The sequence below is a fragment of the Tinamus guttatus genome, unplaced genomic scaffold, assembly GCF_059628265.1.
Source record: "Tinamus guttatus ecotype Peru unplaced genomic scaffold, ASM5962826v1 Tinamus_guttatus_pri_ptg000004l, whole genome shotgun sequence".
Classification (NCBI taxonomy): Eukaryota; Metazoa; Chordata; class Aves; order Tinamiformes; family Tinamidae; genus Tinamus; species Tinamus guttatus.
In genome coordinates this window covers 7,675,239-7,814,180 of record NW_028288538.1, presented here as the reverse complement: position 1 = coordinate 7,814,180, position 138,942 = coordinate 7,675,239, and the positions used below count along the sequence as shown (strand labels likewise).

At 49.6% G+C, this 138,942-nt stretch overlaps 7 protein-coding genes across 7 annotated transcripts; 4 read left to right on the top strand and 3 right to left on the bottom strand.

Annotated features, from left to right (window-relative positions):
* Nucleotides 1-27,597: 27,597 nt before the first annotated feature.
* Nucleotides 27,598-39,164, bottom strand: WDR93 (WD repeat domain 93). The gene is made up of 15 exons (XM_088539704.1): nt 38,901-39,164; nt 37,977-38,172; nt 37,297-37,361; nt 36,394-36,476; nt 35,926-36,049; nt 34,254-34,341; nt 33,391-33,568; nt 33,116-33,186; nt 32,587-32,673; nt 31,859-31,990; nt 30,958-31,186; nt 30,313-30,373; nt 29,773-29,929; nt 29,178-29,355; nt 27,598-28,158 (listed from the first exon to the last, which is right to left on the bottom strand). Exons 1-15 carry the CDS (start codon nt 39,162-39,164, stop codon nt 28,005-28,007), a joined length of 2,067 nt encoding a protein of 688 aa, XP_088395830.1. The 3' UTR covers nt 27,598-28,004.
* A 1,240-nt stretch (nt 39,165-40,404) lies between these two features.
* PEX11A (peroxisomal biogenesis factor 11 alpha) lies at nt 40,405-43,201 on the top strand. Its single transcript, XM_010212504.2, has 2 exons — nt 40,405-40,532; nt 41,995-43,201. The coding sequence occupies exons 1-2, from the start codon at nt 40,436-40,438 to the stop codon at nt 42,558-42,560; spliced, it is 663 nt and encodes a 220-aa protein (XP_010210806.2). The 5' UTR covers nt 40,405-40,435; the 3' UTR covers nt 42,561-43,201.
* A 6,143-nt stretch (nt 43,202-49,344) lies between these two features.
* PLIN1 (perilipin 1) lies at nt 49,345-56,438 on the top strand. The gene is made up of 8 exons (XM_010212505.2): nt 49,345-49,389; nt 50,524-50,722; nt 51,475-51,557; nt 51,940-52,192; nt 52,521-52,738; nt 54,170-54,325; nt 55,115-55,348; nt 56,070-56,438. The coding sequence occupies exons 1-8, from the start codon at nt 49,345-49,347 to the stop codon at nt 56,436-56,438; spliced, it is 1,557 nt and encodes a 518-aa protein (XP_010210807.2).
* Nucleotides 56,439-59,237: 2,799 nt separating this feature from the next.
* On the bottom strand, nt 59,238-61,690 carry LOC104565785 (ras-related and estrogen-regulated growth inhibitor-like protein A). The gene is made up of 4 exons (XM_010212506.2): nt 61,552-61,690; nt 61,034-61,087; nt 60,436-60,512; nt 59,238-59,686 (listed from the first exon to the last, which is right to left on the bottom strand). The coding sequence occupies exons 1-4, from the start codon at nt 61,688-61,690 to the stop codon at nt 59,261-59,263; spliced, it is 696 nt and encodes a 231-aa protein (XP_010210808.2). The 3' UTR covers nt 59,238-59,260.
* Nucleotides 61,691-62,680: 990 nt separating this feature from the next.
* KIF7 (kinesin family member 7) lies at nt 62,681-72,403 on the top strand. The gene is made up of 18 exons (XM_088539738.1): nt 62,681-62,984; nt 63,504-63,704; nt 64,110-64,527; nt 64,792-65,323; nt 65,878-66,015; nt 66,169-66,393; nt 66,828-67,015; nt 67,342-67,451; nt 67,757-67,912; nt 68,455-68,657; nt 68,765-68,962; nt 69,225-69,350; nt 69,852-70,028; nt 70,327-70,542; nt 70,796-71,002; nt 71,365-71,563; nt 71,686-71,835; nt 72,012-72,403. Exons 1-18 carry the CDS (start codon nt 62,681-62,683, stop codon nt 72,395-72,397), a joined length of 4,134 nt encoding a protein of 1,377 aa, XP_088395864.1. The 3' UTR covers nt 72,398-72,403.
* Nucleotides 72,404-73,719: 1,316 nt separating this feature from the next.
* TICRR (TOPBP1 interacting checkpoint and replication regulator) lies at nt 73,720-90,620 on the bottom strand. The gene is made up of 22 exons (XM_088539693.1): nt 89,964-90,620; nt 89,125-89,398; nt 88,275-88,516; nt 87,822-88,065; nt 87,192-87,321; nt 86,340-86,479; nt 85,760-85,972; nt 84,650-84,798; nt 83,724-83,818; nt 83,267-83,360; nt 83,018-83,097; nt 82,477-82,719; nt 81,788-81,884; nt 81,446-81,518; nt 80,912-81,055; nt 80,393-80,483; nt 80,060-80,121; nt 79,437-79,592; nt 78,547-78,704; nt 75,994-78,286; nt 74,495-74,605; nt 73,720-74,160 (listed from the first exon to the last, which is right to left on the bottom strand). The coding sequence occupies exons 1-22, from the start codon at nt 90,618-90,620 to the stop codon at nt 74,042-74,044; spliced, it is 5,865 nt and encodes a 1,954-aa protein (XP_088395819.1). The 3' UTR covers nt 73,720-74,041.
* An 8,855-nt stretch (nt 90,621-99,475) lies between these two features.
* RHCG (Rh family C glycoprotein) lies at nt 99,476-110,292 on the top strand. Its single transcript, XM_088525482.1, has 10 exons — nt 99,476-99,677; nt 103,204-103,390; nt 103,599-103,749; nt 105,436-105,583; nt 105,980-106,146; nt 106,857-106,994; nt 107,610-107,746; nt 108,287-108,411; nt 109,074-109,147; nt 110,187-110,292. Exons 1-10 carry the CDS (start codon nt 99,491-99,493, stop codon nt 110,253-110,255), a joined length of 1,383 nt encoding a protein of 460 aa, XP_088381608.1. The 5' UTR covers nt 99,476-99,490; the 3' UTR covers nt 110,256-110,292.
* The last annotated feature ends 28,650 nt before the right edge of the window (nt 110,293-138,942 follow it).

Sequence of the window (138,942 nt, the reverse complement as noted above, 5' to 3'; positions counted from 1 at the left end):
AGTGACTTGAATTAAAGTTTTCATCAGTGCAGTACTTGCAATATAGGCAGAATGCCCTACTGCTCCCAGCCCAGATAGCCCTCGAAAATGCACTATTTATTGTAAATAAAGGATTAAAATACAGAAACTGACCCAAACTCTTCCCTTTCCTGTCCTGGCTCATGCTCGTTTCCATAGATCTTTTAAAGGAAGGGAGGCTTTGCCACAGTGCATGTCAGAACAGCGAGGATCTCCCCACAGTTTGGGGGTTCACCCACACTCCTCATCTTTGATTTTAAATCATTAGATCAAGAAAAATCAACATTACCTTAACTCTTTCACAACAGATCATTTTCAAGACACCAGAAGGGGACAGAATTGCAGGAGAGTTGATGTCCAAGTTTCCCATTTTGCTCTGAAGGATACACACCACTCCCCAAAGAACTGTTTTCTTTCACTTTTTTTTAAACCAACAGCAATATTAATACTAACAAAAGAGAGATTTTTTCTAAACACTAAGACTTCTGAAATTTAGCATTTTTCTCTTTATCTAACTTCCATTTTCCCCAAGTCTCAAACAACAAAGCTAAACTACAGCTAGTTAAAAATGTTCCCTTCAGGTAGTGCAACTGCTGAGGTCCATCATTTCCAGACACAAATTGCCCATTTAGATTTTAATTAATTCTCATAATACAAAGTTTCTGGTTACAAGTTTGTACCCAGTGCTCCTTGAAGACAGTAGAAAGGCTGGGCCCTGCAGGGGTTGTGGGACTGCTCTTACCTTATGAATGGACCTAATTTCTAGAGACAGAAATGCCAGGCTTTTTAGGTTGAAGAGCTCTTTTTTTTTTTTGCTTTATAAACTAATCATATTCAAAACATCCTATGCATATATTCAGTAACTATTTCAGCAAAAAAAAGAAAGGCCTATTCAATGCTGCAGATGACTTTAGAAAATATTGAAAGAATTGATGCACATGTACCATGGACCCATGCAGCTCTTAAATCCAATAACAACCATAAGAGGATCATACCCCCACACAAAGCACCTGAGTCCTTTCGAAGTATCCACATTTGCTGTGCAATATTCCCTTCTATGTAGGTACCAGCTGAGTCAATAGCAGCAGAAAACAGATTCTTAGCAAGACATCCACAAAAGAAATTCCTAAGAAATTCATGTGCCCACAAACATAGTAAGGTAATTACTTCATTAAGGAACAAGACAGTTCACTGAAATCAATGAAAAGGCTCTTTTATTTATAAATAAAACCCCACATAAATAGCAATACCTTGTTCCACAGTCTGAGTAGCTCCATCTCACATGGACTGGCTGGATGAAAGCTCTCTACCCTTGCTAGTCTGTTGCTAAAGTGAAATACGGACATGGTGAAACAACATCCCTTCATTATAGGGGAAGTCAGAACAAGTCCATTTCTGCTAGACAAAAACAATTAGCTTAGGCCATGGGTATTCCCACTGCCTTCTTTTTTATGCACATTTTCTCACTTCCCTTATGCAGTTATAGCAGCCTACAGCCTCCGAAGCTAACCAGCAGACTCAAACATCCATGGGTCTTCACACTGCTGAGGAGAACCAGCTCACTTGACCTCCCACCACACACTTTGCTTTGGGTGGCAAGATGCTCGCAATCAAATGTTACAGTCAACACAGAACACAAGAACAGTACATTTCTCTTAAGACCCTGAATAAAATTAAAGCAGGTACTTTGCAGATTCAGAACATGTCCATCTTGACTGAATCAATTAGTGTTTCCTGCCAATGATACCAAAAACTCTTTGCTCAAGTCCTGAATGCTTTCAAGTGGCTTTATCACCCTCACACAAGCACTAGCAACTCCTTTAATAAGTAATGCTTAAGCCGCCTACCACACAGCCATTCACGTCTCCAGCTCATCTACTGCTTTGCTGAGGCCCTTTGTTAATGCACAGTGTGATTGACTGGAAGGTCTCTAGGGTAAGCCCATTTTCACAGAATATAGCTTTAACAAATTCTATGTAGCCAACTGGAAAATTAAGAACTGTCTCTTTTACTCTGAGATTTATTAAGGTTGAAGTGGTCTTTATAAGTATCTTCTCAACATGCTGTTGCTATCTAATCAATTGAAGATAAATTAGAGGGTTTGATCAGATGTTCTTTATGAGAGTCAACCTGATGATTAAAGTCAATGCCTGTGCATTACTGCACCCAGTGCAGAAAAAATGTCTTGCTATTAATGGTCAACTTTGGTGATTTGAGACAACATAAACTGACCCATTAAGAATCACTAGCTACCACAGTTGACTAACAGGGACTCTAGAGGGCATTTGCTTTTCCTTTGATTTTGCCAAGAACTGTAAAACTGATATTTAAATAGCTTTGAGTTGTGGAAGCTTAAAGTGCAAGGAGGCAAACTGGATTACAGAGACCAGGTAGCTCCTCAAGGCCTGTTAAGGTCCTGAAAATATTTCCCCCAAGACCTACCTGGCAAAGGAAGAAACATGTTCTGACCTGCATTCCCCTCAGCATAGTGGTTTAATGGCACAGTCTCCAATGGCAGCTAACAGTGGTAATACATCCTGACTCAACCTCATGCATCAAATAGCCTCATAGAATTACTAGACACTGCTGGGAGCTTTGGTCTGATATTCTTCACCCCCTTAGTTGCAAGAGATGTTTTTTTAAAGGCAAGTACTGATGGCTGTGGGTTCCCTAGGCATCTGCAGAAATCCCAGAACAACTGCATATTTATCTGAGGGAAAGTGAAAAACAAACAGGAAAAGTTACAACTGTCAGAAAAAAATAATTTCTATTTTATGAGTGTGTAATGAATAGCCTCCAGGAAGATGACAGCCTGTGTGCATTTGTTGATAGAAGAATGAGCCAATGATATAGCTGGGCCACGAGAGAAGGTAATGAGTTTCTGCAGTTATTACAGCACATCTCTTCAGGAGAAGGGATCTGAAAAAGCAGACAAGCTCAGTCATCCACATTTAAGACAGAAATTCAGACTGAAACAGGTACAAAGCACCTTAAATGTTTAGCTGATCTTGCAAAATGAGATTAATAGCTCATTTTAGCTTGCAAATGAAAGACCAGGGAGGGTACAATTACAGTCTATAAACAGATCAGGGAGATTAACATCCGGCTGCTTATTTTTACATTGAGAATTTCTGCCTCTGAGTATTACCACAGATACTTCAGGTCCTGAGAGCTGAAGGGATCCCCATCTCCACTGGCAAGGTAGAGACATACAAAAGCCAGCTTTGGCACAAGAAGTATTTGCATATGGTTTCCAGCATAAACTTGCTAGAGATTTAAGTGCCTTTAGGCTTTAGATGAGTGCAAGCCTAGGAAAGCTTTCCCATAAGAGGGGAGAGCAAAATAGGCATCATTCATTAAAGGGAATCCTATTTTGTGAAGGGAGCTACACAGTGGCATGGCCGGTAGTGGCTTGGTCTCGTTGAAATTGCCATTGTTCTGAGGACAATACCCATTTCAATAGCATTTAACAATTGACAATTTATGACAATTTTTGGCCCAGATTCAAGACATTCTTTATTTGAGAAAGTGTTTGAATATATCTTGACAGCAAAGCATGCTTCGAAGTTCCCTTAACAGGGCTCATTCATTCTTGGAGACATTTATTTACACTTTTAGCCATTTTGTTTATTCTACAGTCCCAGACAGATGTTCACTTGGATATCAAGAGCCTCAGCAATATCTGCCAGGCTGTTTATATTTCAGTTTCCTTCCCACTGCATATTTCCTGGAAATGGTTTGAGCTTTTCTGAAGGGAGGAAAGGCAAAGGAAAGGAAGGAGGTTAAGTTTTCAGCATATTGAAAAATTAAAAATTTAAAAGAAGGATAAAACTAATTGAACCTTATGTTAAGTTATATAACTGCAAGAATGCCAGGGCAATTTTTATTATTCATACTTAGTCCAGTAAAACCCTCAGGCCCTTAATTTATCTCCACTCTGCTAGAATCCTGCATCATTAGAGGCTTTTGCCACAGAGCAGAGGTCAGAGTGGCCACAGAGCCCCACAAGCTGTAAATATGGTCAGCTGGTTTCAGCTGCTTCCTCTCCAGGACTGACACCAGAATGCTCTTTTCTAATGATATAAATCAGGGAGAAACACAACACCTGACTACCCATTTGCTTTCATATCCTGTATAGCCACTTAGCTCCTCAAAGAGAGCACAAGAACACTCAAAACTAAAAAGGAAAGGTCTCAGCTGTTTCTGGTGCTTCTGGTACAGGGTAAAATTAGGGGCTCCTGCAGTTGACATACTTCAAAGGATCTAAATATCTTCCTTCCAATTTTCAGTGCACAGCCTCACTCCCTCTCCCTGTTACAAAACTTCAACAATTAATCCCAGCTGTGACAAACCCTTCTCTCCATCCTTCAAATCTCACATTACCATCTTAATTTCCTTTTCCCATATGTCTGAGACTCTCAGGCACGTGGTCCATACCTGTTTGTTCAGGGCAGCACTGCACCTTCTCCACTGTATGAGGAGCTCTTTGCCATCACTGAACATCCCTGCCACTCACCCTCAGTTGAATACCAGTGTTAACAGCTTTGAAGATTTAAAAGTCTCTGCTTTGAGATATTCTGAGTACAGTAAAACACAGTGAATCACCCCCTGTCCCAGACTTACCATACAGTTTTTTGGGAAAGCAGGAGGTAGAACTACAAAAATGAGGAGTGGGGGCAGCACAAGGCAGAAGAGACAGGGAGAGAAAAAAGGTTGTGCAGAAGAAGCTTCTTCTGCCATTATCCCCGACAGCTAAAGTGTTAAAAGGCTCTGGGGACATAGATAACTAGTTTCACATACATTGGCTCAGTTTCACATGCACTTTAGCAGATGGCTATGGGTCATGCAGAAAAGAATAGGAGGTTTTATATTTTGCTTTATGAACCTGGCTGGAGAGCAGCAACATTGCTGTAATTTAAATCTTATTGTGCTGCAACAGTCCCAGGTGCATATTTTCTGGAGCAGCAGAAAGTACAGCATAGAGATAAGTCAAGGTTCAAGTTAGTCAGAACCAATTACTACACTAAAGTTTCCTTTTGACAAGTTGCACTTGCAGGACCTCCTATGGACCATGGGCAGGTGAGCTTTACTCAAGCCCTGCAGGACATTTAACTCAGGTAAACTGGGATCTTTGGCTTTTATCCAGCATCCACAGGCCAGTCCTACATGTCCTGTAGAAGGGCAGGACTATTTACCAAACAGTTGCCAGGCTTCCCAATCCCTCACTGTGCTAACGCATTTGTGGGCCACAGTCTAATTAGCATTAGCCAGATTACAAAGAACAAGGGGAATGTTCTCAAGAGCATTCTCACATGTCAAACTTGAGCATGCATTATATGCTCGAGCTCAAGTGCTTCTACTTAGCAATCAGATCAGATATCTTGTTACTGCAGCACATTCCATCCTCTCAAATTCACCACAGAGCTCCGGTTGACAAAACCAGAATTGGTCTCCTCTGTGAGGAACTGCAAGCACCCCAACACTATGGGGACAAACATCTCCATTCCTTCCCATTCACATGGGAAACTTAACTCCTGAAACATTCTCCATACTTCTTGGCAGCAGTTCTTATCCAAGGAGACAGGGAAGCTAGGGCTATTCCATGCATAACCTATGAGATACTCTGCTTTAGCCCCTAAAGCACTGCGGCTGTGAGAAATAGCTGTTCTCTGCAGCTTTTACTCTAGATTCATTGCAGTTACTCAAATTCAGTGATCCAGCTGACCACTGTTAACTGCATTCCCATGTTCATTTGGGGTTGTTGAGCAAAGACCACTTGACATAGGAACTCAGGGCATTGTGGAACATCCATATGGCTCCACCTGACTGAAACCTACATGGATTTAGATTTAACACATCTAATTTTTCAATGAAACCTTTCTGTATCCTATCTGTTTTTCAGAAAGATTCACAGTACTTGGAGTCCCTGACAATCAGCCACCCCATTCGTAAAATTCAAGCTTAGCCAATGTACCATTCGTGGCCCCCTAACTGGGCACACCACCATTGTTTGTACAATGTGTTTTAAGTATAAAATGCTAACAAGAAAATGAGTAGTTGACTAAAATATGGCAAAACTGACATGTTCTGAGGTTTTGAGAAATTATTTAATTTTCTTTATTGATGCAAGCTATGCATTTATAAGCAGCTCAGTGCCTTGCTAGCCTCCTGCCAGACGGAATCATTTTAGCTGCAAAATGAGAAACAGCAAAAGTTCAAGGTTGCCACAACAGCAATCCAGCTTCAGGCCTGGCGATACTACAGGCAAGTGAGAAAACTATCTCGCAGCCTCAGGACATTCAGGATTCAATTTCATTTAATAAAGCCAGTCACGCATGATACCACACAACACACATCATTGCCGGCAGAGCCAAGGCACACACCGATGTCCTCCTACAGGCAGCTGCTCCAACAAATGCAACACCGCAGGAATGTGGGGCTGACAGGACACCTGACAAGGAAGGCACTGAGCAGGTAACAGTGTTTTGGTAAAGGCAGACCAGGCACCTCTTTTTCAGGTTGTTTTTCCCCAGCTTGCAGTAGGCAGAAACAGCTGTGCTCTGGTTAGGAAGTTTTAAGCTATGGAGAATTGCAGACATTAGAGACAGATTGTTTTCCTTGATAGTAATATCATATGAACCTGGCCTGTAATAGCTTTTGGATGTTTCTAATATGATGTATAGTTTGGTATGACCTTGAGATATAAGCAGCAGTGAGGCACCTTGCTCTTAAGAAATAGGTCTTTGTAGTAATAGACATTGGTAGTAGATTTTTTTCTAAAGGAAACATTAGTAGCTAAATATGCCCATGCCATAAGATGAATGATTATATAGCTAAAGCAGTGATGCTCTCAGGATTAATCATTCCCAAATATTTTATTTCTTCATTGAGATATGAACATTTTACATGATACTGGTAGAGCTTATAGATAACTCCTGAAAACAAAATTTGAGTAAAAACCTTAGATAACCATGGAGATGAGAAAACTTCAGTCTAAGGTAGCTTCTGCTACTTACTGAAGAACCCACAGCAAGATAACAGCTAGTCCAAATAAAGACAGTATCAAAAATAAGCATGACCTAAGAAGGCTATCATGAAAGTCTTGTGCTATTTGTGCATAAATCCAGCAGTGCCAAACAAAAGCATTATGTGGGAACACAGCCATGAGGCACAGCAAGCGGCTGTGGAAGATCAGCCACTCCGCAAGGATTCGGCCCCGCACACACCATGTGCCATTGAGAGCTGTCGATATTCATTTGCCTCAGAAAACCAGAAAGCAGAAGAAACCCTGTGGCAGGCAAGATGCGAGACTGATGAGCTGCAATCAGAATAAATTAATGTCTGTGAAACATAAATCCGATACCAAAAAAATATCTATTATGATTACCTGAAAAATCCAGGTGCAAAGCAAGCTTGAGGAAGTTGCAAGAATATGATTTGCAGCTCATGCCAGTCAGAACTTACAAAAGTGCTGCTAATTTCTGTTTAGATATAATGAAGAAAGCAGGATGTACAATACCATACTAGGCAAACCCAGACTCACTGTGAACCAAGGGCAGCTTTCATCTACACTTACAGGTTTTCTTCTTGACATGATTGTTCATCAGCAAGGAGTGGGTTTATCCAAACCCTGAGCAGCAACAACACTAAGCCTAACACCAAGGGTTTCAGCTCTGCTCCTCTGGCACTGCACAGACAGGAGAGCTGAGGGAGAAATGGGGCAGGCAGCTCAGAGTACATCTCTTCAGGAATTCAAGTAACTAGTCCCCACCAGCTCAAGAGAACAGGGTTAGGACACACAGACACCACTTCTCTGAAGAGATGGAGAGCAGGAAGGCTTGCAGCTCTTCTGCATGTGTTGGAACAGCAGGAGAGCAACAGCTTGCTCAGTGGGCTCTCACTTGCTCAGCACAGTATTTCCTCAGTCCTGCGATGTGGTGACAGCCCAGCAGGACCCCCTGGGATGGTGGCTGTTTTGCTGAAGCCATGCAGGGATTGAGAACTGACAGGGGTAACAAACCCTACTGCTGCATCCTTCTTGTGCAGCCCATCTCCTTCGTCTCCCACACAACTGTACTTGTTGGGTGCACTATGTAGAGCACAGAAGCTCATGAAAAGCTCCAGTTAACATGGCGTGTTGGGAATAACCCAAGAGACCTCTCCAGCTTGCCCTGACAGATCCCTTCTCCAGTATGGGACAGCTCTCACCTGGCTTTTCCCCAGGCCCCTGGTTTGGGCTTCTTGCAATCCCTGCCCTTGGTGCCCTACAAAGCAGGAAAAAAATAGGGGCTTTTTCAGAAGAGTGGTTCTCTGGGAGGTTTCAGCTTTGGTGCAGGTTCTGTTTTCCTTTTGTGGGCTGCTGTGAGTCCACACAGTGGCTGTCAGGATAGAGCCCAAATGGGCTATGGAAAGCACTCCCTCTCCTGATGCCCGACAGCTCTCAGACCACACAGATGGGCAGAGATGTGTCAAGGACAAACCCAGCCCAGCATCCCTGGGCTTCCTAGCAGATAACATAAGCCAATCTAATGCAATGCTAATTATGAATTTCACTTAAAACTCTATGGGCATACCACATCTGCACAGCCTGGACAGCAAATCATCTGGTGGTTTTCTTAACTAGGAGATAAGCACTATTAATTACCAACAGGCTTGAAGATATCTTCCCTACTACCCTAGTTTCTTGAAGGCACTTATATAAACACTTCTTGTCAGGGAAGGGATCATATCTGCAAAATGCTAATAGTCTAAAGCTATTTTCAAAATAGCTTGTGCTGGCTGATAAGTTTATCCTACATCTTGGCACTTTAAAAACAGCAACTCCAAACACATTTTTCCCTTGACCAATTTATCAAGATTTATATCAAATTTGGGCTCTCTATTCTAGCTTGACTTGCACAATTTCTCAAAATTCTATAATCAAGTCCCTAGAGGCCCATGATTTCTCCTCAGCACTGTGCTTTCTGCTCTCAAGATGTTCGTGTATTATAAAATAAAGAGGTAACTGTGTCAGGCTGCAAGCAGGAAGAAAATACCTCATAAATATAGAAGAAATAATTAAGACTCAGAGCAATTTATTTTGGAACACATATATGCTTTTGCTGGTAGGAGCATATCATTCCCTGCTCTTTAATCTCAGCATCCACTGATGCATTGTGACACTTAATGCTCTTCAGTGTGGTGCATTTACATCCATTTTGTCCCCTGAAGTGGGACAGGCTTTCCAATGAATTGTCACCATTTAGTAATTACAAATATAAATGTCACCGCTGTCAAATAATATAACACACCTCACGCATCAGGACACAAGCTGTTTAAAATCAAACTATTATAGTAAAGCTGCTGCCATGAGAATACACATTGATTAAATTCATAGACATTAATCATTTTTAATAAAAACTGAATTTTGTCAGGGCAGCAATGAACTTTCCAGAAGATATTGGAATGAAATGAAGTCTCCAGAAGACACTACTCCTGTGGGCATTGCTTGAACACCAAAACCACAGAACAATTTCAGTACATAATGTATAGTTGCAGGAAGCATTTTTATAAAAATAGACATCCTTGGAGCGGTTCAGTTAATACTATCAATGCAAATACAAAAGGCCGGATAGCTGCAACGCTACTGCAATACTGCATGTGCAATATACTGAATGCATGGCAACAGTTCACCTGAACACAAGCAGCATCTCTGCAGGCAGAGCTCTTTGCATAAGTGTATCAGTTGCAAGCCTAGGCCCAGAGTCCATAATAATTGCTTTTACCATGCTGTCAATCCCACCCTCGGGAAGAGATTTCCTTGCTAGCCTGCTCAACAATGCCAAGGCATTTTCTATTTTCCACGCTGTCAGTCTCAAATCCTATCAGATTTCAGGCTATAGAAGACAAATTATTGAAGCTGCATTATGATGGACACACTGCCTAGGATGTCCAGTTACTCAGAGAGAAGAGGGTATATTTGTTTCCCCTTATGCTTTTCTATCAGTGTCAGATCCATCTGCTGCCCACCACTGTGTTCATCTTTGTCACGTTTGGGAAATGAGATGACTGAAGGGTTTGTGACAGACATTAATTAGACAGTAGCCTCATTTTGATTGCAGGATTTAGGTTCTTTATCTTTCTACAGAAGGGATAACCTGGGAAAAAACAAACTATGGTTATTTCCCTTCTATATTAAAGAGGTTATTCCACATCAGGATCAAATTGCAGTCACAGCATGGAACAGCCACTTGGCATGATGATAGATTGCTTTATCAGTCATATCTGAAAACCTTATTTACAGAAGCAGCACAAAAATATTTGAGCTGGCAGCTGTTCCATTTTGAGAGAAAACTAGCAAAAATGTTTTCTATCCCAAGAATTTACAACTCTTTAAAGGATGTGCAAGAGAGGTGCCTCTTCACAGGTCTTCAGCGCCTGCCTGCATTGTGTAATAAGGGACCAAGTCTTCCAAGCAGGGAGGATTTGCTAGAAGAGTGTGAAGTTGATGGCACCATACAGCCTACGTGTGGGAATCAACTCTGGGACTAAGAGTAGGTGAAAGAAGGAGAAAACAGTGCCCAGGGCCAGCTGCTCAGCTGTACACCAGATAGGTCAGGAGCTGTTTTCTGGGTTTACCTCTCTGTGGCAGAGCCCAATCACATCCCGTGGAGTCAGGTTGCAGCTTCACCCCACAGAGACAGGGAGAACGAAGAAGGGCACCACAGTTCCCAACACTGCCGTGGTCCTTCCTCCAGCAGCCCCCAGACCAAACCAAAGGCTGAACAGACCTTGCTCCTTTTAAGCACATGGCCCTTCCCATTCCAGCTCGCCCCAGGCAGCCATGCACTTTAACCAGCTCCAAACCTTGGCTTTGTCTCCTCCAGGATGAACATTCCAGGAAAGCTGTGCCAGGGCACGCACCACTCTGCTGCCTACCCACAACACAGAACCAACCTGCACCATCAGCCTTTGCACCTTCTCTGCCAGCTGTCCATGGGCAGCACAGACCGACACAGGACCTTCCTGCCAGCGCCCGGAGCAGCTCCACTAGCGGCTGTTTGAACCACAAGGGTCTGCAGCAGCCAAGGCTTCCCCCATCCACATTTTCTCCCTGAAGGAAAAGGGCGCTTCTCTGCATTTAAGCAGCATTTTTTTCCCCACTCAGCCTGCCTGAGCACACATCCCCCTCTTGCACCTCAGCATCCCCCTATTACAGAATTAGCCTCAAAGCAAGGCAGCTGTTGCAAATGCAAACAAAAGCTGAGCACTTACCCCAGTGACCCATATCCAAGCTCCTGAGCAGCTTTTCTCCAGCAGCCACTGCCAACACAGATGTCTGCAAAAGCTGTTGTCCACCTTCTCCAGAAGGTCCCATCATCCTGCAAGCCTCAGGCCAAAACTCCTCACCCAGCACCAGGCCCTGGGTAGGGGGCGGGGGGCAGAGCCTTTTATAAACTGATAATTTCTTAATGTTTTTCAGGTGGTCAATTATCAGGGAAAAAAAAAAAAAAAAAAAAAAAAAAAAAAAACATACACACACACCTTCTCCACCTGAAAGCTCTTACCCCAGCTCCCTGACATGGTTTTATGGGGGAGAAGAGAATGAGTTTGGCCATAAGTTGGAAAAGAGCATTAAAAACATGTAAATAAAAGAGCATTTCAAGAGCATTGTTAGAGGAGAGTTCATTATAAACAAGCTTTTATAATCTGTTCCTGACTGCTGTGCTTCAAGGGACTAACCTGCCTGGCAGGCCAGGTGTTTTCCCAAATCACAGCTCTTACCCCAGCTCCTCTAAGCTGCACAGAAAAGAAAACCCAATGTTCAGGGGAGAGTCATGGTGTGGTGATAACTGGCAGATGAAGCAGCAGACTGAAATTCCAGACAACATGATTCTCTTTAATCCAGTCTCCCAGAGCTGGCAAACCACAAGGTTTTTGAAGGAAGGTACTAGCTCTTGTACTAGCCAGAGGCCTGCACAGGTAAGTGTGCCTGGTCCATAGGAGGAGCTCTGCACGCTTCTCCATAGAAACATTGTTCTCAAATGAAAACCTACATTTTACGTAAAGCAAGGTGGATGGTTTTGCAAAACTTCATTTTTAATGTATTTTTTTTTCTTTTATGGAAAAAAAAATCTCTTTTTGATGGAAACTGTTGTTGAGCTCCAGGGGAGTCTGAAGTCTGTTTTTGTCCATGTTAATTTATCCCCTCTAAAACAGATTCTCCACCTGGATTTCACTACCCCGGTACATTTCCCTGGGTGGAAATCTGTGGCTTTTATGACAACTCACTTATGTTGCTTCATGGGAGGGAGAAGGGAGGCCAAACTAGAGGAAACAACTGTCACAATTTCCAAATGGAAATATCTTGGGTGCTTTTTTAAAAAAAAAATCCCTTCCCCCCCCCCTCCTTTTTTTTTTGGACAAAGAAACAAACTTTTTAATGCTGTAAAAAAAAGGACACTGGGGCAGTGTCAGCAGCAAGCACATATCTTCCCTTAAAAAACTAATACGTGTGTACAGATGTAATAAAAGCAGCTGCATCTCGCTCTACACTCAGTGCATCACTGAGTAATATCTGCTCATACCAATGATGGGAAAGCAGCACTGAGCTAGGTCTGCTGAGCCAGTTCAGCTCTGGAAGGACAATCTGGAGCCTCTTCTACCTCATCAATCATTTCCAAAGCTGTCCCGTGTAGAGAGCCCTCATTACGGCCAGTGGGTGAGGCCGAAGGCAGGCAGTGAGGATGTGCAAGGCCAGGTAACGGGTGAGTGTGACTGTATAGCAGCAATGATCTGTCAGAGCATGTCCAAGCACAGGCGATGGCATTTGCTTTTCCAAGCCTGTTTTTAATGTGCACAGTTAAATTTGTTTGCATACATTTCAGACGAGAAAACCTGTCTTTAGTTGTCTCCTAAACTATAAACATGTCACTACTTAATATTGGTTATAGTATTGAGAGAATCCCTTGTTTTTATCTGTATATTTATATGAAAGACAAAGGAACCATTGTTCTTTGCAATGAAAGGGAACCATCCCAGAGACCACTGCAGACAAAGATGCTCTAAAAAGTGTGTTTGCATGGAGCGTGAATGCAGGGGAAAACCATGCAGGTGCTCTCAGTTGCGGCAGACTGCTAATATGTTTAATAGCTCCTGTTTTGCAGTTTGCTCTGAGGGGGAACAGCTTTTCACATGTGTGCGAGGGCCACAGCTCTGCCCTGCACACCAGAGGGGACCACCAGGGTGGCTGAAGCTGTGGTTTAATGCTCTGGACTGTCCATCTTGGTCACCACGCCAGCTGCTGCCATTCAAATTACAGACCTGTGCTAGGTCCCAGTCCAGCTGGGAGTTGCTCCCTTGCTGCACGTTACTAATAGAGCATCCCACAGGTGATGATGAGAGCCCCGAGGTGGCTCTAATGGACATCACGGGCCCAGGTGTGCACCTGAATTCTTCCTCCCATGGACACTGTGGAAAGCAAAGCATCCTCGTCTCCATAAGATCAGCCCAAGAGCAGAAGCAAGGCCTGGAGCCTCTTCTTGTGTAGTTAGGAGAATCATTCATCCTGCAATGCTCTGCTGAGAAGACTCCAGGAGATAAAAAAGCAGTTTTGCCAAAGTGATGGACACATATGGTGCTTTGGTGATAGGGCAAGCAGAGAGCTGAATTCACATCTCTGGGAACACTGTAGTTCTGTCCTGAATCTAAAAATCTTTAAAAACCTTTTCATACAGCTCAATTATTTTAACCACTTAGCCGTCGCGTTCCAGTATTGATTTGAACACATACCAATTATTTAAGTCAATTGCCTATTAAAATTCATTTTCAGTGAAAGGTCAAAGCGGCAAATTGAAACCAGATGCAGTACATTATGCCTATCGGTATTGTGATCTGCACACAAGTTCATTATTGTGTTTCTGCAGAAGTAATTTCTCTTGTCAAATTTTGCTCTGTATGCCAGTGTAGGTATTACAAGCTCTGTTAATTAAGAGGGCTTTTTATTATTATTAACCGAAGGTTTAGTATACTGCAATCTCACCTAAACATACATATAAAGGCATTGGGGCTTGCCTACCTACATGACACAGCTCTTGCCATTTGGAGAGACGGGGAAAGGAATTAAGTTTACAGCTGGATGTGCCTTTTACTTCATTACGGGCAATCGGAAGAGTTCTAAGGCTCCCTGCTGGGAACAGCAGTGATAAGTGGTAGCCTCCGTGCACCGCAGCGTTGCTGCGCGGGCAGGACTTCGCAGGCAAGGCGACTTGCACTGAGCTGCTAATCCACTCGGAACGACTCCAGCGGGAAGGGCCACGGGAATGGCCTCTCTGGGTCACCTTGAAACTTCTGTGGACTCCCGATGAAAGGGAACAGATATACAGCAAACCTCGAAGAAATCGCAGGGCGTTTAGCCAGCCTCCTCCTTCTACATGCAGAGCTGGGGAATCTCACCCGGACTTCCCAGGAAGCCCCAGGTGGCTCCTCACTGTGGCCCCTGCCACATTGCCCCAGCTTCAGGGTCTTTGGCATGTCCCGGGCAACAAATTTTCTCTTTATGATCATAGCAGAATAAAGGCCATGAGGACAGTTATTCCAGTTATTCCCCTGGTATCCCTGTTGACCTTGGGCTCTCTCCTTGGAGCAAGTGCTGTTCGGCAGGTCAGGGCATCTGGCCCTCAGAAAGGAGCTGCCTGGGGACATTACTGTTTAAAGGAGCAACATCAGGCGCTGTTTCCAAAGCCTCACTTCTAAAGCTTAATGTTTTTTCACTTTATGCTGCTGATGCCCAAAATGTACAGGAAATGCAACAACAACAGTGAAAAAAAACCCTTGAAAACATGTCCCTGTCTTGGGACATCTGTGAATGTTTGAATACAAGTGCAAGATGACTAGAAAAGATTGGACAAGGACAGGGAACTACTCATGGGCTGCCACTGCTGCCATGTTCCTCTACGGAAATGCACCCACTGCCTTTTGCATCTTTATTTTGTATAAAAGGATGCAAGAGGCTTATCCCAGGGTGGAGTAGTAAATGGGGGTGTTGGAACACAGCATCTTATTCCCGAGGATCAAAAGTCTTTTGTTTTCTTTGAGGTTGACCCTGTAACTTTCCCAAGAGAAAAATTAATTTTCTCCCTGACTCAAATTGTTTCAAAGAAAGCCATCAGTTCCAGTGGGAAAATATTGATATTGCACAGTGGGAGACCTGGAAACAAACCAAAATGGAAATTTTAATTTTAAAATGCCAACTTGGAATAGATATTTGCATTTCTGTCCTCCAAGAGCAGGCACATTTTTCCTATTAAGATGTTCAAACAGGGTCGTGTTTTGTTTGAAGGAGGGAGTGTTTAATACTCCTGATATGAAAATATGATCTCTTACAATTTCTAGAGATGTCTGAGAGTGTTCAAGCTGCTTGCAATACAGTCTACATTCTTGTTTGGGGATCTGGAAGTTGCCCAGATCCATGAACAAATTTTGAGCATTTAGTTCAGTTCATTACACGTCTTCCAGTCAAGGGAGTTACTTCACTTGCACATTGCAGCACCACAGACCAAGGCTGTATTTTCTTTATAGCTCCTTCCATGGTCCTTCTAAGATTTCCTAATAGCTTAAGACAATAGCTGGAGAAAAGAGGAGCAGAAAACACAAAGGAGAAGCTGTAAGAGTAGCAGTCACGCACTGCAGGCCATTCAGCAGGCACCCACAGATGAGCAATCACTGTCCTTGTGCGTAGTCCTTTTCTTCCAAAAAGTTCTCATTACTTTGTTGTAAAAATCTCCCCTCCCTGTGGACTCTTAATAATGTTTTAATTTTTTCAGATTATGCTTGCTCAGGAAAGGAGCTTGCCAGTCCACTCGTGTCCCAGACATAACCCACAGCAAATCCTACCAGGGATGAGTGTGAGCCTTAGGGCTCCAGTCCCCAGTGAGTTTGTCACTCTCTTTCCTCACCTGTCACAGTCAGTTGAGTTTTCCTCTGCTGTTGACTGTGATTTGACTCTTTTTGGAGACACTTGGGACAGGAGTGGAATGGCTAAATTGACAGGCTCAGTGTGGTCTTACAAGACAGAACATGCAAAATCTTTCCTCCTGAAGACAGAGGCATTCTCAGCATATAGGTGAGTTATTGAACAGAATCAAGTGAACAGAATCATAGAGTCATTATGGCTAGAAAAGACCTTCAAGATCATCAAGTCCAACTATAAACCCATCACCACCATGCCTGCTAAACCATGTCCCTAAGTGCCTCATCTACTTGCATGGGTTCTCACTGGGGTTCATCCTCTGTGACAAGACTCACCAGGGCCAGATCCTGGGGAGGGTAACAGGTACCTGTAGAGATCCCTCCCAATGCCCATAACCTACAGGCTCTTGGCTCACTCTCAGTAAAGGTAAAATGTGGGAAGGTGGTTGACTTGTGCTACCTGGTCTGTGTGACCACTGGGTCATCCTGCTCTGATCCCTCTGACCAGTTCCTCTCCAGGGCTATCACATTTACATGTATTGGGGAAGGATCCTTAACTGAACCAAACAGTGCAGAAGACAAAAAAAAAAAAAAAAAAAAAAAAAAAAAGAGTAGGGAACTGCAAGAACAGAACCATTTTAACAGCTGACTGAAGCACAATGCATGATGGAAGAAACTTGAAATTCACCTAATTATAACACCAGGAGAGAACGTCCCCTGAGAACAAGAGTGGACCCGGTGCCTCCCTTCTCTCTCTGCAGAAAGGATTTGCTCTGATTGCAGGACACATCCGGGGACGAGAATGACCCAAGGGGAAAGCTCTGCCTGGTGTTCCCATCCACAGAGCTTGCTGTGGATGGGAACACCATCCATCTTGCCTTTCCAGGCAAATATCCTGGAAAGAAAACTCACAACAGAATGATTGCTTGTTCCCTTGCACCTCTCCCTCAGGTTAAGCCTGAGATGAATATCACTGAAACTAGCAGAAAACTCTTGTTCATTTTCAGATTATATTGGTCAGAGCACAAAGAGTAACCAGCTTCCAATTAAGTGGTCTTTCCAGTTAGTTACATCCAGGAAGATCTGTGGTAGTGACACTAGAATAAACTTGTATAAGCCAGGGAAACGCTATTTGCTACACCTTAGCCCCAATACCTTCCTTGAAATTAAGCACAGGGGAGTATTTTATTTTGCAGAAGACTCCATTTCCTGTGTCTTGTTAGAGTGGGCTAACTTTAGGAGAGTGGGAGTCTCCTAAAAAAAAAAAACCAAAAACACTGTTATTTTAAAACAATTCTGCAGATACAGCTTCTGGAAAGGATCAGTGGCGGGTGCCAAGTCCCTGTCTTGGTGCCCGTTGTATTTCTATCTCAGTGCAGAAACGGCAGGTCTGAAGGCAGCTCCGTGGCCTCCCGTCCGGTGGGTTTGGGGAGCAGAACGCACGAGCCAGCCCAGCCAGGCGAGCAGATGGCGAGGATCCTCCACCACAGCCAGGGCCATGGAGCCGCCTCCGGAGGAGGCCGAGCGCGACACCTGCTCCCGGGGTTTCACACGGCTCCGTGCAAGCACAGGGATAATCCGGGAGCGAGAAGCAGTTCCCTGGCTGCGCTTCCCCAGCCGGGATGGCTGGCAGCCGCAGGAGGAGGTTTGCAGGACGGGAGCTTTCAAACTGTTCCGCTTGGCCACAAGAAGGCAAGAAACGCTAGGCTGGGAGTTACATAGCCCAGAAGGAGTTAAATCCCAAATTCCAAAATCCTCTCTCCACTTCTCCTTCCTTTTTAAAACAAGGATGAGATAAGAAAGCAGCCGTGGGAAGGATTTTAAGGTACACGGCAGGCCAGTGCTGCCTCTTTGAATGGACCTCAGAGCAACTTAAAAATGACTAGCATCTAGGAGCCACAAAAATTTGGCTGAGATCATCCCCGTGCCAGTGTGAGACAGTCCCCTGGTAGGGTACACAGCTGATGCAAAACTGATGCTACACTTGATCTTAGCTGAGAGGCCATTAAAAAGAAATCAGAAGAGACCAGCTAAAAGCAATTTATGGGGTTACAAAATGATGTATTACATGCACCATGGCTCCAAGTTTGCAGTAATTTAGGCTGGTATTGATTGAGGAGAGACTGGGGCATATTCCACCACCTTTTTAATTTCAGTCTGATTTGGCCACCGCTTGCAGGTCAGCAGGCAATTTGATGAGACAAAAACAAACCAAGCATTATAGCAGGCTAAATCATCCACTTTTAGAAGTACCTTGTAAATAACTTTTAAGGCCAAACAAGGAGAATGAAAGAACTGGCTATTAAGGAAATCAAGACTGAAGTTCCAGGCTGAGAAAATATGGTTCCATAGCACAGTTAAGAAAGAATATAATTCATTGGTACCATCATTGTCTGCTTTTATTTTCCCAAACAAGCACGAGGTCTTTTTCCTCATGTTATGGTGATAATTCTGACTCAGTACGAACTGATTAGATACCAAAGTAAAGCCAAAATATACATGCACACTTACAAAGGCCTCTAATCATATCACTACAGCCATGGGTGGATGACTTTGTAGTGCTCCAGATTATCTGAATCATTTAGTAGTGCAGGATTGTCTCTGCGCCCTGAGGAAAGGCCCAGACCATAAATTTGAGTGTAAATCTCCATATAGTAATACCTGGGATGATTTTCTCCTGGAGGTAATGATTACAAAACATACTGGTGCATGACAGGTGCTAGCAAATAGTGGAAACCCATCATTACTTGAGGTGGGGGAAAGCAATTTGCCCAACAGCTCATGTCAGTGAAGAAGGAGTGCTGGAGATTCAGGAAGCAAAGCACACACAGAGGAAGCAGAAGGGAAGAGGCAGCTTAATTTTGTTCTCAGTCCCCTTGATTCTGGGATTAAAACAGTCCCCACACCACAAAGATGGATTAAAGTGCATGAAGTCATAGTCCTCTGTCAGGAAACTGCCCTATATAGAGAAATACTCAAAAAAAAAAAAAAAAAAAAAAAAAAACAGAGCTATGGAGTTGAGAAGGGACACAGTAAAAATGGGGAATCATCTCAGGCCAAGCAATGTATGTGACTGCCAACTGCCCTCAGTGTCAGCTACAGCTCTGAGCTCCCCTCTGCTACGTTTTCATATCGATCATGTGCAGGTCACAGGCAAAGGTCCGGGCAAAGAAGATCAATTACCTAGGTTATACCAACCGTCAGGTGTTGGATAAAAATGGATTTTCCAAACTTACTGTGACTATAAACAGCTTGAACTCTGATGTGCACAGGGAAGAGAGACATGTAAAACTCTGATGGGGCTAATTAGCACATTCCTGTACAAAGGCTCTCAGATCTCTAATTGCATGCTCCTCTCAGTCTTCTAACATTGCACTTATAGACTGTTTTCTGCATTCTGCAGGTAAAGGGAGATATGACCTTGTACTCTGACACATGCTGGCAGAGCTGGAGATGTGACGTTCAAGTTTGCAGAAGCTCAGGAGGCAACAGACAGGGGAGCATTTGGATCTCCCCCCTCATTTCTCACATGCCTGCTCCATATGTGTGTTCAGGGATGGATTCAGTGCGAACACATCCTGTGCTGCTCAGCGAAGGAAAACTTCCTGCATTTCCTCCAAAATGAGCAACTGTTAATGAGCTAGTTCTTCATTTCTAGCTAACGGGCCATTTGATTAAATGGCACGCCAGGCAAGATGAGTTCCCGCAGAAGTTTTGGCTCATAATAAAATCAAGTTGATGACACAAGAGTGGAGTGGGGGATGATAGTATCTCCTTCCAGGATGATAGTATCTCCTTCCATGGACCTGTGGAAAATGATACCTTGCTCCCAAATACACACGTGTGTTTGGAAGCCCAGCAGGGCCAGTGCTGCCAGACTCTCACATCTAGCAGGCAAACTGCAGGACTCAGCTGCTGGGGAACCTGATTCCACCCTTCTAATAAGGAGTTGTACAATCAAATGAAACCACCCGAGCATCTTGTTGCTTTGTTTCAACTCCAAAAGTCAAAGACCTCAAAAGTTATTGGCCATTTTAATTGAAACTAGCTTTGAGATACAGAGCGACCTACAATGGTTATGGCTCATTCCAGATAATGTTGTAATAACCCTCTCTCATATTAAATATAGCAGCAATATTGTTCACCAGAGATGAGGACATTAGCACAGATAATCTGCCTTGCTGTGATGGGGAGGGTGCTACAGACGAGAGAGGATCCTGCATAATTGCACAAAAGGTACTTGTTTCATGAGAAGAGTCTATCCTGCAGCTCTGTGACTCCTGCAGCAGGTTACCAGGAAGATTCCCAAGCATCCACAGCTTTAGTTCCAAAACCTCCCTTATTCTCCCATCAAAGCAGTGCCAGTAGGAGGGAGTTTCCAAATTTCTGGTCCATCTGGGTGCTGGTTGCATCATCTTCCGATAATCCCATAAACATGAACCATGTGTCACCAAATTCTGCTGAGCCGGGCAGCAGTGGTGCATGTCACCAGCACTGGGAAGGCTGTGAACTTCCCCATCAGGGAAGGCTGCAGGTGGAGCAGAGCAGATGTGTCCGCTAGTTCTTCTTTGGTTTTCTGATTCCAGACCCTTGGCCCTGCTCAAACCACTGCAGCAAATGCAGGGCTCAGTTTGAGATTCACCCACCTTATAGTTTGTGGAGGCCAATCATCATAATCACTGATCCACAGCACTTTGACGATGCCACTAGAACAGAAAGGCTTTCATTGGAAGCCCATGAGGTTCTGCCTTGGCCCGAAGAGCTCTGGGCCAGTGTGTTGCCAAGAGACAGTGGAGTGGAGCAGACTCATGGTCTGAAGCCATAAAGCTCAATGGCTAGGGAAGTGCTCTGCAAATGTCCCTCTGGCAAACCTCAACTTCTGCTTGCTTGTGTGGCTGTGGGCAACTAAAGTTCCCTTCTATTAAGTGAGAAGTGTTTGTTCTGAAATTTAAATCCACTGCACTCAAGGAGGCCACATTAGGAAAGAGCTGGACCTAGGAAAATGCATTTCATGCTCTTCAGTGCACTCAAACTGTCCAAATCAGACGGCCCTTGCATTATTATCCCAGCACAGTTTTATTGCATGCTGAGGCAATGGAAATTTAGTTGTCAGCAAGCCACCAGTGAATGAGACACACAGCTTCAACATATTTTCTAGGCCAATACCTTAAGCCAATATGAAAAGTCTTAGAAGTCTCTAATTTGAGCAAGGCCTGTTGGGGCCAGTGAAAATAATGTTTGAAGGAATTCCAGTTGAGTTCCCCAATGTAAAGAAATCCAAGATCAATCACTCCTTCCAAAAATCCCTCTACTCTATCCTGAAACACTGAGCATGCATATGGAGCTAGCCAAGACAAGCTTTGTTTGAAAGACTGTCACCATGGAAGAAAAATTATCAAGATACATTTCGATGTATCTTGATATGTTTCATACTTTGGAAGAAAAACAAAAACATAAAATAAATACTGCTTCCTTGGAATTCTTATTCTTTCACTTGATCCCTTTGATTAGGATACGAAAGAAAATGAAACGTATTGGGCTTGCATTCAAAATTTGAAGATATCTTTACACGTTTTTTTCAGACTTCTTGTGGAGATGCTCACTTTTCCATCAGGTTTACTTACTTATCTAACCATCAGCTCTTGCTAACTTGAAACTCCTCTCATATGAAATGCATTTACTTCAGTGGGCATTCTGCTCAGAAACAGTTCATCCTTTGGAAAATGTTATTGCTGGAAGGCTACATGAGCCCACAACTGAAGTTAGAAGATGCATTTAAATTTTCTAAAAATGCTTTAAGAATTCATAACAGTGTTTGATCTAATATATAGGTTTTTGAGCTGCAAGAACTAAAAACAATAATCGGCCAATCTTTTGCCAACGATTCATTGTATTTCAGTACACATCTTTTGTGTCTATTCTTCTACCCCAGTGCCTTGCTAATATGTCATAGCTGCAGGATGCCATCTCTAAAAGAGGAAGAAAGTTTTTAACAGTTGCTCTGTGCCTAAAGAATGAAAGCAAATTTGAAGTTATATGGGAAAACAGTTGTCACCATAATGATAATCAAACTGCAAACTATATTAGCATTTTTCCTCAGGAAGCTACAGAATGAGGGAATAAGATGCATGTGTCTTTCAACAAAATAATTATGTTGTAATGAGTCTGCCCTAATGTATTCAGTAGAAGAAACTGTTGTTAAGATTGACTTAAATGAAAGTGCACAAGCAGAATGGGTAGCCTAAATGAGTTAGGCTTCGCATTTCCCTCCCAAATCGATCAGGTCGGAACCAGCACCGTCATAGGCACATCTATGGGTGAAAATCCAGATGAAGATGCAATGTGAGTTTTCAAGAGGTGGAATATATACACAGGAAAGCTTTTGATTTAGACTCATTTTGTAGAGAAAATGTGCAATTCTCTCTCTGTTCACTTGGGTTCCTACAAATAAATAACCTCAGTCCCTCTGATCCCTAAGGAACAGTGATTTTCAATGTGATTTACAACAGTGGTAATGCGCACTGAAGAAAAATACAATCCCTGATTGAAGTGATCACAGCACAGCAAAATAACCCTGAGCTTCTTTCTTTTATCGCTCACACCAGCTCTACCCTTTGCTACTCCACTCAACAGCACCAGGCTTGATTTGACCATCCATAAGGGAACTTGTCTGCAATGCTGATCAACACAGTTTAGCCCTTACAGATATCCATGCCAAGGTACCTTCTAGTACCACTTTTAGTAGAAAATACTTCTAAGAAAATGATTTGTTGAAATATGAGCTTCCACAGAGACAGCACCAGAAGAGGAAAAAAATATACCATAATAAGTACCGAAGTACCCTCTGACCTACTCACTGTGCAGAAATTCTATGAAGGGCGAGAGCTACTGAAGTGGCAGATCTGTGTAATCCTGCCGAATCCACCATCTCTGCTGCACTCTTTGCCAGCAGCTTGTCAAATAATTAAATTAAAAATCCATATGTGGCAAAAGCTACTGGTAGCAGAATTCCTACCTGGGCCACCGCGAATCTCTTGGTCTCTCTGTCCTGTCCCCGGTCCTGGTGCCTCTCTGTACCATGCCAGGAGTCTCCTTTTTCCTGCACCACACCAACAATATGCTACAGCCTTCATGGAGGCTCACAAGATGCAAATGTAGAGGGTATAGGGAAGGCTTCAGGAACACAGACTTCTAGAAATTTGGAAACAGTAAGTGTAGGCTAGAAAAATCTCAAGAGTTCTCCCCACATTAAGTGAATCTCCCTGGCTAAGGCAGCATCTATTCTATGTCTTTCCTAGATGCTTGATCCTGATGTATCCTGATGTTAATCAAGGCTACTTCCATGGATGGAGACTTCATGGCTCTCAAGAGAACTATACAAATGCTTCCTCATAACCACCACAAGTTTTCCCCTCTTTCCTAACCTATACCTCCTATGCTACAGTTTAGATCCACTACTTCGCCTTCTCCATCATGATGACTACAAGCTTCTTGGTACCCCATGTTTTCCTTGCACACATATATAACTTAAAAACCCCTACACTGAACCAGGCCTTTATTTGGTAGGCTCTTGTACCTCCCAGACAAAGATCTAGCAAGCTCCAATGACTGGAAGCTGGAACTTGGCTTATTCAGGTTAGAAACAGAGCGCAGATTTGAATACCACAAGTATTTCAGCATCTGGAACAATTTACCACAGGCTGTGATGGAATGCGACAGGCAGTTTAAATCAGGATACTGAATATTTCTAGAAGACCACTGTTTTGAAAAGGATTAATACAGAAACATCCTCTACTGTGTGTGTGTTCTGCAATATTGTGCTGTACTACACTCTAATAGGTAGTAAGGTCAGGATTGTAACCTGGCAAGTTCTTCTTCCTTGCCTAATTATTGTTTCTTCCTCATAGCTCAGCGTGGGGTTTTCTCCTACACAGCACTTCATTTCCTGTGTAAAGCCCCTCCACACACACTCATCCCCTCTCTCCCAACCCAAGGGCAATGCTAGTTAGACCCTTCACACCCAGGAGAATTGTCGCTTGCTCGGCTGGGCTGACACAGACTTCCTAACATCTGTTCATCCGAGCTGTTTGGCCTGACCAGCTCAACTCCAGACAAGCGTTTCACACTTGGCAGCCCAAGCCCAATTTGCCATTCAGATACTGTAGGTTACCTCCTGCACAGTCAGCCCTGCAGTGACATGAGTCATCCCCCTTCCCCTCCTCTCGAAGCGCGGCTCCCCCGGGGCTGAGGCGATGCCTGTCGCTGCACGGAGGTGTGCGGGTGTGAAGGTCTGGCTCTCGCAATGACGAGTCCTCCCCTGCTGCACTGCCAGTCTGCAGGGCTACAGCACAGCCCTGCAGCTTGGCCTCTGAAGCCTGTAGTTTTCACAGGCAAAGTCCTGCTGCCTTCAGCTATGCAGAGGGCCCGAAAACCCACATGGCAATAGCCAAAACACAAACAGCATTACACTAGTAATGATGCAAATCTCTCAGGTCTGATGATCTAAGGCTTCATCATTAAGTCTGAAGTAATTTCTCTCTATATTTTGGCCTCAAAGACATGGCCAATGTCAGGTTCCAGACAGAGCAACACCAAGAACACGGACAAACTCATATGGGTTTGCAGAAATTCAACTTAAACTCGACTGAAACGTCTGGCACAAGCATTAGCTTGTAGAGTGTATCTTAGTGAACAGTGCAACTTCTCAGCAATAGCTGACCCAAGGGAGAAGAAACTGCAGTCTGGTACAAGGAACTGGCTTCACAGGTAATGAGATGACACTACATTGGACAGTGAGAGTTTGAGTGGAGCCATTAGAAATGCATGTAGTCCCTGGTTCCCATAAATATAGATACAAGCCTGTTCTCAGGGACAACCTTTAGAATACAACATGGGGGGAAACATGGCCACGGGTTGCCCCTGTGTGCCAAACAGAACAAGCATGACCATCCTGCCCTGGTCACCACTGTGTCTCCCTTAGTGCCTTCCAGTGACATTACATGGACCAAACAGGACAGGTCTTTGTGAAGTCCTCCTCAGGATGGCTGCAAAATGTATGTAGCAAGACACTGTGGATATGGCTGTCCCAAGGCAGGCAATGCAGAGGCAAGGAGTGCAGCCCACGTTTCTCCTGTTCAAAGGATCATATTCCTTCCAGCAGTAAGATTATGGCTTACTCAAACAGCCTTAACCTTTGCTGGCCCTCAGTAGGAGAATATTATCAGATCAGCTTCTGACTTCCCCTACTTCCAAAGCACAAGCAAGCACACAAAGAGGTAGGATGACATTTGGCTTCTTGTAAAGAACAGCAGATAATTTAGTGAGATTAAAAACCAGCCTCCTCTCCCACAGAAACCATCTCTGCATGGCTGGGCAGTAACCTGCCTCCACAGAAATGACGCTGCTCGAGCGCCTCTCTGTGGACTTTTGATCTCCTGTTCCCGCATTCACACAATCCTTTTGATTTCACCACTTTTTTCCTTTTGTTCCTCTCAATCACAAAGCCAAATTGCTCTTATCATATCCAGGTAGCACCTCTGAGTTCACTGAACTTGTCACTGAGCCAGAACTTGGCCCAGCTGAAACCAACAGTTTCATCCTTTGATAGTGATATTATGATACCTCTCAATACCTCTCTATAATTTCCAGGAGAATTAGCTCAAATTGGCTCAGGCTTATGGCTGCCTAGGGCTCACTGAGTGACTGGGAAGGAAAAAATATCTGGAAAGGGTATCCTCTTTGGAATAAGCAATCAGGTGCCTCTGATCTTCCCCAGAAAGGGCTGTGAAGATCAGTGCACAGCTCCATCACCAATGCACATGTCAACATGCAGATCATACCAATTTTTTTCTGCAGCCCTTCAAAGAAGCAAGAGACAAATAAATGGTCCTCTGCTAAAGTCACGAGTAAAAACTAAGGCTCTTCATCAGTCTCCTGCAGCTGCCTGTTGTTTTCCTTTCCCCCTGGAGCCTGCCAGCTTCTGGTTATCTTGGCCAAGCACGTGATTAGCGTTTTACAGCAAATTCAAACTGCAAACAAACAAGAGCATCTTGAGACAAAGACACAAACTGGTGGATCACACAGTACATCCAGCCGCTCCAGCAGTTAGATCATCTCCATCTTTGGAGATATTCAAAAGCTGTCTAGACACGGTCCTGAGCAACCCGCTCTTAGTAGCCTTGCTTGAGCGGGGGGAGCTGGACTAGGTGATCTCCAAAGGTCCCCTCCAGCCCATGCTGTGATTCTGTGAGCAGATCCTGTCCTGCCTCTTCTTCAGTTGCTAGCCAAGCACTACTCCTTTCCTGGATGGAAAGCAGATAGGCCAAGACCAAAGTACATAAATCTCCCAGACCTTTACGTTTAGACAAACAACAAGGATTATAGCAATTGCTGTTCGAGGGGATGTATATTTGTTATGCTGTCTCTCTACAGCATGGGAAGCAATGCAGGAAGAGGAAATCCTCCCCAGAGTAATCCCTTGTGTCCACTTATGGCAGAAGAACCATTTTTCCCCAAATCACCACAGCTAGTGTTAAACTGGGTGGCCCAGTTTAAACAGGCATTAAAGGTGGCTTGAGCTACCAGCCTGATTTGATGCTGAAGCAGATGGTAAGTGCTCATACAACTTGCTATTAATGTACAGAACAATTAGATGAGCTATGGAGTTGTAATCTTTGGCAGATGGAAAGTGATAGCACAGAGGGCTTTGCCATGGTCCACAGAGCCTTCGCAAAGTGGAAGGGTTTGCATTCAAATAGCCTGTGCGTCTCCAGAGCAAATCCCAGCATCCTGAAACTATGAAACAAGTGTAATGCTTTTCTCATTTCCTGTCTCTAGAACAGACTAGGCTGCCTTCACTTTCCAGAAAATGAGCTGAGACATCTCATTAAACCTCAATCCAGAACAAGGCAATTTCCTATGGAAAAAAAAAATGGAATGGGACATTGGCATAGGAGAGTCTACACAGCTCAAATGGCGCTGAGTGCCTGCACTCCATAGTGATGGCTGGCTGCACTCTTGGCAGGGCTCATCGGCAACAGAACCGAGACAGGCACAGCCCACCCTCGCACACAGATGGGAGCAGTCAACCCCAGTTCAGGGGCATTGTATTCAGTTCTTGTTTGACATGGGTGCTTGGTCTCATATTGCCCCTGCCTGTTACTTTGTCTGTGGTGTCTGTAGATTTTTGGCCTTTTACCATTGTGCTTGTGGACTGCCTTCCATTCAACACAGCTCATTTACTTCTCTGGGCACCAAAGCTTCTGCCCAGCTCCTTGGTGATGTAAATATTTGGCTCTGACACTGGTTCTAACCTCATCTTAATCAGTAAAACCAACCACTGTGCTATAATCCCTACGTAGTCTTGCCCCAAAGTTGTGAAGCTGAAGAACAAGCTGGATGGATCATGACACTTTGCAGCATCACTGCTGCTTGACCTTGCTATGCTCTGGATGATGCCAGCCACACTGCTGACTTGCTGCCTGGTTTAAAAGGACTAGGTCCCTTGCTAATGTTGCTGCCTGTCCATTTGGGTCAAAGCAGAAGATGATGCACCCTAGTGAAATGCAAAGGCAAAGTCAGAGCATCCACCTCTGGTGAAATGTCAGTCCTGTGACGTGCAGGAAACACATGCACTAGACAAAAAACTTTATTGAGAAGGGACATTTTAATACATCATGTTGTTCTGATGCTCCAGATCTTTGGGAAGACTCAAAAATCCATTGTAAATCCTTAAACCACAGAAGTTTTGGGACTGCCACCTTGGTAAGAGGCCTCTCCTACCTCAAAACTGTCCTGTATATTGTGGTGTCTCTGATGAGGAAGAGCTGATCCCTGCTGGAACAAGCTGAGGGTTAGCTAAGAAACATAGGGCACAGATCCTATTGCAGAACAGCAGGTATGAGTAGCAGGCAGGGAGCTGGCTGCCAGATGACAAGTTGCTCTAGGCTGGAAAGCAGCAGGACTTACACAGAGCTGGTGTTCAGATGTCAATCCTGGGCTACTGGTCTTCAGGACTGTAAAAACAAAGAGCCTACCCTTCAGATGCAAGGCTGACTGACTGTGGTTTCTACTGTCCCCTCACTTTTTCTTTCTTTCTCCCTCTCTCTCTTTTTGTCCATGGCAGCTGCATGTGCTTGAAGTCGGCTCCAGCACTCAGGCATCTGCTCCCCGAGTCCCTGCAGGCTCTGCTGCCTAACAAGAGGAAGAAGAAGGGGTTAAAACAGTCTCTCCCACTGCCTCTGCTATCCCCCTTAAACTCAAGCACACTAGCTTGGCTCCCCAAGGGCCCCTGGGCCTCAGTGTAAATTAAGCAGTTCTGATTTCTTGTGTCTGAAAGGCCCAGCAATTAATTCCATGCTACTCAGCACTAATGTGCTCTTGCCAGTGGTAACCTCCATACTTTTCCTTGCCTGCTAGTCCCTTTAGGCCCAGGCCTCACTGCTGATGTGTGGTCAGAAGCAGGGTACATGCTATAGATTGCTAGCAACTCCTTTCTCTGGCTTTAGCTCTCAGTACCCAGGAAGCAAATTAATTCTGGAGGTGAAGTCTCCGGTTGCTGTTATGGGGTTGACAACAGTCTCCTCTTCAGTTTTATGAGAAGGAAGGACAGAATGCAAATAACAAAACTTTTCTGCCCTTAAGTAGCCAGCACCACAGGGTTGGCCCTAGAAGCAAGGAGTTGGAGAAGACTGGAAGGTAATACAACACTTTGGTCATGCCTGCACCTACCTGCCCCACTTCAAATCAGAGAACTAAAGCCTGAGGATAAGACTGAACAGAATGTCACTGGCATGATTCTGGCTTCAGGTTCACAAAAGAAAATTCAAGGGAAAAGTCACTCAATAACAGATGCCACATTGCCATCTAGTGACAGCATGAACTCAGAGCATCAGCTAGGAACAGATCGCATTGCAAGCTCAGCAGGAGAGTGCCAGGAGCCTTCTAAAGTGGAGAAATCATCAGCACAAGTGTACTTGCAAACCAAGCAAATCCATTAATGCAGAGGAGGAACAAGGTGCAAAGAGATCCCAGCTCCCTCTGTCTATAGGCCCAAAAGAAAGGCAGGCACTTAAGGCGAGATCCAGCCTTACCCAAACATACATATCTGTGTCAGTGCATAGAAGAGCCTAGGGCTCTACGGCGAGACCTTGTATGGACCTGAGCAACATCTCAGCTGCAACTATCCTGATGCACCAGCAGGAGAGTCTTACCAATCATGAAAGAAAATATTACATCTCTCCATCCATGGCAGGTCTTGTAAGGGTTTATCAGGCAAATCTGGTTCCTTTGGAAAAGAGTCCTTCAGCAGGTAGGAGTTGAAGTCAAAAAAGAAGATGGAGCTGTGACTTGCTGTGCTCTGTGCCAATACATCTGCCTGCTGCTTATCTCCTGAACAGAAGAGACAAGAATAGTGGGCTATTTCATCAGGACTCATCCAATGAGAAGAGCAATCAAGGATCAGTGTTGAACCCAATGACCATATACCCAAAATTGTTTCAAGTTCACCAGTAGTAAAAAGAGTAATCCCCAAGATGAGTTCCCAGCCCTGCTCTGTGTGAATCCTGTCTTGACTGAGGGTGATTGGCGGTTCCCTGGAGATTACACCAGGGCTGTGAGCAGAAACATAGCAATGCATCGAGACTAATCAGGCCTGAACAGTTCCTGTAAGCTCCCAATTAACTCACCAGTCCCGCTGCACGAGCTGATGCTTCCCCTTGCTAGAACTTTGCCAGAAATACAGCCCAGTCCCCTCTGCGCTCTCACTGCCTCTTGTCTGCAAGTCCCACTTTGCATCTGACTACCCACCTCGAAGGATGAGGCACTGATCTGCAGGATCCATGGTGAACACTGGTTGCCAGGGGCATGCTACAGCATGAGAAGGTGGGGTATTGAAGTAGCAAACAATATGTGATGTGGCAGTGTCCATCAGGGACACTGTGCCATCCCAGGAGAAGACCAGGGTCTGAAACAGCAAGATGACACTGAGAGAGAGGGGTATAAGAAGGGTGAACAGCATTTCCGCAAAAGGGCAGGGAATGGCATCTAGGATTTGATGTCCCTGATTGTCATGTTGTTTCCTTTGCCTGCTCTGTAGTTGTAGGGCCATAGAAGATCAAGAACAGGCTGGGCAGGGAACTTGAATTGCTGCAGTTTGGGATTAGGATTGGGATGGGCAAGATACAGTTGAACTAATCTCAGGCTTCTGCACTGGCTGCCTCTTGCAAGGAGGTTTTAAGTCCTTTTCGTCCCATGCCAGAAAACCTTTTTTTTTTTTTTTTTTTTTTTTTTTTTTTTTACAGTTCAGCTGTACTTCTGCTCTTAAGGGAGGCTGGCAGCAATACCCACTGTGCTGGGGAAGGCCAGGATAGGTGCCACTGTGCTGATGGCAAGCTTGGGATCTTCAGGCCTGTGAAAGAGATCCAAGTTAATGGTACTGTGCAAGTGAATGGATCTGTTTTTGAGGGCTCCCCCTCAAAGCAGAGATCCCCAAAGCTTGTCCTTGTGCATAACTGTCTAGGAAGTAGATAGGAGGTGCAAATCCCCTGCCTACCACAGAAGAATAAAGCCATAGTTCCCAGAGCAGCAGATTCCTCAGCACTGCCCCTCCTCACAGCAAGGGGATGAATGAAAAGAAATTTGAAGGAAAGATGGCAGATGAAGGAAAGACTTGCAGGTGCCAGCTATTCTGTCAGGAAGAGAAGAGAGAAAAGAGATGTCCTGGGTAGCTGGCAGGGGTCCAGGCCAGTGGTATGAGTCTGTGTCCTAATGCAAAGGAGTACTCAGGAACACCCTTAATTTTGGCCCCACCATTAGATTTCAGCACTAGGACTAACCAACCAATAGTAAAGTCACATATGTTGCTGCATGGCAGAGATATCTGGGCTATGACAGCAGGAGAGCTCTCCATCCCACGGAGATGTGGGGCTCCTTGCTGATCCTGACCACTGCATCACACAGTGTCTTTGGCTGGAGTGAGAGATCCAGCCTCACCTGGCTGCCAGGCACGTGATGCTGGACTTCCCAGCCCGGGGAGCTTTCACCAAGTAGAGAGACCCATCTGTACACAGCACGAGAAGCTGCACAACAGGATAGGCAGGATCCGTGCCAGGGTAAGGTGCCTGGGGTCTGGAAAGGTCACTGGCAGCTCCAGCACTCCGCAGGAAGTGCATACTGCGGATGACATGTTCATCTAGAAGGGCAGTCACAGTCAATGGGTATCCTGAAGAGGCAGAAGAAAGAATAATAAAGCAATAAATAAAACAAGGCAAAAGTTTGAGAAGAAAAGAATGGGAAACTTATTCAAGAAAAGCTTCACCAGAGGAGGTGGCACTCTTATAGGCTTGACCAGGACCCAGGAAGGTCCATCATTTTGCCTGCACCTCTGGCTACAGTGCAGTAAGAAGCCTCCTCAGGTTCCTTTCAGGAGCCTTAGGGGATTTGATTTGGTCTACAGTGTGCTGACGGAAAGGGAAGATTCTTCCGACAGGAGAATCCCTGCAAGAGTCAGGTGAAACTAGCATTGATGGAAGCCTAGATTGTATCCTGGTCAGCCTGGACTGATTTTATGTCAAAGAGGACCTGAGGCTGCAGTTGGAAAGAAGCAACTGTCCCACAATCTCAGGGCAAAGATGGGAGTCAGTCCTCACTACTGCAGTTCACAGGTCCTGCACTGCTATGGATGGGAATAGTTCTGCTGGAGCTAGTACAATTGTGTTGCCATGATGGCAACAGCTGTCCAAGCCTCCTGTTAACAAATAAGTCTGAAGACTTGGAAGATTTGTTTGTAAACTCATTTGCAATCTCCCTTTCGCACGCACTCATAGCCTCAAACTCCCAGGGAGTAGAATAGTCCATGGTGATCCCAATGGACAGGACCAAAACGCAAGCTCACCTAGGTGTTGATCCCAAATAGTTATTGCTGCATCTTCACATGCCAGTGCCAGGTACCTGCAGCAGGAGCTGACAGCTGAGCATGCAATTGGAGCTGCACATGGCCACACAACTTCAGGCTTCGGATCAACATCTAAACAGCAGGACAGAAGAAGGCTGGACTAGGAAGACAGTGTTCTCTGGGGTCTCCTGCCAGGCTGGCTTCATTAGAGATAGTGCCAGCACAAAAAGCATGGAGCTAGAATACGAGCCTAACCCACAAGACACAGGGCACCTCTCTTCCCTGATTACTTGAATCATGGAGATTTGGTTGAGTGACAATTATTGGCTTCTGAACATCCCCACAGAGTCTCCTGCTAGGGAAAGCAGGACTGCACCTACACAATTAAACTTGTGGACAACCCCTTCCAGCCTCTGCACTGTATCTACTTAAGGTAATAACCTCCTCTAGTCTGGGCCTGGTTCCCTTCCCTCCCACCAGGTTGTAGGCACTGCGTTGCAGTGAATGACTGAATTCAAAAGTTAGGGAAAATTCACAAAAGTCTGCTGGGGAAAAAGGAGGACTCCCCTCCTATACACACAGCTAGGAAAAGGGCAAATTAACAGTGCTGGGTGCTGCTGGGTGAGACCTTTGTGAGCAGTTGGGAATTTCCCCTGACACACTTGTTAATGTGAAAGCCTCTGGTCACAAGTTTGGAAAAACAGCCTTGTTTGGTTCCTTTTGCTTACCCACTTTCTCCTTGAATGAACGGCTAAGCAAATATAAGCAGAGATTGTGACTTCCATCCCAGTGCACACTGATGCCAGCTGGTACAGCTGAAGATAGGGAGAGCGTGACCAGAAAAAAAAAAAAAAAAAAAAAAAAGAGATCAGGGGACAAGAGGCAATCCAGCAACTCCAAAAGACCATTAGGAAATAATGGGAGGAGACCTCAGCATTTGGCAGCTCTCAAGGTTCATCTGACAAGACCTATCTGACCTTTGCTCACACAGAGCCGAAAATACGAACAATTCCCCCCTTGTTAGTGACTTCTTCCTTGCCTGTGTGCTCCCTCCTCTTTTTACTATGAGATTAAGTCTGACTGCACACCAGTGACTGACTCGTGTGAGGGCTGGCATTTTTATCCAGGCTTTCATCCTTGAGGATAGAATTTATTTAAGTCAAACCAAGCAAGAGCCATTAAGATCTAACTGAAGCTCAGTGCCATGCAGCAGTGAGTTCCATGGGTTAACATCTTCTTGCTATCCATTTGGATTACCTGGCTGTAGTTTTATTTCAGGTCCCACCCGGAGGATCCGGCTAGGCAGAAGAAAATGAAAGGTAGCATGCCTGAAATGGGAAACGAGAAATATATGCAAAAGAAAAGCCTTAATAACTAGACAGCACAGCAGCAGAACCTGGAATGGCTCTGGCCCTGCTTTGGAGTCTTGGGATGAAGGAGGGAGACCTAAGTCAGAGGCCTGTACCTACACTTGCAAAGTGCCCTGAATACACATCTCATGAACTAAAATGCTGCTTGGGACTCCCACTCACCTGGAGATCTCATCCTTGCTCTCAACCTCAGCCTCCAGGTACTCCTGATAAGTGTTCCGGAAGATTGCTTCCTGCTGCTCCCACTGGGAATCCTTGATCAGGTGATTGTACCCCAAGCCAAACACACTGCCATCATCCACTTTCATCAAGGCATCCAAAGGGCTTTTAAAGTTGCTTCCTGGATTGAGAACACAAATGAAAGAGGCACAGCCTAGGGAGAAGCAGACATCACAGAGACACAGGACAGCCCAGAAGCACTTCTACCATCCTAACTTCAGGATTGCATTTTCATGAAAAGGGCCACATTTCACCTTCCTGCTAAGGCTCATTCTAATTAAGGTTCATTCAGTGAATCTTCTGTACTACCAGCACATTTTCCAGCTATTTGAAGGCAAGGATTAGTGCAAATCACCTCAGGATCTAGCTGACCTTGCCTCTTTGTGGCAATCTCACTGACAGCATCCTCAGCATAAGGTTACTCCCTCCCCATTCTCCTCTCTAAAACTTCAGCTTGTTCCTATGAATCCAGGAGTCAGAGAGAAGGACTGATATTGCTGTCAGACTGCTGGGATCTAGGAAACAAACAGTTTGCTCCCTCTCTGGTGATGATGAAGCTGAAGCTGTATGAAATCCACTTCCAGGCACACTGTAGTGTTTTGTGCTAACAGGGGTGGTATACTGTGCGCTGGCTGAGTAACAAGCAAATCCCACTACAGGATTGTAGGTAACTACAGAGACAGGGCAGGAAAGGGAAGCCTGTTACTGAAACTTTCTATCCTGTTTTATAGACGTAGGGGCCACGATTCCTTTGGAATTCCTCCTAAAGGAGGCTGCAGGGTGAACATCAGGAAACAGACCCTGACCTGTAATAGGTTTTGGTGGCTTGACTTTCATCAGCAACACTGGGAGGCCCGTCCTTATATCAGTTTTGCTTGCAGACAGAAGAGATTCCTGCAATAGAGAGTCAGCCTGAGACCTGGCTTTCCAGTAGCTGTGTTGTGGCCTATGCTGAAAGTTTTCACCTGTCAGAAGTTCCTGAGAATCAAATCTTTCCTGTAGTAGGATGCTCTCATTTACTCAGATGGGGCAATACTGCTGGTAAGGGAGCTGGCAGTTTCAGGGAGAGCAACAGAAATGCTAGCCCTCTTTGAAAAGCCTGTACTGAGAGGCAACGTGTCCCAATAACTGCAGACAACACAAGGTTTGGCTTACACTGCCTAGAAGATACTCGTTTTAGCCTCATTCCTCAAGCCAAAACAGAGGAGCTTGAGGGAGGTCAGTACTTCATACTTGCCAATGCTACAATCCTTTGTGCTCTGCTCCCTCCTTGTGCTCTGCTTCAATCTCCCTGATCTCCTTGAATGTCTCTTGTTGCAGCGCAGGCTTGTATGGGCAGAGGAAGGCTGTAGCCCTGCACCCTTTTGGCAGAAGGGGTGCAAGAAGCAGGATGGGACTCAAAGTTCCAGAGTGCTGTGGATAGTAAGGATTGGAGAAACCTACCCAGGACCTGCACTGGTGTCTCCTCCCCACACTCACACACTGACCCCAGGCAGATGTCATACTAAGCAGAACAGCAAGTCTGAGGAGGAAGAGGCAGGAAAGTGGACACTTCACACAAGCACAGGAGATCAGCAAAGAGGGAAGGCCTCAGTGCGTGTTTGCTCTGGGCCAATTTAAGGAGGATGTGACTGGCACAGACACAGGGCTGAATAGCATCTCCCTCTTAAATTCCCAGGAATGCTTCTGCTGAAGAAAGGAAGAACCGTGAGGCAGATGTTAGAGGGTTAACTGAAGGTGTAAGACAGACACTGCCTGTGTGTTGAGAAATGATCTGGCAGGGTGAAAGTGATGTGGGAGAAGGTTAAGCACTGACTCAGTATTTAAAATTCCTCACATCAGCTCAGGACATTCATTGAGGCCATTTCCCAGCTCTGCAGAATGCTCTCTACACAGCTCCACACTTTTCTGTCACAGAAGCAGAAGAGGGCAGTGGATTAGTTCAAACGGGCTCACTGAGGTGTCCTGCACAAGTGGATTCACCTATAACCCAACAGGCTCCTTTTGGAAATCTAAAATATTAACCCATGTCAGAGACACTGCCAGGACCAGACTCCTGAGTGCTGATATCAGGCCTGATTCTCAATGCTGCTCTTTCACCCTCCAGAACATACCATAGGAAAGAAGACAGAAGCCCATGGGAACCCCCCAGAGATGGCCTCCTCACATGGGGCAATACTGCTGCAAAAGGAGCTGGTAGTTTCAGGGAGGAGCAGCATGAATGCTAGTCTTGGGACCAAAGGAACTTCCTTGGAAAGCTTGTCTTGGGAGAGGCAACATTTCCCAATAACATGAAGCCCTTGTGAAATGAGGGATGGGCGGCTGTAGAAACTGTAGAAATATATGCTATTCCCTCGGGCTAACAGACTTGTTCAGCCTGAATCTTGTTGTCACTGTCTGCAGGAGCAAAGGTTGATGAAAGACCTGCAAGCAAAAGGGTAATAACAGAAAATGGCAGAGTAGGAAACTATTTTGTACCGTAGATCCCTGGCTTGACTTTCTGTCTCTGAAAGCCAACCCTGCTGCAGCTCCTGGGCTATTTTCTCTCTCCTTCAGCCAGGAATCCTTAGGCAATCGGTAGATCTCCAGCCAAGCTTCTGTGCTGCCTGCATTGGGAAACTCTGTTAAGCAACTGGAAATAAGGAGGAAAGGTTTTTCAGGCGAGCAGTTTTTACATCCTCAAGACAGAAACCTGCTTTCATTGAGCCTTCAGGGAGCCTTGGGAACTGCCCAGCTCCAGATTTAGGACCAGTGCTGATCCATACCAGGCCTGCTGGAGAGGACAGGGGGCGGCAGCAGCAACTCTCTAAGATGGAGGAAAGGACTAGGTGGTTGAGGAATAGCAACCCTAGGAACCCAGAACACAGGTAACGTTTTAAAAGCCTTGACTGCTCATCCCTCCACTAAAACACAACAGTTGTCACCCAACACACCATGCTCCTGCACTTGCCTTGCAGCAGGAGTCCTGCATAATCACCTCCCTGGGAAAGCACCACCTCCACACAGGTACTTCGCTTGTTGATATCCTCCTGCCACAGAAAGAGGGCTGGCATCAGAGCAAGGTTACTGATTTAGAGAGCTCCACATCTTTCAACATTTCAGGATGGGTGAAGGCAAGACAGACTGCCAGGAGAACAGGACTAACTATCCCATGTGCAGGGTATAGGCGTAGGAGTAGGGAGATAAGGAAAGTGCTCTGTGCCTAGGGTTTTAAGTTGATCTTGGGTTGGTAGCACTGTCTAGAGGTCAACAATGCTACTCATGCCTTATGGAAGTGTCCCAGAGGTGCTCAGAGGGGCCCTACCTCAGGCTGTCTCTCAAAGGTGCATGGAAGCTTCATGCACGACAGAAAAATGGACAGAAATCAGTGGGAAGTATGGCTTGATGCCATAAAAGTGCAAAGAAAAAGCAGATATCAAAAGAATTTAACACCAGACAAGGCCTTGGAGACTGGGAAAGAGATTTACACTTTATGATTTACACTTACTTTACACTTTTTCATTTACACTTTGCATTCTTAGAGGAAAACCATCAGCTCTGAAAATCACTTTAGTAAATGAAGACTCATTTTACTGGGTCACAAATGATGGTGCTCAGAGATCTTCAGGAGGTGCCTTTGCTGGGAGGTAAATCTAGTTGCCTGCATTCAGAGAGGACTTTGGCAATGACACTTTGGGGTATATGACACTGTCACACTTCCTGTGCTCTCTTGGCTCAGGGAATGGCTCTCTGGTCACGGAGAGCTGCTGCTGCCCACATCAGAGTATTTCTGGAGGGCAATTAGTACTCATCACAGCTGATTACTTAGCAGTTTTTGCCCAGTATCTAAGGAATTAACTCACTACTTACCACCTCATTTAAGTTTTTAATGAATAGGAAGCTGTCCTTGTGAAAGCAGAAGAGCCAAACAAACCCTGCAAGAGAAACACAGATTTAAGCGGCAGCAGAAAGAGATGGTCACCAAGATCTTGGGAGATGGCTGTGACAATAGGTGCAAGAGAGTGAACAGAGCTACATATTTTTGTGGGCTCAAGGAATAATGTTCCCTTGCTTCCAGCACTGAACTTCCACTGCCTTCTTTATGTCAACATTCGCAAACAGCTGGCCATACACATAGATGGATCAGCCAAATTGAAAAGTATTTCCACAAAAAAAAAAGAGATAGCTTTCAGATGAATTATACTAACTTGATGTGTAATAGGATGGTGAAACAAAGAACAAGCAGGAACCTTCGGATACCAACACTTTCTCTCTGGTCCAAGGTATTACTAGAATTTACTGCAGCACAGGTCAGCCGGGCACCCACCCTGCTGCTCCACAGAGAAGGACACCAAACCCACACCCTTCATTAATCCCATGTCCCTAGGGCCACTGTCGTCCTAGAACCTATTATCTAACCTCCTTCTTCATAGAGCTTTCTAAGAAGTCTGTCAGTCAAGCTTACATTCCTCCTGCTAATTTAGTGCTTTTCTGTAAAGTAGCTGCCCCCCAGCGCGTGGGTAGCTGAAGAAAATCCAAGGCAAACTAACCCAGTTCATCCACAGCAAGCAGGGCATGGTGCTCATTCCCTAAGGCCGAGGCACGGATGACACAAATCTCTGTCTTGGCTGTATCCCAAGCACAGACCTGCTTACAGTCAGACACCTGGAAGACAGCCAGACCCATGGACAGTCCAACAAAGACGTATTTTCCAGAGGCTGCAAGGCAGCTGGCTCTTCCTGTCACCTACCAAGAAAAGGAGAAGATGAGTGTACCCCACCAGCAGGGGATATGTCCGTCACACACCTAAACTTTCACCAGCAATAAGCAATGATCTACTCTACAATGGAAAAAAAATTAATAAACCTTCATCAGAAGATCAGTGGGAACAGTGGAAGCAGGTGAATATGTCTCATGCCCCATCACAGAGATTGGTCTGTATCAGGAATGAGAAAGTTTGATCCCACCCCTGCCTTTCTGATCAACAGAAGGGGCTTCAAGGCCCACAAGATGGAAGGTGATACTGAGTTTCCCCAATTTTTAGGCAAATGCAGGATGCTAGCAGACATGCTCTGCCTCCTGGATACCTCTGCAGACAGATGGAGAAGGTCCCCACACACCATCAAAACAGCCCCTTTCTGCTGCCAGGTATCATGGGATCACAAAGCCTGTCCATTTGCATGACACTGGTTAATTACTTTCTCCCCAGCAAACAAGGGTGGAGCCTGGAGAAGAAGAAGGTGAATTTAGCACTGTTTAATATCTACCTCTCTCTTCTCAGAGAGGTGTGATGGATGGGTGGGAAGCAGAACCTGTCAAACAAGCTTGGAAGCTGCAGCCTTTTGAATCAGGTGAGATGTGGCGGATTCTGAGGAAGGTGATGAAGGGAAGGATGTGAAAAACAACTGAATGGTTATTCTCAGGAAAAGCTGCTAAGGTAACTAGCGCTGCCTCTGCTGCAAGGGGCTTTTTACCTGGAATTCAGCTGTGGGGAAGCATTTTGTGGCCTGGACTTTTCGTTTCTGTGCTTCTTGGAGCGCCTCTCTTCTTTCGATGATCTCCATAGCATTCTCAAAAACCAGCATCACCAGTTTCTTGACCATCCTGACAGGCTGCGGCAACGCATCAAACGCTTGATCGGGATCCTGCAGGAAGAAATCTTCCTCATCATCCTTTATCCAGTCTTTTTCTGATGGTGGAGGAATCTCCAGAGGATGCTTCCGGATATACACTGGCATCTTTCTGCCTTCCCAGGCACCAGAGGTGCAGTGATCACAGCAGATGCAGAAGACGAAAGAATCTGGCAATATCTACATTCATGAGGTAAACAAAAAAAGAGGAAAAAAAAAAAAAAAAGCTAGTTAATGATATCTGACAGGGGAGCAGGGCTTCTGTGCAGGCAGTCAGAGCAGGCCTATTTTATAGAGCCCTTTTCTACTTGCTCCAGCGCTTCTGTTGCTCGTGTTTTTATCCAGCTCTGGGAGTATCGCAACACCAATACCTCTGGGCTAAACACCCAGGTGAAAAGGTAAAGGTTTAGGTGTGAGTTTGTATACAAACTCAGGACAAAGTATTTGCAAGTGTGGGCTTGCCCTTCATTAAAATACTTATTCAGCCTGAAATAAATTACAATAAAAATACTAATAACTTTGAAAACAGGTAAATTCACCACAATTTAAGCTGAATGTTCAAGCCACTGGGCACATCATCTATTTCTAAACTCTAATGTTTTCAGCGTTAACTATGAGCACAGCCACCGCGAGCTCAGACCCTATTGGGAGCTGCTGCACCAGGCGCGGGCTCCTCTGGAGCTAAAAATTCCCCCAAAAAACCCCAGAACACCCGGACCCGCTGGGACGGAGCCTCCCGCCGGGCCCAAACGCGGGCGCCCCCATGGGGAAGGTTTTAAAGGGGACACCGCGCTGCTCGCCCCCCACATACCCCCGCGCGTTGCCGGTCGCCTTGGCAACGAGGGGCGGAGCGGCGCGCCGCGCCGCCCGCCCGGAAACGAGCGCCGGGGCGGCGGGTTCCCCCCGCCCGCGGTGCCGGCGCGGCGGGGCGGGCAGGCGGCGGGCCCCGGTGCCGTCCCCGGGGAGGAGCCGCCGCGGCCACCAAACTCCCCCGGGTCCCCGGGCTGCCGCCGCGGCCATGGAGGCCTTCGTGGACTTCACTAACCGCAGCCAGGGCCGCGACCAGCTCTTCCGGTGAGCGCGGGGTCCTCCCTCTATCCCCTCCGCTCCTGCCGCCCCTTCGGGGCCGCCCGTGCGGCGGCCGCGGAGGCTCCGCAGCGGCCGGCTCGGGACCCCCTTGGCCGGGACGCGCCGCCCGCGGGGCCGCCCCGACCCCGCTGTGTCCCCCGGGCGCCCCGCGCTCCTCGCCCGGCTCCTGCGTGTCCCGGGGCCCGCCGAGGTGCCCGGCCCCGCTCGCGCTGCTCCGTGTTGCCCATGTTGCACCTGTGAACCGTTTTCCTCATTTTTTTTTCCATTCCAGAGCCACTCAGTACTCATGCATGCTGCTTAGCTATTTGTTAGAGCATAAGGCTGATAAGGAGAAGCTGGTAATGAAACTCAAGCAGTTGGAGTCTAGCATGAGCTCTGGCCGTAAAAGTAAGTACCCATGTCAGGGGGGACAGCTCTTCCTCACCTGTTTCTTCCATCTCAATAACCACTAAACCCGTGTTTGGGGTACTCAGCTTGCCTGGAGCTATTTCACATGCTCCCTGAATGGCCAACAGACCTTTCTCCTGCGCTGGCTTCTCCAAATAGGTACGGCCATCTAGGCATTTTTCACCTCTTTAGCCTCCTGCCTGATGAGACAATATGAAAATATCGCTGGAAGAACCAGAGAAGCAAGTTAACAGTCAGTTCTTGCTGCAGAAACCAAAGTTCTCATTTCTGAGGAAGGGCAGAGCGGAGGGTTGTGATGCCAGGCTGGCTTATTGCAGCTTGCGAGACCTTCTGACCAATGCGTTGATGTAGTCTAACGTTAAGGACTGTCAGTCCAAGAAAATCACCTCAGAGGGACCCCCCTTCCATATGGGTTTTTATAGCTTACTTTACATATTAATTTTCTTCAGCACTTATATTCTACCAAATTAGGTACTCTTTTGTACTTTTCTTATGATCTGGCCATACTATTCCACTCTCTGTCACAACTGCATCCATTATTGTTATGTTGTTGCTACAATTATACTGCATGCTCTCGGATTAATCTTACACTGCCTATCAATTAATCATTTCTAACACAATTCTAGTATATAAGGCATATATTCTAATTTAATATGTTACCTTGCATTTGCTTTATTATTCTAATTAACTGCGGCGTGTGATAGTTTCTTGCTGTATTATCACCATGCGGGTAATTTTCTTGCTTATGATAAAGAAATCTCTAACGGACTTCAGGTCTAAATTCAGGCCTGAAAATGTAATGTAATTGTAACTACATTAAATGTGATACTGCTACATTTGTCATTGTTACAATGCAGCAGCTTATGAAACGTAACTCATCTGATGCTGTATTAACATTCATGGAGTGAAATCCAAACAGCACAGAGGATGAAATCAAGCTTGTTATATAGTATACAACATATACATCTATATAAATAGGTATAAAATGAATTATGCTGTTCTTGCTTGCAGAGAACTGTATGTACCTCTGAAAAATTAATGAGTGAGGAAAGACTCACTTTGATCTGCAAGTGAATGAATAATCAGCCTTGAGAGAAGCCTAGAAATGTTTGTGTCACTCTCTTGCTGGCACTGCCTTGTTCGGGGCAGTTGGTCATGGCAGAGTGACAAAAGGTTGCAGGACCTGCTATTGAGAGTTGTCTGTAGGTCATGGGCTGCTGAGATATTTGCATCCCTTCCCTTACAAAAACTAGTTTCTCACATTGTGAGCTCACAATTTTCCCAAAGAGAAGACACTTACTTAAATTTACAAATTCCCAAAGACTGACAAGTTCTTGGGAAGTGTATGTGGGCAGTGATGTGCAGAGTCCTCCTACGTAGGGCTGTGTCTCTGTGCGTGGTACAGGGCAGGTCATTCTAACATCTGTGGGGTTTCTTGCAGTGTTCAGACTGGGTAATATGGTGCACGCCATGGTGGCAGCCCGGAGAACCGCGCAGTTGCCAGATGTGGTTCCTCGCTTCTGCCTTACCACTTCCAACGTGACCCGGGCCCTGTACTTCGTCTGCGACGGAGTCCTGTGGCTCAGGAGTGTTGGTCTCCAGCCCGACGCCGATAAGCAGAAGTGGCACAATTGGGCTACCAAGTTTTACTACTTTTCACTGCTGATGAATCTCGCCAGAGACTGGTATGAGATCTACTGGAGGTTGGAGGAAGCGATCCTGAAAAAAAGGATGAAAGAAAATTCTTCCTGGGACAAAGAAGATCAGGAACTCAACTGCTGGAAAGCTGACAGCTTACCATCTTTTCTCCTCCTGCTGTTTCAGATATTGAAAAGACATCCTCCTTTGCTGCTAGATATGGTGAAGAACCTGTGTGATCTCTCTGGTCCTTTGGATACACTAGGAATCTACAAGACCAATTCAGGAGTGATTGGTTTTTGTGGCCTCGTCTCCTCTCTGGTGGGGATTCTCACGCTAGCAAGCCCACACCTGAAACTGAAACAGTGACATAAAAGGAGCCACGTAGTGTGCAATGAGCCAATAACTTTGATTCACTGTCAGATTTTATTCCCATATAGCACTTTAAAATGAAGGTATCTCACAGTACTCTCAAGATGAGGCTTGCCCTCTGAATAAGTGAATTCTACCCTATATCTTTGCAGATGAGTTGGGTGCTGTGACGCACTCCATGAGGGAGTGGAATTGGGAGAAAACAGAATAATATTTTGCAATCAGAAACAGGCCTTGGAACATGGCCACTAGAGGATTATAGCTGCTGGATAAGGAAATATTAATGTTCCCATATTTTAATGTAGGGTCATGAAATAGCAGCACTGAAAACCCTAATGGGTTTATGACTCACAACTAATCCTGTTTACACTGGAAAGGTAGAATTCACCAATCAAAGGTGCCTACAATCAAATTTCTTAGGGTGCTCAGGCAAGTTAGGAACTGTGATTAAAATGTCTTAAATAATATGTGAGTACACTGGTTTGGACTGATAGATTCTGTCATCTGTAGGCAGTGGTTTGAATCCGCTGTGATTGGAACCAAAATGTTGTTAAACCTTTCAGTTATCCCTGTGTGACACGCATTGGTGGTACTGGATCCATAGTCCAGCGAGTGCCAGTTTGTGCCTCAGGAAACCAGCACCTTCTTTTCCTTTGCAAATGTGGACTAAGGACTCTGAATTCTCCAGCAGGCCATGAATGAGGGCATTGCTGAAGGACAGTGTATGGGAGAAACTTGTCTCAGTTTTGATAATACTATGATTTGCAGGGTTTCTACAGTTGTGGATCTGGAACCACTCACTAGCACTGAATTTCCCATTATACACACAGCTTAGCTTCCAACCCCAGGCATTCCAAGTGCAGCTCATTTCCATTAATCACACTGTAGTAAATAACCTGGCTTGTTTTCATTTTACTTGAGAAATTCCAGTATAATTAGGAGCTTTGGAACCTGCAGTTAAGGAGAGAAGGCTGCCTCAAAGTTTGTTGAGTTGGAAGGACTGCAAGGCCATGTTTCCAGTTGTGTAAGTTCCTAGAAGGAAGGGAATGGAATTAGACTTGAGACTATCAGAGCCCTCTATGAGAAGAGAAGCTTATTCTCTGGATTTGGGCATTCATGTTTCAGGTATTACTATGTGATCTTCTCTATCTTCCTCTATCGTGGCCACAAGACTCCTTGTGTGTGTGCTCACTGTTCGAATGGGTTCTACCATTTATAAAAGCCTCAGGTCTGCCCTACAACTGTGCTTTTACTCATCACTTACCAATCTGGGGATGATTGCCTGGCCGTTTGGTCTAGGTTATAGGAGAAATGCTGTGTCCTGCTGTCTAACAGTTGCATGACATGCAGTCCTTGTTTTCCTAACTTCACTTAGTTCCAACAGCAACTGAAAAAAATCTGATCATGTAGGAGCCAAATTATCACTTTTCTTCATCAGAGCTAGGTCAGTGTGTTCTGCTGCTTTCTGATCCAAGGACTCCTTTTTTTAATTTACCAAGGGATGTGATCAGAAATTACTCTAACCAAGACCAAGGTGCTTTCTTGTTACTTCTGACTCTGTCTGTAAGCAGAAATTAAAAGATGCCACTCTTTCATCAAAAGGAGACCATAGTATTACAGTGCTGTAGTTTACCTTAAATCACTGTGGTCATGCTTGGAATTATTTTGAATCTGAAGGGTTAGCCAACCAGCCAAGTGTTTGAAAGAAGAGCTTGCTGGGCAGGATAATTAAGTGTGCCTGAAAACCAAATGCGGCCCACAGGAGCTCCTCTTTTTAATAGGGAAATGAGCTCCACTAAAAGCAGAGTGTGCTGCCAGTTCGGACTGGAGCGTTATGTGATGGGCTATGCTGCCTTCAAGGGCTTCCTCTCCTTTTTAAAAGTAGATTGTTGGTGTTGTTGTTGTTGTTGTTCTTTACTCCATTTGCCTTTGAGCTCCTGGCACTGTGCGGACCATCCATCCCTTCCTCGGCCAGAGTTTGATCATGAGCCCAGTGTGCAGTAGCTGCTGTGAAGGGGCAAGAGGAGCCTTGGTGATCTAGCAATGGAGGCTTGGCCACCCTCTGTCTGCAGAATTTCACCTTCTTGCAGAAAACTGCATTATGAATTCTTTACAGGGGAGCGCTCACATACAGAATATGTCATTGGTTTGCCAAATGATCTTTTTTATTATTATTTTCCTTTGTTGCTTGTAGATAAAGGGAAATGGATTAAAAGACTGAGGTGGCCCCTGGCTAGATACCCTCCCTACTGTGCAGGAAGAAGTGTGCTGTGTTCCCTGCTGTTGGGCAAACACAGTGCAAGCCCTGAGCCAGCCTTTGATATTTCTATGGTAGAGACTGGAGTGGACCTGACCTTAGAGTTGGGCCAGTGAATTTTCAGCCATTTTTCATTACACAGGTTGGAACATACAAGAGTAGCTCTTTTTTACTGGGTGTTAGACACTAATAATCGTGTTTCTGCTCCACAGCTGGAGGCTGTCGATTTAATGTACCTTAATGTTATGTGACTGAAGCAATAGAATCGCAATCAAAAGGAGAGAATCCTTTCAGTGCCTTTTCTTTGTATCTCCCTCTAATACAACAGTTGTGATAACCATGGCTGTTTGAGTACATGCAATAAACTCATATGAGTATGGCACTGTGTCTGTGTGTGACTTAAGCGGGCATGGAAAAGAGATGGCAAAAGTGGAATCCTCCTTACATCTCTGAATTTTATGAAGGATGATGTTGCTAAAGAGACATTGCCTCTATTCACACTGGGTTATAGAGCTTTCCTTTCACAGCAGCCAGGTCTCAGTTCTGTTACAAAAACACTGGGAGTGTGTTATGTGAGTACCTGGTAACATTGCATGTGAAATGCACTGAAGGAAAGAGACATTTTGAGCATTGCCATGAGCTGCCCTTGGGTGCAAGCAAGGAGAGCTGGAGCCCTCTGCCCAGCACAAGCAAAGCCACCCTGAAATGCACCTGCGTTGTAAACCTGTCTTGTAAACAGCCTTTTGCTTCCATGAGTCTCACTATTGGAGGGTGAATCACTAACACTGATTAACAATGACTGTCTGTTATGTCAAGGATTGAAGGATAACGTCCCCAGTGGGAAGGGGTGTGATGGAACGGGGATAACCATCAAAACTGGCTCTTGCTGGTAGCTTACTGCTAACTTCCATCCCTTGCAGCAACAGTTTTGAGAGCCAGGGAACTCTTAAAATGGCTTTTCCTGAAAAATATGTAAAGCACTGTGTTCAGTGACAATTAGCAAGAATTTCTCCTTCTGAATTACTGGTCTCATGTACATTGTGTAATAGGAACAATAAACATGTGAGACATACAAGGTAATCCTTGTACTCTACTTACAGACAAGGCCTGTAATACTATTACTGTACGTGGCATAATTTTTAAAGAAATATGTGTAGATTTCAGGACTCACAGGTGAGCAGCAGGAACAGTCAAAGCTCTGAAAACCAGTGTCTCTGAGAGGAATCCAGCGAACCAGCTTTGCAGAGGAAAGGTGACTGAGGGAAGGTGAGTGAAAGGTTGTCTGCAAGAGGAAGATAATAAATTGATCTCTAAATCCATCCATGGGGCAATAGTTATATTGCATCAAAGCACAATTAAATTACACAGGAGATATTTTTTTTGAGGTGTAAGTAAATGGAATCATTAAATGGATTGTCTAGAAAGGCAGTGCTTAAAAAGAAACTGGGCAGACACTTACTAGCAGTGCTTGGAGGTGCTGATCCTGCCATAGGGCGTGAGAATGCAGTAGCCTCCCCAGGCACCTTCCAGACCTACATGTAAGGCTATTTTGCATGTTTTGGGGCATCTGGCTGGTCCCTTCACCATAGCATGTTAGTGGGCATAGAGCAGACTGCCGAGGGAAGCATGTAAAAGTTGGGCTCCCCTTCCCATCGCTGATGCAGGGAGCTCTGGATCTCGCCTGCAGGGACGCAGGGCTCCGGGGAGCGCAGTGGGCAGCAGAGCTGGCTCGATACCTTTGCACTGCAGTGCGGGGCTGGCAAGGCCTTTGCCCCCAGGAAGGGGAGGGTTGAGCCGAGGTTAGTAAGGCAAAGGCTATGCTGGCTGTTAATTCCAACTAAGCTAAGGCAGAGAAAGTGAGATAAATGGCATTTTTGCCGAGGCCAGCAAAGCTGGCACAAGCTTCAGCGTAAAAAGAGCCCGTGGTGAACTTCTGAGCGGGCTGCTGCCCTTTGTCCCGCTGTCTGCAGAGCGGTGACTCATGCTCCATGGAGCAGGGACGGTCGCTGCTTTTCCCCTACCTGGCAGTGTGTCCCTCTATGGGACCAGCCCAGCTCGCTGTCCTGCGAGTTCTGCGGAGCTGCAAACCATCTCCGAAGGCTGGAGGGAAGGAGATAGTTTCCTCCCTTGCATGGCTTTCCTACCCCATGGGGAGGCCAGGAGCAGGAAGCCCATGTGCTGTGAGTGCCACCGCGTTACCCTCCTGGGGTGTTCAGGGGCTGTGTCCTGCCTGCTCCTTCCCTGAGGCCCAATGTGGGCAGCCCAACACCAAGGTCTCCCTTACTCGTGCTGTGCTGAGCACCTGGGGACACTCAGAAGTCTTGTGCCAAGAGGCAACACGACTGCTACCTGCATCTCTCATCTTTGCAGATCCCTTTGGGTTATTTCTTTGTCCTTTGGCTCTGCTCTTTCCAGCATGCTGTCCAAGTCATATCAGCGCAGCTCTTCCCTAGTGGAGTAAAAGTGGCCTTGATCTCTTTAGTCGATAACCATGCACATCACAACTCAAACTAGTTTTCTGTTTCTTTTCAGTCAATAGGACACGCTGTTTTGCAATGTGTGACGTCACTCAGCAGGTGCCCTTGCAGCAAAGAAGGCTAAGGAGCAGCATTAGCAAGAGCACAGCCAGCGGGTCAAGGGTGGTGATTCATCCTCTCTGCGCTGCACTTGTGAGGCCACATACAGAGCACTGGGTCCTGTTTTGTCCCCCTTCGCACCCCAGTAAAGATGTTGACAATCTAGGGAGAGTCCAGCAGAAGATTATTAGGGGGAAAATGTTCAGGGGTATGGAGCATCTGTCATACAAGCACAGGCTGGATCACAAACTTTTCTCAGAGGTAGAAGAGAGTCAAGGTGGTGGGCACAATTTGCGATAGAGCAACGTCCAGTTGGACACAAAGGAAAAAATCCTTTAACATGAATGTGGCTTAGCAGCAAACTAGGTCCTGGAAAGATGAGGATCTCCCCAATACTCAGCTAACAGCCTCCTTGCCAAAATCATCAGTGGATTTTTTTAGACTGGTCTGAGAACCCCTTTTTATCACCTCTTGCATGACCTTGTTTATAGTTGGCAATGCTTGGAAATCCTCATTTTTGCAGGTGTGTCCATGCAAGCCTGGCAAGGATCAAGCCGTTGAAGAGGTGAGACAACAGCCAAGTGCATGGTCTCAATGTCCCAGTGTCTTTCCTATAAGTTTGTCTCCTGTTCCTTGTGGATAAACTCTTCTGGGTAGGAACTACGTTCTTTTTCTGTGTTGCATTTACTAGTGCAACATGTCCATGCTCCGTTACTGGAGATTGTAGGTGCTAGGGAAATCCAGAAAGGCTGTTATCTCTTCTGCACCCATTTGCACTGCTATCTAGACTCAGATCTGTGGGGAAAACTGCTGCTGTCTGAATGCTTTTGCCTCCGTCTGCCTGCTCATTGCTCATGTTCTGTTGCTTGTGAGATGAGGTCCAAGGATAACTTCTCTTCCTGTTACTTGGTGGAGTGGCATTACACTCAAATACCTCCCAGTTATGTCTCAGCTTCTGGGCTCCCCCGCGAGCGGGACAAAGGGGATTTTTTGCAGTTGGCTGTTCTGAAGCAGCCCGGCTCCGGGGGGCTGTTTGCCCAGTTTCCACAGCAACCCCCCAGCTCCAAGCCCATGCAAGGGGCAGGGAGGTGGGGCCTCGCCTGCTCCTGCCTGGAGCATCGCACATCTGCGCCGGAGGAGCCGCGCGGCCGCCACACTCCGCTCTGCTCCGCGCATGGTGAGTGCTGCTGCACCGAGGGACGGCTGCAACGGGCCTGGGGACGAGGACGGGGGCTGCCTGCTCTGCCCACAGCGCCTGCGTTGGCTCCTGCAGAGAAGAGCAAGTCTGTGGTGTGAAGGTGGGAGCTAGAGGAGCGCAGTTGGGTGGCGCTGAGCTGGGACCATGGAAATGGGTGTTTTGCAGCAAGGCATCTCCAGCTGGGGTTGTCCTGGGCTCACAGGAGAGTTGCAGACCCTGCTGTGCTGCAGGCACACAGCAGCCCCAGGGTGGGAGCTGCGGACGCGGGCAGGGGTTCACACTGCCTTGGTCTCACACAGCCCTGCATTCCAACTGCAGCTTGTCAGCTCACTGCTTCCATCCTCACTTCTTAACCTCTTTCAGTTTTCACTTGCATCTGTCATTCTGGCTCTTTATCCACATATTTTCCATGCAAATGCATTAGTATTTCCCAATCCTTGTTGCCCTGACTTTTCCCTTCAGCTTTGCCAGTACATTTTATTCTGCCCTGTTAGAGCAGGAGATTTAGCACTTCCAAACTAGATGCCTCTTAGCCCCTTTTTTGTAGGGCGTTTGTGATTTGTGTGGAGTCAACAGCTTAGCTGGTGAAGAGTCAGGCATGAGGCAATGCCCCAGCCACTGCACCCGTGGGAGCCGCGTGTCTCAGCGCAGCCTGGGCAGGCAGCAGGAACGAGCGCCGCGAGGCCGTGTCCTGCCCTGCCTGCCAGCGTGGTCTGCAGCGCTGACCCTTGCTTTGCAGGACGTGTCGCAATGACGGCAAAGAAGAATCCGGCTTTGCCAGGTGGAAGTGCCAAGGTAAGTGCGGGAAGGAGCGAGAGAGGAAAGGGCAGAAGTGTGTGGGAAGCGGCAGCTGCTTCATGCTGGCTGTTGTAGATGATTTACTCCTGCCTGGTGCTGTTTCTTGTGTCGCTGTGTTATCTTTACCCAGATCTGAACTGGCAATAATATAGAGCATCCATCAAAGGAGAGCAGAATAATCTTTAGGAAGACTGAAATTAAGCAGTTTGGAATAGAGTTAACTCCAACCTGATAGGAGCCCTCAGTGACCCCCAGCAGCAGTGCTACTCCCTTATCTTTTCCTCCTTTTGGGAGCATCAAGCTTCAGCTGTCATGCTGCTGAGAATGCAACACATCTCTGAACAACTAGAGTCCTGGGGGTGCTTAATGTGGCCTTTGTGAGAGTGCCGGCTCTGGTTCAAGCCAAAAGTAGCAGCAAATACTGTTATTATCAAACATGGGGATTCACGGTCCCGCTGCAGTTGCAAGCGGGACATTATCCAAACTCAGCCTCTCATCTAGTCGTGATTAGGTCTTTGAGAGGTCTGCTGAGCTCTTCTTCTAGCCATGACTCTCACCAAAGCCCTCTGTACCATCGCAGGTAGACCTGCTCCTCTCCCTTTCTACTGTGTGAGGTCTGTGGGCCTTTCCTGTTGCTCTGGTGACAGCATGGACAGGACAGGTGACAGTTCTCAGCTGCGTAGGCAAAATGGACTTGGATGAAAGCACAGGAGCAACGGCTGAGTCAGAGGGGAGAAGCAGCAGAGCAGGGTGGAAAGCTGGAGGGAGAGCCTGGACAATCAACCTGGCTGTTTTGGGGAGATGGGAGGAATGGGGAATGTCTCCCTGTCCAGCTCTTGTCTATGGCAGTCCTGCTCCTTCAGCAGCAGCCAGCCTGATTTTCCAAGACTATGAGATAGGCAAAGTAGATGGGAGACCTTCTCTAGTGACATCTTCCATCCCTCTACTTCCCTGAGCAGCTCAGAGCTGATACAGGACATCTGGGCAGCTGTGGGATGGTAGCTGGGGTTCAAGAAATGCTCCGTGGTCCTGGCAACAAGCCAAGCGACACCGACGTCCAGATGATTGGGCGTTTCTCAGGGAATAGTGGTTGTTGGCTGACTCCTAACTGCCCCGGCCTGTGGTGTGCAGGAGAACGTGCTGCAGAGGGTCCTGCAGCTGCCCGTGGTCAGCTCGACCTACGAGAGCCTGCAGCGGACCTACGCCAGCACCAAGGAGGCCCATCCGCTCGTGGCCTCCGTGTGCGACGTCTACGAGAGGGGCGTGCAGGGCGCCGGCGCGCTGGCCATGTGGAGCGTGGAGCCGGTGGTGCGCAGGCTGGAGCCGCAGCGTGAGTCTGCCGGGCGCTGCCGCGGGCCGGGCGCGTGGCGGGGACGGCGGCTGCCCCGCGGTCCGAGCGGAGGCAGGAGAGAGCCCCAGCCTTTGCTGGCCTCCTGGAGGCCCCGCAGCGAGCGGCTGGGGCTGGGCTGAAGCCCTTCAAGCTGCCAAATGCTGTTCCGCACTGGGGCTGCACCGGGGCAAACCTGCTCTCACCCCGAGCCTCCAAGTACCCCGCTAGGCCCTGCACCCCAGGGAAGGGCTCCCAGGTGAGAAGTGCAATGCCCTGCACACACCTACACGCTGTTTCCCAGCACGAAACCCACCGTGGGCTGTGATGCTACGGCAGAAAAGTGGCCCTAGGCTGCGAGCCATGTGCCAGCTCCTGGCTGGGCACCTTTCCCAGCACCTGCTGCACTGTCCTCTGTGGACAGGGATAACAGCAAGGTCTCCCTGGCCCAGGCCTGCCCCGCTTCGCTCTCCAGGTACTGCAAGGGCAGGGATGTGAGTGGTGCTGGCCTCAGTTCAGGCAGCCCCAGGAGAAGTCAAACAGAGGAAGGCTCCTGCATGGTGTGGGAAGGCACCGAGGCTGCCATTAGAGGGCTGGGGCTTTGCATGATGTCTTCTGCTGAAGACATCACTTGCACTAGCATGCTGACCCCTCAGCACAAGCCAGGGGCTGTCAGGACATGCCCCCTCTGCATCCTAGGCACTTTTCCAGGCACTTTCTCACCAACCCAATCTTCATGCTTCTGCCCAAGGCAGTTGCTGTTGCCAATGACCTGGCTTGCCGGGGCTTGGACCACCTGCAGGAGAAGATCCCAGCCCTCCAGTACCCAGTGGATAAGGTGAGTGACAGTCCAGTCCCTCTGCAGAGCCACCATTACTCCTCTTCCAGGACACACTCCGTTTTCCTTTTCTCCTGACTCCAAATCTGACTATAAGTCGATGATGATGGGCTGTCAGGAAGAACAGGGCAGTCCTGGCAGCGGGGCTCCTGTAGAGGCACCTCTACTCAGAGAGCGGCTGGAGTCACTTGCAGAGCAGTCTGTGCCCCATCCCTGCCAGCTGCCTTCAGCCCAGGCTGTAGTGAGAGGTAACCCCCGTCTTGGGGCTGCCTCGAAGCCATCTGCATGCGCAGCCATGGCCATGGTCCCCACGAGTCCCTCTGGCTCATCCACCCTGTCCGGAGCACCCTGGCAGGGCTCTTCTCCGTCTCCGCACCTGCAGCTTGCGTATGACCTGAAGGACACCATCTCCTACCCGCTCCAAAGCGCCAGAAACTCCATTTCCAGCACCGTGGACAAGGTCATGGAGATGGCGGCAGAGGGTTATGACAGGACCAGGAGCACAGTCCAGACCACAGCAAGGTATACCAGGAGCAACTCGGTGAGCCAGATGGCAGCCGCAGGGGTGGACACGGCGCTGGGAGGGCTGGAGAAGCTGATGGAGTATCTCCTCCCAGAAGAGGACGAAGAAGCAGGTAGTCCTGCCTCCCGCAAAGCTGCTGTCTCCGGTGAGTTCATGGGAAATGTGTGTGTTGGTGGGGAGGGAGGGCAGTGAATCCGCTTTGGACAATTTACTGCCTCTTAATCTCTTGGGAATTAGCAGGAAAACACGCTTGGGCAGATAAAAGGAAATGGAGGGAATGAGACTGTCCAAGCACATGGGTTCCTGGCTCTTGCTGCTCGGATGCAATTGCCAGTGTTTCCATGGTGGGGTAATGTCCCTGGGCAGCCCCTTGCTGCGGGGCTGTTGTATCCAGCCAGGACGTAACCACCCTCCTCTGGCCCTGTGTCTTCTGCCTTCAGATCAGAAGCCCACGGGTGTCCGCAGGTCAGCAGCGAAGTCCTCCCAGGCGCAGCCCCGCGCTCCGGAGGCTCCCAGTGCTCCCAGCAGCCCCAGCACCCTGGGCCGGATCGGAGCCCTGGTGAGTGCCGTGTCCCAGCGCGCCTACCAGCAAACAGCCCACAGCCTCCGGCGCGCCACAACCAAGGGGCAGGAGCTGGCCACGTGGATCCCCATCGTGGTGAGTGTGAGAAACCAGCGCCAGGGCTCCGCAGCGGCGCCGTGCTGCCCGTTGATGTGGGAGCTCATTGCTACGGGGGAGGTCAATAAAACACGATGTTCTGCAGCATCCCGAGCCACAGGCATAGATTGACCCCACGCACCCACTGTGCCCGTGGCAGGAGCCAGCCCGGCTCTGCTCTTCCCCAGCCCGCAGAGAAAGAGGCCAGCTCCAAGACAGCTGCTCGCTTGGGTTCTGATAAGGGTGTGATGGGGTAGTTTTGCCTTGTTTAGACCTTCTCAGATCTCTGTCCTTTTGGGTTTATCTCCAGGTATCTAATCATGAAATGCTGTGATTCCCGTTGAAGGGCAAGAAGGGATTTTTTTAGTCCTTTCTACTTTCAGTGCAGAATTTGAGAGACTTTTTCATGCTCTCTGAGTCACTGCAAGTTTCACAAGCTTCACAAGATCATACATTTCTTTCTTTTTTGGAGTGGGGAGGAGGTGGCACCCTGAGAGCCCAAAATTGCTAAGGTCTACATGCTGATAAACGATTTGTGTAGGAAACATGAACACAGGTGTCCTGCTGTGTGCCCACCACGCTGATGACAGATTTTGTTTAAAATGACACATATCGGGTTCTTTAGAGCATATTAGTGAGCAGAGCAATAGTGGTTGCTGTTTTGAATGTGTCCTCCTTGCTTAGCTGGAAGAACTGAGTGGGCCCATCGCTCTGGTGCTTGCAGGAAGGCCCCGGGCTCCAGGGAGGAGCTGATCCCTGCAATCTCCATGCCATCAGCATGCTCCCATACACAAGCTTGTACCATGTTAGCAGGCTAAGTTATTTTCAGCTGGCTCCAAATGTATAATGCTGATTTATGGCCTTGCCATAATATACTCCCCGAAGCAAAAATGCCCCGCCAGCAGCCTGATAGAATCAAGAGCAGAGATGTCCCTTGCCTTTCCCACTGTGTTTGCCGGGATGGGAACTCCTTTCCCTGACCTCTGCCAGAATCCCGGACTTCCCTGCTGCCTTCAGGACTTCTTCCCACATTCATCTCTGTCCCCACTGAGTCCCTTGGCATGCCAGGGGATGCCTTGGGGTTGCTAAATTCTCACTCCCGCACGCTAGGCAGGATGGGGCAGACGGGCTGTGAGGAGGTGCGTCCTCCTGCTGGGCTCCCCGGCAGCGTGCCAGGGTGGCACATGCATTGGCATTGCAGTGGCAGTGGGGTTTACCCCCGGGGTGCCACACACGGGCGCCTTGAGCGTAACCCATGGTGAGCACTGGGGCAGCTCCACCCTCGGAGCCCGAACACGCTTGGCTGCTGCCATGGGCTCACCTGGTGGCTGCAGGGCCATGCTGAAGCAGGAAGGTGTCAGGACGGTCCTGAGGCCCTGGGGAAGCAGGGTGCCCGGGGGCGTCAGCGCTGGCTCTCGGCTCCCGTTGCAGGGCAGCTTGGTGAAGCCGCGCACGGCCCCAGCGCAGCGTGGCAGCTCCGAGGGGCACGGGGCTCCGGCCGGCTGCCTGAGCCGCAGGCAGAGCACGGTGCCGGCGCAGAAGCAGGAGAAAGCGGAGGAGAAGAAAGAGGAAAACGTCACCAATGAGGTACGGAGCGGAGCAGCAACCTGCATGGCCGGCCTGGTGCTGCTGAGCTGGGGGGTTGCCCAAAGCGCCCTCCCAAGCCTGTAACAGGGACCAGGACCCCACGTGGCCTTGGGGACAAGGCTCACACCACTGTATGCCAGGAGGAGATTAGGCTCAGAGCTGGACAAGAATCCCACAGCCCCATTCCTGCCAGAGCTACTCCTGGCTGCGTGTCAGCCCAGTCACCTTCCCTCTCTCTGTTGTCCAAGGGAGAAGCCAAACAGCTTTACTACCCCCTCAACTCCATTCCGGGGGGGAGCACAAGTCACAGGACTGAGTCAGTGGGACAGAGCACCTGGAAAAAGACCTGCTGCACAGCTGGGGGCTGTCGACAGCCTCTGTGCGAGGCAGGATGGAGATGCCCAGGTTCCCTAAATCAGCAGCGCCTGCTGCAGCACAGAGCCCGGCAGAGGCGGGAGCGTTCCCTGGCCGCGGAGGCGGGAAGCCGCGGGCTGGAGGTCAGGGCCCTTTGCCTCTGCCTCCCTGTGCGCCTGGGAGAGGCTGCGCAGCGGAAACGCAGCGCGGGGACGTGCAGCCCCGTCCATGGAGCCTGCGAGGCGGGGACCAAGGCGGGGGGACAGGGAACAACCTCAGGGTGAAGGCTGCAGTAAAGCCAAGGACAGCGATCCTATATGGTCAGCTCAAGCTGCTGAGGGGCTGCGGGGGACGCAGAGAGCGCAGGGCTGTGTTTGTTCCACCTGGGCTATAGCGGACATTAAGCAGAGTGTCTGAGCTCCTTTCTCTTTGCAGGCAGGGGACGGTCCCGGGCTGGTGGGCAGCATGGCTCAAAACCTGCAAACCGCCTACGTTTCTGGCATCTCCAGCGTGAAGAAGGTCCCCGCGGTGGCCTGGGATGCAGCGGAGGGTTTGATCCTGTTCACCCCCCGCAGGCTTTCCAAGGCCATGGAGACTGTGGATGCTCTTGGGGGAACCCTGGTCAGTGCCCCCAAGCATCTGCTGGGCACCCTGTACAGCTACGTGCCGGTGAGTTTGTCCCCTGTACCTGGGAAAGTGCCCCAGAGAAGGGTGCGTGAGGTGCCCATGCCCAGGCCAGGTCCTGTTCATCTCCAGCAAAATCCCCAACTCTGTTCCTTTTTGGGCAGCTTCCTCGCATTTGCGCCCCTCCATACCAGGCAGTGCCAGGGAGCAAAGAATTACCTGGCACAGGGCACGGGGGATGCTGTTGGGATACCTCAATCCCAACCTTCTCCTGAGTTCCCCCCATTCCTCAACCTCAAAAGAAGTGACCAAGAGTCCTCGCTGGCCCCACGGCAGGAAGGGAGGTCAGCCAGCAGCCATACCTCATGCAGCTCCTCCTAACGTCCCTCGTCACGTGCATCCGTCTGTCCCCAGCAGACACCGTGGGGCCACTCGGTGCCTTTCACACAGGCAGTCGCAGCTGTGAGAGACAGTGTGTGCTCAAGCCTGCAGAGGCAAAAGTTCAGGCTGAGCCCACGTCCCGCTCTTCCTTCCTCCTCCCTTGGGTCTTATAGATTTTGTGGGACTGAACTTAATGTTTGGATTTTTTTGGCTTGGAGACTTTGATGATTCAGGGACAGCTGGCTTGGGGCTGTGTTGTTTTGAGAGTCTGAGTTGTTTTGCACCTCCCAAGGGAGCAACGAGGGCTTTTCCTCCACCTGCAGCCATAGATGCAGTGCAGGGATGCAGCGTGGTGAGGTGCTCACCTGGCTCCCCTGGCTTTTAGCTTCGCAGGCAGTCAGTGAAGGAAGATGAAACTGCTCGTGGAAGCAAACCCAGCAGTGAGGCAGAGCGGAAGGAGGAGGATGCCAAGCCTGCCGCTCCCTCCTCCGAGGAGAAATCCCAGCTGAAAGGAGACTGGAGGATCCGCGGCCACCACCCCTTCTCCTACCTGGGCCTCGAAGACCCCCTCTTCATACGCCACAACCCGTATCGGAGCCCCAACTTTGAGCCCGAGTGCCCTCTCCCTCGCAAATCCGCCTTCACCCCCTACAGCAGGCGGGTGAGCGAAGGCTCCTATCGCTTCCACCCTGAGGCGATGTATTCCCGGGCCTACTACGCCAACCTCTATGGCAGCCCCTACAAGAAGGACTGAGGCGGCGTGGGCAGGCCGCAGCTCCCTCGCCCACGCCAGCTCGCTCCTCTTCATGCTTTGCCGGCCACTAAACACCGCGTTCAGCATCTGCCCTCACCAGCTACCCCCGCACACGGCTCTGTCCCCCCAGCCCAGGAGGGACACAGGGAAGAGAGGGGGTGGAACTAGGCGTGAAGCCAGAGGGAAAGGGGCTGCAGGGGCCCTGGACTAGGTGCTCCTGAGGACCTGCCAACAGTTGGAAATAAATGGTTGTGTCCTCTCTTCCAGACAAAGGAAAGGCACCAAACTAGCTAGTTCTGCTAACAACATGCAGGAGCCAAATCAGAAATATAAAGGCTGGTCTGTCCTGCTTTTGCCAGAAGAGCCATCGGGGCTCTCAAGTATATACTGTAAGTCTCCTCTAGCCTTGGTTCAAGCGAACAGATTTTGCATCTTTAAAAAGGCAGCCTTCCACCCCAGTACCCCTGAGACTATAATAAAACCTGAGGGGCACTTTGTCCACAAACTACCCTCTTGTCCTACATACCCAACAGACACAGGAAAGAACCTCTTTTCTGCTCTCTCAGGACTGTGATGGTGTTAGGTAATAGTTGTGCAATGGGAATTTGCTTCCTTGGGGAGTGCAGTGGGGCCAGAGGGAGGAGACTAAAGGCAGCAAGAAGTTGTAAAAGGAAGAAAATAGGTGGAGAAGATACCAGAAATGAGAAGGAGATGTAGAGAGACTGGAGAGGCCTGAAAAAAAAAAAAAGAAGGAATAAGCCAGGGCTGGCACCAGGCCCCCCAGTTCTTGGCGAGCACGGAGTGTAGCAGAGAACATCATTGTGAGAGACCAGCAAGGACAGCAAAGCCACCAAACGCCAAGCAAGGTCAGACTGGTTCCTCATCCCTCTCCCTTCCATCCCACCTTGCATAGTCTGTCTCTGGCTCCACTTTGCTCTTCCCAAGCTTATCTGTGAGCTGTGCTTGAAAGACCCCAGTGACCAGCAGGATTCACAAATAGGAATGCCCCAGGGATCAGGCTCCTCATCCTTCAAGAATGATGGTAGGGCCTTTGGGGTCAGGAGAAAGACCTGTGACCATGGGTGGAGCTCTTGGAGCCCCTCTCCTGTTCAACCACCTGATTTTCTGCAACACACGTTTTACTTACTGCAGTAATAAACCTTCTCTACTTGCCATTTGTGCAGTTTTCTCAGTTTCTTTGTGAAGGAACCTGGGGGGGCTGCAAGGGCATTAACAGGCAAGAGCTGAGCGAAGTGAGAGCCAGGGCTGAGGGAGGGGGGACAGGAAATCTCACTGCCAAGTTGTTAATGTGGGGACAGTGACATCCTGAACGTGTCTGGACAGGTTTGTTAGCTGCATCTACACAGGGAACCAGAAAGAAGCTGGAAATCCCTAGAGAAGACAACCAGGCACAGAAGTGTCTGCCTTTTGTAGTGCCCAACACAACACAGATGCCTTCCCACACCTTGAGTGCAAATCCACAGTCATGAAGAGCCAAGGGCTTTCTGCCCCAAGAGATTTATTCTGTTTACAGTGGGACATTAATAGAAAAATCACTATCTTCATCACACACACAACCCTCTTCCTGCATGCTGCATTCCCAGGCATACCAGGGGCCTTGCAAGACACTAGGGAAGGGTTTGGGGGAGAAGCAGGGAAAAATGCTTTCCAGCAGTACTGGGTTCAGGGATGAGCCCGGTGTTTTTTTTCCCCAAGTTCCTTTCATTTTCAGGGATGGGCAGGCATGGCTTTTACAGAAGGACTGGGATTATAAAACACACTCTACAGTACCACATCCTGGGAAAAAGCCACACAACCGATTTTCCCATGCACAGTCTATATGTTATTTGAACAACAGAAACATCTGTTGGCAGCGGGACTCACAGTTCAAAAGCAGAGCAGTACTCAGAATCCCAGAGAAGAGGCAGACAGGACCAGAGGCCACACAGTCCTTTCTGAGGTCCTTCAGGGTCAGCTGATAACGCAGGATTGGAGATTCCACAGCCGGCTCAGCACCCGCAGGTGTTCAACAGAGAACCCCCCATCATGCCAGCTAATTGGGTGTGAAAATCAACAGAAAAGTGAGAGCAGATCCAGGGTTACAGAAAAGGAGATGCTGACGAGTATCATAGATAGAAGTAACAGGAATCCTGCAGAAGGAGCATGTCCAGGACCCAGGATAAGCGCAGGAGGCAGGGCAGTGCTGCCAGTCAGAAGCAGTTTATTCTCTCTGCTCACCATCAGTCAAGGCAGTTTTCCATAGAAGACATTGAGGAAGCTCCAATGCTGCCTGGAGTAGCACCAAAGGGACCTGGTGATTTCCAGCACTGCAGGAATGAAGGAGAAAGCAGGAGGCACCTAAAAACATTGTATGATAAAGTGGAAAGGTTCTGCCACAAAGCAGGAACCACCATAGAGCCAAAAGCCTCATGGGGGGCCTACAGGGATGAGATGCTAAATAATGACCTGTCAGAAATGCTTGTGAAAATGCATCTGAAGCCCCTCAAGGTGGCATCTCAGCAACGAGCATAGGGACAGTGCTGGGAGGATTCACAGCTTCAGATGCTCCCATGATGGACATGGAGCCCAGGCCTGCTGAGGGTGTCTTATCTCCATCACTACAGAAGGGCTCCACAGCTCTTGGCTGCACTGGCTTAAATGTCTGGAAAGACAGATCCTGATGTTGGGATGTAATCAAGGAAAGCATCGTTCTTATCAAATGTGCACCCGTCTCCACAGGCACCCAAGGAGGAGGCTACATCCAGCCCAGCACCGCGTAGGCCCAGCTGGCAGCAACAGAAGAGCAACGCACTGGCCGTGGCTCAGAGAGAGTCTGTTCTTTTACGGGCAAACACAGCCGACATGCTCTTGACGATGCCACGGATCCTGGTACCCCTTTTCAGTGCCAATCTGGTGTCAGGGATACGCTCTGCCAGTCCGTGGAAGACCATGAGCGCCCCGTGATAGGCCTCAGCAGCGGAGACCTCATAGAAACCGCAGTCCAAAGAGAGGGCCAGGAGCCGGCCCTCCTCGCTGGACACCACCCTTTGGTGGTGCAGGTCCCGTTTGTTGCCCACGATGATGATGGGCACCTTCTCCTGGCTCATACCCTCCTTGGTCGCCTTGATGAACTGGATTTTGAGGGGCAGGATGTTGAAGCTGGCGCGGTCACAGATGCTGTAGACCAGGACAAAGCTGTCTGCCCACTGGATTCGCTTTTCCTCGGAGGAGCCCTCATCTGCCTGGTCCTGGGGAAAGAGAAAAGGGACAAGAGCAAACCAGTGGGGTTAAACACAGAAACAACTCCCAACGAATTGCCAAAGAGGATGTTAGTGCTGGAAAAGTTCCCTGGCCCACAGGAAACAAAAATACTGCCCTTCTTGGCCAATTTCAGGGCTTACCACCCTGAACTACGAGAACCAGTAACTAGAGGGCAGACAGTCCAGCTTTTATCGCTACAGGGCAGGTTGCTTGCCAGAGACTGAGCTGGCACCACAGGCCAGGCTGATGAAAAAGGAAAGGTTTATTTATCCAGCTCCCTCCTTCCAAGCCTGCCTGCAAGCAGGCAGGGTGCAGGAATCCTGCAGTGCTCTGCAGTTCAGAGAGGCACCAAACTGCCACTCCTGCTCTGCAGCACTGCAAGCAGGCCCAGGAACAGCCACATGGCACTAACCTCTTTCATGGGCACAGGTCAGCACACCCACGTTACTAAACAGATGGCAAAAAGAGGGAATTACTGTGTCAGTCCCCAGTGTCCTTCTCGGGGAGAAAACTGCTGGCTATGATGACTACTGCTTGACTGAGAACAGCGTCACTGCCCTTTACTCCGCAGGCAAGAAGGGCTCAGTTGCCTACAAACCATCTGCTGAGGGAGTTGGAAATCAAAGCATTGCTCAGATGGTGCTTCCAGTAGGTAACTCTCCATTTGTAATTTTTTAGAAAAGGGTAGGCTTTTCTCCTTGGGTTGAAACATGCAACATGAGTGCAGCTCTCTCACCTGTGAATATGGGACATCCCAGATGTGGAAGAGAATCTCTCGGCCATCCACGGTCAGGTTGTGACTGTAGATGAATTCTGCCAAAACACAAGAACAAAGGTCGTTGTCTTCATAGACTCAAGAGACCATTCCCTTGAGCAGGCCTTTTTCTCCTGGGGACAAGCCAGTCATGTCCACTCTGATGACACTGCCTGTCCTGCCTGTGTGGAGACTGAACACCACAGGCAAGGACTAAGGACTCTTCACGTGGAGTAACAACCGTGCAGAGTGTTTTGGTCCCCGGTAGAGAATCACCTCTACCATAAGCACACTAAACTGCCCAGATAAGTCACCTCTGCTCCAACACTCAGGCCATGAAGAACTGTGCCATCATTTCCCCCCATCACAAACCTTTGAAACCATAGGAAACATTTCTGATGTCAAAAAATAGGTCCTGGAAGAAAACAACCTTGAAGCCTCCTGGAGGCAGATGAAGGCTCTAGAGAAACAGAGGGGTGGACAGCAAACAACTAAATCCTGTATCCAGGATCAGGCTCACTTTCTGATATCCCAGTACCCAGTGCTAAGCTAGCAGGACTGCCCTTGCTCTGACACTCACCCATGTCTCCGTATTCACCGATAAAACGCCTGGTGAGGAAACGCACAGTCAAAGCTGCAAAGAGGAGAATAAGAAGCATAAAAACAATCCTGAGTATTAACAATCTTTATTTTGGTCCCAGGCAAGCTCAGCTTGGCCCCTGACACAGGCAGGCACCATCCCCCCTGCAGATTCCCACTGTCAGGAATGCCCTCTGGATTTTCTTCCTCGCGTTTCCTCCCAGACATCGGCAGCTCTGCAGGCAGAGCCAGGGCACAGCGTGGAGCAGCACACTGTGCAGTGCGGCTCGCGGCTCCATCCAGCTGCCCAAAGGCTCAGCTCAGCCTCCCACCTCGAATCCCACACGTGCCCCATGAGCCCAGACCCAGCTACCCCAAACCCACATGCTCAGACCATAGCAGCATTGCTCCCTCCATCTCACTCCCGGCTCCACAACGGCGCCTTTGACCTTCTTCCATGGGAGAAAGGGAAAGCTGCTGCCTGCCAACTTCCCACTCTCGCTACCCATCGTCTCTTACCCGACTTGCCCACGTTGTCCGCCCCCATAACGAGCACGTTCGCCTCCATTCTCAGGGCGGCGGGGCCGGGCGCCTCGAGCAGGGCCGGGTGCTCCGGGCTGAAGCTGGCACTCCTGCGCAGCGGGAGCCGCAGACCCATGTCTAGCAGGGCCGTCGGTCCCCGTGGCTCTCTGCGGGGCGGCCGCTTCCCACGCCGCCCAGGCCATCCGCGGGGACCAAACCATTCCCAGCAAGCGGAGGGGAGGGCGCAGAGGGAGCTGCGGACAGGAAGATTAAAAACTTTGTTATCAACCACATCAGCCCGAGAGCTGGCCCCTGCGCCTGGCCCCGCCACCCCAGAGCGGGAGCGGGCAGCACAGGGAGGGAACGGCTGAGGGCAGCGGCTGCTCCGCGACGCACGTCCCTGGGGACACGTGTCCCTCAGCAGACCCTGTCCCACGTCCCTGGGGACACGTGTTCCTCGGCGGACCCTGTCCTGACTTCGGAGCCATCGCAGAGCAGCCTCGGTGCGATAGGGTGTCTGATGAGGAGCACTCGGGTTGTCTTCTCCTCTCCACACACCTCGGCCCCGACTTCTCTGCACCTCACCCTGCTCTCCCACCCCACGCAGCCGTGTCCTTCCTCACGCTGCCCCTGCACGCTTCACTGCTCGCCCTTATGGCAGAGATTGTGGCCACCCTGCCCTATGGTTCTGCAAGGGGGACAACGACCCGAAAGCAGAGATGACCACGTCCCTTCCACTTGTGCCCCAGCCACCCCGCCAGGCAGCAGGGCTGCGCTGCACTCAGACGGGACAACTCCCGAGCAGGCCCCGAGCGGGCTGGGGAGGCTTCCCGGAACGCAGGGGATCCGCGGGATCCCGCAGGACGCAGCTCCGCTGGCCCCGGGCCGGAGCGGGGATGCGGTGCCCTCACGATGCCCCATGCACGAGGCGGCGGCTGGCAGCCCGGCTGGGCGCCCCGAGCCGCGCGGGGGACGCGCCCAGGCCAAGCCCCGACGCCCGCAGCTCGGCCCGTTGCTCCCGGGCGGAGCAGCGCGGGCGGCTCCCGGGGCCGGGCCGGGGCGGAGCCGCCTGACGCCATCGCGGCGCGCCGGGGCCGCGGCCGGGAGCGGCGCCGGGGCCGGGGCCATGGGCCCGGAGGGGGCAGCGGTGCGGGTGGCGGTCCGCGTGCGGCCGCTGCTGCCCAAGGAGGTGCTGCGCGGGCACCGGCCCTGCGTGCGCGGCGACGCCGCCACGGGCGAGGTGTCGCTGGGCGCGCGGCGGCGCTTCCGCTTCGCGGCGGTGCTGCCCGAGGGCGCGGGGCAGGCGGCCGTGTACCGGGCGTGCGTGCAGCCGCTGCTGCGCGCCTTCTTCCGCGGCTTCAACGCCACCGTCTTCGCCTACGGGCAGACGGGCTCGGGCAAGACCTACACCATCGGCGAGGCCAGCGTCGGTGAGTGCCCCCGGTGTTCCCGGCCCCCCTGGCATCTGCCGGCCCCTGCCGTCAGTGTCCCACCAGCAGCACCATCCCCTGACAAAACTGACCCCCCTGATGTTACCATCCCCGAGTGTCCCCCAGCTCCTGCCTTCTCCATCCCGTCAATGCTGCCCTCCCCTCAACTCCCTGCTGTTGCCATCCCTGCCAGCTCTGCTACCCTCTACCATCTCCATCCTGACTAGCACTGCCATCCTCACCAGTGCCACCATCCCCTATTGTCCACCCAGTCCCTGTCAACACAGCATCCACATGCTCACCAATAACACCGGACCTGCCAATGTCACCATCCCCTACTGCTCCCCAACATCACCGTCCCCTTCCATCGCCCTAACAACTCAGCCTCCACTAGTGTCACCAGCCCTACCAGCCGAGCAGCTGTAACCACCCTTTGGTGAGCGGTGGTGAGACACCCCTCAACAACTGGCACTGGCTCCCAGTGCATCCGGTGACCACGTACACGTATCTCTCTGGCAGCTGCCATCAATGAGGATGAGCAGGGCATCATCCCACGAGCCATGGCCGAGACCTTCAGGCTCATTGATGAGAATGACCTCATTGACTACACCGTCAGAGTGTCCTACCTGGAGGTCTATAAGGAAGAGTTTCGGGACTTGCTGCAGGTGGATACGGCCAGCAAAGACATCCAGATCCGTGAGGATGACAAGGGGAACATTGGTATGTGTGTCTGCTCTTGGGCTCCATTTTCTTCCCATATGCAAGGCCATTCTGGTGTGCATGACCCTGTAAAGTGGAGCCAGGTCTTCTTCTCCGCAATTCTCCTGCAGCACCTTGCTATGCCTAACCCTTCTCTGTCCGAAAAGCCTGTTTTCGCAGGGTATAATACAAATAGAACAGTGGCACCTGGCTTCACAAGAGGGACTGAAAGGGACCGCTTGATGTTCTGAACCTCAGCCTTTGCGAGAAGCTGAGGACAGTGGTTTATGGTGCGAGAAGGTTCACAGGAGCAAGCTGCCTCAGTGCACTCTGGGGCTGCTCCAAACTGCAGGCTCTGCTGCTCCTTTGTGCACATTTCCTTGGGCAGCCCGTCGCTTGCAGTGACAGCTCCGTTTGCCGTTGCAGTGCTGTGTGGTGTGAAAGAGTCAGAAGTGGAAGGGCTGGACGAGGTCTTGAGCCTGCTGGAGATGGGCAACACAGCCAAGCACACGGGAGCCACCCACATCAACGCGCAGTCGAGCCGCTCGCACACCATCTTCACGGTGACCATGGAGCAGCGGCGTGGGGCTGGCCGCCTCACTCGCCTCACCCTGCACGACCGCTCCTCCATCCCTGCCTCGGGCCAAGTGCTGGTTTCCAAGTTTCACTTTGTGGACCTTGCGGGCTCCGAGCGAATTGTGAAGACTGGAAACACAGGGGAGAGGTTGAAGGAGAGTATCCAGATCAACAGTGGTCTGCTGGCCTTGGGCAACGTGATCAGTGCCTTGGGAGACCCTCGGAGAAAGTGTAGCCACATTCCCTACAGGGACTCCAAAATCACCAGGTAGGAGATGGGCCTGGGACGTGTCTGGCATGCAGCTAGCAGTGATCACAGAATGGAGTAGCCTGGGAATGATCCAGGATGATACGTGTCAAACGTTATTCCTGTCTAATCATTTGGGTCACTTCACTAGTGCTGAACTGATTATAGACAGAGAATATCATTTTCTTTGGGTTTAACTTTGTGAATGAATAGTTGGTGATACCCCTCTGTTTCCTGCATTATTCTGCATTTCAACCCTTTTAATTACATGTATGTTCTGCCTAGGATCCTGAAAGACTCCCTGGGGGGGAACGCCCAGACTGTCATGATAGCCTGTGTCAGCCCGTCCTCCTCTGACTTCGATGAGAGCCTCAACACACTGAATTACGCCAGCCGGGCTCAGAACATCCAGAACAAGGCCGTTGTGAACTGCCGCAAGGAGACGGAGCACGTGGAAGAGCTTCATCTGCAGATAAAGAACTTGCAGAAGGCCCTGGAGCAGCGGCACCGCTCGGAGACCCGCATCATCAACCGCGCGGACGCCGCCAAACGGGGCTCGCAAGAGCCCGGGGCTCGCCTGCTCGCGGAGTGCACCCATTACCGCACGTGCACGGACGCGGCGTACCGGCTGCTCATGGAGCTGCAGGAGGACAGCAACCTCACTGTGGAGCAGGTGCTGCGGGTGAAGGAGTGGCTGTGCGCCGTGGAAAGCGAGAGGAGCGAGCTCACCTCGGCGGGGCTGGATAGCGGCATCGAGAGCACCTCCGCGGAGGAGCAGAGCCCCGAGGGACAAGGCTCCAAGCTGGCAAAAGCCCAGGTGACGACTGGGGTGTTAGCTGCACGCTCAGCCCCCTGAGAAAGCACAGCTGCCAAAGCCTGTTTGTTACCTGAGAGGAGAAGCAGACGTGTTTTAAGAGCAGAGGTGCCCAGGGAGGACGGCCAGGGAGGCTCTATATTAGCAAAGGGAAAGGCGGGGATTTTCTCCATGAAACACTCTAGTGGTCTGGCATGACCCCCTCTAGTCATTTGGGGAAAATGAAGAGGATGGAAGCTCTGAGGCAGGGAGGAGGTGATGTTCATTTGATTTGCCACTGAATAGAGCAGCTTTGGGAGAGAGCAAAGGCACAGAGCGGAGGGAAGATCTGGCTCAGAGTAACTGGCCAAGACCCATAGGCAGGCAGAAGGACATTGCGCTCCTGGAAAACAGGGACAGGTTGGATTCAGCTTTTACTCTAGTGTTTATTTCAATTTGGGAAGGAAAATCTCTGCAAAACCGTGTCTGCAGAGCTGCCATGCCCCTGTGGAGATGAGGGCAGGGAGGGAAGGTCAAAGGCAGATTCTGAAGCTGCATTTCTTTTATTTTGGGGACAGGTGAACACTGAGAAGGGATGTGAGACCATCAGAGATGAGCAAGTGGCCAAACTGCAGAAGCAAGTGGAGCGCCTGGAGGAGGAGAACCGTGATTTCCTGGCTGCCCTGGAGGATGCCATGGAACAGTATAAACTACAGGTATTTCTGGCCTCTGTTTTCTTAGAAGGGTCCTGTCCCACATTTCCCCTTTTCCCCAGACAACAAGGGTGAGTACAGCCTAGCCTCTGGGCTCCTCTACAACAGATTTGGCATCAGCGTGTTTGTGATCCCATTTTTCTTGTTGCTTCCTAGAGTGACAAACTGCAGGAGCAGCAGGATAAGATCTCAGAGCTGCATGTGCGCTTGGAGATGGCAATGCCAAAATTGCATGGACCAGAACTGCTAGAAAACCTCCACTTGGTGACTGTCACCCAGAGACCTCACACAGCCCCTCTGGATGCTGCACAGTCCCATGGCCTCAGCATGGTTCCCTCCGGGCTCCTTCCTGAGCGGAGTGGAAGAGACCTTTGTAGGAAGGTGAGAGTACAAATCTTTGCTGTGAATGCCTCCCTTCAGCAGGTGCTGCCTTTTCACTCTGAGCCCCTTCACCTTAGGAGCTGTCTTTTTCCCTCTACTGCAAATTGACCTTGTGAAAAGTGCAGTCCAGAGTACTGCACTCATTTCACATCAGGAAAAAATCACAACCCTGGCAAAAGCAGCCAGCTTTGAAACTGAGGCCTTTACTTTGATCCTACCAGCTAGTTCCAGACTTTTGCTCAGCTTCTGAGCAGCAGAAGGCAGCAGAACTGCCAGCTAGCTGTGGGAATGCTCCAGTTCCCCTGAAAATACATTGAGCTCCGCTTTGGTGCTCTTCGTTGTACCTTAACAGCCATGCCCAGCTGAGAGTCAGCTGCTGTTCCACCATGGGCTCCCACGCAGCATGTTTCCTCTCTGATTCTCTGTCCCAGCAGCTTGACAGCTCCTGTGAGGAAGAGGACCTAGCAGCCTGCCACCCCAGCCCCACGCAGCGTCTGGCTGGCAACGTGGACATCAGGGACGTAGTGCTGAGGAGGGAGCTCGGCCAGGACTCGGAGAAACTGGCACAGCCCTCCTCAGAGGAGGAAGAGTGGGAACAGAAACGGTCCCTGTATTCGCGTCGGTGAGTTGAGGCTGTTCCAGCACTGTGTGCTGCTGCTGCACTCAAAAGGCCCTGGCCCAGCACTGGTTGGAGCTGACTCTGCTGCAGGGCTGAGCTCAGTGTCCCAGCTCTCATCTCAGCCCTCATGTAGGATGTAGAAGCAAATGCCATCTCTAGGGTCAGTAATTCTGTTGAGACTGCTGGCTGCTTACCTAGAAGCTCATTAGTTCCATTCCTGCACTTCAGTCCTACTGTTTCTGACTCCCTCTGAAGCCCCATCTTACTCTGTGGATCATGTGGCTCTAGCAGTGTTCAAACCCAAATGATTAATTTTCTGCTCTTTCCAGAAATGGGATCCGAAGCTGGAACAAGAAGGAGATTTGCATCAAGCTGGGCGAGGAGCTGAGTGGAGACATTCCCCAGCTGATTCAGGAGGAGCAGTCAGAGCTGTCCAAAGGCAAGTGGGAACTGTAGGTTGTTGGCCTGGTTTCCTAGGGCTGGTGGTGTTTTGCTGGGAACTTTTGAGAGGAAAGCCTGGCTGAACCAGAGGATGAAAGGGAGTAGACGAGAGTCCAGTTGCTTTGCTTGTGGAGAAAGTTAGCCATCGGGGAGCTTGCAAGAGCTGCTTGTTTTGTTCTGGTGGAAGCTGGAGGTGAATGGGCAGAGTTGTGCCAGTTCTGGTGACAGATCTGCAGTCTCACTGTCCTTCTGTCACGCGGCTGCTGAGACAGGAGCATCCTTACGTGGGGGTCTGTGTTGCAGAGGCCTGCAGGAGGTGCGAGCAGCTGGTCGGCCTGCAGGAACGTGCTCCAGGGAAGGACTCCGGGTGGAGGCTGGTACAAGCACAGCAGAAGATCCGAGAGCTGGCGATCAACATCCGCATGAAGGAGGAGCTGATCACGGAGCTCATTAAGACAGGTGGAGAGCTGCCGGCAAGGCTGATGGGGAATCTGCATCTGTTCCCTGTGAATTTCCTCCTGCTTGGGATGCCTGGCTCCATTCCCACACTCACCTTTCTCTCCGTGCTATCTGTATTCAGTCATTCTCCTGTTTCTCTGTCCTCAGACCTTTCATAGTGTTTTCTACACACATCCTTTCCCTAGAGTAGCGGAGAGCGCAGGGGAGCTGAGAGAGGCAGGACTAAAGTCTGTACCCAATCTGCCAAAAAAGTTTGATGTTTGATGAGATAGAGCAGATCTGTAAGGCCAAGGAAGCAAAGGTCCAGTGCTGTGTCTGGAGCACTAACGAGGGATTTCTTCCCTAGAGAAGTTCACCCAGGAAGGGAAGCAGTTCCTCATCCATGCTCACAGGGTGCACCAGCTCAGTCCCATGTGGCAGCTGGGCCAGCCATGTCCCTGGGCAGCGGTGCCATAGCCCGGGACAGATGCAGCCCTTCCTTGGGATGGGGTGGCGAGGGACGTGGCCCTGGGTTCCAGCGCGGAGGCGTGTGTGTGCTGCAGGCAAGGACGCCCAGGCTCTGAACAAGCAGTACTGCCAGAAGATCAGCGAGCTGGAGCAGGAGGCAGAGCAAGTGCGGGCAGAGCTGAGTGACAGCCAGAAGCAGCTCCAGGAGCTGGAGGGCAAAGAGCCATGGGACCCTGGGGAGAAGCACAAACTGCAGGAGTACCGCACGCGCGTGGCAGCTGCCCAGAGCAAGGCACAGGTCAGTGTGAGCCGCCTGGCTCTGCCCAGTGCTGCCTGGGGGCTCGGGGCACTCTCGCCAGGGGTGTGGGGGAGCTGCTGAGCCTACACGTAGCTCTCGCCTGGCAGGTTCTGAGCAAGAAGAAGCAGGCAACAGAGAGGCTGGTGTCACTCTCAACCCAGAGTGAAAAGCGAGTGCAGGAGCTGGAGAGGAACATTCAGCTGATGCGACGGCAGCAGGGCCAGCTGCAGAAACGGCTGCGGGAGGAGAGCGAGCAGAAACGGCGGCTGGAGACAGAGATGAGTAAACGGCAGCACCGAGTCAAGGTAGGAGCTGGCAGGAGCAGCTGGGATTGAACTGTGTGTGAGCTGAAGAGAACAGGGTGGGCTGTGCAAGCCACAGGCAAGCAAGGGCAGTTCTGATGGTGCCTCCAACTGTCCATGAGAGCATCAGGCTGGGGAGAGGATGGTGGATACTACTGAGTATCCAAGGAGCTAGCTTGTGAGCATAATCTGTCCATCAGCCCTGGTTCTTGGAGCAAACAGCTTGCAGTCTCTCACAGGCTAATGGTTCTTCCTACCCATGCAGGAACTGGAACTGAAGCATGAGCAGCACCAGAAGATTCTGCGCATCAAAACTGAGGAAATTGCAGCTTTCCAGAGGAAGCGTCGGAGCGGCAGCAACGGCTCTGTGATCAGCCTGGAGCAGCAGCAGGTACCGGCACAGCGGGCCTGGCTCATCCTTCCCCTTCAAGGGGGACTGCTGTTCCCCACTGCAGGCTGACAAGGGATGCTGAAAGCGGAGGCACATCAGCTCGAGATATGCATGCTCAGTCCCTAACCTGTCCTGTCCTTAAGGAAGACAGTGCCTCATGTCATTTGTGTCTGGTAGTGAAGTACTTAGAGATCATCTCTGTCCTTCATGGCTAGGATCCTCTGTAGGTCTAAGCATTAGCAGGGAGTCTATGGAATCTTGTCTGTTGGTGCGGGGGGTGTGGGAGATACAGCTGCCTAGGCCTCCTTGACAGCTGGGGATCCAGCTCAGCTCCGTCTCTTGGAGGAGCTCAGAGGACAAAAACTGTGAAGACTGGACTGGCAGAGGTGGAACCAAGACTCTAGGTCTGATCTCAGCCTCTTTGCTTCCATAATCTAATAGTCCTTAGATTGCTAGTGCTGCCCGCACACATACACATCCTGTTTTCCTCTCCTCCATCAGAAAATTGAGGAACAAAAGAAGTGGCTGGACATGGAGATGGATAAAGTCCTTGAGCAGCGCCGGGCCCTGGATGAGCTGGAGGATGAGCTGAGGAAACGGGAAGCTATCGTGGCCAAAAAGGAGGCCTTGCTGCAGGAGAAGAACGGCCTGGAGAGCAAACGACTGCGTTCCAGCCAGGTGGGAGTGTGACACCTCTTGACTCGCAGCAGAGAGGTAGGAGAGGAAAGGGCCTGTGAGGGGGTGACCAGGTGCCATCTGGCAGCTGAAGGCCAGGGATGAGGTAGTGTCACTGGGAAGTAGGTAGGAAATTCTGCCTCTCCCACCAGAGAACCTGCTCGTGCTGCATCCTGAGCTAGTGGTTTAGTAAGCCAAGATTTCTGGGTGTGTTGGGAGTATGACTTGAGTTGTGGAAGAAGAAGGAGAGGGAGATCTGTCTTTCCTTTGGAGCAGAGCATTCAAGCATCTTCTGCTGCAGGCGCTGACAGATGATATAGTACGTGTGTCCAGCCGCCTGGAGCACTTGGAAAAGGAGTTGACAGAGAAGAACGGACAGCTGCGCCATGGCAGTGCCCACGACCAGCAGCAGATCCGCCAGGAGATCAACAACCTGCGCCAGGAGAAGGACCAGCTCCTCAAACAGAGGTTGGAGCTAGACAACAAGCTGCGCCAGGGCACACTGCTCTCTCCAGAGGTACCTGTTCTTTGGCAGGGCTGCTCTGCTTGCAGGAATGCAAAAGAGGAGAGGAGTAGGGTAAAGATCTGATCACAAGGCCATTAGATGCTCCCAAAGGAGCCAGTAATGTTGGTGCTGCAAGTTGAAAAAGGACGGGGGATACTAGGTGGTAGTGGGAGGGGGAGAGAGTGAAAGCTTTGGCCCCACATGGGTGCTCTGTCCTGTATGCTGACTCCAACCTCAGGTGGTAATTGCAATTCTGCCTTGGCAGGAAGAGCGGATCTTGTTCCAGCTGGATGAGGCTATTGAGGCTCTGGATGCTGCCATTGAGTACAAGAACGAGTCCATCACGTGCAGGCAGCGAGTGCTGCGGGCCTCAGCCAGCCTGCTGTCACAGTGTGAGATGAACCTCATGGCCAAGCTCAGCTACCTCTCCTCTTCTGAGACCCGAGCCCTGCTCTGCAAGTACTTTGACAAGGTGGGAGTCAGACTTCCCTCTGTGCAGGAGGGAACTGTAGCATCTGGCCCAGCAGTTCTCCTTATCCTTGAGGCTTGTACCTGCCACCCCCTTTGCTTCTGCTCTGCAGAACTAGACCATCTGTCCCAACACCTGGAACAGGGCTTAGGTGTGGGTAGTGGATGCACTGATACATAATAGGGTGGCTGTGCCACAGCAGTGCAGCCACGTGGTGTTGCTTGAGGTAGCTGTGACAGCCTAAAACTACTACCTTTACACACATCTGTGGGGGAAGAAAAACTACCTTGATGAGGCTGGTGGGACAGGAAGGCTCCCCCCGCCACGAAGGAGGTGAGAGATCTTTGTTCTTGGGCCCTGGGCAGGTGGTGACGCTGCGCGAGGACCAGCACCGGCAGCATATCGCCTTCTCGGAGCTGGAGATGCAGCTGGAGGAGCAGCAGCAGCTGGTGCACTGGCTGGAGGCGGCCGTGGAGCGCCAGCGCCTGGAGCTGGACCGCCAGCTCACCCTGCAGCAGAAGGAGCATGAGCAGAACCTGCAGTTACTGCTCCAGCAGAGCAGAGGTGACAGCAACGGGCAGCACTGCTCTCATCAGCTGCTGCCCCACATGTTCTTGGGTCCATGCTAGTTCTTAGACACCATGGGGAGGGCCCTGTGGCTGAAATTGCACCGTTTCTCCTTGCAGAACACATGGATGAGGAGCTGGCCAGCAGCAAGATGCAGTATGAGGGGAGGATTCAGGTGCTAGAAAAGGAGCTGAGCCGATACATGTGGGCAAACCAGGAGCTAAACCAGAGGCTGAGCAACATGAACCTCCATCCCGCACAAACCAAAGGTAAGAGAGGCCCCAGGCTTGAGCCCTGCCCTCGCACACAAATTCAGGGCAAGCGGCCAGCAGCCAGTTCTGGAGCAGTGCAGTGCTGAGCAAGTGCTTTGCAGGAATTGATTTTGATGAGAAAATTAAATCAATGCAGCTCTTCCCCTCACTGCAGCCCTCATCTTTCCAAGCAGGTATGGAGAGAAACCTTCACGGAGGTGGGGAGAGACCTGCTCCTGCGCTGGGGATCTGTGAAGAGCCCACACTGGGGGATCAGCACCTGCCCCTGGCTGTTGCTGAAGAGATCCCTCGGGTGAGGGAGGAGAGCAGGGATCTGGTGCACGCTCCTCTGCCCTCGACCTGGCGCCGCTCCTCCCTGCCCAGCGACAGCCCTGGGGACCTTCGGCAGCGGGACGCGGAGCTGCTGCTGCGAGCGGGGCCGGCCCCGGAGCTGCACCTGCCCCGCAGCCTCCTCCCCGCTGCCTCCAAGGCCCGGCGGGAGCTGCGCAGAGCCAGCCTCAACACGACGCCCGGGCCCTACCACCCCGCCATGATCGACGTGAGGAAAAACCCCCTCTAGGCACAGGCTCCTGACACGGGGGTAGGAAGGAGCAGATACTGCTGCTAGGGCCTTGTGTGCCTTTCTCCTCCCCTGAGCCAACCTGGCCCCATCCCTGTTGTATTTATCCCCTAAGGGAAATAAGCTCTGGCACAGCTAGCTTACATAGCCATAGTGCTGTCACGTCTCAGCACCGCTGACTGGCCCTCTTTCCTCCTGCAGCTTCAGCAGCTTAAACAGGGGGAAGCGGGGGGATAACACCCAACCCTGGCCTCTAACACTAAAACTTTGTTTACAGTTGGGAAGCTTCAGCTTGTGGAGCTTGCTCAGCCGCAGCAGGTTCAAAGGGTGACACTGCAGTTTGGGAGAACTTGTACATAGATTTTTGTAGTAACTTTTTAAAAACATTTCTACTGTAACTTTCCTAATAAAGCAGAATGAAGTTTATGAAAAATTTATGAAGGGGTAGGTGCTTTCTACATGAACCAAGTCCCATTCAAGAGAGCAGGGAATGTCTTCAACAATGCTGAAAACTATTTTTGCTACAGGACCCCAGGCTCACCTAGTTCTTTGTTTCAGGTATGTTCAGTGGACACAGAGGAGGAAGGTCCCTGCTGCACAGGGACTCTGTTGCAAGCCAACCCAGTTTGTCTTGCAGCCCCAGCTCAAGGTGTCAGCCCCTTTAACTGCTGAACCCAGCTCCTGCTGTCTTCATGCCCTCTCCTTCCTAGCTCCCATCTCACAGATAATTAGTCACTATCTAGTCACTGGTGAAGGGGGAAAGGAGAAAAATCATTGAAATGTCATCTCCAGTTATTCTGTAGAAATGTTTTACTTCTCAAGTAAGTTTCCCTAGTCCTGGTGAGCTCATTTGTAGCTTGCAAAAGAGAAGGGCAGCAAAGTTACTCTACCAGTAACAGTTGCAGTGGTGCTGGATCTTCTCCCCTTACAGCCCGCTCCTGGCCTGGCTCCTGGAAAGGGTTAGATTGGCCCATCCTTGAAAAGAGGGAAGAGAGGTCAAAGTCTCCATCTTCCCTGGTGCTAGCTCAGGGGGGGGTCACCCTGCTTCTCCATAATCTTTTCTGTCATATGACAGTTGTCTCAGCCCTGTGAGCTGATTAACCTGTCAGAGAATTAGTCTTTTTTATTTGTATTTTCCCCCAACACACCTCTTATTTTCTTGCTAAGCTGCCAAGCTGGATGCAGCTCAGGGAGACTGAGTTAGTGTCAGCAAAGCAGCAGGAACACACAGCCAGGTGTGTGCACAAGTGCATTTCCTGCAGCTGTTATCCCTTGCCCACTATTTGGGCTCGAGGGGGACTTCTGGCTCACGTGACACAAAATAAAAATCAGGTCATTTTATTTTACAAGACAGGGGTAGAACATGACAGTTCCCCTTACATAATGGAACTGAACCTTCATTGCAAAACCCAGCTATCACACACAGAAGTACCAGAAAGACTGAGCTAGGTTTTGAATGGATGGAGACACAGATCCCACTGAAGTTAAAAAGTTTTAGAGTGGTCCCGATACCCACTGTCACACGCTGGCCTCCTGCCTCTCACCAACGCAGACAAGTCCAGCATCAAATGTCCTCGTTAAAAACCACACTCTACAGCTGAGATGATGGGAAGCTTCTTTAGTATCCTGTCCCAGCTTCCAACTTCAGCTAGCCAGCTTTTTCCGTGAGTAAGTCCTGCTAAGGGAACGCTTCTTAGAAGCCATACTGTTGAATGGAGTCAGCTCCGGGCCGGCCGGATCTTGGGAGGGATCCGATTCCTCTTCTACAAACACAAGAAAAGAAGTTAAAGCTGTGATTTGTCAAGTGTACTGCTTAGTGACTCCAAAAAGCCCCATATCAATTCGAAGCAACAGAAGCAGTAAACTGCACTCTATGGTAGCCTGTTCTACTCTTCAGCACTACCTCTCCTCCCCACTGAACTTCCCTGTGCAGAACAAGCATCCTGAAACACGTGAAATAGTGTGTTCACTATTTCTGAACACACTGCCACTGAATATGGAAGTGGCAAATCCACCAGGGGCTTTCGGCACCAAGAGCAGTAGGGCCTAGGGCGGCTGGCGCTCGAGCTCAGCCCTTCCTCCCGCTCGGGTTGTTACCTTGAGCACCTTTTCTCCAGGACGGTGTCTGCCCCCGGCACAGCAGTGGAGACTGGGTCAGTGCTAGGAGGCTGCTCACAGACAGCGTGTTTTTCACTGGGGGAGTTGAGCCTGCAGAAGCACAGCAAGATACTGCAGCACGCTGACAACTCATCACTTTCAGGTAAGTTTCAGACTTGGCCCTTAATCTACTTTTAAGCTTCTATTAAAATCAATACTCTGAATTTATCATCTGAAACAAAATGCAAGTGGGTAGAGTGGCTTTTGCGGGGCACCAAAGAGTATAAAAGGGAGTCTGAAAGTCAATTCAAGGGAGTTCAAGCACATTCAATTTTACTAAAAGTTTAGCAGAAAAAAAAAAACACCTCGCTTATTTAAAACATCATTACCTTTCAGCTAACTCAGTGTCCTAGGTTAAATACACAACTGCAAAAGAGACGAGGTTTGTAGGCAGCGAAGCCTCTTGTGTTACAGGTAAACACTACTATTATTTCACATCCTGGATAAGGACTGATGTTGCTTGAATGTTTGCCTATTTTTTCCCCTCCACTGATGCCAGCTGTTCTAGCAGGACACTGCCTCTGTAAAAAAAGCCTCGGTGTGCAAGCAGAAACAGATACTTTGAAGCTTAGTTCTTTTTACACTTTATAGACTAAAACTACTCTGCTGTAAACTTCTGTTTTCAAAACAAGCCTGGATTAAGTTTTTGGAATCAACAAAGCCTTGCTCAAAGAATGGAAACAGCCTGATTTACCATGGGCTAACTCAACAGTGATCACCCAGAGCAAAATTAAGAAGTGATAACAGTTTCAGTTTCAACACCTGCTGATACAGTGTTATGGCTGGTAAGCCAAACACTTCTGTACCATTGCATTGCATGAACTGGCACTACTGTGTTGGCAAATAAAAGGACTGGAACGTCAGTGTTCATGAACATCCATAGGACCAACTTATGTAGGTGTCCCAGCTTGACAGCACCAGGCTCTAAACTTCATACAGTTGGATACAGCTTTGCACAGACACTGGGCAGAAATAGTGGGCAGCATCAGGCAAGAAGGCAGATTCATCGTTCAGTCTAAGCTCGGAGTGAATTGTGAAAGAAGCCTCCCCCAAGCAACAGTTTGCCTTCCACCCCATGCACTGCAGCACCTTTTTCACATCCATCCACTTCGACAAGTTACCCCTGGATGCAACAGTGATTGCTCAGCCAAGCCCAAGCTTTTAAAGTAAATTCCTCCCAGCTCCTGCTCTTTCATGTTTCTCCCATTACCCCACCATTGTTAACGTGCCAATAGCTGGACTCATCACATGTGATCTGAAAGCTGCCTACTTCACCCCAATAATAGGGCAGAATTACTTTGTCATTTACAACCCACTCTTCCCCTCCATCTCCTTCTCCCTCAGATACAGCCAGACAAAAAAACCGACTTGTGTTCTCGCTATCCCACTTTAAGGCATTTTTGAATTTAAATGAAATGTCACTTGTGCCACTTAATTACCTGACAAAAGGAAGACGTCATCATCCCCTGTGCAACTGCTCTGCACAGGGGTTATGAGCGAACACGCTCGCGGTTTCTCAGGAACCCCAGCATCCGCCCTCAGTTTGCTTTCCTTGCTCCTATCTTGAGGAAAGTCAATGAGATCCACGTTGGACACATTAGTACAAGACCTCTTAGCCTCATGCTTCTCCTCCCTTTCTGGGGATAGGCAGGGATAGACCCGCTTCCGAGATTTCAGGCCAAAAGTTCGGAAAGCAGAAGCCTCCTCAGCTCTGGGTTCACAGTCAGTAGGAGACGGCTGATCTTGGAGCCTGCAAACCCCTTCCAGCTCAAATTCCCCAAGCGTATTTGTCACTTTGCTGCTGTAGTGCTCCAGGATCTTCATCTCCCCCTCTCCATCCATTGACGTCCTCTTTATATCGTCTGTATTTTTTTCACTTTGAGCACAACTAGCATTAGCAGTGCTGCTGGCTGCTCTCTTCCTCCGAGGCCAATCCTTGATAGCATCAGGGGTGGTCTTCCCCTTCTGCTTTGGGGAAGGGGTACAGGGAACTCCCGCTTCCAAGGGGGATGGAGAGGTGGTGTTAGAGGCACAGCTTGTCGGGGTGTAAGACTGACATATGTAGGTCTGTCCTCCACCTTTCCCAGGCGTACTATGGAAAGAGCGAAAGCAAGAGGGTGAAACACAGGCAGCTGCTGGCTTCTCTGGGTGTTTGCTACACCAGGGATCACCAAAGGGGCTTTCTCCTCCCTTGGGTTTGCTGGCACTTGCTTCAGGCTGAACTTCCAACGCTGAGCAAGACCCAATTTTCTTAAAGCGAAGTTTGGGCAGCCCCGACGCTTGCATTTCGAGTTCTACTTCGTAAGTTGGAGGGCTCTTGGAAGGCGCTTTGCAATGGCTTTTAGGAGTAGAGAACCTGGCTGGAATGACAGGATTCCCCAGGCGCGCCGCGGCCTCCCGCTGCCTCCTGTCTGCGGTGCAGCGCAAAGAATAGGCGGCCGCAGCCCCGGGCACGGCAGGCAAGGCAGCCACGTCCGACCTCGAGTTTCTCCTGAGACTTGGAGCTTTCGGTCCTGTACACTCTGGTCTTACAGTTCTTGCTTCCAAGTGATCACTGCTTGTTTGAGAATCACAAAGGAAGGACTCACAGGTGTCAGCACTGGAGTTACTCGCCTTAACCAGCTGCTCACATTCTGTTCTGGCATTCGACACATGTAGCTGCCCTCCAGCACAGGGCTTGGGAGAGAAATGTTTTTCCAAGCTTTTCTGGTCCTTTCTTTCAAAGGGATTTTGAGGCAATACAAGTATTTGTTTGCTTTGCTCTGAGATAGGGGTATTTTCAATAATTTGGGTATTAGAGAGCTGTACACTTTCTCCAGTAGAGCTCCCACTGCCATTATCATTTTGATTATTCTTAGTTCTGGAGGGTGTTACACATGTAAACATGAGGTTCTCTCCTCCAGATTCTGGTTCACATTTGGACTGCTCAGGTGTGTGGAGGGGAGATCTCGAGGAAGTGCCAGTAATGACAGGCAATTTTGGAAGAGATGCTTTAGGGGTGTTAAATTCCCAGGCAAACTCCCTAGTGTGTTCATGGAAAGGAGAGCTGCTTGCCAGAGCATTTCTGGAACTTGCACATGGAGGAGAACTGAAGGAAGGCTCTTCCCTCCCAGCGAGCTGTGAGGTTTCTGCCCTCAAGGGGCTGGCATGTAGTTTTGAACCTGAATCTTCAAGTTTTCTGGGAGTACTTTCCATCGCTAGAGGCGTTGATTCTGACTGCGCCTGGTTTTCCTCTGGAAGGATCTGCCTCCGAGCGCCAACTGGAGAGGTTGATTCTGAGGTAGCTCTCAGGGAGCATTCTGCATTTTGCAGGTCTGTAATAAAAGTTCTTCCTTGGAGGGTAAACATGGAGGAAGGATTAGGATTTGAGTCTTTCAGAGGTAATGGAGAAGAACCGAGCATTTTCAACCCCTCCTTTTCTGGTGTTTGTAGGTCAACTTCGTTGCAAGAGGAGGAAAGTCTTTTTATTGGAGAACAATCCTTAGAAGTTACTTGTGTTAAGTGAACCCTCTTACTTTCTGTTGACACACTTGGTGACGTGACCTGTTGTTCAGGAAGAGAAAAGTACTTTCCCAAGCACTTAGCTGCAGTTTGTCTAGCAGCTGGACTTCTGCCAGGAGTCCTCTCCAGCTTTTCTGGTGTCCTGTGGAGGGTGCGAGGTGATCTCCTTGGTAGTTTACTGGCAGAATTCAATAGTTTCTGAGCAGCCTTACGGGGTGCTTTTTTAGGAGTCTGCAAGGGAAAAAATAGTGAGAAGGATCATGCTTGTTATGTTCCAGTACAACTTATGTACTCCTCTCAATACTTTTTATTGAGATTTAATAAAATAAAATAGAAAACACAAACTGGTTAGCGATTCTATGCAAATTACCCCTAAGTTTATGATGTGTAGGATTGGTTAGGCATCAAGAGGAAAAAAAGAAAAATGGGGTGGGGTGGGGGGGGGGAAGGTGGGAAGAAGAGGAGAGAGAAAAGGAAGCAAGTGCTTTTACCTGAAAGGCAATCGGGTCCTCTAAGTTTAAGGAATCCTTTCTCATTCTCCTCTTTCCAGGTGAAAGCTTCGTTACAGGACTACATGTGTCAATCACTGCTCCAAAGAAAAACCTCTTGGGAGTCTGGACAGTAGGGCTTTCAGAATGCACCTTAATGCCTGTAAAGTAGAACAGCACAGCTGAACTAACAGCAAGTAACCTGACACAAACAGTCACCTCGGTCACTTCAGATGGATGGACAGATAATGTACAAGACCTGACATATTCTTTTCTAGCCAAATTTTAAAGCTGCACCAGAATTAATATTTTGCAATCTAAAGAATAAATAGAGTTCTCTAGGGGGAAAAAAAGCTATCTGCAGAAAGAGTATAAAAATATCCCAGGCTTTATTCTATTTATAGCAAACAGCATAAGAGTTCTGATTCATGACTAAGGATCCTTGTAGGTATATTATAAAGAACTAAGTGTCACCATTTATAGCTGATAATCCTACTGCAAGGAAGCCAACAAAGATCGCTTCAGACTTTGCTTTATGCTGCCACAGAAGAAACTGAAGGTAGCTTTAGGATCTCTCCCATATTTCACATGGACTTCACTGCACTTAGAGCATGCAGACTGACAGTCTGCATGCTGTTTGATGGGCCTGACTGGTTTTGAAGTTGGCAGAGTATTCATCATAGAAGTAGCTGCTGTTCTTTCTGCTATATTCAGGCTTCCAATTGAAAAATAATCAACTGGGACAATTCTCTGTCTACAGACGACATTACCTGACAGCTCTTAGCCTCATAAGTGTTTCTCATAGAGCCAAATCAAATCACTTATCAGTGATCTTCACTGATAACCAGCTTTTCAGACCAACTGTATTAGCCTGCTCAAATCCCGTTCAGTACCTGCTAGATCCTTTTGAGCACAGCTCTCCTCTTCTTGTCCTGGATGGACTTTCTGCTTATTTTGTGAGCAGGACTGTGCAGTAGAAGAGAAAATGCCAGACATAGTCCTATTCAACAAGAGTTGTTTGATGCATGGACTTCTTCTCAAACTTGTTTCTGAAAGGCAAAAGCATCAGAGACTGGGCCTTCTTTCTCTGTCAACAATGGGAATATCTTCAGGAATGGTTCATAAGTGACAAGCACACACCCCAAGAAGAAACTCTGGTGAATACAACTAACACAACAATCCTTCAACTTCCTTGGAGATTTGGAATGCTAATATCTCTCTAACAGATATATGGAAAGAAATTCTCAAAAGATGCTTGCTCACCCTTGAAGTCCCTTGTGCATCTTCAGTTGCAGGAATTAATAGTCTACCTTTCCTTATTAATCTTTACAACCTTTAATCTCAACAGTGGTTGCGAAAGCAGTGAGCAGAGAGTGGTTCTACCAGAGCTGTCTGTATTCCACCAGAAAGAAATAACAGAATGCTTTTATATTGCCTGCTTATGGGTTATCTAAGATGATACGTGCCCTTACAAGCTGCATCACAGCAAAAGTCCTTATCAAAAATCAATGCTTACCACATATGGTCTTCTCTGGAGATTCTTCTACAACACCAGTGTCAGAACCTGGATCAGATGACCTTGAGAAACAGCAAACATTTTAGACTCAGCATATTGTTCACATTTGTGGAAAGAACACCAAAGAGACTGAAAAGCAGTGCTGTATTCTACAACAGAACATTGTTTAGCGAGTTACTCTGACTGAGTAAATTATGAGGCACTTCCCCACTCACTAATGCTTCATTGGGCATAGGAGCCTTTCTAGTTGTAGCACAGCTAACAGTCTTATATGGAAGTGCTAAATTTCAGTTTGGATTCCACAAGGAGGAAATTCATACACAGCTCGCTCACCGGCCCTTCATCTGTTTATGTAGCAGTCTCCTGGAGATCTGTTTATGCAGTGGGGTCTCTGCAACTCTCTTGGTCAACAGCTTGTGATGATCTTAAAGAAAAAAAAAAAAAAAAGCCCTGTGAATGTGAACCTTCATAGAGGCTTCAGTTTAAGAATGAAAGGCCATAGAGAACCATTGTGCATTATCCTCCCTGCATTCGTGTCTACATTCCTCCCACCCCGCCAACATAAAAATAGAGACTTAATAAATAAAGTCAGATGTAATTAACCTACTCTGATATCTTCTCTCATTCGCAGCTCCTTTTTAACCTAAAGGACTTTCTTTGGAGGTGTAGGGATTTCAATAAAAGATAAATACCATACTAGTCATTATCCAAATACCGCAGCGCTCACCTAAAGTATTTTCTCTTTCATTAAAAATAAAATGCAATTAGTTTTTTCAGAAGCAAGGATGCAAGAAAGGGAATATTAGCAAAAACTCTTCCCCAGCAATCCTGTACATGGAACTCATGTCCTACCTTTAGGACCTTCATCAGTGCATTTGTATTTTAGGCCTTCCACAGCAGATACTGACTGACTTCTTGGCATCTTCTTCTTCAAGGACCTTTTTGATGGTGAAAGCACATCTTCATTGAAAAGATTTCTCCTTACCTTTGTAACCTCTAAGAAGAAAGACAAAGCAAGAAATGATCAAATAAAGGAAGGATAAAAAAAAAAAAAAAAAGAGTGGCAGTTAGTTGGGAGCAAACTCTTGTCTTTTTTTATTTTAATTCTTCCTCTTCCCTAGGAGAGAGAAGAGAAATAATTTCTGGATTCAAAGAACTGAAAGGTTTCCTCTTCAGGATAAGTTAAGTTTTCTGCATGTATGAGTGTACATAACAGCACAGTCACTCTTATTTACCCTTCCTAAAAGTTTTGTAGAATTTTGCAGAGCTTGCTGCAGATCTCATGCATTTCTCAACAGAAATCCATCGTGGCTTACTAAAATGTGCAGGGAAAACAACATGTGCTGAAGATGCACCTTTCCATGGGAAAACTAGAAGTCAACGTACCTTGCACTGCTTCTTTCTGCAACGAAGGCATTTGCTGGGGTTTCTCAGTGGCAAGACAAGAACGAGAGTTCTCCTGAAACAGAAGAGCAGTTAGACTCACTGGCAGTGTAAGGTTACAACTGCTATGAATGAATGCAAAAGTAAGCTCCAAACCAAATATTTACTTATTAGTTAGCCTTATGGTTCTCCAAAGTGGTTTTTGTTTTCATACATGTGATAAGGTATCCCTTATAAACGAAAAAGATGAATAAAGAGCAAGATTTTGCACTCAAGTCTCACTTCAAAATGTTGCTGCTCACCTGCAGGAGCAACCCCACACAATCCCTTCTGGGAAAGCTTTACCTTTCTGATGGGATTCTTTGCTATCTTGGGAATCTCAATTTGACGCAAGTTCTGTGGTGCTTCTGTCATGCTCCTGTGCCTGGCTAATACGTTATTCCTTTGGAAGTTAAAGAAAAATAAAAAAGTTAACTACACTTCTGATTCATTTTAACTTATATGGCAACTTAAACTGGGGATTGGCTCTAGAGATAGGAAATCTTTACCTACACTCAGATCACAAGTTTTGTGTTGGTACCTTGTTTATATTGCAAGCATCTTTCAATGGTTTTAACAGTTGCAAGTGTAACTTTAAGGAAGGCATTAAAACTTATTTCTAAATTCTTTAAGATGAACATAAGGTTCACAGAAACATAAAGTCCTACAATAAGCTGCAGTCTTAACTTTAATGATTTGCAGTCATCCATTGCATATGACAATATCCTCTTACAGAAGAGGATCGTGGACTCTACATTTGTAGAGAATACATACGCAGAATCAAGGTCACACTTTCAGATTATCAACAACAGGGAGTTAAAAAAAAAAAAAAAGTCCTTAATTTTCCCTCAGATATACAGCACTATTGATGAATATCAGCTTGTCCCACCTAGTTACACAGGAATAAACACCACAATGAAGGGGCTGCAGGTTTTGAGTGCTCTTCAGCCCTGCATCAGGCTGCAACAAGCTGCCCTTCTATTTGGGATTGATACCTTCTTTTTTTGGCAGATCGGGTGCGCAGCTCCTCTAGCTGATCACTCTCAGTGAGTAGGCAAATGGTGCTGGGAGTCAGGGCAGACGACAGAGAGCGTGGAAGGGCTGGAGACTTGCTATCCAGTGTCACCGAGTCGTCGCTGAAGAAGTCTGAAGGCAGCACGGATGCCAGCTTCGGAGGTATTTGCGTGCCTAGACTGTAGTAGAGATCTCCAAGGGTCTTCGGAATAGATTCCATGTAACTAGAGTATTAGAGATAAGCCATATCAAAAAAGAATATGCTATAAAGCCATATCAGTGTTTTAATTCCAAGTTTTGAACTAAATCTTTGTTAAGCTTCAACTTTTTTTTTCCTAAAAGTGCACTGTTTTATTTGCTAAACAGCCACCCTCTCTTCAATCAAGAGAAGCATAACAAGCAGAATACATTCAAACTTTTCAAAAATCATAAAATCAAATCTGTAGACTGTTGTTTATTCATAAAATATATCCAGTCAAAACCACATTACCTGATAATACTTAGTCACTCTAAAGAACTTACGATGTTAATATTTCCTCTAAAAACTTTGTAAGATATCCTGGGTCTTCAGTCAGACACAAAATACGCAGCATCTCTGTCATCTGGAAGAAAAGTGTCAGGCAGGAAAATGGATTAAACTGTGACAGCTGCCAATACCAGATTTTGGGCATAAAATACAAAGCACTACAATAAAAGCAGGGAGAACTGCATTTTCCAGGTCTACATTCTTGGTCTCATCCGGAAACACAAACAGGTCTATAATTTACTTACCTCCTCTAAAAGCTGCTCCATTTCATCAGCATTGCTTTGTAGTGAAGGACACTGAAGACACAGTTCTAGACGCAGAAATACCTGCAGTCGGCACCTACATGAAAAAATAGTAGTTATCAGTATCCTTTTTTGTGATGGAAACAGCTTATTTAATCTTAAAAGGCTTGTTCAAAAAGCAGCAAACATTGCTCCTTTTGACAGCACAGGTTTGGTTAGTATTTGCCTTTGGTGGCAGGGGAGACATCTCATTTCAGATAAACACCGTGACGCCAACCATACAGTACATACATGTGCATTTAAAGAGTTTTTTTTGTTTGTTTGTTTTTACTGTGTCCACAAATGCTCCCTGGATGTTTTACCAATGTAAAAACCCTTCCATGTGCACAAAAAGCCACCAGTAAAAATTGCTAACTAGCTCCATAGTGTCTTAGAAGTTGCAGTAGATAATGTCTCTTACTCTCTGACTTTGGTTTCCTTCTCTGAGCCATGCTGTTGCCTGAGGGTTTTGCTGGTCTTCAGTAGGTGGCTTCTGACTCTTTCCACACAGGCCACCTGCAGACACACAATTACAAAGACTTCAAAGATGCTTCCTCTCCACAGGGCAGGTTCTTTTCCACACTCACTCAGTTTTCTTTGATATAGTTCATTTTTTCCCTTTGCCCTAAAGGAATTACCTTCCACTTTCAGTAGTGGAGTTGTTTTGAGGTAAAACAAAAGAATGTATAGCTTGAAATGAGAGAGAGAGAAAAAAAAAAAAAGAGGTCCTGAAGCTGCAAGCAGGCCTATGACATTTTAATTAACTATGGATCTGTCTTTCAGTTTTTTCTTCAATTAATCACAAGTTAACCAATTTTGGTTTTTAAAGCAAGCAAACCTCAATTCTTAAAACTATTTCTTTAATTAAGAAAATAAAAACAAACACAAACCTCTCTCTTCTGAGAAAGTAATAGATGTAAGATAACCATGTAAAGCAAATCCAGAAACACATTTAAGATGTGTTCTTAAGAGAACACATTATTTAGTATACTAGCTTTCAAGAAATGAAATTCAAATTCAAAGCAAGGTTCATGTTAAAAAAAAAAAAAAGGCTTTTGCAGCTTTTAGCCAGGATGAAAACTGATAATTGGAGCAGATTTTCTTAAATTCTTTACAACTATTGGCAGTCCTTCACTACTGTGGGAACTCTGATAACATAACTTAAAACTGTAGTCACATGCATCTCTTTATAAAACCTTACAGTAAGATGAAATAAAAATAATCTGAAATAGATTTTTGACTTCCAGTTCAGTAGTAATCCTTCCATGAAATTTTAGTCAAATCACAAAAACTTCTACAATGTAAATACTGTGTATCTGATCTTCATGCTAACATGCTCTTTCTTACCTCTCTCTCTTTGGCATCTTGTATTTTCAGGAACCTTTTTATGGCTGTGATCATACTCTGGGCACACAAAAATGAAGCAACTCCCTCTGCAACAGCCTTCTGGTAGCTTGCAATTAAATGGGACAGCAGTTCCTCCTCAGTTTTGAAGTCTGTAATGGGAAAATTGTTAGCTAAATGCCAATTCATTACAGCTTACTGAAACAACACATTCTAGCTAAAGACTTCCTTTTTTTCCCTTTGTGTTAAGGAGAAAAAAAAAAAAAAAAGAGGCAGCACAACTTCACTACAACAGACACATCTGGAGTACAGAACACTAACAAAAGCAGTCCAAGGTGCAGATCCACAGCAAGTGAGGTAAGCTCCAGCCTAAATCAATCAGAGCAAGATTCCATGTTACTGCAACATCCTGCTCCTTGGCAAATCGGTCTCAGCAGCAAGTAAAATCCTGGCCTTCAAAGTCAGAATAAAGAACAATTTGCACGGGAAAACTTTCCACCACTTCCTTTCTATAACCAGTCTTTTTTTCTGATGAAGTCTAGGCTACAAGTCTAACCTCTTATATAGTGTAACAAGGGGTAAAAAAATTCATTTCCAGAACTTGAAAATAAAAACCTCAATCCTGGCACTGAGACTGAAATCCATACCCACTCCCTCTTGCAGTGGTACCATGTCCTCTCCAAAGTTTCAGAGGACAGAAACAGAGCAGCACAAGAAGCATCATCACAGATGCTGTTTGGCTCAAAGAAACATGGTCAAGAAAGTGCCTTTATTTTTGCTCTACTAATAAAGAGGACTACATTCCACTTACATCTTGCTGGCTGCTTCCTTTATTTCCTTTAGTAAAAAAACAGTTCCTTATTGTTTCTTTCATACAGGGGTAGGGCATGAATACTAACCCTCCAAGTAATTGTAACACTAAATCTTTACAAAGTTTTAGTGTTATCAGACCAGAATGCCAGAATAATCATCATTCTGGGCCAACCTGAACACACAAATGAAAGCATCTGTTTGCTGCATAGCTCCCAGTACTCCATTGTTTTCCTTCCTTCTCCCTTCCATAAGGATCCCATTTAACTGCCACATACAGACTTCAGAACTGGTAACACAAACCTATCGACATTTTGAATGCCTTTTCCTTTTCTTCCAGCTTCTCATCCAGTCTTTTTGCTGAAAGTTTCTGTGGGACCTTCTCATTCACTGCTGATGGCACACCATCAGGGTGAAACTTCTGAGCTTTTACATTCAGTCTTGCTACATTCAGCATCTGCAGAGAGCGGGACATGGTCTTCATCTTCTGTCTGACTGGCGTTCGGGGAACCCCACCTGCAAGGCCACAAAAAGAGATCTTTATCATCAGACAGAGACAGAGCAGAAATGCTAAAATACTTAGTAGCAACAGCAGGGGCCTCTACCCCAACAGCTAATGAAACTGCAAAACTCTGCACACTGCTTTCTAACTGTTTTGTTAAACACTCTGTGCATTTGAATTGCTTAAGGATTAGCATTGTCCTTTAGCACAACCCAAATAACTATAATAATTATGAGTCTGAAATAACCAAAAAAAGCCACAACATGGAAGCACGCCATTCTTCAAGAGATTATAAATTTTAAGTACTTATGTTAACAGAACTTGTTGAGAAATTCTCTATCATCTTTAAAGGCAGCATGCACACTTCCAAATTACACATACGTCTTTTCTTATTTCCTGGTCCAACTGTGGCAGATACATCACTGGATTTCCTCTGGTACATCTCAGATAGACTTTCTGAAAGTTCCACCTCAGATTGGTGGGCATCATCCCTTTCATTAGTTGAATTAGCTTGCAGCAACCTGGTATGATAAAGTAAATCAGTACGGGTATCAAAAAGGAGAGAAAAAAAGGGGACATGCCTGTTATTTCACTGCACAGTAACTGGTTTTTCTATAGTTGGCAATTCAGCTCTTCAGGGCAAGTGACACGCTAGCAGTCTTCCAGGTCCTCATTCCCCCAGATCTTACTCAATAAAAAGGGGAAGAAAAACAAAATAGAGCAGCCCACAACCCACACCCTCCCCACCCACAACTCTTAGAATGACCAAAGGCAAGTCTAAGTTCTCCATGTGGAATAGGTACACCACTGACCAATGACAGGAACGTGCAGAAGAAAATTTGTGCAAATTAAACTTTCTTGCCTTAGTCGTTTTTATATGCTAAGCCTGCTTTCTTCAAAGAACTTGCTAATAAGCTCCCACTGGGAAAGCGGCTACATTTGGCATCTCACATCTTACCCAACAAGAAGACATAAGCTTATCACTTGTCTTAATGCCTTGGCTAATTTTAAAACCACATACCACTCGTGAAGTGGTCAGCACTTCAATCCAAGCAGATACCCAGGCACCCCATGTCCTTTTTGTTTTACACTTTTGCTCCATTATATCTCAGTGTATATAGCAAACTTAGAAATAAGAATGCAAAGAGAAGCCTTCCGTTCTATAATTGAATGCTCACTAAACAGGAAGCAGAAAGTCTCTGACCATTACTCAGACACGTTTCAGAAAAATACCTGAATGACTCCATCAGATCTGAACTCGCCCCACAAGCGTTCGAGGAAGGATACCACGCTTCAAGCACTGAAGGATGCCAGCGTCCCGTACGGGACAGCTCCTGTTGGACCCACTCTGGCACAGGAGTTTCTTCTGAACAGAGGAAAATAGTCATAATGAAACTACGTGAAAGCATAGAAGCTTTGGCCTTCACTGAGCCTCTAAAGCTCAGAGTTCCAAAACTTTGGATCCCAGGGAAAATTTAATAGTCAAAACACCAGGCTGGGATACTATAATGAAGATTCTATACTGCAAAGTAGGCCACAGATTAGTGTCTCTGCAGTCACATCCAAAATTTTGCTGGCCAGGAATTGCTTAGGGGACACATTCCGGGAAAATCCCTCCTAAAAGCTGGTCACCAAGCACAAGAAACTGTGCTTTACCTAAAAGCTAACAGAAACCAAAGATCTGTCACTGAAACAGAAAGATATACCACTGCAGATCTCCCAGTCACAAAACCAGCTCTGAGATATAGAAGACAAAACAAACAAGCACCAAAAATCACCGAGGAAATCATTAGCTTTAAGTGACCTCCAACTCAGATCTACATACAATTAAAAGGAGATAAGTTTTGTATTTCCAGTGCTTACCAGAGCTAGTCGGTAACTCTTCCACCGATGTGTCAGTCTCACTCAGGACGCTGTTCACGATATCTGGGAGGTGAAGCACACGCTCTCCGCAAGAGCTCTGCACTACAGCTCCTTCCAGGCTGCACCGCTGAGCTTCAGCTGCCTTCTCAGAGCACAGTATGAGCAGAACTGCAGTACTCGCAGAAAGCGGCGACAGGACAGCAGTGCAGGGGCATGAAGCTGGGGATAGAGACACCTCAGCAACCTACATGGAGAGAAAGGAATGTTTGCATTGCCTAATAACCCCCAGAGATCTCAGGTAGTTCATAGACAGCTTAAAACTTACTCAGTTTTCTAAAAATGCTTCTGACCTTAGACCCAAATGAGCAATTTACAGTATAACAAATACTACTATTACTGTGTAACAGCCTGTTTCAGAATAGACGTTGGTTCAGGGCAGACAGAAAGATTTACCATGTGAAGTTCTTCAGTCACTAGAGTCCATAAGAGCTGATGAAACAGTGACCTGTTTTGTTCTGCTTGTTCAGCCTGGGAACTCCACAATATCCAGCTCTCTCCAAGAAAGTTGCTAGCTTGCATCAAATTCCAACCTGTTAAGGTACCTCTCAGGAAGATATTGACTGGATGCTGTTGTTGCCTTTGCCCCATGGCTAGGGGTTCCAGGATCACCACACAGCTTTCCTGCTTCTCTTTTCCTGTGCAAGGTTAAGATGAAACTGAAAATCATTATTTGAATATTATAGAACATGCAAATAACGCGCAAAGCAATTTTCCTCTAGCTAAGGAGACAACTTCAATGAAAGAAAAATAAATTTGAGGTTAAACAGTAAGTAGCTCTATAGTAAATGTATGATAACCGCCCTCCTCAAGCTCTCACAAAAAAGCTGACTACCAAAGAGTCAAGGGACTACTAAAGAAAGAGACCATTCATCTTCCTTTAAAGCTGATCTGCTCTCTTTTGAAGGTGCTTTTCATTTACCTGCTTAATTTGAGCAAATTAAAATAGCTGAGATAAAGCACATGGAAGAAAATCCTGTACAGGAAGATGGAACCAAAAAAGAACTGTTCATACACCCAGACTTCTCAGAAAAATGGAAAACAAACCAACAGAATACAGACCAATAGCTGTCCTATCAGAGGCACTGGAACACACTTAAGACTGGGTTTTTTTCTTTAATATACATTACTTCAGTCTTAATTATCTCAGTCATGCTGGTCACAAGGCAAATACATCAAGGATTTCCCTTGTGCAACAACAAATCATACGTATTTCTAGGTATACCCAAGTACCACATCTTATTACCATGCATGCCGAGAAACAACCTCCCTTCTTGCTGGGGGAAAACTGCTTGGAACGCAGAGGGCTTCGAAAACAAGAAGTTCAAGGTGGAGTCCAAGGGCAGGAGCACGGTCCATGGCATGGAGGAACTGGAATCTCCAAGAAAGCCATGAGCAAGATCCGTTCTGTGGTGACTCAGACACTGCATCAGGATCTCAGATGACAAAATGGTGCCTCCCATCTGGTGAATCAGTTCAAACATTGTCCAGTATCCAACATGATCTGGAGATTCGAGCAGCTGTAATAAAGCGACAGGCAGGTCTCAAATTAGTTAGCAGTCAGAAGATCTCTAGCCAAGCAACGAACATAGATTACAGGCTTTTAAAGGAACTGGCATAAGAAATACACACAGCACATTTCAAACATTTTCAGAGTTTTTATGGAGTAAACTAGCCCTCCTAGGAATAAAGAAAATACTGTGCACATTGAATTGAGATGCAGCCATTATCTTTGAGCACATATTCCTGCATCTAATATCTAGGCATCTGAATTGTCAGGCTGATAATTCCCTGTCCTGAACAGCTATAGCTCCCACTTAACTGAAAACACAGGACAACCCATCAATAAACACCTGCACTCGCTCAGTGGCTGATGCATCTTAATCTCCACAGGGAGAGCTACTGCTCCAGTTCTGGCCTGTTACTGAACAGCATATTTGACAGCTAAGGGAGACCTGACCCCTCTTGCTCCCACTCAAGACTTTGGCAGAAAGCCGCACGTTCTGCCTTCTTCAACGGGCAGCAGTGGAGGAAAAGGGCCTGTTATCATGAGCAGTGCAGAGGTGCACAGCCTCCCCCAAATACCTTGGGCCACTCTGCAGTGTCCACCCAGTAGAGCGTGATTTTCTGCTCTGCCATCAGCTCCCGGACTCCCCTGGGCAGGAGCTTCTCGGCCAGCTCCTGCGGTGCGGGCGGCTCGCAGGGGGCAGCGGCCTCGCTGCCGGACACGAACTGCCGCAGCTGCCGGCGGGAGTGCGGGCAGGGGGAGAAGAGGAACACGGCGTTCACGAAGCCCCCGGGGGGCGGCGGGTTCTCGGCGGGCTCGGCGGCGGCCGGCCCGGCGCGGCGGCTCCTGCGGAGGGGCTTGGCGGGCGAGGCGATCTCGGGCCGGTCCCACTGATAGTCCAGGAGCGTCTCCTTGAGGCCGCTGTGCGTGAGGGCGGCGCGGGGCGCCGGGCCGGGCAGCGCGGCGCCTCCCCCCCGCGCCGCCAGCCGCGCCGCCAGCTCCTCCTCGAAGCGGGCCCAGGCGCGCGGCCCCGGCGCGACGAAACCGCCGCCGCCCCGCGCGGCGCCGCCGCGGCCGCCCTGCGAATCGAAGAAGCTGAAGGCCCAGCGCAGCCGCGGCAGCCCGAGGCGGCAGCCCAGGTGGTTGAGGAGCCGCAGCGCGCCGAGCTGCAGCCGCTCCCGCCGCGGCGGGCCCGCCGTGTCAAGCAGGAAGACGACGCTGTGCGAGCAGGCCATGGCGCCCGCGGCGCCCCGCGCCCCGGCGCGGCCCAACGGCCGCAGCCCCGCGCCCGCTCACGGCCCGCGCGCCGCCGCCATGACCGCCGCTCCCGCGCCTGGCGCGCTCGCCGCCTCGCGCCCTCATTGGCTGTCGCCTCGCGGACCGCGCCCTCCGGCGCCGCTCCCCTATTGGCCCTCCGTGCCGCCCGGGCAAAAGAGCGGGGCGGAGCTCTTCGCTGATTGGCCGGCCGCCCGCGGGAGGGCAGCGCGTGCTGCCATTGGCGAACGGCCATGACGCGCGCGATTGGCCTTCGCTGCGAATTTAAAATTCAAAAGCGGAAGAGGGGAACGGAGCAGTGATGTCATTTCCTTGCCTTGCTCTTGGGGAGCTTTAAAGGCGTGACGTCGCGCTGACGTCATCGTGGTGACCTTATGTGGCAGTTGGGGCCTCCGAGTGCAGGGGCAGGTCCAGGAGAGCACCGAGAGCTCATGGGAATTCTTATTCCAATGAACCCCCCTCTGAACTGGCACCTGCCTCAGACAGGAGCCGCCATCCTTGATCCGTGACAGCCCATGGCGGGTTCTCCTCCAGCCCCCTCCGAGGGGCATTGGGCAACACCAAGATTCCCTTGGGCCCTGCAGCACAGGGGGCTCTTGGCCCCCGTGTCCCTCAGCTTCTCTGAGTCTGTTCTAATGATACCAAGGCAGGGATGCAAAGACAGGCACAACTACCTCACGACAGAGACAATGACCGTTTCTAAAAAATAAAAGCAAGTAAAACATGTTAAAGCTGCCCCAATGAGATATTAAAATGCCCTTCCTGGAATAAAAGTTTGGGGAGAGGTGGTGCCACCTCCCCAGCAGGTGACATTACTATATGAAGTCTTCCTAAATGTCTCTTGGTAATTATCTCTTTTATTTTCAGGTTGTTTTGGAAGCTTGTGGCTGCTGCTTGTTTTAATAGTTCCTTAAGCCAGGGCTTATCTGATTGCAGAGTCATTTGCATTGTGCTTGCTGCTCTTTGTACGTATCAGTCATGTCAGTATGCTTCTTCAGCCAACAGGATTTGGGGTTTCTTTGCATAGACGAGAAGCAGCTTCTCCTGGTTTTGTTTAGATGGGTCTATGTTCCTGTAGACGCCCCTGAGTGGCTGCGAACAGTCCCTGTCTCCCCGATGATGCAATTCATAGTGACCAACAGCCTCAGCCCTAGGAGTTATGAACCAAAAATCACGATATGGCTGAGCCAGTTCCCTTCCTCCACAGGCAGGTTAAAGCACAGGGCAGAGAGGAGGCCTGGAGTGGCCCTGCGTGGATGGACTGTGGGGTTTGAGAGGGATCCATGGTCCTGGGCTTGTGCTGGCCACACTGAGCTCAAGCCGACTGTGCTCTGCAACTGGAGCAGGATGCTGAGATAAGCTGACTGCACGTGACTCTAGGTCTTGCTTGCCACTAGAGGTCAATACTGGTCCAAAAATGGGTCCTCAGCAGCTTCCATCCAGTTTAACCTGGAGCTGCCCCAAGGATGCTGCAGAATCGTCTGTCTAGCTCAGGATCCTGGTTCTGAGAGCAGCTGGTTTGTGAGGAGAGAGGCTTCCCACGCCAGCGGTCTGTTACTGAGGGGCTGTGTGAGCCAGAAAGTCAGGGCAGGGGCAACATGGGCTGGAGCTGGAAGAACAAAACACTCAGGAGATGGCGTGCATGGGGCCAGCCAAAAGCTGGGCGAATGGAGACTCCGGGGTGATGTGAGGAGGGAATGAGGTGGATATCAAAGGAGAGGGTAGAGCTTCTGCAGTCAGGGCTGGATGGAAAGGTGTAGGGTTGGGATGGGTGCACAGGGGACTGACCTCAGGGTGGGGACAGGAAAAAAATGTTTTCTTCAGCTAACTTGCCCACTAGACATGGCCCACTTGCAGGTCTGGGAGCTCATCTTACCCTGTGGGTATTTAGCAGTCTAACTGAGACCCAAATGTTGATAGGTCACACTGAGAAAACAGGAGATGTGAGAGGGAGGAGGAAACCCTTCAGACCGGAGCTGCCCAGAAACCAACACTACCCTTCTCTCCTGAGCTTGAATGCCCCAGCTTAAACTAGAGCCCTCAGCAGCCAGGCGTATTTATAAAGCAACAAAGACAAGCAGGCAATAAAGTGGCGGTTTGGATTTATTAGAGACTGCAAACGCAAACAGATTTAATGGGCTAGAAATAGAGACTGATCCACTCAAGTGCGTAGGAGAAACCTGGCTCCAAGAGCAAGGGAAGGACACAAAGTCTCCCTGGCTAAAAGGGTGGTGGGGTGTCTATGTTCTGAAGGACATTGACACTTCAGGAAGCCTTGGTGTGAGAGGAGGAACTGAGCTATGTTTCTAAGGGTTCTATAGACTGTTAGATCTTACAGGTGCGTAGTTGTGGGGTCAGTACAAAGGGCCAGCCTCAGCAAACGACCATGAATGAAGACATTGCAGTCCAGTCCCATTCTGCCACCCTTTTGCTGGACCTGGTTATTTCTTGTGCTCCACACCCTGCAAGTCAGGTGTAAAATACTGCAAATTAGATTGGTGCCCTTGCACACGTTGTTATGGTGTAAATAACTGCCAGAGGTGCTGACTTAAAAAAAATGAGCTCTCGTTGCACCACTGCAGGTTACTCCTCAGTGGAAATGAGTGGAAGAAACAAAGGGAGAAGACCATGTCCTGACTCTACTCCTTCGTACACTGACTTTCTTGATGTGCTGATTTCTGATCCTCCCCAGGTAAACAACATATCACAATCAAAATCACATCATTCAAGTCATTCTTGTGAGATCCCTCTGGGTATACTTGCCCTCTTCCCTCTTGGTGTTTGAATAAGAGAGGAATAAAACCCCACCTGTGTCCTGTCTTTGTCATGGCTGGAGACAGAGCTGCAGCCCCAGTCCCATTTCATGCTGGGGTGAACACCAGCAGAGCGCTCAGTCCCAGCCAAAGACCTGCTGATGGATAGAGGCAGGTAAGCTCGACAGCTAGAAGGAAGCAAAGCTCAGGCAGGTGTCATCATCCACACACCTCTGAAGGCACTTGTTGGTCTTTCCAATACAAGATAATGCTGCTCCTTCCACTGGTGCTAGGTCACACCAGCCAGGAGCCATGGAGGAGCTCCAGGAGCAGCCTCCTCTATGCAGCAGCACTGAACCAAAAGGTCTGCATGGGGCTCAGTCCAGCCTGGCGGCTCTCAATGGGGTTTGGAGACAGCCACTTCTGGGAGGCCCAGCCACAGGTTCTTCAGCTGCCCTGGGGAGCTCTGTCCTGGCTGAAATAGCACTCTTGTCCCTGCTCGCTGTCAATAAATCCCTCAAGTGTACCAGCTCTCAAGAAGAGCTAAACCATTTGTGCTTCTGCAGCTGGCATCTGTCCAGCATCTTGCAGCCTGTGCCCTGTCCCAGCAGCTGCGGAGGACACTTAGCGGAGTGTAACCAAAACCTGCCTTATCAAGAACTGCCTGGGAACAGAAAACAGATTCAGGGCACAGGGGAATTTCCCAGCAAAGAGTCCCTGAGAGCTGCTCTTTCTGCAACCCTATGTCCCAGTTCTGGGAATTACTGCCTGGGAATGCGGGAGCCAGCTCAGATCACTGAGTGTGAGATCTCTCTCCTCCTCCCCTCTGTCTACTAAAGCTCCTGGTCCTGTCCCGCCTGCTCCAGTGTATTCGTTCTTGAAACCAAACCATCTCTCAGGCTGCCATCGAAGATACTGAGCCCTGGTGAACCTTCTTGCTTTTCTGGTGTGTCAACCTGAACTGCTTACACTTTTTGTCCTCTGCTTGCACCACACACTGCAACACTTGTGCTCTCTGAACTGCTCCTCAAGGACACTGACTTTTCCTCTTTCAAACAGCAGTGGCTAGGTGCTCTTTGGGCAATCATTTACTTGCTGGTTAATGCAGTTTCATGGGAGGAGGGGAAGGGCCCAGGAAAAAAAATGTAAGTTGCGCTCACATTTGGTTGGCATTTTGACCCCCTAAACATATTTCTGAATTTATAAAAGTCCTGCTTTGTTTTGACCTTTTTTCTAATAAGTGATATTTAGGGAGAAGCCCTCAATTCAGAAAAGGGCTCAAAACCCCCAAATCTAAATAAAACACTTGATCTCTCATTGTACCAACACTTTGTTCAGCCCCAGTGGAAAGTTTGTTTTCTGTTCTGCTAACCCAGCCAAAAAATTTTGTTTTGAGTTGACTCAGATGCTTTGCTTTCAGGACACTCCTCAAGGACCAATGGGAGAAACAAGTCACCTTTGATTCCTTATGCAGCATGAAACCTCCTGGGTCCCCCCCCATCACCTCCCTCCACGCTGCCGTATGGATTGTCCGTGCTTCTTGGACATCAGGAACCAAGCTGCCCGGCTGTAGCGTGACTGATGCTTCCGAGGGACAAAACAGTTGGTCAGACATTGCGATTGTCTGCAAATGAGGCAAATTCCTTGGTTCTTCTTCAGCCCCACCTTAAGAGAAGAAAATTTGTCCTGCTCCCATTCTGCTCCCAGTGAGCTAAGCAGGCCAGGGCAGACTTTGGTGCAAATCCAGGGTGCTGCGCTGCTGCATGTGAGCTAGTCTAATCCTACATCCCTCCCCGCTTGTTCTCTTTGTTTCCCCTTGGCAAAGTTCCAATATTGTCTGGTTTCACCCAATTCTCCTCATTCCAGGGAATCCTTGGAGTGGCCAAGAGATAAAGTAGGTGAAGGTGAGGTTAAGCAACTAGAGCCTGTCAGGGCCAGGGCCTGCAATGCCGCAGCAAGATTCCTCCCTGGCGACTGCATTTCCACCCCTGCCCTCCCAAACACACCTCCAGGCCCCAGTCACTGTCCTTTGCTGACTGCTCCACATGGCCCCTTGCCAGGTCTATAAGCAGAAGAGTATTCCCAGGCACCACAGGCCAAAGATAACATCCCTGTGTCCCTGCTCGGATGCCTGGGTATCTCCTTTGGGCTTGCAAGGCGCCCGAGCCTGCAATCTCTCAGCATTCCTGTAGGACGGAGCAGCACATGTTGTGCCATGTTCCCTCCACAACAAGCCTGGTCTGTCTGGGGTCACCTCTTGGGGCCAGTACGTCCCTTTGCCCCAGCATTCATGGTGATTAGATCTGCTGAGACAGTTCGCAGTGAACCGAGGAGCCCCCATCCCCTCCTTTCCAGGATGAAACCTCCAGGCAAGAGGGAGGGATTTCTGAGTGCTTTGGACTTTGCTTTTGCATCTCTAAAATATCTTTAGCGGTCGTAAAAGTGAGAAACTGGGAGAGACCCGGCTAGGGCCAGTACAGTGCAACTCTCACCCAGAGCCTTTCTGAGGCACCTCAGACCTAAGAGTGCTGTTTCCCTCCGCCTTACGCGTGTTGCCCAGGCCCTGCAAAGGGCCCTTGTGACAAGCCAGTCCTTTAACAGCCTCTTGCGCTGCTGGCAGGCGAGGCTGGGCAAGGAGTCAGCCCCTGCGTGCAGGGCGGCCAGCGGAGCACGCCAGCCCTGGTCAGACTGCAGCAGCAAAGCGCTGATCTGCAGGTTGATAGGAGGAGCCACGCGAGGCCGTGCAACAGGGTGAGACTATCAGGGCAGCGGAAAAGCTACCGGCGTTTGCTCTGCGCTTCCCTAACAGCGCAGTGCTCAGCCGCAGGGGCACGGTGGGCGGGAGGTCGGCGTGCAGAGCGGCGCGGGAGCGCGGGGCTCCCTGGCTCCCAGGCTGGGCAGCACAGCCCTGTCTCTGCAGGGAGAGCAGAAGCTGCTTTTTGGCAGAAGCTGCCAGCTCAGTGAGACCCCTGACTGGAAGGCACTGCAGTTGGGTTTCTTCCGCTGAAGGGCAATCACACAGAGTCATTGCTGATGGTTACACTGCCAGGCGTTAGCAAGGTCCCTGACACTATAAAATGCTCCTTTGTGCCTCTGTGTTTCCTACTCTTTCAAGCTTTCGGGAGTTGCATTAGGGCAGGGCTGAAGACTGGTCCTCCCACACAGCTGGCAGAAGAACATACAACTGTCAACAGAGCGTTTTGTGTTTAGGGCTTAGGTACTGTTTAGGGATTTCAGCTTCTTTCTAGCCTCTTGCTCTGTGTACCTGAGAACACCCTGCAGAATACACGTGTCATGGGAGACCCAAAAACAGTGCACTGTGCTCTGAACAGGGCTGCCTGGAGGGACTGTGGATCCTTAGGACAATTAATCCTGCTCTTGTTTCGGGTGAGGCAGGTGCCTCTGGGGTGTGCAAGGGCAGAGCATCCTTGCTGAGTGACTCGGGTCCTGCTCAAGCTCTGGGGCTCTGCCTGTGCAGGTCCAAAGAGGTTGGGCAGACAGAGGCCTGTTGCTGCAGGAAGCAGCAGGTCCCTCAGTGTAATGGGGATGGTGCTGCAGACCTGCAGGGTACGGAGACCATCAAAGACAGGCAGGAACATGGTGTGCAGACACAGTGCGAGTCAGATCACACACTGGGGTTTGGAGCCATTGCCTGCACTCACGTCCCTAACACTGTCCTGGTCACAAGCACAGGTGCTGGACAAGTGCTGACAAGTACTGGATTCTGGCGCCAACTTCCCAGCCATTCCCTGGGGCTGGAGGAAGAAGCCTGTGTCAGTGCTCTCCTACAGCGTGCCTAAAGGAACTAGTCTGGCACACCAGACTCAGGTATTGGGGTTGATGCTGGTCCAGCAAATCATGTTCCCGAATGTTGCTCAGTCCTTTTCAATGCATGATGTATTTTCCCTGCAAAAAAGGTTCATTTCAGATGCTGCCTTGGTCTGTAATGAATTTCCCATAGATAGCTCAGCTGCTGGACAGCACTGAGGGCTGAGTTGCTGTCTTACTCCCAGTTAGGCCTCCATGGTGCATCATAGTTTGCCTGCTGATTCCTCAGCTGTAAGGAGGTGCTCTTTGCTTCTCAGCTGCATTTTCACAGCTCTTTCCAAACATATCTTTGCCCAGCTGCCTGCGTGGAGCCCAAACCTCTGAAATGAGATTTGAGAACAGTTTTGTGTTGCCACTAGTTTCTCTAAGACTATCCACTGCATTTTTTCTGCCATCTGTCATTTTGAGAAGAAAGCAAACAAGAAATAACGATAAACTCAAGTTATTGCCCTATTAACATGGAAATCAATACCATTTGCTGAGCCTGCAGGCCTCAGTTAGATGCCATCAGGAAATTCGGACAGCTTGCCTGAGCTGTAGTCTTTCATCTACTAACAGGCACTTCTGGGACCTTCAGCCAGAAGAAGGAACTCTGATATGCTCGAATGATTTGCCCCGGTCTTTGAGAAAGGAACACATGGTTTTGCAGAGACTTGAAGCACCATCAAAACAATGAAAAAAAATGGAGTATGTGCTTATGCTGATTAATATAACACTATGGGAAGTCCCATATCAGAAATGCCTTGTGCTCTTTCACATGGAATGGGAAAATCCACCTTTTTCCATTCATCTTCCTTAGGTTTCCCCTTTTCCATGCATACTGCACTGCAGTGCAGATGCAGTGAACTTGCTGGAAAGTAGGACATCAGGTGTGAGGAGGGGACGTGGCCAAGCTCTGGCCAAGCTTTCTCCAAGGATGCTTGGAGGAGCCAACCATTCTGGAGGCTGCAAGGCACTGAGGTCTCCAAACCCACCTCCTGGCAGCACCTCAGAGCTACTCTGCTGGTTCATAGAACTTGTGCCCATCCCAGCTCAGCAGGTCTTGCCAGGATGATGTGCTGAGTAAAACGTTCTGGGAAATGTTAATTCTGTATCCCTGTAAATATACAGCAGCCTTGGCGGGGCCATTGCGTGTCTACATAGTGCTGGCATTGTTTTAAATCATGTGTCTTCCTCTTCCTCCTGGAAGCTTCTCCTGCAAACTTCTTTCCCACATATACTGCAATACCCATGCCCAACCCAGTGATTCAGACTGCCCTAACAAGGATATGAGGAGGCCCCACAATTTGTTTTTTCTTGGTCATTTTAAGGGAATTTGGAGCCCAGGCTCAGTCAATTTGCCCTTGGTTGGACAGAGCTGTCCACAGGTCAGTAGGGAGGGAATGGGCGGCCTGTGGGCAGCCTCCCAGCTCTACCAGGGCTGCATCTCCCAAGCTCTGCATCCAGAGCCTGGCAGAGGCTCTCTGGAGGAAATGAGCCCCTGTAATACTTTGGAGTTGCCCAAGAGGCTCTGGGAGTAGCCCCGCATGGCCCAGCCCCATTCACCTTCACCCTGGCTTACAAGGTGTTATTGATGGTCTAGATGCACGTCAGAAAGCAAGGAGAAAAAGGTCTTACCAGCCTTCCCCTCCCACGAGGAGAAAGACCTTCCTGAGCTGCAGTTCTGCCCCATAAGACAGGAGGGACCCATGGGGGGAGAGTGGGACAGTGACACCTGGGTGAGGGGCACCTGCCATCATCCTCAGCACTGGCTGGGAAAGGCAGTTGCAGAGCCAGATCCCTAGCGAGGGGAGCAGGGCAGCACCCTCACTGTGTCGTGTAGGAAAGGAGGGCGCTCAGGGCAGCTGGTGCCGAGGGTCAGGATGCCTGGTCCAACCCGACCCAGGAAGGAGAAAGGAAGGTGTGCGGGGCTGGGCAGAGCAGGGGGCAGGATGCCCAGACTCCACTCCCTGCTGGGCACCTCACGCCTCTCGCAGTGACCCTGCGAGGCAGGGCTCAGACGGGTTTGGAGCAGCTGAGAGGAAAGGTGCTGCAGACCCATCCCTCCTCCTGGGGAGGAAGGACGGTGAGAGCGAGTCTGTCGAACCTCCCCGCACTCTGAAACGTGATCCTGCCAGAGGCACCTCCCTGGCCCCACCTTGCACTCTTATATATGTCTCCTGCCTTCCACGGGGGCAGGAGATGCGGGCTGCCGTGTTCCGCCAGCTCCCCGGGGATCTCCGTGGACGGAGCGGCCGAGGCACCAGGGAATGGCCAAGAACACCTACATGCGCTGGCGGCTCCCGCTCGTCTGCCTCCTCTGGGAGGTGGCCATGATCGTCCTTTTCGGGGTCTTTGTGCGCTTCGATCCCGAAGCTGACGCCCACTGGGAGGAAGAGAAGAAAGAGATGAATGTGACCAGTGACATAGAGAATGATTTCTACTTCCGATACCCGTGTGAGTATTTGGGCACCCTCTTCAGAGGGCTGGCTGTCCCCTTCCCTCTACATTGCATGTATTGCTGCTCCCAGCATCCCAACCCCAGCTGCAAGGTCCCTCCTGCTGGACCAAGCCATCTCTCTGTTATCTGGCTCTGGATCTGGGAGCAAGTGAAGGAGTATTTTCAAACGGTCAAGCCCTTGCCAAGTGTTTCTGTGTTCCCCAGTTATATCTGGCTTGGGGCACAGCATGTCAGAGGCGATGTCTCTACCTGCTCCTGGAGAATCAGGCTCTTGCCTTGGTCTGACACTTACCAAAGAGCAAGAGAGAAGCCTTGCGGTTTCCCAGTGGTCCTGGGGCATTGTCCCTGGGGTACTGTGACACCAGTAAATGACGTCTCCTTTCCAGGAATAGGGCTGACGTGTTCTCAGTACCCCTCAAATTTCCGCTTGCTGCCTCTTCCCTTGGCTCTGGATCAGAGCAAGCTTTTCTGGGTATACAAAGGAATGGTTGTCTAGATCCCATGACATCTTCCTCCTCTTCCTACATCCTCCCCCTCACTAGTAAATTACCTTGTAGTTACTGCCATTTTGATGCTGGAGATCTCCTGAGCTGCCAGGTTCCCAAGGCTCTTTGGTCACTGCATAATACTGCAGTAGTGTTTTTTCTCATGTGCTTAAAGCCTTTTTGACAAGGCGGTGTGTTTGCCTGGATTTGATCTCCACTGCTGGTCATCTTCTTTGTCTACCATGGGAAACACTCTGCTTCTGTAGGCAATTGTTTCCAAGGAAGCAACAGACCTGACTCATGAATCTCGTTAGAACATTTCTATAAAAAAAGCACTTTCTAAATCAAAGGAACTATAGAAATCTGTACCTGCTGAGGATTAGCTATTTCAGAAAAGGATTTGATTAGAAAACCCAGTTGTTCAGCTGGCATTCTGGTTAGTCTAAAGCCAAGGCTTGACTCTTTGTCAAGATCTTGCCCCTTGGACTAGCCCCACACAGGTCTGTGTGAAGCCCCAGCAGTGCAAAAGTGGCAGTGTTGTCATTGTCATGCTGAGAGGACATCAGGGGGTTGAGGTTTAGGCCAGAGAGCTTGTGGGAGCTAGCAATGTTATACCTCTTCTGTACCCCAGCTTTGCTCCGTATCACTGAATATTCTCCCTCAAATGACTTAAAAGATTCGCATTAATAAATCAAGTTCCGATCAACTGTTTTTGGTTTAACTTCGAATTCTGTTTCAGACCTGAGGAAGGGCTCATGTGCAGAGCAGGGTTTTTTTCCTCATTATCTAATCAGAAATACTCTCTCTCCCTCTCAGTGTCTCTGCAAAGATGGGCAAACGAAGCAAGAGGAGAGAGCCCTGGCATTTTGATCACCGTGTCCATCCATCTCTTTTTAGAAGAGACTGAGATGGTTAAACACACACAGATGATTTGCCTTAATGTTTCTGTGATTATTACTGTCCACAGGACCTATCTCCAATGGCAGAGATGTAGTGGGAAAGGCATGACAAACTGAAGAGTCCCCCAAGCCCAGAGATGATGAGGAAATCCAGGCAGGAGGGAGTCTGTGTGCAGTTGTTTCATGATGCCCATTTCCAGCACTGCCAGTTCAATTCTAATCAGTACTACAATTACTTCTAGTTTTGACTCATGTGTTGATATTTCATAATGGGTGAATCATCTGCTCTTTAGGGAAAGTAACAAGATTCTTCAGCATAGATAGTATTTCCAAAGCCCAAACACTTCCTTCTGGTAGCAATGGCAATTGCCTTCCCAAGGCAAGTTCGAAGAAACTTTAAGGCTTAGGAGCACCTGGACTACTTGTGAGCCACAAAAACATATTCCTCTCGAGGGAAAACAAATGCAAGGGTTTAGACTATGGATATTTTGAGGAAAAACCTGATCTTCCTTCTATGTTCTTGCAAGGTCTAACACACGATCAGGTTCCTCTGTATTTTTGGAGGATGCACAGTCTGCAGACATAACTCTGCCTTACATATTTCTTCTTTCAGGAGGATTTAGCAGGAATATATAATACAAATGGAAACAGACCATTCTAGACCTGTATTTTGCTGCTTATCCTTGAGAACAGAGATAGTGAGAATAAATACAGCAATAACAAATAATACTGCAAAGGGAAAGTGTGTGACTATGGTAAAATCAGAGTTACAAAGACTGGTTCTTAGGATGTGCAGAAAAGTGCACTTGAAGAGACCTCTGCTGAACAGTGTCAGCTGCAAGTCCTGTCTTCTTGCTGTTTTGCAAGGAATTTCATAGGTGTGGGGAGCATATTTAGAAACAAGAAAATTAATCTCTCTGCAACATTGCGCTACACTGCTGGAGCCTGTCCAAATGCTTGTCATTATACAAATTGCAAGATCTTAGAAAGGGCCAGTGGACGGAAGCTAGGACTCTTTTCATGGGCAGCCTCCAGTGTGAGGCTATGCATGATTTAATTTGCAATTATGCAGGTTTTCAGCTCGCCTAGTTGCAAAGTGATGCTTATCTGAAAGAAACAATGCAACATTAAAAAGTAAACCAGGTTTATTGCACCAAGAATTTCTCTCAGGAGGGTCATAGTCCCACAGGTAGGGTTTCCCCCGGGGAAGGGCATCTGAGGGACAAGAGTTAGCAGGTATGAGCGCTCTTGGAAGAACTGGATATCTCTGGTGAGGATGACTCTTGCTCCAGACTGAAGGGAACAACTAAGCAGTGAAACTCTCAGCAAGTGAGATCCTGGTTCAAGTATATTTTGCCACTGACTTTCGTGCAGCAAGGGTCTCCACTACAACAGGAGAGGGAGAGGAGTATGTGCCTCTCTGCACTGCCCAGAGCTCAGCTTACCACGTGCTAGTTCCTAGGTCAATGGGAGACCCATTAGATCAATTACAGGGAACAAGCCAGAAGCAGCTACATAGCTACCCCTATAAAATTCAACTGTTACCATTTCTCTCAGCAAGGTTAGCTCTGACAGATGGAAGAAGTAATGGTTACAAGCACTGTGCTGTGGATTGGCCTGCAGAAGTTGATGGACTGAAAAATTATGATTTAGTGCTTTTTCTTTTAAGCAAGTTTCCACTGTTACTATACTCTGCCCTAAATATCTGTCCCAAGCTATCAACAGGGCCAGGACCCTTGGTGTGATGGGCCTACTCAAAATGACCATTCATGGGCTTTTAATAAAATTTGAACACTAATAACTTTACTTGATGTTTTCTCAGTTTTTTGAAAAAGGGGAAAAATGAATAGAAAAATATTTTCCTTTGCACACTCCTTTCCAGTCTTCCCTTGCAAACTGCTTTTAGTAAACACTTCTGGCTTTCAAGACTGAACTTTTTAACCAAAAGCCACTTTCCAAAAGCTGAACAATCTTCAGACTTATAAATCAGGGGGGCATGTGACAAACGCACACATTTTTCTGTTGAATTTCTTCCCTGCTGTCACTGACATTATTAGTTTCTCTGCACTACTGAATTCATATGGCATTTGCAGCCTCACCTTCCCCTGCAGAACTGATGATTCCTTCCCTTGGCACAGCTTTCCAGGATGTCCATGTGATGATCTTTGTGGGCTTTGGCTTCCTCATGATGTTCCTCAAGCGTTATGGATTTGGAGCTGTGGGTTTCAATTTCCTCCTTGCCGCTTTTGGGATCCAGTGGGCTCTCCTGATGCAAGGCTGGTTCCACTCTTTCGAGACCGGAAAGATCCTCATTGGAGTGGAGAAGTAAGGAGAGACTTGGGCTATGGGTGCCATCTGTGGGCTGGATAGTAGAAGAGCTCAGATGGGAACCAAGCAGTTGGGACCACCTGTCCCTGCATTATGTGCAAAAGATACCCTTGAAACTGTTGTCTTGTCTTCCTGGGGGTGGCTGAGGGTGAGTTATGGAATAATATTTCCTTATTAAACCATAGTTTTCCTTTCTCTCTTTCAGCCTGATCAATGCTGATTTCTGCGTGGGCTCTGTGTGCATTGCCTTTGGGGCCATCCTGGGCAAAACGAGCCCCATACAGCTCCTTGTAATGACGTTGTTTCAAGTCACGCTCTTTGCAGTGAATGAGTACATCCTTCTCAACCTGCTCCACGTAAGGCTCTCCTTTAGGCACAACCAGCTTGGTTCTGTTTCTGCCCTTCTACATGTTTTCAAATTATCTCCACCAAGCCATTGCTTTCCTAAGTATTTGAAACGCAATAATTCAGACAGAAAAAAATAAACGCGTTTGAAAGGAGAGGGATGGCAGGAGCCAGTCCTTTGTGGTCTGTCACATCCTTTCTCTGAGAAAGATTTCCCAGAGTTTTACATACAAACTACAAGCCAAATAAGTCAAGGGCACTGGGTCCCTCTACTGAGGCTCCCAAGGCAGCTGAGGAGCCCTGACACAAAGAGCCAGTCACTCTCTTCATGCCTGTCAGAGATTTTCTTCTTGGTTGTTTCTCCTGCTGGAATATGGGATTTGTAGAAGGAAATCAAATGGCAAAGTCCAAGGGAAGGTTTGGGGGCCTAGCAAGCAAAGAGGCTCCCACAAGACCTGAACACATGTGCAAGCCAACCTGGCATAAGGGAAAGAATGGCAAAGCCTTGGGAGAAGTAGAGCTTTATTTGTTTCTAATTGCTGGTCAGAATTTCATTTTCCTGATGTGAGGGATGAAAACGCACTTGTAGAACTAGAGAGAAAGCAGGAGGTGAAGTTGAGAGCCTGAGCAACGGGGACCCTGGAGCAACTCTAGCACTGGGGAAAAGGACTTCTTGGAGATCCACTGGTCTCGTAGTTGGAAACATGAGGCAGGGATCCTTTGCTGATGCTTATCGTCAGCAACATGGAAAGAGGAATTCTTGTCTGACAGCATGATGATTATCTTGACTGTGTGCCTTTGAAATACCCGCTGTGATTCCCTCCAGGCTCATCACATCATGTAAATGAGTCCAGGTAGCAGCCAAGCACAGAGGTTCAGCCCTTGCTGTCTTGAATGGCTCCTTCTCACCCCTCTCTGTAGGTGATGCTCTGGCACCAGCTCTGGGCAAATGCAGCTAACGAGAGAGACCTGCAGCATCTGCAGGAGTAGCAGACAGATAGACAAGTCGAAAAGTGATGCAACACAACCACAAATGTTTGAGGCAATAAGAAGAGGAGGGGAGGACAAATATCCAGAGACATGTTAGTGGGGTGCTCTACCAAAGATGGCCTGGTGCCACCAGGCTGAGCTCCTTCTGCACTGCCCGGGCATGCAGGGAGAGCAAGGACTCTTGATTCAGTCCATCACAAACCAGCAGAAAGTCTGCATTCACAGTAAGCATCATCAGCCTTCGCGGGGAAGTGCTTCAGGAACAGGAGATCTTGCTTCTGTCTGTTTCTGCTTGTAACACTTGTGTCTTTTCAATATTTGTAAAAGAATCTTGAGGTGAAAGGGATAAAGTATTCTGTATTTAATGCTCACTCCTGTGCCTATTTCATCTTGTGATGGAAGAAGGTTAATCCTAGTTTGTTTTAATGATATCACTGCAACTCACTTTTCATTGGGACAGGTCAGGAATTCGCTTCTGCCTTGATGCCCTTCACGGGGGAGCCAGGGGGAACGGCATGGCCATACACAAGCCCAAAAGAGCAGGATAAATAGTAGGATTGGAGCTTTTTTGTTTCTCTCTCCACATGATCAAGTGCGGGCTGTGCCTGGAAATTGGGAGAACAAGCTGGGCATGAAGCAAGCCAGATCTCTTTTCCAGAAGAAGTGGAGATTCCAGGAGGGAAATTCTGTTTTTTTCATGGCCATAGGTTAAAGATGCAGGTGGCTCCATGACCATTCACACCTTTGGGGCCTACTTTGGCCTGACTGTGACACGTATCCTGTACAGACCCAACCTGGAGCAGAGTAAGGACAAGCAGGGCTCTGTGTACCACTCCGACCTCTTCGCTATGATCGGTGAGTAAACCCCAGCCTCAATGGAGTTGGGATTTGTGTACTGCTCAGTCACAGGGAGCAGCTCCCTCCGGGGAAGACAGACTGAAACCAGGGCCTGGTGCTGAGGAACGCTATATCCCCCTTTTTTGACAATTCAGAGCTACTCAGTGTCCTGCATTGAGGCTTGGGTTGAGATGGTGCCTGGGAAAATAAGTTAGGGTTTTGGTTTCCTTCCTCTGCGAGTATCTCCTAATGCTGAGGGAGGAACAGCACTGGGAGAGCGGGAATATCAAGCCCTCAGATTTTAACTTCTCTGTGCAAAGAATCATCTTCCTTTTAGGGATTTTTCAATCCCTGTAATCTTTTTTTTTTTTTTTTCACTTTCCCTTCTTTGTGTTCCCCTCCCCATCCCATCAGGTACTCTGTACTTGTGGATGTACTGGCCCAGTTTTAATTCTGCAATTTCTGAACACGGGGATGCCCAGCACCGGGCCGCAATTAACACGTACTGCTCACTAGCTGCTTGTGTCCTCACCACAATGGCCTTCTCCAGCATGCTGCAGAAGAAAGGCAAGCTTGACATGGTAAGCTGGGAAAAGACCCCAGTGCTCCCCAGGTGCTTTGTCACTAGATTGATCAAGGGGCCAGGAAGGGATCACCACTCTTCATTTGCTGAAATGGTACCACATTTCAAGGCCTGAGGGTCCCAAGCTGGAAAACAAGAGGTTATTTGGAATAAGCAGGCAGGCAGTAAAACCTGTTGTGCACAAGGCATGCAGGGGAAAAAACTGGGTGATGCCCTGCACATGGTGGACCTAACACAGCAGGCCACAAACACGTGAATATGCTATGCCAAGAGAGAGCTTCTGATGGGCATGTTGCAGAGCTGTGTTTGGCAGCATTCTCCAGCCAGCCAAGAAGGGCCTGTGTGGCAGCTTGTAAGCAACCAGGGGGCTGACTTGTACATGTTATGTGTGTGGGTGCACAACTGTGTGACAGCAGAGCCTGCGTGACACATGGGTGAGACAATTTCCATCTCATCACAACTCTCCACCCAGATTTGTGGATGCAAGGAGCGTGTGTGGTATGAGGAGTGGGAGTCTATTTGCTGCTGTGCTTCAACAGAGGCTGCCCGTTCTTCTCCTCTTGTTTTTTCTCCAGCAAGTAGGAAAATGGGCCATAATATTTCCTCTGGAAACATTTTCAGAGCTGATTTTCCTGCTATACTATCCACACCATCCCTGAGCAATTGGAATCTCTTTGAGATGATAAGACAAGACAATTACTTCTGCAGGTTCACATCCAGAACGCAACGCTGGCTGGTGGTGTGGCTGTGGGCACCAGTGCGGAGATGATGCTGACTCCATATGGCTCCCTCATTGTCGGGTTCATCTGTGGCATCGTGTCCACAGTGGGGTATGTCTACCTCACGGTGAGTGCTGTGTGGGGAATTGCAGCCCTGGTGCTGCTAAGGAAACCAGAGATGGATTCACTGAGGCTTCCTGCTTTCCACTGTCCCCTGTGAAGATGCATTTGACTCCATTTACTGTCTCAAAATTCTCAGGAAGGCTCCAATAGGAGAATGGTTGGAGGATATATTTTCATTTCACCTTACATTTGGCTCAATCACTGTCTGAAAGCCTTTCATTCTTGAAAGGGACCCATAATATCACTCCTCCCTCCTCGCCAATCCCAGCTGCAGAATCACAGAATTGTGAGGTTGGAAGAGACTTCTAGAGATGTCCCCTTGCACATTGCAGAGTTGCATCAGGCAGGTTTTGAAGATCTCCCAAAAAGGAGACCTCACAACCTCTCTGGGCAGCCTGTTCCAGTGCTCTGTCACCTTAAGTTCTTTCTCAAATGCAGATGAAACTTACTGTGTTTCAGTTTGTACCCATTACCCTTTGGCATGCCCCTGCTCCCTTCTAGCTCCCACTCCTCACTATATCCACCGTGGATATAGTGCTATATTCTCCATGGAAGGAACTAATTTCCTTCCAGGATTGTGGTCATGTTCCCCATCTCTCTCTACTTCCCTTCCCCACAGCCTGTTTTGGAGTCCAGGTTGCACATCCAGGACACATGTGGCATTCACAACCTCCATGGCATGCCAGGCCTTATTGGGGGCATTGTGGGAGCCGTCACTGCAGCTGCAGCCACGGAGGAGGTGTATGGAAAGGAAGGGTAAGACAGCGTGAAACTCTTCCATGACAATTCATTTTACCCTGGACTCCTTAGGCTGGAGTTAATAGCCTGAATTAATAGCGTTTGCTTTGTGTCCAGAGTTGTTACTTTCTCCCCTCAAGAACACATGGTGGACTGTCTAATTTGGGCTTGCTAAATTGTGAAAGACTCTTGTAGCTGACAGTCCTCTGTTGCCCTCAAAAGATGTGCCATAACCCCAGTCCTTGGCACAATGGGTGGGGGAAGGTTTCTTCTTCTGTCTCTGCATTGTTTTGAGGGTCAGGTAAAATCTTAAGGTCTGAAATCCAAAATAAATGTTTATCTTTTGGGCTGTTGCTCCAAGCTAAAGCTTGGCTGGGGGCAGAGGAGGAGAAAGTGAGCAGTGTTTTGTGCCATTGCAACATTCTTCTAGTTCTCTGCAGAAGAGGGAGTTCTGAGGGAGCAGGGCACACAGTTCTCCAGCCTGGCTCAGCATAGCTTTCCTCCACCTGGGGAAGGTCTCCTGCTGGAAGCAATCCCCATCTTTTTTGTCCTCCGCAGCTTTATCAAGGCCTTTGACTTCACTGGCAGCTACAAGACCCGGACACCCAGTGTCCAAGGAGGTTTCCAGGCAGCTGGGATCGTTGTATCTCTGGTCATGGCATTCGCTGGGGGGGCTCTTGTGGGTAAGCAGGAGGGAAGCATGGAGAGGGGAAGATTGAGTCCAGCTTGTAACTGAACTGGGCATCCATGTGCTCTTCCCCTTGGCCAGATGGATCCTTCCTACTTTTGTTGCAAGGGCTGCAACCCTGTCCCAGGAGAAACAGCAATTGCAAGGTTGCTCACCTTGCTTATGAGATCATGCAGATAGGACTGTCCCAAAGCCCACAGGGGCAGAGGGAACTGGGCAGTAAAGGGGGACTCTTGAATACCAGGAAAGCCACGTGGGCTTAGAGAAAGGGGGTAGGTGTTTGCATTAATACAATAATAAGCAACAGTGCTGGGTTTGTTCCCTTTGCTGTCTGAACAGGTAGAATCTGTCCATCTTCCCCCATCTGATATGTCATTGCTGCCGCTTTGTGGGCAGCTGGAGCACAGCAGAAGCCCTGTGTTGTCTCCTTCTCCCCTTCCCAATCAGGATGATCTCTCCTGGGATAGCTCAGAGTTGTGAGCAAGCAGCAGGTCTCTGCCCAGTGTCCACACACCCAGTCTCAGTAGTCGCATGAAGTGCATGAAGCGGTCCTGGAGACTGACTCAGGGTCACTTCCTTACAATGGGGAGGGAGCCCTGCCCTACATCCCTGGAGTCTGGTGTCCGCCTGCAACACGGCCTCCTTTGGTGCTTCCAGGAGGCATCCTGAAGCTGCCCATCTGGGGTGATCCCGCAGACGAGACCTGCTTTGAGGATGACATCTACTGGGAGGTGAGCTATGCGGATAAGGGACCCTCGCAGTCCTGGGGAATAAAGGGACCAGGGTGTCAAGGTTGGCAGGACTGAGGTGAAGGACTCAGAGTAAGGGCTGGTGAGGCTGAGGAGGTTGGAAACAGTGGGACTGAGGCAGGGCTGTGAGTCAGAATGGGGGGGACAGAGGTGTGGTCAGAGGCAGTTGGGCAGAGGAGAGGTGTGGGTCAGGGTTGGGGTAGAGAATGGGTGTGGGTCGGGCTCTGTGGGGTGGAGGAGTGGTGTGGATCGGTGTTGAGGTAGAGGAGGGGTGCAAGTCGGGTTGGGGCAGAGGACAGGTGTGCGTCGGGGTTGGGGCAGAGGAGGGCTGTGTATCGGGGTTGGGGCAGAGGAGAGGTGTGTGTCAGGGTTGGGGTAGAGGAGGTTTTGTGTTGGGGTAGAGGAGGGGTGTGTGTCGGGGTTGGGGTAGAGGAGGTTTTCTGTTGGGGTAGAAGAGGGCTGTGTGTCGGGGCTGGGGTAGAGGAGGGTTTGTGTTGGGGTAGAGGAGGGGTGTGTGTCGGGGCTGGGGTAGAGGAGGGTTTGTGTTGGGGTAGAGGAGGGGTGTGTGTCGGGGTTGGGGTAGAGGAGGGTTTGTGTTGGGGTAGAGGAGGGGTGTGTGTTGGGGTTGGGGTAGAGGAGGTTTTCTGTTGGGGGGGAGGAGGGCTGTATGTCGGGGCTGGGGTAGAGGAGGGTTTGTGTTGGGGTAGAGGAGGGGTGTGTGTCGGGGCTGGGGTAGAGGAGGGTTTGTGTTGGGGTAGAGGAGGGGTGTGTGTTGGGGTTGGGGTAGAGGAGGGTTTGTGTTGGGGTAGAGGAGGGGTGTGTGTCGGGGCTGGGGTAGAGGAGGGGTGTGTGTCGGGGTAGAGGAGGGGTGTGTGACGGTGTTGGGGCAGAGGACGGGCGTGGGTCAGGCTCTGCGGGGCCGGCGCGGGCGCGGCGGGCGCGCACAAGATGGCGCTGCTGCCCGCGGCACGAGGCGGGCGTGCGGGAAGTGCCGCGGCTGAGGCGGGCGCCGCCGCCGCAGGTGCCCGAGGACGAGGAGAGCGACGTGTACCACATGCACAGCCCCGGCGACAAGCCCGCCTCCCCCTGAGCCCCGCGCCCGCGCGCGGCTTCCCTCCTGCCGCCCTCCCGCCCTCCGGGGCGATCTGGAGTCCGCCAGGCCCGGTGTGGCCCGGGAAGGAGGACCAGGAACGGTGGAAAACACGGCTGCCCCTGAAGGGATTGTGCTGGGCTCCGGCCATCTCTGCACTCCCTAGGGAGCATGGCCACCCTATGCCGCCCACAGCAAAGCCAAGGTGCTGCAGCGCCCGAGCTCTGCTCCCTTGCTCCACTGCCTTCTGTGACAGCTCCCCATGGCAGCAGGACTCCAAGCTCCCAGGGCTGTCCTGCCCTTCTCCTGCATTTTTGTAATTTGTTCTTGTGAATAAAATAGTGGGGAAAAAAAAAAGAAAAAAAGAAAAAACATGTTTCTCTTTCCATTACTTGTTTGAGAAGTGCAATGGGGTAGGATGTTGCCCAGACCTTGTTTTTCCCGGGAGTGACACGAAATAGCTCCCAAAAGAAACACTATCACCTCCCCAGAAAGTGCTTGGGATCCCCAGCTCCACAGTAGAGAGGCTGGGTGTGATGTGATCTCTCTGGAGCTGGAAGGGTCTGAGTGCCCCTCTGGCCATGCCAGAGCACATGCAGGGCCAAGTAGGTGCCCAGAAACTCATAATAAAGGCAAGGAGCTGGGACACTGCAAGGTGACCTGGTGCTGAATTGGAGCACAAACAGTTCTAGAAGAGGGATATGACTGTGGAGCCAGCTGGCTTAGGGCCTGACACTGTCCTTAAAATACTGTGTAGCCCTTTGCTAAAGGCAGAGCCTCCTCTGTGCAGTTGGACATAGCAGTTGAGAGTTTTCATAGTGAGCCAGGACCCACTGCGCTGGCTGCACTGGTACTCTTGAGGAGACAGTGTTGGGATGAAGCAGCTGCCATTGTGCCGATACTGCCATGCAGTCTGGGCAGAGGAGGACTGGTTCATGGCCTGGCTGCGTATTTATGTGCATTCCTCTACTAATATCTCTCGGTCACTGTTTTGAGGCCTCCATCAGATCTTTGGGAACCTTGTTTGCACATAATGTGCAGGCTGGCAAGACCCTTCCTTCCTCCTTGGTTTCAGCCATTTCTTCCAGCACTGTCAGACTGTTCCTTCCACTAACAGTGTTATCCTGATGGGGTGAGCCTAAACATATAGTGTAGCCCTCTGGCTTATATTAACCGGTCCTTCTTGCATCCAGCAAAATCATCAGTCTTCAGTCACAGTTGAAGAAGGCAACAGGAATAAAAATCAGGCCCCAAACCTGTGTGTTTTCTAGGGTGAAGAGCAGGAGAGGAAAAGGGAAAGAAAGAAGGTGGGAGGGCTGATAGGTCTCTTCACTGTGTCTAGCTATAATTCTCACACCTGAGGGGGGGAGTCAAAAGTAGCTATTCACATCCCCTTGGGATATGACACCCTCATTTTCCATGCTGGGTAAAGACAAAAACCCTTTACAACATGTTTCTAGAATTTGTCAGCGGCTGCCAGCAGCAGCATGTTAATTAAATGTCGGCAAAGATGGAAGCAAGAGGCTCTGCTCTAATTGGACACTTTGCTTGGTGGAGCTGAAAAACATTGTGACAGAGGAGGAGGCGCCGAAACGCTGTGTTCGCCCGCCATGGTGAGGGGATGGGGACAGCCAGGCGGGAGATGCTCTGTTCTGCAACCAAGGTCTGTCTCTGTTTGACCTGAGACAACCTCGCTACTATTAAAGAAAAATAAAAAATAAAAAAGACTAATAGAAAAGGCCTGCCAGTCTGTCACTGCAATGGTGTCAAACACAGCTTCATGTGATAAGGGAAATGAGAAGCTCAAGGGCTTGTTGTGTATGGGGAAATTTAGCTAAGTGTCTGTTAAAAAGGTGAATCCTTGGTGTCCCTCCACATACTGGTTTAGCAGCCTTAAATAAAAAGCCCAGTCTGATAAACCCACAGATCTCCTATCCTCATGTCTGGCATTGAGGCTGCAGTCTGTAGCTCAAGAGGCTCTTGCCAAGCTGATAGTGATCCCAAGGAAATACTTTCTTAGCCCCAACAAATCTCAGCACCTGAGTAATCCCCTCCCTCATTCCTCCTTCACAGACAGGGACGGCATCTACCTCCTGCAGTCCAGCCAGGTTTCTGTGGCCTTTCTGTTGGGTTGTCCACCAGATTATCCACCTGGCTCACCTGGGATGGCCCTTTCTCTCCTGTACGTGGGCCATCTGAAAAGCTGAGTCTGAAACCTTTTGTCCCAAATCTCCAAAACTACTTGAAAACAGGAATCTCTTAGGCACTACATTCCGTGCTGTGTGACTGTGGCTGGCACCCTTGTGCCCCCCACCCTTGAAGGAGCTGGAGCTTTTGGGTATGCCCCCAAAGCGGTGGCACGCAGCCACACCAGCCTTGCAGCTTGCCCACAGGAGAGCATCACCCCATGCAGGTTGGCAGGCTGTGTCCCACCGCGGGGAGGCTGCATCCAGCACCCGTGGCCTCTGCTGTCTTTTCCCAGGAGCTTGCAAGGGCTGCAGAGGGCAGTGACCAAAAAAAGTCAAACGAGCCTCATTGCTTTAACGAGGCTGCCAGACTCTGTCGGGGACACGGAGTGAGCACCAGGAGACGATCCTGTCCTGTATACACGTGTCCGGCAGAAGGAGCTCGGACCCCATTCCCCATTTGCTCCGCTCTTCCCAGTCCTTCAGGCTCTGCCTCCTCCTCGTGGGAAGACCCCTAAATTGCCCAGACTCCTGGGCAGTGAAGCATTTTATTGCCCATGCTCTTCCAGGACTCAACCCAGTCTCAGTAACTAAATCACTCTCTGGGGCTGGCCTTGCAGTTTTAATTCCCTGGCAAACAATGCCGGGGTCGGGCTAGTGTGTTTGAAGTGCGGTCACGGCCCCAGCAGTGGACAGAGAGTTTCTCAACAGGGGATCGTGGAGAGTGGAGGATTGGCCTGCTCAGGAGGGACGTGTGAGAAAGGAGCTGTTGATACCCTCAGGGATTAGGTGGTACAAATTGGCTGGGAAGCACCGGAGGCATTGACCAAAGCCGTCCCGGGGCAGGTTCCCATGGGGGGGCTGGCTGAAACAACCAGCCTTCAAGTTAGCTGGAAGGCCCAGCCTGGCTGCTAATCCCCTGGGATCTATGGAGCACAGAGTAGAAAAGAGGTTAAAAAAAATCCCCTGTAAAGATGGTGGTTTCCCCAAGGGGATGATGTTAGCAAGAGCGTGAAGGGGGAAGGGGGCGGGCAGGGAACAGCACCGTTTAATCCTGCTTTTAATAGGCAGGCAGGTGGGCTTAGATCATACTCTCGCTCCTGAAAGCTGCTACAGAGCTCACGGGGGCCTTTGCTCGGCTCTGTGTCCCCCCACTTCTAGTGGAGTCCTTGTGCCTCTGCAGGCAGACACCTGTCCGCTGGCCAGCCTGGGGGCACAGGAGGCCTCTCCTGTTATTTCTGTGCCTGTACATCAGGCCACCAGCCTGGCTGTTGCATAGGTGTCCCCACCATGGCTGTGCACACACTCAGTGGGGCTGTTTGTGGATGTCCCACTGTGTGTGAGCAGGTACACTGTGTAAGCTCTGGATTTGGGCTAAAACTGGCTACCGTTGTGTGCCTGAGGCACAAGTCACACCTGATCACTTGCTGGTTGCATGTCAACACACATGCTACTGCGACTGTGACAGTTTTGCATGTGCACTTAGCCTTTTTGAACACGGGCAGACACGTTAGCATGTTTCAAGGCATCTGTTGGCATGACGTGCTGGCGTGTGCACGTTGTACCCGTGGGCCTGCGGCGTTGGTGTGTCTGTAAGCACACGCAGGCACATTACACGCGTACGTCTGTGCCGGCGCGTCCCTGCACACGTGAGCGCCTGAGGAACAGCCACGGCGCGTCCGTGCACATACGTGCGCCTTTGTGTTGGCGCGAATGTGTGCGTGTCAGGCCTGGTGTGTCCATGTACGTGTGTGAAAGGCACTCCAGTCCCTTCTTAAGGAGTGCTGTAAATTGTAATCAGATTAAGGCAGCCAATCACTTAGAGCCCTTGAAAAGGGCATACGTTCCCTAATCAGTACCTAGCATTGAGTCTCACAAAGGGTCTAAGTAACTCGGCAGGGGTCGGGCCCTCTGGAGCGCAGGGGAGGGGGCTCGCCTTTCTTTTCTCTCTGTCCCTTGTAATTATGTCAATTTGCTAGCCAAATTGTTTGCTTGAGTGGACAGTGGGGGCTTGCCCCCCTTCCCACCTCCCCCTGGCCCTATTCATGTGCTAATGTGGGAAGGAGCATGGCCTCCTGACTTCAGGAGGTGGCTGCCAGCCTCTCGAGGAGTTGCTTGCACTAGAAGGAAGGGACCTGCGCCCGCTCCAGGAGGCCACTGTGGCCATCCATGGTCCACGGAGCAGGATGAGGACTTTGGCCTCTTGGTAGCCCAGTGGGCATGAGAGCAAATGTTCTTGGTTTCTGAGCTCCCTTTCCATGTCAGGGCAGTGTGGACTCTGTGGTGCCTGGGGAATTCACCACCTACTTGTTCCACAGTGTTACTGGAACATCCCTTGGCTGTGTGATGGAGTTGGCCCATGGAGGAGAGCCCAGTGTCTCTTTGGGATGGGAAGAGACTCATGAGAGTGGCAAGGAGAAGCCAGGGAGCTGCACAGGAGAAGCGAGTGCTAGAGAAGCTGGGTAGGAAAAGGATGCTAAGGTGAGCTCCAGGCTGGAGCACTGTCAGGAGAGGAATAAGGCAAGAGAGAAGGTCTACCAGAATGGTGATCTCCAACACTGAAGAAGAGCAACATTGAACATAGCCAAGGAGAGAAAGCAAGAGACTTGGCTGTTCTCTCCTTCCTCTAAAGAGACTCTCTGTCCTGCTGAACCCAAAGGAAGAGAGGCAAAGCCCTCATTCATGTAAATGAGGGAAAGTCAGAGACATTTTATCCACAGACATCCTGGACAGCAGGTAAGAGTCCCTGGACATGAAAGCCGCAGGCTGCCTGCTAGCGTCATCAGGTGTCCTGGACTGCAGGGTGGCGGAGGAAGACATGATAGTGAACTGAGTCCATGTAGCTGGAGGAAGAGATGGATGACAAGTGCCAGTGAGCTAGGAGGGTGCTGGCGTGACAGCCCTCCATGGAGCAGGAGCAACCTGCACAGATGGGCATGGGGACACCAGTCAGGCACTGGACCTGTGTCTTCTCACTGCCACAGATGGGATGTCAGGGCGCAGGTCTCTGCATGACTTGGGACAGCAGGACCCAAAGCCTATGGTCATAGAGAGTCCCCTTTGCATGTGCATGGATATCCTTACCCGTCAGGCCTGGCTGGGCACAGGGACTCCCCTGTTTGCTTTAACCATGTGGCGGGGTGTGCAGGGCATCCATGCAGCTCTGCCCACACACCTGAGCAATCCCCACCTGCATCTTCCTGCAGGGCGGCCGTCCCTTCCCGAGCTCCGTGCGGCCCTGCAAGCCTCCCCTGCCGCCCTGCAAGGCCACAGCATCTTCCAGGCCTGTCCTGGGACCAGGAGCAGCACCGGGCCGCGCAACGGCAGCTCACCTCCCAACCCGCACACGTCCTGGCATTTGCATATATTCTGCCCACAAATCCTTGTCAAGGGGAGCCTCTTTATTGCCTGTGTAGATCACAGAGTGTTAGTTAAGGGGCTTCTTTGTATTGCCTCAGACAGCTGGGGTCATCAAAAGTCCTGCGGTGGGAAGGAGAGACAGGAGGAGGGGGGAAGCCCTGACAATACGGACTGAAGGATTAAAGGAGCATATAAAGTTCCTATTGAGTGAGACAAGAGGCTGTTCACTCCAAAGATTGACAGCAACCAGGAGGCGATTCCCAACACAATGTCCAATTAATTCTCTACCCTCTTCGCTGCCGTCTCCTCCCTCCCTCCCTCCTCTCCTGGGCTGGTGCATGAGCAGGGAAGGGCTGAAGCTAAGATCCTCAAGAAGGTAATTAATTATTCCTGACTAAGAGAAGGCTGCCAGGGGACGAGGCAGTCCCCAGCCTCTCTGGGCACCTTGGTCCCCTCCTGCCAGTTCTCAGGGAAGTTTCCCTTTCTGTCACCAGCCCTGCTGTATCCAGGATCTGTCTTTGCAGCAGCCTTGTGCTATAAGCTATGGTTAGTGATGGACCCAGAAAGGTTAGATTTTAGGGCTAAATCCAGGCATAGTTCCAAGTTAGGGCAAGGCAGACACAGCAGCAGAGCTAGAGAGCATGGATGAGGCTTGAGGGCTTTTAGAGCATTTTGGCAGAGGCAGAGCAGCATGTGCCAAGGTGAGGCCTGGGCATCAGGCACAGAGCATCACTCCTACGCATGTGTGTTATGGGAATGGTTAAAACAGCCCCATCAAACCTGTTCTGATAGGGAAAATCTCGCTTCTGATTGCCAGAATCTGTCCTGAAGACCCAGTGTATGAATATATACGTGTGTGTATGCGTGTATACATTATATCTTTATTTTTAAACTTTTATTTTTAAAAGCTTTTTTTTATAAAGGTTTTTATTTTAAAATAAAGTCTTGTACAGTCCACAGCTTTGGCCCGAGTGCTCTGTTTTTCAGTTCTCTACCCGAAGCATTCCCCAGCCCGCTGCATTCCCGCCAGGCTCCCGAGGCTGCAAGGCACTAAAGTGGCGGCAGCTTGATCTAATGAGCGCTGAAAAGAGGAGCAGGGAGGACGCAGCAGTGTGGAGCCTCGCGAACACCAGGGGACACGGGGTACATTGTCCGGGCAGGTAGTGCTGCAATTGCTGTCCCCAGAGCTGACTGCCCACGCCGACCCCCGCGTTTGGTGCAGATGTGCTTAGAGGAGAGGTTTGCAAGTGTGCTGCCCTGCTAAGAGCATTGCTTTAATTTAACGCCGTGCAAAGGAGGGCAGGATCCAGGCCAGCACATGAAATTCCCGCAAGTCTTTGAGGCTTGTTTTGTCCACTTCTCCTTTTGCAAGCATGTCGGCCTGGGAATAGCTGGGGAAGACACCTTTCTCCGTGCCCATCCCTGTTTTGTCAGCATCGCCAGTGCTGTTCAGGCACAGGTGGGCTATTTCCTTCCGCAGTGGGAAGCCAGTTTTGGAGAAAAAGCTCCCATGCCACAAAGCCCAGCTCACAGCCCCAGGCACGCCGGGGCCCCGTCACCTGCCCGATGCGGGGAGATGTCCCCAGTGCAGCCAGGCGCGGGGCAGAGCGGGGCCGGCCGGGCCGCAGCAGCCCCGGAGCCTCCCGCCGGCTCCCTCCAGCCGCACGCACACTCCCAGTGAAGTTGTTTGAAAGTCTTCTGGCAGTTTTAGTGGCAAGGAATAACAGATTAGCCATGATCTGATCAGCCCAGTATCTAAGCTGTATTCTCCCTGCTGACAAGTATTTGAAAGAGGGGAGGGGCCACTTTCAGCCCGAACGATGAATCTTTCAGCGACAAGAAAAGGCCTATTTTTCTCCCGCGAGGCCGCGGGCTGTTTCGTGCCCTGTTGCTAAGCGAGGCCCGTAGCCGGCGATTGCACGCGGCCCGAGCCTGGCGCGGCCCGCGGGTTAGCGGGATCAGGAGATTCACACCAGACAGCGTGTTGCGTGGGGGTTCGCTTCTCAGCCGCCCTTGATTGGCAGATAACAGCTCGCCGGCGATTCTCGACGGATAGTGGTGGCCCCGGCCACAGTGGTTGTGGGGGCTACACACGGGCCAGGGGAGAGGATGCGATGCTATTTAGGGGGCAGCAGAAGCTGTCACGAGTCCCTAAGCTGGGATCTGGGGGCTCAGCCCTAAGCTTCTTAGCTTTGATATATAAAGGTTGCCCATGCAGGAGCAGCCACTCTGCTCCATTCCCACACATACGGGTTTTCCTGTGGGCACTCAGCCCTCGGGGAGGCTGTTTCAAGAATGGCAGATTTAAAAAATGACCCCTAAATTTTTTTATTTTTGTTCCTAGTGCCTTCAATGGGGCACACAATGCAGCCAAGCCTGTCGGTGGGCCTTGGTGAACAGCAAGCTTTGCCTGGCGTTTATGGCTTACAAAACCGACCACAGTCATGGCAAAATGGGTGCTCAGTGCCCCTCTTACCCCAGGCTCCCAAGGCCAGCATGTCCCACAGCAGGACCTTGGGGAACGCCGGGGATGTGGCCGTGGTGCTGCTGCCTGTGCTCCCGCACGGCCACGTTGCAGGGATGCTCAGCACAGGGTAGCTGCGGCCTGGTGTGCAGGTGGCTTTGGTCGGACTGTAGTGTGGCAAAGGAGCCAGCGGGGGTAATCTCCGGCTCTGAAACAGTGTTGTGGTCCCTGCAGCCTAACACTGCTCTGAAGCACTTTGCTCCCCTGCAGTCTCAGCAGGGCAGAGCCAGGGCCAACTGCCCTGCAAGAAAGAAGGGAAATCGCTAAAACAAAGGCTTTCCAGGCTATATCTGGGCCTGCCAGCATGAGGTGCCCTATCCTAAGACATGGTGCTCGCGTTTCCTTCCTCTCCTGCAAGGCAAGCGGGTGCACAGGGCAGGCTCCCAGGCGGAGGGCTGAGCTTTCGCAAAGCCTGGCTCCCTTGCCCTCTCTGCCTCTCCTCTGCAGGCAGGTGCTGAAGGGTAGGGAGGAGGAATGCTCCTCTTTGGAAACTTAACCCTCTTGTGGCTCTCTAGTGCTGGGAGGCAGCTCTGCTCAGCTGCTGCTGCAGAGCCTGCGCGAGAGGCCTCACACTTTGCTCCGTGGCTTTGCTTGGGGCTTACCCTGGCACTCAGGTGTCACCAGCTCACATGGCTGCGCTCTTGACGTCCGTTCATCACCCTTAGCACAGAGCGGGGACTGGGTGCCCTTGCCCCAGGGCTGAGGGCCACATTGGGCAGTTGGGCAGGAGGCTGCGGATGGATGAATTCAGCAGCTGCGGGTCCCACACAGGCTGGCCGGGCTGGCCAAATCTGCCTTGATGTTCCTAGTGCATTTCAGTTCAGACTCTCTGCTTTTTGCTTTCAGGCCAGGGCTTGGCTTCCTTTGCTGGTCTTAGGCAGGAAATTCTCCCTTTTTGCTTCTGTAGAAAGCCTGAAGAAAGCCCTTTTCTCTCCCTCAGCCTGGGTTTCTTGACCTCAGGCTCGTGAGAGCGCTTGATCTAAGGATGGACAGAGGTGGCCAGGGAGCACTGTGCTCTCCATGCTGCACTGCCAGACACACGGATATGCAGGACTATGGGGGAAATGCACAAAGAGACTTCCCTTTCCGGGTATGGCAGCCAAGAGACCCACTCCAGCGCAGTGATGCAAGCTGCCACCTCCCCGTGGGCATGCCCTGTGCCCAGCTGGAGAAAAAAGCACTGGGGAACAATTCCAGAAGAGCTGCAAAAGTTATTGCTGCTTTGAGCAGAATTTTAAAAAGAAAAAAAAAAAAAGGCCTTAGTTTTTGAAACACAAAAGACCGGATCCATGGCTGTGATGCAGTCCCTTTCTGTAGCATTAGCAGCACAAAGCAGGAGAAAAACTGGCTTCTCTGGCATACTGAGCACTCCTCTGGCACAAGGGATGTCTCCGTGGCCTGGCTCCAGCATAGCACCCCCGCGCTGGGTACCAGCACTGCAGCCGCCTCCAGTGCCATGGGCAGCGGGACACACCACCCAGGTTGGCCTGAATCATATTGGCAGTGGAGCGACTTCTAGCTATTCCTTCCTGGAATAGGATTATACATATGTGAGATTATAGGGGAAAGTGAAACTGGAGAAACTACATTAGTTTATGCTCACTGTTTATAGAAATGTCTTCTGTACCATTCGCTTGCTATGCTCAGCAAGGGCACTCACCCCACATAAATCCTTCAGAGCTCCTGAAGTGCATGTTTATGTCTGTTCCAGATATGAGGACTGGTTCCTGGACTGTCCTCAGGGACTGTCCTCATGACTGGACTCGGAGGTCCCTGGACTTCTGATCCATCTTGTGCCCTTGCATGTGTCCAACTAACTTGCTCTCATTATTTTTCTCCTCAGATCTTTCTCTTTTAGGAAATCAGTAAAAATTTGCAGATAACAAAACATTCCTAAGGAAACAGGAGGCTGGCAGGAAGGGAATAAGACAGGGTGGTGTTCAGTTCTGTGGCTCCAGCAGCTTCACACAGGCAAGCTCCTGGGACCCTGCACTCCCCTCGTACTTCAGGCCAGATTTTTCCTTCTTTTGGGGTGACTCTACCAGTCATGAGACACATCTCTGCAGACAGGATCCCTGTTTGGCCATCAGGGATCTCCACTGGAATTACCACCTGCTGTTGGTGAGAATACATTGGCCAAGGCCCAGCAGGGTGGCTGCCTGGATGCAGAGGAACAGTGTGAGAGCTAGGTGTGTTGGAGCACTCTCTCCATCCTCTCTTGGAAGGAAATGAAGAACCTCTGAGATGCTTCTGAAAGCTTCCTAGCTCAATGCTTTGTTAAATATGCCAGTGACCTTAGCTCCTTTTGGTTAAACTGTCTTTCCCATTCACATTCTCACCTGTGATATTAAAAAACAATTCTTAGTCTAAGAAGTGGGAAGCTTTGTGGGTGAGAGAAACAGCAGCTGCCCATTGGGCTTCACTTTTCTTCAGGAAATCTTGACCACTGAGATGACTTACTGTTTAACTCTGGGTAATCTCTGGGTTATGTTTTGTTCTATAAAAATATAGCTGGAAAAGCTGTGATGTGTCAAGACAAGCCTGATGGTCCTCCCAGCACTCTGAATATCTACAGGATGGCACAAGTGCTCTAGCCCAACTAGGGGCTGGGCAACACCATGTCTTCTCCAGCAAGAAAGGAAAATTAGCCTCCAAGGAATAGTCAGTAAAATCTGATCTGAGAATTCATGTCCCAGTGCTGAAATAAACCATTGTGCAGCAGAGAATAGTACACAATGTAAGCACTCAGGAAAGAAGAAAATAATGCTATCCTGATTTCTAGTGTCTTCCTGGCTTGCGAATGCCCTCCCATACTCATCCGGGCTGGCAGAACAGGCACACAGCTGAGGTATATTTATATGAAAATCCGTCTGTCTCTGAACAGCTATCTGCAATGTTTCTTTCTCTGGCCTTAGCTACAAACCATGACTATAAGCTTTGGTTCTCTCCAGTCTGGTCCAAGTGTCTGGGAAGTCCCTCTGGGAAGGGACAGTATCTGACCCTTTGCAGGGGGAAACTGGCTCTATGCAAAAATCAGTGAATGAATATACAGAGTACTGGAGCCAAATGGTGCGTAATGATTTCCTTTCATTCCTGCGTGCATGGGGTGTGCTCGGCTCCGCAGTGGGAATCTCTCCTGGTGGAGGAATCTCAGCCTGCCAAGGCTGTTTAGTCTGGCCAGCCTGCTCCCTTCACCCCATCCTTACGTGACCAAAGGTGACCGAAATAAAGAGCCGTAACGTGGTCAGAATGGTGCCTTCGAGGACGAGGGGGGCCGAGTGGGGAGCGTTGCCTTTCCCGGAGGTGCCACAAACATTGCCGCGGCCTTTATTTTTGGGCACCGGTGAGGGGGTCAGTCCACGGGCCTCGCTTCAGACAACAGGCCCCAGCTCAGAAAGAAGTGGAGGCAAATCAGTATGCAGAAGTAGTCACCGCTCGCCAATAAATTAGCATAAACCACTCTAGGAGGTAAATAGACATACAAGGCCTCAGTGTGTGCAGCGTGGGCTGGGGCTTTGTTTCAGCCCCACTATTGTCACGGCCCCTGCTGAACAGTGACCGAGTGGGGCCTGTGTGGTGGTTTCTTACACTTTTGACTGCTGGATAAAAGGGGGGAACATAAAGAGAGGGGAGAACTTTTTCTCTTTTTTCTCTCTCTTTTTTTTTTATAAGTCCAGACGAAGTTACAGACGTCTGTTAAACGTCAATTACAGCTGAATAAAGACGTCTGCTTAAGGCTTAGTTATGGCTCCTTTCAACCACCGAGATTTTTCCAGGTCTGGCCCGGGATGCCTTCGGCAACCTAATTTGGAGATTGTAACTCTATAAACAGGCTCTGGCATTAATCAAGGCTGGTGAAAATGCAAATGACTGTGTGGAAGGGGCTTGGGGATGGGCTGGACTCTTCTGTCTTGGAACTCAAGGCAGAGAGTAAAAAGAGAAAAGCAAAGAAGAGAAGAAAAGAAGCTATGCAGAGGAGTTGGGATACATAAGTAGAGAGCTCAGTGGATTTTTCTGACTTTCATTCTGATGCTCTGGACATCTCATTCCATCAGGATTCATCTGTATCCACTGGTTAACCCTCACTGTGCTCCTGTCGATATGAACTTGGAGCCTGTCTCCATAGGGATGATTATGGCATTACTGTCTAAACCCAGTTGCTCAGGTTTTCCCAACAAGACCAAGGCAGAAAGACCAAACAAACAAACAAACAACTCCAGAAAAGGAAGAAAAGGGGCACTGAATGCTTTAAAATCCTGGAAAATCACTGGGCGTTTTGGCGAATCAAGACTATAAAAGAGGGGATGTCAAAACAGCATTGGGATTGCAGCTAAGAGTCATTATTTTGGGAAGGTAGCTCGTACTCTGCCATGTTTCGCATCACTTTGTACCTGACCTGTTCTTACTACCTCCATTTCTTCATAGGAAAAACGTCTCTAAGTTCTAGTTGGGATAGAGAATGAACTGAGTCAGTGCAGTCGTCACTACCAGATGTCCTGGTGAGCACAAAGACCAAGCCACTCTTCAGTGGGAAGAAAGATACCCAAGTGGCAAGGAACCCTCTTGCCTCTTTAGTTGCCTCCATGTCCACAGGATGAGGGTGGAGTGTTATAAGTCCCCTTGCACTCATCAGCGTTATTGCCCTGTGTCCTGAGATGCTCTGACAGTCTAAGATGGGTACGTGGTGAGAAGAACTGAGTTCTATCATACAGTCACACTGTATCTAGATGTTGTAACTCAGACTATAGGAATAACCCTCAGCATCAGAATGGAAACAGCAGAAACAGTGCTGATGCTGAGGGTTAACAGTGTCTTACTTGCAATATGAACAAGGCTCACTGGCTCATGGAGCGTTCTTGCCGTGCTGTATTCCCATGCTCAGCACTTTGTGGGCCAGTTGCACTCGCTGACTCAACAACAGTGGGACGGATGATCTAGAAGAAGGTTTGATTTCCCTCCCTTCCCCAGAACTTGTGGGAATTTTGGAGACATTTGTGAAGAAAGGTGCAATCTAGGAGCATTTTTAAGGTAAAAGTAATACTGGTGCCCCCTTCCCATTTCTCCCTAGGAAGCATTCTGATGATGATAGAAAAAAGATTTATTGGAGGGCATTAAATCAGAAAAGAACATCTCAGGTCCTTCCTTTTCACCTTTTGCTCAGGTGACGACAGCCTAACCGGGGATGAGTGTGTCTTTCTCAAGCCAACAGAATGTATCTGCTAATAAGGGAAACCAGAGCATGCTTTCCTCCAGCTGACTTTCATCCACCCATGGTTTCATTATGCTGAATTGAATAACTGCAAGTTGAGAGAAGATTTCTGAAGGATTTCTTCCAGCTTGGGGATGGCATTCTGAGGCATTTAGGCCACAGGATATTCTTTTGGTCATGACTTCTAAAATAGCTGAACATTTTACATGCTTAAGACTCAGAAGCCTGTGGATTGTCCTGGGAAAAGCGTGAATGGGGGAGGCAATGTGCCAAGACTTTGGGGAACTCCTTGCTTTGTCATGGCGCATGTTCACAAGTGTCTTTTGCAGATTTTTTTTTTTCACAGCTGCATCCAGTTAGGGGGAAACTGGAGAATGATAAGAGAATATGACATATGAGCTTTGGAAGACCTGTTGTAGAAAGAGGCAACAGAGAAGCGATCCCCAAACATACAGCGGGTGGCACAAAACAAGTCCAGATCGCTGGTTCTCCACAGCCCCCATGAGCATGGCAAGAGGGGTTCAGATCAATTTGCACAAAAAAATGCCACTAGACAAAGATCTCCAGCCAATGAGGAAGTAAAGAATCTCCCCAAACTTGGAGAGAGTTAAGATGGGTTTGGCAGATACCTGTGGGAGATGGTCTAAGCATACTTGATCTGCCCCAGAGCAAAACATGTGCTAGATTGGGGGATATATTTCCTGGATACCTAAAAATTCATGGTTTGCAGTCTTCCCCGAAGCATTTTTCTCTTTGAAAAAGCCCAGACATTTAATCTGCAAATTTCACTTCCCATGTGCAGTATCTGTATGTGCTGGCCAACGCAGAGAGCGAAGCCTCAATACTGCGTGTTGGACAGAGACAATGACCCCACTGCAGAGCTGCTGGGAGAGGCAACAAGCTACGCTTCTCCCCAAGGCTACTGTCCCTGTATGTTCATGTGTGACCAAGATGAGGATTTTTATCCCTTTTCTCCTCTTCTAATCTCTTCTATGTGCTTGAGACTTCCACTGGAGTAGAAATAATCCTGTGCTTGACTCTCTGTGTGTCAAAGAGGGAAAGAGGTGGAAGCACATGGGCAACCTTGTTCTGCCAAGTCAAGCTGATGTTACCTTAACCCTGAGTTCACATCCTTTTCCCCTTCACCCAGGAAGACAGACAGGTAGTTTTTGGGATAAGTACCATTTATAGGCTCTGACCACTAAGGGAAAGGAAGGCCAGACCTTGAGGTCAGAAGGTGCCACTGAGTCCAAAAATTGGGAGATTACAGAGAGAAGAAGAGGAGATGGAAGTGGGGAGAAGGATTGAGATCAGAGGGTCAAAAGGCAGATGCAGAGTGGGACACCAAGGAAGGCCTCTATGGAGAATGCCCAGAGCTTCCCAAAAAAGCCTGAGGACAGGAGGATGGGGTGGACCAGCGACAGCTGGAAGATTTAATTGCTCCTCTCTGTGCAGACCTGCTCGGCTCCCTCCCTCTCAGATCTGCATTTCAATATGAGAGCAGCAGTAAGTGGGATGCCGCTGGAAGGGGTTAGAATGATTAATCATTTAAAAAGCAAGATCTTAATTACAGGGTGCAATTTTTGCTATTTAAGGAGTCCATTAGTTTCCAGAAAGGAAAAAAATATATATATATTGCAGGTTATTCTCCTTTTGAAGAAGATTGGAGGGGGAGGCGCTGGGGGGATCTCAGCACCCAGGCTGGCGTGGCCGCCCCTGCCCAGGCAAGGGAGTTGCTGTGCGAGGCTGGCGAGGGGGAGGTGGTGTCGTTTGTTCCCTGAGTGATATTTTTGAAGGGTGCTGGCTGTGAGCGTTCACTGTGCTCAACCACGCGCTGGCACAATCTGTGCCGGAGCGGGCAGACGGCTCCTGCCTCAGCCCCCAGAACAACTCCTCCCTTCCTGGAGGGGGAAAAGGACTATTGAGCCACCATTGACCCTTCAGCAGAAATGGCTCCCAGAGGGAGAATTGGGGTCTAATTGTCATGGATAATGGCTTGTCCCCCGGGAACTGGTCTGAGACCTCTCACAGCCCATCTCACCCGGGCCTGAGGCAACCACCGGCTAGCTCAGTGGGGCTGTTGTGAGGTAACAGGCCTGAGAGCACCCTGCTGGATGACAAACCCAGCGGGAGAGCAGGACACAGCATGTCGCCATGCCCACGTCAGGCAGGGCCAGGCTGACAGAGCACACGCAAAAGCGACCCTGGCCAGAGGCACTTTGGTGGCAGCGCCGGTTCCTGCGGCGTGAGGGAGATGCACTTCCCTTCAGAGCGGCCTTCGCGGTCCTGCGCCGGTCGGGAGCCTGGCAGCACTGGGGTCAGCCCCAGCCGCCCCGACGCCCCAAGGGAGGCCGGGGGTTAATCGCCCGCCACCTCCCCTCTGACCCCTCTGTGGGTTTTTCTCTTGTATGGTCATTTAGCCGTCCCCCGACACAAAAGGGAGCGATTAAACACAGCTCAGGTCCTTCATGCTTTAGTGGATTAATTTGCTGATCCCCCATGGATTAAAGGTCTCGACAGGATCAGCGGGAGCAGCGGCACAGAGCCCGCCGGAGGCAGGCGGACGGCGATAGTCCCGGGCGGCCCCGCGACGGTACAGGCCCTCCTGCTCAGTCCGTGTCTTTAAGACGGGTCAGCAGAGACACTGCTAAAGAGCCTGTCCCAAAGCCGCTCCTTCCCCTAGCTCAGCAAGCAGCGCTGGGGCAGGAGAGCATCCCTCGATCCCACTGCCCTCACTCAACACAACGGGCAGCCACAGAGCTGCCCAAGTGCCAGAGGCACCACCAGCAATGAAGAGATCTACGGGTGCAGAGACGTGTGACCACTGCTAAGGGCGGCCGGCCGGCAAGAAGGGCCCACGGAGGCAAGCTCGGAGCACTCCATCCTGAGCAGGGATGGCCGCGAAGCCACCAAAGCATCTGCCTTTAATTACTGGCTGGCTGCGTATCAGATGCTCTCGCACCTTCCCCACATGAATGCTGATTAATTGCAGGGTGAGGCGCTGAGGCAGGCCGGACCACATTATTTCTGATGTTTGCTCTTTTCACTAGGAGAATAAATGCCATGAATCCACAGTAATCAGCGGCTTTTAGCTTGTCACTCTTATGACACTCTTTACTTAGACCAGGAAATGGCAAATGTGGTGGAAATAAGAACTTTATTATCTTTTTTTTTTTTCCTTTCTTTCTTTCTTTTTGCTCCCCAAAGGGAGGCACGTACAGGGGGCGGGTGGCAGAAGAAGGTGGAGGGGGGCATCTTTGTGCAGGGGAGGAAATGGAGGAAGAGGCTCCATCTTCCCTGCTCACCTTAGCTGCGTTCATCAGAAAGGAGACGAGGTGCCGTGGCTCCATCCTGGCAGCTCTGCTCTTGAGGAGAGGGGCTGCGGGTGAAGGCGCCGAGGGAAGGCCCCGCACTGAGAGTCCCCTTGCCCGTAGCCTCCCTCTGCCCGCGGCATCCCCCATCGGCGGCTCCGGCGGGGAAGCCTTTCAGGGCACTCCTCAATGCCCTGCTAGCGATCTAATTGCCGCCTCTTAGCTCAGTGAGCGGGCAGCCCGCCGCCTTTCAGCAGCGAACATCTGGCGTGCCGCACGCGGCCACCGGGCCCCCCGCTCGCCCCGCCGACGCAGGGACGCCGGCAATTAGGCAACCCTCCCTCAGCCCCGCGGCCCTCCCGGCTCAGGTGAGCGCCTGCGCCTGGCCAGGAAGGTGTAATTAAGGTTAATAAGGGGGCTTTGGGTGGGGGGCTCGGGGCTGCAGTGGAGGGGATGGTGCGAGCCTAATGGCGGCCGTAATTAGGCAGCTGTGGAGAGGCGGTTAATGAAGACGGCAACTGCTAATAAAGCTCTTCCCCAGCAGCCTTCTGGCCCGCGTAATTGAGGGATTTGCAAGTGCGTCTCCCCCCTAACCCTGGAATGAGCAGTGCCACGTTAACCCTTTGCAGGGAGGCATCGGGAAGCTTCGAGGGCCTGAGCCGCCCTCACGCCTGCCCCCATGGCCCTGGCGGCCAGCATGGGCTTCCCGCATGGACATGCTGGTTTCCCATGCCCACAGTGGCATTTTGCATCCCCCGGCCCTGTCAGTGCCGCGATGTCCCCAGTGTCCCTGGGAACCTGCTTTGTTCCCACCGCAAAGGGAGAACTTCCCCGCTCGAGCATTGCAAATGAGGGCAGAGGGGGAGCTGGCAGCCAGGGCGGCTCTCCCCTCACGCTCCTCTTCGGCAGATGAATTCAGAGGGTAACAAAGAGCCAGCGCACGGCCCAGCCGCTGCTGCAGCCAGGGAGAGCGCAGGAGCTCAGCGTGACTCCCCTGCATGGCACCATCCCCATGCTGCGGGCCTGCAGCCTGCTCCCCAGGCTGTACCTGCCATAGCCCGCCCCAGGCACAAAAAGGCTGCTTTTGCAGAGTAGTGCCTCTGCATGGTGGATTGGGGGTGTAAAAATTGCGCAGGGAGCAGAGGGCCCAGCACAGAGGGACGCTGCTGCGTGCGGAGCCTCTCAGCAGTGGACACTGCCCTTCTGCTCCTGGGCCGAATCCAGTGCCCGCTGGTCTGTGCTCTGCGGCTGGAGGACAAGGAGGAGATGGAGCATCCACAGGTCAGCCATGGAGGTTACACAGGAGCACAGCTGCAGATGCAGTTTTCTCTTCTAATAAAAATATTTTGCTAGTGTAGCTGGAAATCTGCCTGGAGAGGTCAACTGGGAAGACCTAGGGCAGTTTCTCTGGCCATCACATCTTGTGAGGGATAGCAAGGCTGTATACGTGCCGCCTCGGCACTGCTCGTAGGAGGGATGTCACAGGGGGTCACAGACTGCTGAGGCGCTGCCAGTGGGCAGGGCTGAGCCCAGAGCGCAGCCTTCCTGGTGCCAGGTCACGGAAATGCAGACAGCCAAAGCCTCTCCAAGACTCCATGAGTTCCCAGTCTCACAGACTGGGTTTGCTGTTCCTCCTCCATCCATAAAAGCTGGCGCTAACAGGAACCCAGCAGCCAGTTTGATGCCAGCCAAAGGATGGCAGGGAAACAAATCCGCAAGGGAGGGAGATCTACAAACCCTCTCTCTGGCCGTGATTTCCCAGGTTGTCTTCAGTTAGAAAAACCAAATGCAAGACCAAGCGCTCCTGCAGCAGGAGCACCCACCAGTCTCACATCACGTAAAGGGGGAATTCGGCCATTGTCTCTCCCCAGAGCACATGAATCACCTGGCAAACCACACTCAGCCTGCCCCAAACAAAGCAGCTGAGCAGCATCAGGGGATTTGATACCTATTCCTAATGCCCTCCATTCTTTCCCATACAAATCCAGTGCCTTCCAGCCCCTGGAAAAACAAATCGTCTGCCCCAAGCAGCACCATCCTGGGGAGGATGCAGGGGGAGGTGGACTGGGACAGCAGGGAGGAAGCACCAGGCTAAAAGCAGTGAGGTGATGCTGTTACGTGGTCACCAGAGCTGCCTCTCAGGCTCAGTAAGACTTTTTGTTTGCAAGCTGAGTAGCAGGGTAAGCGCGGGACATTATAGGAAAGGATGACAAATGCACTGCAGGAATCTGGGAGGCTTTCGAGGCTGTGTCAGCAGGAATCGGGCATCTGCCTCGTGGGAACAAGCCCTCTGGCTTTGCCCCTTCACCTTCCCCTCGGTTCACTGAGTTACTCCGGGTCTCCACAGCTAGTGCAGAGACCAACGCTTGTCCCAGATGTTCACAGAGGGGAAACACGCTCGCACACAGCCATGGAGGAAGCAAGATGTGGCGATGCTCGCGGCAGGCTGGGCGCCGGCGGCAGGGGCAGAGCACCAACCCTGCTGTGGCAAAGGGGACCCCACTGCAGGGCTCTGTCCTTCTCCTGCTTGCAAGTGAGACACATCAATTACTTGTGCTGGTGGGGACCAGATTCTTCTCCCTGTATAACCAGGTGCAACTGCTAGTGAAATGGACATGCTGCTAAATCCTCTCTCTGCTCAGAAAAAGAACTGCTCGTATCCTGCACAGAGAAGTAGCCTTATTTTGGGGGGTAAAGCTAGAGGCTGGTGACTCTGCGATGGGGCACAGACCCATCTGTCCTGCATCTGTCCTCACGAAAGGACCGTCCCAGCGTGGACACTTGTGGGGCAAAGCAAGCACTGGGGCGCTGCCACAGCAAGCCCAGCCCCGTGCACCCCGCAGCCTGACAGCCTGGCAGTGCCAGCTTCTTTCTCCAGGAGTTTCCAGGAGCTGCAGATTATGTCCCAAGGCTTCCTCTAGCTTGGGCCCCTCCCAGAGTTATTCTCTGCTCTACCACGTCTCTGATGTGACAAGGACCGTGCTGGGGTTGATCATCTCCCTCCAAATAATTGCAGCTACCTCATAGCTGGACAGACCAGAGGAGTCTGGAAGGAGCCAAAATCTGTTCCTTTTACGCAAGCCCCAGGAGGGTGGCTGCTATGTGTCCTGCCTGTGTCGTGCATGTCTGTGTGTGCAGGGTGGTGGGAAATAAGATGCTAAGAGACAGAGCAGCCTGGAGCAACACTTTTATTCGGAAGCAGCAATCAAGAAGAAACCCCTTCTCTTCCAGCCCAGCGATCTGGGGGCCCAGGATCTCCCGGCTCCAGCATGTTGCACCTGGATCCAGTGGTGGCTCCACTGGTGCACGGCCGGATCGCACCATCTCCCGGGATCCTGCAGATGCACGTGGCTGTGGGAGACGGGGTCGGCATGTTCCTGCACCCACATGCAGCTCCTATCTCTGCCGCCTGCCCACGTGGCCTGGGGTTGAAGCAACATCCCGAGCCAAGCGCTGTGATAAATCAGCTCCTTAAATCCGGATGCTCCCCTTAAAGGCAGCCTGCTCACTGCTCGGTCTTTAAACTCATACAAACAGGTTTCTCCTAAGCAGAGCAGACAGCAAAGGGTCCCTCTCCACGCGAGTGACCCATGCCAGCCACGGGGGCCAGCCCGCATCTGCTCCACAGCCGCTCATCAGCAAGCGAGCAGAAACGCTCTGGCTGCAGGGGGGTTGTGCCCCTCTTTGGGGGATTCGCCGTGGGTTTTACACTCAGCTGCATAAATTACCCGACGCAGACAGCCGTCCCTTTTCATTCTGGCGTGCTGCTTCTGCTCTCCCTCTTCCCGCGGTGCCCTGCTCCCCGGTCCGGCACAGTGCGGGGTCACTGAACCAGCAGACTGAAGTTAATAATCACTTCTAGCTATTTTATGGTGGCTTTTTTTTTTCCTTTTTTTTTTTTCTTCTTTTTTTTTGGTGGGAGGGGGTAGTCGGGAGGAAAAAAAAAAGCCTATTAAATTGTAAATAAATAAAAAGGAGGTGAAGGCTCAGGGATGACAAAGAAGAACCCATTAGCAGCCCAATGGCTGTTCGTGTTGGATATTACCAAAACAGCTTGGTAATGAATGTATCTCCTTACCAGCAAACCTGCTTTGGCAGATTCCACATGTAATGAAATATGTAGATTTTCACGAGAAGGTTTATTTCTTTTTGGCTCCATGCTCCATAAAACACATTTACCCAGTTGTACACAGCATCCATCCATCCAGTTCCTTTAAAACAAACAAAATAACCTCTCTTCTCCATCTGGGCTCCTTCTCTGCTCCTTTCTAGCCTGGTCTGCTTCTCTAGTCCTCGCAATATGGAACATGACAGGGTATTTTCAATGCTATTTTTGTCCATTGTGTCATAGCTTATATTTAAAATAGCATTTAAATCTGCCAAGTAGTGCAGTGTTTTAAACTGCTGTCAGACTGAATTTCTCCTCCTACATACAGCATATTTCAGATACGACTTAAAGACAGCTGAGGGAAGCTTTTGAGGAGTGGGGAGGTGGAGGTGGTTGGGGACCTGATTGTCTACAGGCATTAGGGTAGTCAAAGGATATTAATAGCACACAGGGGTGTTAAGGAGGGGAGCTCTGGGGCTGGGAGGCAAAACCAGAGGAAAGCAGAGGCGGGAGGCAGCGAGACGGCCTTCCCGGAGGAGGAGACGGAGACCGCCTCTTGCCCAGGACGCTCGTCCGCGTGGGACATATGTGGTGACGGGCACAATTGTGGGACCCCTGCAGTGGGAAGCACCTGAGACTTCTTCTCTACAGATTTTCCAGGGCTTGACTGACACGTGGGGAGCCAAGGACTGTTTCAGCATGGGCAGGAGGACCCCACATTTGAGCATGAGTCCAGAAACTCAGGTGGCAGTAGGGGACAGCGTCCTGCAGGCACCTGCTGGCCCAGGAGCCATGTGTCCCTGCAAAGCACCTGGGAGCTTGACAGGTTTTGCCTTTGTGCATTCCCATACCTATGTGGGACCTATGTGGGACCTCAGGACTGGGGCAGGGAACCGCTGTCGGGTGACCAGGATGAGAGCGCGGTCCCAGCCGTGTGCTCCAGGCCAGCAGTGGGCTGAAACCCCCCGGGCCGGACGTGGAGTCCGCTCGCGCTTCGGGGAGGAGGTGCGAGTCCTTCTCAGCACACACAGGTTTTGCATCTCCTGCTGTAGCTGACCTCAGCTGCCAGGTCTTCCCCCTCAGTGCATCAAAGCTGAATATCATCTGTCTGCCCCAGCACTTTGGTTCTGGGTCGCAAGAAACTCAATGCTCCTGGCAGAAAGCACATCCTTGCTGTTCACTGCTTTCACCACCATTAACAAATACCATAAATATCCCCAGCAGAGCCCGCTCAAACAGTTTTTAATCCTTCTGCACTGTTCTGTTTTTACCAAGTCAGTTTTCAAGTAACGATGAGATCCCCTGTGCTCCACATCTTCACAGTCTCTTGAGAAGTGCTGCTCCTGGAGCACCATCAGAGATGTCCTGGGATCCCCTGCTCTTCCAGCATTGCCCATCAAACCCTCCAGTACCACAGTCCTTGCAATAGCTAGTTTTGTGCGACCCAATCACTTAGAGTTACCCAAGCACTAAAATATTAGCTTAATCTCTCCTAGCCAAACCCTTGGCCAGTTTAAATCTCCTTGACTCCTCTGAAGTCAGTAGACACGTGTCAGCTCCCACTGGAAGCGGATCAGGGAGGACGCGGCAGGGTTTTCCGGCAGCACATCCCTTGTGAAGTCTCCTGCTAACCCCAGCTCGCTCAGGATGAGCTCAAACCCGGAGTCTGTCCTCTCCCTGCTGCTCTGTCCCTGCAAACGCGCCCGCCCTCGCACCGTGAGAAAGGCCCTGGTGCTGCTGTGCTCCTGGGCACCGACACGGGAGTCACACAGGGATGTCCGGGCCGCGAGCCCTGCAGCTGCTTCCTCCCTCCGTCACAGGTAAATGGTGGTATTGCCGTGAGGGCTCGCGGAGGCCGGAGCACCCCGGTGCCGAGCCTGACGGACACAGGCCCCTTGCTGAGGAGCTCAGTCTCTCATCCTCCACCTCTTGCTTCGGGACACTCTGAGTTGCTGAGGGTTTGGAAGCCCTGCCAGCTGAGCTCCTGTTCCAGTGCGCTTTTCTCCACCACCATTGCTGGTACCACACTGGGTGACCCTTTCCATAACTCCTGCTCCAATTTCTCTTTTGCTTTTTCAACCAGTGCCACTTCACTCTGCACGTGCCTCTGTCAGTCCCAAATTCAGAGGTGCTTGGATCTACCTGGGCCTGGGCTGGTTTTGCAGAAATGTCCACATTGCTCCCTAAAGCTCACTGGGATAGCTCAAAATATCATTGGTCTTTCCAATTCAGCCCTGAAAAAAAACATTTGGGATTTTCTTTTGTCTGTGCAGGGTGACTGGAGACGCTGGGCACTGATGGCAGTCACAGATGGCTCCTCTCACCTTCCTGCTTGGGGTGCCAGATCTCTGGCTTCATCTTTCCTCCATTTCAGGGGTTCTCCTCAGGGAACTTCACCCATGCGCCTGGCCCAAGCCTCCTTGGAGACAGCAGGGCTGAAAGGGAAGAAGAAACATACTGAGCATCCCCAGGTCTCTCTTCTGGGCTACTGGAAGTTGCCCAAAGGAGACATTACGTGATGGTGTCCCCCCACCTCAAGAACCAGAGCTCTCCAGGTGTCCACCTGCACGTTTCCTCTGCAGAGGTTGCCAGAGGACAACGCAGGGTGTCCAGACCTCTGCAGGCTGCTGCCAGCCTCGACCCCGGGTTTTGCACCCGCAGCCGTCCATGGCACAGAGGCTCGTGCCTGGCTGGCACCGAGCGCGCGGCTGTGCGGCAGGGCGGCAGCCACATCCCTGCCAACGGGAGCTCATCAAGCCGGGCTCGCCTTGTGATCGAGTGATTTGCTGGAGGTTGGGGGTGGCTGGCGCCACGCGGTTATTTATTTCTCCATTGCGCCGAGGAGAGGCGTGGAGAAGGGCGATGGCGAGCTCTGCATATTGCATCGCCGGCTCGATAATCAGGCGCATTAAAATTCCAAGACAGCTCCTGACAAAGTCGCTGCGCGCGGCGCAAGGTGGCTCGGAAGCTCCGGGAGCCGTGACAGGCAGGCGCACGGGCAGACAAAGAGCTCCCTGTGTCAGTCTCCGTCTGCTCCGGGAGGGAAAAACCAACACACACACACACACACACACACGCGCGCGCGCACACTCCCCCGCGCTGCCGCACAGCCGCACGCGGCTCGGCGCGCGCCACCCGCCGCACGCGCGGCCGGAGGGACGCGGCGCGCGAGCCACGCGGCAGGGCCCACGCTGCCCTCCCGTCTGCGCAGGGACACCACGGTGCTTTTCCACCTGCAGGGCACCTAAATGAGAGCGTGACGGGTCTCTTGGCAGTGTTGCGTCCCCAGGGTGGCTGCTGCTGCGGCGGCCTTGACGCTCGGCTGAGGCCACCTCTGCAGGACCCGGCTTGCATGTGTCCCTGGTGAGCTCTGCCGGGAGAGACACGGGAGGAGCAGGAGGTGCTTTTGAGGAGCCAGAGGCAGCCCCCCTCCTCGGCTCCCACAGGGATGTCACCCAGAGCCCAGCATCCCACCGCAGCCGTCCCCATGGCGGCCGTCCCCATGGCAGGCCGGAGGCTGCTCCGTGCCCTTGCACGGGCAGCACAAGCAGTCGGAGCCGCGGTGCGCACGGGTCCCCAGCCCGATGTGAGCACTGGCTGCGCGTCCCCATGGGCTGCCTGTGACCCCGGCGCGAGGTCCCCCCGGCCGGGTTTCTCCTCCCCAAGCCCCCCGAGCTGTAGTAATGTATTTTGCCACAGGGTGCCACTATGGCAAAGCTGTAAACCTGGCCGGGCCTTGCGTGCCTGTTGTGTAAGAGATACCTGGTGTTTTAACCATTTTATCTGTATTTTCCTCCTTCCCAGTCTCCCCTAAAGCCCTCTGCAATAAAACTGTTGTAACAGCAGCAGGGATATTTACCCGGGCTCAGCAAAGCAGCTGCTGCTGGATGGCTGTGGGTGGATTGGTTCCGTCTGCGGTGTCCTGGCAGTGACTGGGGGCAGAGCTGGCATCGGTGCCCAGCCGGCGTGGTGACATCGCTCCATCTCTTGGAAAGGAGCAAGCCATGACCCCTGGCCCACAGGCCCCGCCGTGCCCCAGCACGGAGCCCAGGGAGACACTGTGTGGCACAGGCCTCTGCCCGCGTTCCCAGACTGGGAATACGGTGCCGACCGCGCTCGCCCCCCTGCCCTGAGCCAGCTGGCACTCTCCTTGTGCCAGGCGCGGAGCAGACGATTCCCGGGGAACACAGCGGCCTCCCGGGCAAGGGGGAGGCCGTCTGGGCCGCTGGGGACTGGCGCGGGCTGCAGCAGGGGCCTTGCAGATGGCACAAGCAGCTCCTTGCCTCTCCCAGCCATTCCCTAAGGACAAATCCAGCCAGCCCTTGTCCTCCTGCATCCAGCCTTTCTGGCAATAGGCTGTGTCTCTCCAGTGAGGATGCTCCACACTGCCTGGGGAAACTGCAGCTGAGCGTCTCAGCACCACCTGCCCCAGCCCTTGCTGTACATCCCTGCCATCCTCCTCCTCCTGCCACCCTAAGGTGCCCAGCAGGGACTGGACAGGGTAGCTCAGCCCCTGCTACTGCCCCTGCTCAGCCCCTGGTGCAGCTCCCAAAGGATCCTTGGAACCAGTTCTGCCCCTGGAAACTCATGTGTGCAAGGGGACTTGTGCCTTTGCATGCCAAAGTGAGGAAAACCATGCAGGTGGAGTAGAGATCAGGCCGTAAGTCTGGGATCTTTTAGGGGGAAAAAAGTGGATTCTCTGGAAATCCCTCTGTATGTTGCTTTCCACAGGCTGAGCTACAAAAGGAGGATTCTCTTCTCGTCTTGCTAATAAAGTCTGGTTGAAATGACACAGTATAATCAGTGTTTACCTGGGAGTTTACATACGGTTTGTTGTAATTATAGTTTCAATTCCTGCTTTTGCATTTTTTTTTCAAACATCTATTTTTCAATCAGTAAAAGTAAATACTATTTTCAGCCCAATGTAATTCTTCCACTCCCGTGGCCACAAACACAGCGAGGAGAGCGATTCCATTTGTGAGCTGTGCAATTGAGCATAGAGAGGAGCCGGCGACTGGAGGGTGTTAGCAAAGCGTGAGCAGCTTCGGGGAGCCGGGGCCGATCCTCTTCTCCCTGCCACCCTCAGCACAAGAGCCAGGGCCTCCCCCTGCTCCCGGGCACTGCTGCCGCCAATAAAATCAGCATCAAGCCCAGAACCTGCTTCCTATCGTGGCTGTGTCTTTAAAAACCTAAAGCTGCCTAATCGGAGGCACTAGAGAAGGGATAAGAGCCATTAGGTGCAGCATCATTTATTCCTGGGCTGGCAAAGCTTTGTTCCCTGGTTGCAGATTGAGTTGGTACTGAAAGCATCGCGATCCCCCAGATTTAATTTTCTCCCACTTCTGCAGGTATGATTTATAACAAATAAAGGATCCTGCCAGCTGATTAAAACCATGCAGCCCCAATCGGCTACACCTCGTCCATCCATCAGTCACTCTGAGGACAAACTTGGACACCCCAGGTGCCAACCCGTGCTTAACACATGCATGTTCCGGTGGGATGATTTTTAAACCAATATTGGTTGCTAATCTGATACACACGCATGGATATATATGTGCGTAACATGAAAACATATATACATATAGATATATGCATGGATATTTATTTATTTATGTCTTTCCACCAGATCCTTGCAAAAGAATTTGAAGTTGTGTCTCAAGGAAGAGCCAGGCATTACTGAGATGTAGAAAAAAAAATAATACAGGAAATGTTGCTCTAGAGACACGCACACGAGCAGCCTGGTTTCAGTCTCAACCACTTCAATTGAATATTATTGTATTAGGTCCCTGAATGAATATTAAGTATTAGGTCCCCAAATCAAGTATCATGTGGACCCAATGCCTGCTCCTCTTTCCCTGTACCCATCGCTCCTCATCATGCCTGGGGTCCAGCTCGGGGGGCTTCTCCACCAAGTTTCACCCCTGAGAGCCTCAGAGCGGCTCCGGCTGCAGCAGGGCTGCAAAATGCAGGATTTATTCACAGGTTTTTCTAGGGACTCTGGGCATTTTGATGCTCCAGCCGGGTCTGCACTGTGCCTGCACAACGTGCCCCATCTCCCCTGCCTGAAGGCGATATTCACCCGGGGAAAAGAGGCTGCCCGAGTGCACAGGCAAGAGTGCGACTCACGCGGGAGAAGAAGCTCCCCGGGCGCTTGAAGTTTTCTGCGTGAATAAATGTCTGTCCCTAATTCGGGGGCTTTCTCACTCATTGTGCCTCATGTTTGGGCTTTGGCCAATATGTCCCGAGTTCTCTTTTTTTTTCTTTCTTTTTTTTTTTTTTTCGGAAGGAGGGTGAATATTGTCCGTGTGGTGAGAACCGTTCTTCTCCCACCGCTTCCTGACCTGAAAAGAAAACAAAAAAATGCAGTCTTTTTTTTTAAAAAGACACTTGTTTTCACTTGCTCTTTCACAAAAAGGCTCTTCTCACTGTTTCCCAAGCGTGCGTATATTTTCTAAGTGAATTTCTTAAAAGCCTATCTCATTCAATATTTTTACCCCCCAAATTAGGAATTAGATGTTTTAAACTATCGCCCAAAATATTTATCATAAGGAACAAAGATATTAGAATCTTCTTACTAGTTTTATTTCAATTCTCCTTTTCAGGCTTTTATCTTTTCAATCCAAATTTTGGTGACAATAATCAGATTTTGATTGACATTAAAATTATTTATTGTCAAATTGTAGCTGTTTAATAAATTGTGCCTGCTTTTTTAGCTTATAAATGCTGTATCTTTACTACCTTGTTTCTTAATTCGAGGGAAGGACTCACTTCTGAAGGAAGACATCAATATTCTTAACCTAGACTACATGGAAGAAAGCTTTTTACACACACATCACCCTGGGAAGAGAGAGACCCAGTTCCAGTTTTGTGCTAATTATATATTTTTAAATCTATCTGTTTTATAAAATTTAGCTTTATATTATAATGGTAAAACATGCTCCTGTGAGCTACGCGTGAGCCAGAGAGGATTTTAATCTCCATTCAGATGCACAGCACAGTGAATTTGTCAAAAGAATTTTTAAAAAATAATAATCAGGAAAACAATTCAGAACTACTTTGATGATCCAGATTCGAGGAGTGAGTTCATCCAAAAATATAAAGCAGAGCCCAGAGTTATTAATTGGCGAGTGCTATTAAAATCTGGGTCACGCTGCAAATTAATTTTTTTTTCCTTGGTTTTCACAAATTACTGAAAGGTAAAAGAAACAGTAGCTGATTTTACCTTTATAAAAAAAAAAAAAAAAGGGAATAAAAGGCAGGGAGGGGAGAGAAGGGAAGGATTTTTAAAGTGCACCCCTTCAGAACATCCATTGAGAACCAAGGAGACTTGGGGCCCGTGGCAGGGGCCAGGGGACATGGGGACAGGCCACGGTGAGGGCACAAAGCCCTGGCAGGGGGACATGGTCTCCAGGGGATGATGGCTGTGGGAGGACAAGGCCCTTGCAGGACAACAGGACCCTCCGGGCGTGATGGCAGCAGCAGGAGGACAAGGCCCTCATGGAGAAGATGGCGGCGGGGAAGGGACACGGCCCTGCAAGGATGACAGTGAGGGGACAAGCCCTCCTGAGGATAATGTTGGCGAGTCCCCTTGGCACTGAGCTGCCCAGACCTGTCGTAGCCTCTCACCACCCCCTTGAGTGCCATTTTTGCACCAGGAACATGAAAATCTTCCTAAGTGCTCGGTGGGAGCAAACCCCCAGGCTGAGACTGCCCTGCTCCTCTCACAAATGTCCTCCAGTGCCTCTCCTTTAACACAAGTGGCAAAGCAGCTGAGGGAAACGCAGGAAGATGCAGTATTTCCTTAAGACTGGCACCATGCTTTGAAGCTGCAAGGCTCTGCGGATACGTGGGGCATCAGCACAGCTCTGCTTCAGGAAGGCTCATTGGGCTTGGGGGTTTATTTTTAATTTTTTCCCCCTACTAATACGCTGAAATGTCTCCGAGAAGAGAGGGTGCGTGCGCTGGCGGGGAGGGCGGCTGCTGGGGAAG

What these genes read in the sequence shown, in the direction of transcription:
- WDR93 (XM_088539704.1), bottom strand. Translation starts at nt 39,164, where the DNA reads ATGCCAGTGTATATCCGGAAGCATCCTCTGGAGATTCCTCCACCATCA. An exon ending in GCTTGCTGTGGATGAACTGG is followed by an intron (nt 37,362 to 37,976) that starts GTTAGTTTGCCT and finishes TTTCTCTTGCAG; the next exon opens with GGTTTGTTTGGCTCTTCTGC. An exon ending in TGAAATAAAACTACAGCCAG is followed by an intron (nt 32,674 to 33,115) that starts GTAATCCAAATG and finishes CCCTATCTTCAG; the next exon opens with CTGTACCAGCTGGCATCAGT.
- PEX11A (XM_010212504.2), top strand. Translation starts at nt 40,436, where the DNA reads ATGCTGCTTAGCTATTTGTTAGAGCATAAGGCTGATAAGGAGAAGCTG. An exon ending in CATGAGCTCTGGCCGTAAAA is followed by an intron (nt 40,533 to 41,994) that starts GTAAGTACCCAT and finishes GGTTTCTTGCAG; the next exon opens with TGTTCAGACTGGGTAATATG.
- PLIN1 (XM_010212505.2), top strand. Translation starts at nt 49,345, where the DNA reads ATGACGGCAAAGAAGAATCCGGCTTTGCCAGGTGGAAGTGCCAAG. An exon ending in AGAAGAGGACGAAGAAGCAG is followed by an intron (nt 52,193 to 52,520) that starts GTAGTCCTGCCT and finishes TTCTGCCTTCAG; the next exon opens with ATCAGAAGCCCACGGGTGTC. An exon ending in AGGAAAACGTCACCAATGAG is followed by an intron (nt 54,326 to 55,114) that starts GTACGGAGCGGA and finishes TTCTCTTTGCAG; the next exon opens with GCAGGGGACGGTCCCGGGCT.
- LOC104565785 (XM_010212506.2), bottom strand. Translation starts at nt 61,690, where the DNA reads ATGGGTCTGCGGCTCCCGCTGCGCAGGAGTGCCAGCTTCAGCCCGGAG. An exon ending in GGACAACGTGGGCAAGTCGG is followed by an intron (nt 61,088 to 61,551) that starts GTAAGAGACGAT and finishes TCCTCTTTGCAG; the next exon opens with CTTTGACTGTGCGTTTCCTC. An exon ending in CGGTGAATACGGAGACATGG is followed by an intron (nt 60,513 to 61,033) that starts GTGAGTGTCAGA and finishes GTGTTTTGGCAG; the next exon opens with AATTCATCTACAGTCACAAC.
- KIF7 (XM_088539738.1), top strand. Translation starts at nt 62,681, where the DNA reads ATGGGCCCGGAGGGGGCAGCGGTGCGGGTGGCGGTCCGCGTGCGGCCG. An exon ending in GCAGTCAGAGCTGTCCAAAG is followed by an intron (nt 67,452 to 67,756) that starts GCAAGTGGGAAC and finishes TCTGTGTTGCAG; the next exon opens with AGGCCTGCAGGAGGTGCGAG. An exon ending in TCAGCCTGGAGCAGCAGCAG is followed by an intron (nt 69,351 to 69,851) that starts GTACCGGCACAG and finishes CTCCTCCATCAG; the next exon opens with AAAATTGAGGAACAAAAGAA.
- TICRR (XM_088539693.1), bottom strand. Translation starts at nt 90,620, where the DNA reads ATGGCCTGCTCGCACAGCGTCGTCTTCCTGCTTGACACGGCGGGCCCG. An exon ending in CACTGATGAAGGTCCTAAAG is followed by an intron (nt 80,484 to 80,911) that starts GTAGGACATGAG and finishes TTTTTCTTTAAG; the next exon opens with ATCATCACAAGCTGTTGACC. An exon ending in TGCTCAAAAGGATCTAGCAG is followed by an intron (nt 78,705 to 79,436) that starts GTACTGAACGGG and finishes TCTACTTTACAG; the next exon opens with GCATTAAGGTGCATTCTGAA.
- RHCG (XM_088525482.1), top strand. Translation starts at nt 99,491, where the DNA reads ATGGCCAAGAACACCTACATGCGCTGGCGGCTCCCGCTCGTCTGCCTC. An exon ending in ATCCTCATTGGAGTGGAGAA is followed by an intron (nt 103,391 to 103,598) that starts GTAAGGAGAGAC and finishes TCTCTCTTTCAG; the next exon opens with CCTGATCAATGCTGATTTCT. An exon ending in AGAAAGGCAAGCTTGACATG is followed by an intron (nt 106,147 to 106,856) that starts GTAAGCTGGGAA and finishes TTACTTCTGCAG; the next exon opens with GTTCACATCCAGAACGCAAC.